Source organism: Protomyctophum bolini (assembly GCF_963924005.1).
Source record: "Protomyctophum bolini genome assembly, chromosome: 14".
NCBI lineage: Eukaryota > Metazoa > Chordata > Actinopteri > Myctophiformes > Myctophidae > Protomyctophum > Protomyctophum bolini.
Window position 1 is genome coordinate 24343910 of NC_137875.1, and position 144179 is coordinate 24488088.

A 144179-nucleotide genomic window follows, 5' to 3' on the forward strand; every position below is an offset into this window, starting at 1 on the left:
CATCACTCATGCTGTGCATAACCCGCCCCTACCAATTAGTATTGATTAGTGTGCAACTGTGCAATGACTCATATAGGCCTATGCATCACATCATTAATTTCCTCTATCTGTGACAGATCTGGAATGATGGAGTCCCATCATCTTTCCATGTTCTCATCTTTGAAGAGAGACTTGAAGACAGGATTATATTCACCCCCATTAGTCGTATTGCTCGGCAATTTCACCTGGTGAGTGATGGCAGAATTTCACAATTAGACAAGCCTCCATTATCCTGCAGGTACTGGTTATGAGTTAAGATGGCAACATAATGAATGTTAGTTACTGGTGCTGTTAACCTCCCTTCCTCAATTCCTGTAGTGTTCTTGATGAAAGGTTCAAATGCCCTCCTAGAGCAAGGCAATGCATTTTACAATGTATTTTATCAAATGTTTTTTCTATCAATGGTTTCACAAATGATTGATGTCCATACAGATTGTTATCAATCATTTGTAGACTCTCGAACTTCACTGAGATTTAAATCATGATGTGTAGGCTACTATGTATGCTATTGATGAGTGAATCAGATGAGCCACAAAGTGAGGGCAAAGATTAGGGGGTGATACATTATGCAACAGCTCTCCTAAATGAAACTGCGGTCATGTTACGATCCAGTGACAGAGAGAGAGAGAGAGAGAGAGAGAGAGATGGACGGACATTTTCCTTTTTTGGGGGGGGGGGGGGCTTTTATGCCTTTATTGATAGGACAGTAGACTGATAGGAATGGGGAGAAACATTATTTGATATACAGGTTGTGTACTGTATCAGCCTCTGTGAGAGAGGCTGCATGCACAATTAAGTCTTAAAGGACCACTTCACCCCTTTTGCAACCATAACTTATTTTAATGATGTTTGGGAGACAAACACTTTCCTGGGATTTTTACGTGGGTAATATTTTTCTAAATATATTTTAGTATTCCGAAGTGTCCATGGGCTCATTGGGCTCCATGGTGTCATGGACATTGGGCTCACTTCCTTTCTGGACTACAATTCCCATAATGCTTTGGTCCACTGCTCCTCCTTGTGGATAGGGGGTGGGCCGTCTTACCAAAGATGGTCTATTTATGAAGATGGGCCAACTTCATTGTAGCCATTCATTGTAGCCATTGTATGTCCATTCATTTCATGTTATAATATTCACATATTGTCATCTTAAATATGAGGCCAGAGCCCCCTATGTGTTGTCCGTCAAATTGCAGATGGACAGAGAGAGGCTTCCGGACTCATCTCAAATCTCGCGAGTGTTTGTTGGGATAAAGAAACGTCATTAACAAAGTAGATTTTCTCCTGATTTGTCTTGCTAAAAGAAGCCATTTTAATATGAATATCTTGTGAATATTGTGTGCCTTGTGATGATTGGGTCCAGTATTTAGTTCAAGTTCAGTGACCATGGAGTTAAGGAATGGTTCAGAAGCTGTGTTCACGTTCACTCTCCTATTGGAAATGAATAGACTCCAACATTCTTCCCGTCTCCTAATAATGTTACCGCCCACCTCACACAGATACGGGAAGTAAAGCAAAGTTGGCCTCTCTCTTGGGTTTTACTCAGACAACATGTAGTCCAGGAAATATGTGAGCCCAGTGTCCATGGCATCATGGAGCCCATGGACACTTTGAAATACTGAAATATCTAAAAACACATATTACCCACGTAAAAGAAACCCCAGGAAACTGTTTCTTGTCTCCCAAACATCATTAAAATAAGATCTGGTTGCAAAAGGGCTGAAGTGGCCCTTTAACCCTATTGAGTGCTGATTGATGCCTTTTGTGAACGTACCACAGTGATGAGCACTAGGGATTCAAATAATCATAGGGGGATTATAGTGAGCTTTTTTTATTGTGACTCAGTTGAGGAGATAAATGCGATTATATTGTGATATTATTGTTATTTATTTTTATTATTATTTAAAGTGTGCATGGCACTAGATGGCCATGCCAAGGTTTACTTCCATGTGAACTTTGAATCCCTGGAAAAGTAAGGGGTGTGGCTACATATCTCAAACAGGTTTATGACTGCTTCTGCCTGGGAGCAGGTTCTGAAGCTGAGCTGCATTTGCATGTCAAAACTAGAACCCACACCCTCTATCCACAGACTGCTTATCATGTTGAAACGCCTCCCGTCTTTTGTCTCCTTCAGCCAGCAGACATTAGCCATAGACTTACACCAGTCAGATACCGGCAGCATGTTGACTGTGTCAGACTGGGATATATTGGGAGCATTCAAGTGGATTTTCATGTAGCCTAACTCAAAATCTTAACGTAAGTTACTGCTGTACAGTAGACTATTGCGCAATGGTAGTGGGGAAATAATTATATTAATAATAATGCTTTCAGTGGATTTAATTAACTGACAAAACCCTGGGGACTGGTGAGTTCTTTTAGCCCTTTTGGCTAAAAGGCATATTAACCTGCACAGCTCCAATTTACATTAATTCTTTATTTACTGAAATATTTGGCATAATCTACATGACTGGTCATGTACATTTTAAATCTAGACGACTCTACAGTACAATGTATTTGTTTACAATTATGGCAAGTCTTTCATACATTCTTGTTATGTACATATATTCACAAAGCATAGTATAAGGCAACAGATTGTGTGTGTGTGTGTGATGTTCTACATTATATAAAACTATATACTGGGAGAAATGGAAAAGGTGACGACACCCAGGAAGATTTTATGGGGAAAACATTGTGTGATGTACAATATCAATAATGTAAAGGTAAACATATGAATAGCATGAATCCACAAAGTTCCTGTGAAATGGCTTCAAACTGGTGTGACAGTGTTATGACATCACAGACTGAACTGGTTTTATCTAGACTTTATCTTTTGTAGACTGCCATTCATGATGATTTAAGTTCCAGGCTTAACGAGTGTGCATGTCAATTCTTGAATTCCTGAAATAAGCTTGGAACTCAGAAGACTGTTTACTACTGAAAACATCCCTCAATATACAGTCGATAGCACAAGTATTTGGAGAATCATATTCTATATATTATGTTAGACATATACACAAGGACAACAAAGAGGTTTTTCCTCATTTTGAGGTATTATTATTATCTTGCGTTTACTCTTGATTAACCGCAAAAACTTTACTTGTAGAGAGAGGCCATAAAAAATAAATAATTTGTTTCAAGTTCCTAATTTGAGGTCTTAAATGGCAAACTTATATAACAAAATTAACATGGATGTTCCTGTCAAAGTAAATGGTGATCGATTTGAGGGCTATAGCTGTCTTCAAATTCTAACATGGCAAGTCTGTGCATGTTTGGTTGCAGCACAGAGGTAGCTAAGAACACCATCTGTTTCTAACTATTAAACACCAGCTTGATGGCAGCCAGAAATCAATATGAGAGTACACATTGTCCCATAGATTTGTTCCATTGCAACAGGAACACTCAGCAACACTCAGACAATGTGTATGTTTTGTGACATGATGTTCAAGGCTTTATTGTTGCATCTTCTGTCTGGTAACTCAGTCATTATGGCAGAATTCATATTAATACTAATACTAATGATCACTAACAAGGAAAATATCAAGAATTGAAGCAGTATTAATATGTTGATAGTAAAGCGTAATTATTTAAATAAGCTACACTGTGGTCACTGTAGTCACACATGGAGCATCATTATGGGCACATTTTCACAGTTCGGTTTCACTCTTTTCATTCAAAATTGTGATTTTAGTTAAATTCATGCAATTCTGACTTCTGAGGCTTAAATCTATCTGCGAGAATTTGGGGTTTTTCTTCTTCTCCAATATAAGACAGACAATTTTGTGAGAAAACCCCCCCTAATTCGGAGATTTAGGTATATTAGGCCTACTTACTATTAATCACATCAAACACGTCTCTTATCCATCACTCAAGCTGTGCATAACCCGGCCTGTCTGAGTTCAATCAATGATAAATTAAATCCTTATGCATCCAATAATTGATTAATTTCCCCCATCTATGACAGATCTGGAATGATGGATCACCTTTCCATGCTCTCGTCTCTGAAGGGAGACTCGAGGACAGAGGATTATATCCAGCCCCATTATAAGGAGACCTATCGCCTGGCCATTGATCGACTAGTGACTGACGGCAGGGAGAGTTATCAGAAGTTCCTAAAGGGAGAACGTATAGGGGGCTTCCTGTCTGAGGAAGAGCTCCTCTTCATCACTGCCAACGCGGAGCAGCCCACGCCTGGAAATCACACAGAGGAAAGTAATGGCCCTCCAGACACCACCAAGTCCTCCACAGGGACATACTGGCCCATGCACTCAGACGTGGCCACCCCAGAGCTGATCCTAGGGTGGCCCGTAATCTCGCCGCACGAGAGACAACAGACTCACGTAGAGCTGCTTTTTCATCCGCCGAGACAAAACCACCCCACCATCAAAGAGGTCATTCGTAAAAATATTCAGGATGCAAGACAGGTAAGCTATGCAATGTACACCCATAGAGTTATATAAACTACTAGATAAGTGTACACCAGGCGATTAGGCGAATAACATGTAGAACACTGGTTCCCAAAATGGGGTCCTTCAGGGTTTCCCAAGCAGTGCGTCGGGACGGGACCCATATGTGCATGGGTCATGGACCAATTGTTGTGGGTCACGACAGTGTTGTGAGCTTGTAGATCTGCTATTTTCACTATCTTGGGTCCTGGGGAAACGTCTTAATCTCTCTTTTGGGTCCCATGGCGTGCTGAAAAGTTTGGGAACCACTGCTTCAAGAGGTTCCAGGGGGACCCTGACAAAATGAGTAACAGTTCATACACCATTTCATTTTCCAGCTATTTGAAAATAGACGATCTACAAGCTTGTAGATATGACAAAGATTTTTTTTTTATGTTTTTTTTTGTGGCTTTCGCCTTTATTTTATATTTTTTATGGAGGGACAGAAATGGGGAGAGAGATGGGGGGAAGACATGCAGTAAAGGCCGTCGGGATCGGGAGTCGAACCCACGGCACACTGCCAGACTGGATTACGAGCCAAGGTGCCTGGACCACTGAGCCATGTAATGGCCCAGGCCAGACAAAGATTTTGACAAATTAATTTTATGGGGGTCCCTGGCACAACATTTTTACAAAATCTTGCTCTGTGGTATATATCAATTTGGGAGTGCTTGACATGAAAATGTTTGAGAAACATTGATGTAGAAAACACAAAACAAAGGATAATTTGAGATTCAAACATGGAGGACCGGCCTAGTTCTGTGATATAATCACAAATTGAGACAATGACTCATTTGAGAAAGTCTAGGTTCCTCCTGTCTGTCAAAGCATGTTGCAAGTCCTTCCTTTCCTTCAAAGCAAATCTACACGCCTTTCTCATCTTTCAACTCAAAGGAGTGCCAAGCAGGGATGTCGGGGTGGAGTAGGCTAAATCTGGTTTTGCAGCTTATCTCCTCGAGACAAAAGTGTGGGAACCTCTTCATTGTCAATAGAATAGAGCTTACATAATCATATATTTTAGTACGGTAATGAATAATGACGATGATACACACACACACACACACACACACACACACACACACACACACACACACACACACACACACACACACACACACACACAACATTCTAACTATATGTATGCAATAAGAGAACAAGAACCTTAAAAAATTAGACCGCTGTCATTTTATTTTTAATGTATGTCAAAATAGCCAATAAAAGAACAACAAAGTATAAAATAGGACTTTTGTGATAGGTGGCTACTGAAATTAAATCCAGACAGTAAACAATTATACCCATTGGGAACTTGGATTTGGTGATTCATCAAGTAGAGGAAGACAAGCATAGGAGTTGTGGTTGACAATTCATTAGAATTTCAAACACAAAAACATTAAAAAATAATAATTTATACCATTATACAAATCCTTGGTGAGGGCAGTGCATTGTGAATTTCGCAATTTGGGTATATTGTGTTGAGTCTGGCATAGAGGATTGCATTCTGTGACAGAAAAACTTAAATAAATTAAAATAAGTCCGTTTTTGGTCAGCATATAATGTGTCATTTTGATTAACATGGTCTTTGGAGTTTATTCTGGAAACAACTTTATGAAGTGACAGTGATGGCTTTTTTCACTTAATTCAAATATATGTTTTATTTTTTGATAATCCTCCCTACTATAGAAGTGTGCTGACCATAAGGAGTTCCTTCCTGTCCCCAGTTAACCCCAGGGGTCAAAAAAACGTAGGTTTCTTTTTGGGCTAGGGTTAGCCAGAGCCATCTAATAGAAGAGTTACGATATTGAGGGGGAAGAAACCGAGCGCTGTTCTTGCAGCCTGAACTGAGACAAGCTGGAGTTGGAAATACATTGTTTTCAATGAGGGCGGTGCTATTTTAAACTGTTTTAAAAGTATTGTACAGTGACAACTAAATTCTCTGTAATGTTTATGTTGTACTATTACTACACTATTACTGTTTTCATCTAAAATAAATGGATTTAAGATCATTAAAGCTGGGCTGTTGCCTGAGTCCAATGCATTTCTGCCTACTTCCGGTCCAGGACTGGCCCGGGCCCCATGAAGTGAAGGCAGTTTGCGTAACTCTGTCTATAAGGCTCTGGGGTTAGCCAGCCTTCATCCAATCAGGATGAGAGGGGCCTTCCTCCAATCATGATCGAGTGGGAGCGGGCTGTTGGCCTGTTGTGTCCCCCCCCCCACTGTAGTGCATGTGCACATCTTGTTACCAGGGCAGACCTGGGGGTTTTCCAAATCACCCAAATCACTGAATGCTCCTTTAAACGTGGTCATTGAACACAGTACCTTCTTTACGAATAACCATCGCTGTCACTTCATGATGTTGTTCCCAAAGTTAATATAAGTCTGTTATTGCTCCAGGAATAGGCTGCAACCAGAGAGATGGTCAATTTATTGGTCATAAAGTCAAGGTCATAATCAAAATGATATAATGTCATATCTCAGGTATAAATCGTATCTTTACATTTGCATTCAATTGGTGATGTTATGCACTGTAATAAGTGCAATCTTTCCGGTTTCAACCATCTTTTTGGTGTGGCTCTCTTCAAATGGGGAACATGTTTGAGAACCACTGCTTTAAACTATATCAGCATCAACTTAAAGCCAGGCTCATTAGCACTCATCACCAATTCCTGTTGTTAGGTCATTTGTCTAAGCTTTCATTTTTGTGTATTTTCTGCATAGGTCATTGCCATTGTAATGGACATGTTTACTGACATAGACATATTCAAGGAGACTGTCGATGCCTCTCTCAGGGGAGTTTCAGTCTATGTGCTGCTGGATGAGTCACATCTGAAAAGTTTCCTCACACTGGCTGAAAATCAAGATGTCAAACTTCAACAACTCAGGGTGAGTATATTATATGAACACATCACTTCCATTCATCTTTTGTGCATCACCAATACCATGGCCAATCTCGTGGGGTTGACAGAACACAGCCATGATCTCAATTAAGGTGGACATTGAATTGCCACTAATTGAAAGAGATGAAACTTTATCCATAACGTTTAGACTATAGACCACCCAGAACGGTCCTTAGCACCTTTAACCACTTGAACCCTATATACTTCATTGACCGGAGTCCCCCAGGGGTCCATACCTGGGACACTCAGTTTTTCCCTGTATACCAAATCTTTTCGCCAAGAATAGCCGATATAGAAGTTGAAATGGCACCGCATTGTGAGCTTGTAGATTGGTTCAGGTTCATGTTTATTTGTCATATGTATAAATACAATGAAAATTATTTTGCTCAGTCTTATATTCACAGGACAAAAACAAACATCTATAGTGAAAAGAAAAGACAAAAACACAAAGTGCAAGTGAAGTGACAATACAGTGCAATACAGTTCACGGTCAGCTGTTCAGCAGCCTGACTGCCTGGGGGAAGAAACTGTTACTGAGACAAGTGGTGCGAGATTTGATGCTCTGGTAGCGTTTTTTGGAAGGGAGTGGTTGGAACAAGGTATTTGCGGGATGGCTGGTGTCTTTAATGATGTTTTGGGCTTTTGTCATACAACGAGTGTTGTGGAGACTAGGTAGTTCTGTGCTGCCGATGATTTTAGCTGCTGTTTTAACGGTCCTCTGCAACCTGTTGCAGTCCTGAGCGGTCGTGTTACCGTACCACACTGTGATACAGCCAGTTAAGACACTTTCAATTATACAGCGATAAAAGTTCACTAGTCCCTTTGTACTTAAGCCACATTTTTTAAGGCGCCTCAGAAAGTACAGTCGCTGTTGCGCCTTCTTGAGGATGTACTCAGTGTTGAGTGACCATGTGAATGTGTCTGTGATGTGTATGACCAGGAATTTAAAGTTATCAACTATGTCGACAGATTGACTATTTTCGCTATATCAACAAATAGTGTTGTCTCCTGCCTTTATTTTCTTCTTTCTAATGATTTGATCGGCCCAAAATATTGTGTTCATTGTCATGATTTGTCACCAACCTAGTTGGCTTTGTCCGCGGCGTAACCGTCTTTAAATAAATACTTAAAGAAAATCCTATGGGAGAGCCAGCAAAAGGATCTAACGTCCCTGTCCAGGACAGGCCTCAGACACCACCTCAGGGGACTTGGCTCAAACCCATTTGATTTTGTATTAGAAACCTGTTGCGACCGCATGCCCTTGTTTACGTCAACCAGCAGGACAGGGTTCAAACTCACAACCTTCCGCATGAAAGGCATATGCTCTAACCACTACACTCTAGCCCTCAAAATAGAATCCATGAGCACCAGCATATCTGGGATATTCCCAATTTGATAGTGATTGCTCATAGACTATAGTAAAATACAATACAGAAGATTGAGATCATTAGTAATATTAACTCCATGCTCTAGTTTAGCCTCTAAGTATATGAAGTTAAATATATCAAAATGTTTAAAATGTAAATTGGGAAGACAAATTAGAGGAGGTACTTCATTGTCCTACGGCGGTGTGCACAGGGAATGTGCTGTGGTTTCCCCAGCGGTGTGTGAGATTAGCTGTGGATACACAGACACACAGGCAGACTAAATACATGCCATGCCATAAAAAGGCAATGACAATAATAACATGCTTCACAATGACAATGCTTCACTGCTCAATAAAAGCCTGAAGCCTTCTTTCAAATTAACCTTGGTTTCTCCCGTTTTAACTGGGTGGGGTGATAATTACTAACAACTTTTAGGTGATGCTGAACACACCCTTTAAACATCTATTATGCACATACTTAACAGACCATGAAGCCAGCTATCAACTACGCTACCACATAGTGTAGAAATAAAGCACCATATTTCAATGTTAATATAGTTAATCATAATCCTAAAAAAAATAATACTTGGGTTAACCCTAACCAAAGGGCATTTAACCTCTTTGAATAGTTTTATTTGTTTTAAAGTGTCTATGCTACTATTACATGCTATTCTGTACAATATCATCTGACATGGTCTTTTCTTCTCCTTGAACACAGAACATGAGAGTGCGCACCGTCAAAGGACATGATTACCTCTGTCGATCAGGAGCTAAATTTCATGGAGCAATGCAACAGAGGTTCCTGTTAGTTGACTGTCAAACTGTGATCTATGGTACATACAGGTAAAAAGCCATACGTGAAAGAGAATAAATATTAAATTAACTCACAAGGCATTGAACTCTACTCTGCTCATTATGGTCAATATTGTTTCCCTTGTCAATTGACTGTTTCATAATTATGTTAAGACTTGTTTATGAACAAGAAAACCTGATTAAAACATACTGACAACAATTTGTGGAGAAATGTCAACATGTACTGTGATGTTCATTGATCAAGTGGTATCTTTTTCATTGTAAAACACAGTACAAAGTAGCCTCTGACCCTTTATGATCAGTTGGAAACAAAAACCTTAAATTGGTGATTTAGGCATGGTCTAATCTAAGGTATAAATCATAATCTGGTATTCATAAGTAACATTTTCTCCCCCATACTGAGTTAATACTAATACTTAATGTTTGTTTTCATGTTTCTTCCCAGCTTCATGTGGTCATATGAGAAGATTCATCTGAGCATGGTGCAGGTCATAAGAGGCCATCTGGTGGAGTCCTACGATGAGGAGTTTAGAACACTCTATGCCAGGTCCACTGTGCCAGCTGAGCTGTGCCCTCCAGAGGGTTTCGTACATGATATCAGGCCAAATGGAAGGCAGATTATGAGCAAATATGTCTCTAACTCCGGCCAAGGTTTTGAGAGAAAGGACCAGTTGAGACATACCCTTGACACAGTATATCGTAAGACTTGTGAGAGGCAAATGGGCATGAGAGATATTGAGGAGAGGCTTTATGAAGATAAACCAACTGAACCCATGCCAGTAATTCATCAAGGGGTGATAGCTCAAAACCGGATGAATCAACTCCAGCCTCCATCAGAGACTATGGACTATCTGAAAAGGCACAGTTATGCAGGGGAGAGACAAGATGCATCATGTCTTCTGCAGAATGCAAGGCATAGGTCAAGTAACTGGAACATTGCTGCAGATGTGGGGGTTCCTAATGGTAGAACCAGCTACAACACTAACTTAGACAACTGTTCCCAAGGCCCACAGATGTTCAGAAGTCCAAACATGCGTCAGTCCCTTCACGGCATTGACCAGCAGGTCCTCTCCATGCAGCAGAACATGCCAACACCGGACAATACGTCCAAGTCCTTCATGCGCACATGGAGGATTGAGTCTTACCTCAAAAATGCAGATTCTCCATTTGGAGGCTCTTGTGACCACTTAGATCAGTATGAAGCACCAGACAACAAAGCTAGCTCCTTCAAGAACTCTAGGAGGAGGTCTTCACTTCTGTCTGCTCTTCAGTCCACTATTCCAGAGCAATTAGAAATAAGCAGTTACACAAACACTTCATCTTCTGCTTATCAGGTTGACCCCTCAGTCACACCAAACAGCACTTTGCACTACTCGTCAATGCAATGGAACCCGACAGTGGAAAATAGAATGAAAAATGAAGAATTCCTCTTAAAGAGGCAAAGTCTCCAGATTCTGGATGATGAGAGGAATAACATCAGCTCTGGTCCAGGAAGAAACTCCCACCAGCCTAATTATGCCAGTCTCGGCAGAACCAAAGGGGGCGCAATGTCAAGAAACCCCAACAGCCTGACAGACAACTGGCTCAAAAGGCATAGTCTGGCAGACCCGAAAACAAACGCAGATGATTGTGAATCCCCGGGGACTATGTACGGAGGAGCGTTTGCAAGGAGACAGATGGATAGAAATACAGCAAGGGCCAATGCACAGAATGGAGGACTTGGATTGAATCTGAATGAGGATCAGAGATCGGTGTCTCATCATGATGTCAAAAGCATTACACGCACAAAGAGCCCACCTGAATCCAACTGGCAAGAGCCCCCCTCTAGAACAATGTCTGCAGCAATACTTGATGTGAATGATAAGGAGCCAGCATGTAAACCCAGTGACATGAGTTCACCACGTTTCCTAAAGAAGAGCTCCAAAACAATCAGATCACTACTCCACATACCAGAGAAAAAAGAGTCTTCCTCTCAACCCATAGAAAGTTCAGGTAGCAGTGCAGACACTATAAAGGCTGAAGATGAGGAGCAAAATGTACATATAAGCACAAACAGGTATTCATCAGATCACCAGAGGAGGACCCACTTTGCAGATGACTCCAGAAAAGCATCATCTCCTCGATTTAGAACTGAAGACCTCCATCCAATCTCTCCGACAAACATGCCATTGCGATCACATTCACAACAGATGCATAGACGAGGTGATAAGACTGTGCAGCCTAGCCATGAATTGGGAGACTGGCGTAAAGGTGCAGACAGCCGTTTGCAAAGTAGATATGAGCCATTCTGTGCATTTGAAAAGAAGCAGCCCTCACATTCTGCAACAGGCTTTAGTAACGCAGACAAAACGAAAAGCATCCCGTCTTCTAAGGGTAGCACAGCTAGTGAACATAACCTCACCCGGGCTACACACGGACACCATGAGAATAAACTTGAAAGATTCATACACAGAGTAGGGAATTTAATACATAAAAATAAGCAATAACTAGAATGTCTAGTTTATGATTACGCTTTTGTGCGGTTGCTTCAATAGTTGTTTACCTGATTAAAAGGTTAAAGATTCCAATATTGCCACTAATGCATCAAATTGACCCCTGTTTTTGTACATTCCCAAACATCCACAAAATATATTGCCTATCCCATAGACTAATATCTATAAATTAAAAACAAAAAGTAGATCACATGGACTCACATTATGAAACGGTGTGGCCAGCTTGTGACGTCTGTCACTCAATGACATCAGTCGTCTATGATGTACTATGACAACAGATTTGTTAAATATTTCAAAATTTATAAATCATGATATGAAAAAATTGTGGAGCCTACTTCAGTGGCCAACGGTTTGCAAGATTAGCTCCAAACACGTGGACACACTCGCACAAACCAACTCTCGGTTAGTGTGTCGGACAGCAAGACTCGGGCAAAGCCACACCGTAAAAAAAGAAGAAAGTCTTACCCAAAATATCAGCAGTAGAAAAGAAAATTAACCAAAAGCACCTGGCCATGAAATAAGTCAAAATACAGATAAGCAAAAGGTAAAGATGATTGACACTATTTAGATTTACTGTATATCATGCCCAATAGAACCCAAGATGCAAAGCTTTAAAGTTGTAAGAGTTTGTAATTTCAGACTGAGAACAAAATGCGTTTTGTTGTAGCAAAAGCACCCTACCTTCCTGTGGCATGACATTGAAAAAGGTGTGTGTAATGTGTTTTATAGTGTTAACTTTGCTTACTTACAGTATGCATTTGGCAAAGGATGTTTACAATCAGATTCACTTTGAGTCCAATCTTATGGGTCCATTTTGGGTATATTTTACCCTTAACTCTGAGTTACAGGTGTTTCGTATATTTAATTACTTGGTCAATTTCCTTTGGAAATATATTGTTTATTTCATGATATGAGTATATTTTGCCAATTTGTAGTGCCATACTGCATCTGTAGCCTATGTCTTTCATGCACTAATGCTCGCTGCAGGTGTCAAAAACAAGATGCCATTTTAAAATCCAATGTTTGTTTATGAACTTCATAAATATGCTACTGTGTGTATATGATTGACAATAGTTTAAAATCCCTAACTCCACGCCCATGAACCCATCAATAAATGTGTGCAATATTTTTCAAATTCTACTGTAACCAGAGCACTTATTTATAAATTGAGATAAATCAATAGCAATAGTTGTGCACCCAACAGGCCTTATGGGACTTGGTGGGTAGAAGTATGCCCTGTGAGAGCAAGGAATTGTCCTATTTGTGCTATTTTCAAATTTATTAAATTGTTCTACTTTTTATCTAATTTATTTAGGAGCCATTATGGCGGGTATATCCATCTGTTATCCAACTATGTTGTACACTGAATGCTAACAATGCACCTAATTATTCACAAGTGATTAGGGGGCGGCTGTGGCTCAGGAGGTAGAGCAGGTCGTCCAATGATCCATGGGTCAGTGGTTCGAATCCCGGCTCCTCCTGTCTACATGTCGAGGTGTCCATGAGCAAGACACTGAACTCTACATTGCCTCCAATGAGTCGGTCGGTGTGAGCTCGCCACCATTGGTGTGTGAATGTGGGAAGTGAGGATGCTGGCGTCGACTGTTTGCTGCTTCACCTCCCAATGTATGTATGAATGAATGAATCATTGTAAGCGCTTTGAGTATGAAAAGCGCTATAAAAATGCAATTAATTATTATTAGCAGGGCCAGATCCATGGGCCTCTGGGGCTGATTCTGCAGTGAGTTTAAATGTTTCAAATATGAAGAGGGCAGTGAGTTTAAATATTTCAAATATGAAGAGGGCAGTGAATTTTGAATATTTCAAATATGAAGGAGACTACTGCCAGTGCCACGAGTTAGGCTATTTAGGCCTTGTATCAAGGCGAGTGTTAGTTACCAGTAAGTTAGTTAATGTTAGTGTTAACTGTATATATGATGATTTTGGGTGTGCCAGTACAGTACAGTACAGTAGAGGGATCGGCACACGGTAATTCTGTCATTTCTCAACCGTTTGGGACGCAGGGCGGCCCGCCGGAACTGGCCCGGCCCCCTGGGCGCATTCCTGGGGGTCTGGAGCTCCCCCCCCGCACATGGTAGGTAACTCTGTCATTTCTCTACCGTTTTGGACGCTTGGCGGCTCGCCGGAACCGGGCCAGCACCCTGGAACTCCCCCCCGCCCCCCGAGAGTTGCACCACTCACTTCACACGGGTGTGATTTATGATGTTGTACTGCTAATTACTCTTATCCAAAGGCATTGAGTAGGCTATTCAGTTCACTCATGTTCCCAGCCCAGTCCTTGCTATATGCTGGAGCTGCTGCCCTCATGTGGTGGACTTGTACTACTAAGGTTGCCATAAATGTTGATATTCACATTAACAATTCAAAATGTAGGCTATATTAAAATTAAAACAATTCAGTACCATTGCAAGTGTTCAGGTTTCGTTCCAATATTGACATTCAGTGTCTTATTCCCGGCTGGACATTGTGGTACCGATGTCCTCAGGTCCTGTAGCTAAAGGCTGCATTCTTATCATCTGCAGATATCAGCCAACTGGCTTGTTCGTCGAGACACAAAATGCCGTAGCTCTGCCTGACCTTACTAAAGTAGTATTTGTCAATGGGTTTTATAATCTAGTTGTCAATAATTGGCCAATAGATCTTTAAAGGTGTGTATATAATTTAAAAGGCATTTTAACGGTATACTGCCCATATAAAGGCATACAATTTTGAATGTCAATGTTTGGTGTACTGCGATGTTTGTCATGCAGGAGTATCATTAAGCACTATATATGAAATCATTCAATTTATTAAAGTTTTGTTTATTGTAAATGAAAAAGAAAATGAAGAAAACAAAGCTCACCCAGTCTGAGGTGTAGACAAGGTGCTGGAGCTTACAAAACACTGGTTAACTGCCATTTTAATGCAGATTTAGGTTATGGTATATATTTCAATTGTAGTAGCAGAGATAACATCTCTATAAAACAGTATCTCTAACAATATTTATACATTTTCCTCAGAGCAAACAGACGATGTCTTCACAGTCGAATGAATGCTGAAACCGACGTGAACAAATGTTCCTTTTGTACACATACAGTACAGTATACACAATATTAATATTCTGGTTAATGTACTACTCTCACTTCCTTTTGCTTGCTCGTGCTTTAACATTTTCAGTGCCCCTGGACTTTGTCTTGGTTTTACTGTCTGACTCCAGAGAAGCAAGCTTTTTCTTGAGCTTTGCGTCCCCAGCTGGTCTCCTCTGGTCTCTGCTGGATCTCGGCCGACTCCCCTGCTGGCCTCTTGAGCTTCCCACCATGGAACCAGTTTCCTCCTTGTTCTGCTCACTGACCAAGGCGTCCTCTGGGTTCCACACTAGTATGTTGACCCCTGGCGTTTGAAGATTACACAGCTTTAGCATGATAAAATCTCAACTTTTGGTCAGTTGGCAGATTCAAGTCTTAACTATAGTTTGGGAAACTCACCCATTCCAGATCCTAGTACATCCCCCAGTGGGCTGAATTTGTTGACCTAAAGGTTTTAATAACATTTAAATCTCTTTATTAAAGGATCATTAAATCCTAGAGCGGTTAAAATGTTCAAAGTGCCCGTTTTAAGCCTGCATTCCGTGTGCAGATTGTACTTACAGATATGATTCCGGGAGCGTTTGGATCTCGCAGCTGACATGCAAGCTCTCCGGTGTTGGAGTCAAAGATGTCAATGGTCCTGAGTTCACCTGGACAGACTTTGTCATCAGGATACCGCCCAGCCACTATGAGGTCATACATGGGATGCCACGTAGCCTGTGGTCAAAAACATAATGTACAACATGGTACTTTTGAGTCATAGTCCTGTACAATACATTTCTTTACAAGCAGCACAACAGAAGGAGACGGCCAACCTTAATGGTGAGGTGCTGAAACTGCCTGTGGGGATGCTGGATGATGTGTTGTGGTTTGGACCAATCAGTGGAGGAGTAAATTCGGATCTGGTCATACTGGTCTGTGGTGAGCAGCTTGGTGGAGTCCAGAGGATTGAAGTATGCTGTGGGGAGAAGCCAACAGAAATCATTGTAATTAAGGTATAATGTTATATTAATTAAAGAGAAACTGATGAATGTGGTTCAAAAGCACATGTGCACTGTTTAAAAAAAATCATCTAGGGCAGGGTTTCTCACAGTGGGTGCCACAGAATACTTTGATGATATTTGGAATTGATCAATATCCCTTGTTTAATCCGCTATACTTAGTAAAACAAACTTCAGTTGCACTGTACTTGGTAAATTCTTTTTCGATCTACACCAAATCGCTTTGCCGATCTACAAGCTTACAACACGTGAGTTTGTAGATCTGCTATGTTTTCTGAACGTTACCCCTAGAATAGATATGCTGGGTTTCAAGTCATTAAAACTTAAATGTTAACCAAGTATAAAGTTATTTTCAATCTGTCCTAATGGAAATGGATATTCTCTCAAGTTTCCTTCGTGACAACTGTATCCTAGGGTGAAAAGTTTTACGTACCGTGATGTGATATAAATGTAGGGTGCTATAAAGTAACTGTAATTAAGGAGTGCCATTGATGAAAACGTTATTTACAGGGGTGACCTGAGCCAAAAATGTTTGAGACAAAACCGCACAAATTATTTTTTCAGCCCTTCGTGACGTGTTTTCCAAAAGAGAGTGACACCTGAGTTGACAGCTTTGTCATGAGGCATGTCATGGAGGAAGCTGCTCTTGTCTTTAATGTTCCTCAGATCCCACAGCTTGACTGTGTGATCAACAGAGGCTGTTGCCAACAGCCAGTCACAGCGGGAGTTGAACTCAGCATGGGTCACTTTAGCTTTGTGCAACTTATCGTTGAAGATCTGCAGCATTAGAAGAAAAACAAAAGCTATATAAAGACTTTACAGTCTTATGGCATTAAAGAATACTGTATACTGTAAGAGCATGCAGTGATTCATTCAGTGAAACGGTACCTTTTGACCATCCATACTGACTAGTAGGAGGTTCCCCACATTGTCTCCTGTGACTAGCATCTGTCGGCTCACAGAAACATCTACACAGCAGTACCAGTAACTGGACGCAAAACAAACAAAAGGACAGGTGACTATTGTTGATGATTATGCATTCTGTCTGCAGCTGATAATGTACACACAATACAAGACTACACTAATTAATGCAAGACTATTATCACCATTTATTTTTGGTAAACAACTCATCTGGGTCGAATTATGAATCTGGCATGAATACAACTACACTTGAGGGACTACTTTCTATGTTTATGAAGTCCTATAGAGGGTATGCACGTCATCAAACCAGGAAGTTATGCAGTAATGCCTGCTAAAATCTACTTTCTGGCCTTGACAGCCCATGCATCCAAACAGAAAAGTAATATCTAATTGCATTAAACGACATTAAACAATGTTAAACTCACTTTGCCACTCGATTTGCCATTCACTTTATGCATGTGCATACCCTCTATAGTGTATACACAATATCGTACACCTAAAACAACACACATTGTTTTGTTCAATTTCCTCCAAGACTGTCCCTGCATTCTCACCAAAGATTATGGTGATCATGGCCACAGTCTGTGGCTCTGGACAAAACGGTGGATGTAAGACCCTCAAAGCTCTGCAAGGTCAATGTGCCATCACCGGAAGCCACGTAGACTTTGGATAGGTCTGTCGGACAAAACTTCATCCCTCCAGTAAAGTCTCCAGCCCCTTTCTGTGCACAAAGACAAATGCAGGCCTATCACAGGGAGCACTACACTAATAGTAATTCAGGATTAGATCCAGACTGATATTCTGATCAATAGATAAGCCATTATCTTTTTTTTTACATTGGTACTATCTGCAATTATCCTTATTTTTATCTACTTTCAACATGCCATCTCCATTTTGGGCATTTCAAAGTTTTCTATGTTTGTATATCTTTAATGACAGACCCCCGGTGGTCTGGGACCCTATAAGTCTTATAGGGTCCCAGACCACCGGTTGAAGAACCCTGCCTGGTCAAAAGATGCCCATTCTCACCCCTTGAATAAAACTTCTCATTTTAAGAAGATTGTCAAAGTTCCAGAGCATTATGTCCCCACCCTTGGACCCAACAGCCATTGTAGTGGGATGCGTGGGGTGCCATTCCAGACAGGTGACTCTGCGATCAAATGGGCTGGCAGTGCGGTGTAACTTGTAGGAGCTTAAGGAACGAAGAAAGGGCTCCTGGAGACACTGGAATAACAGAAAATAAACATGAAGATGACATGAGGGGGGGGGGGGGGATATAGGATAGGTGGGCACTATAGGGACATCTGGTCACCTTAATGTAAAATGGGCTATTTTGTCCAAAAATATTTATATAATATATATATATATATATATATATATATATATAAATAAATATGTAAAGTAATATAAAGTAGACTATAGGCCTACGTTATTTGAACATGCACGGTACATCAGAGTAGCAATATGTACTATAGCAATAGAAATATTAGACTTATGTCAAATGTTTAAGAATGCAGTCTAATCATACATACTTTAAGTTTACTTAAAAACTTTTTCCAATACGCCTATATATTTAACATTTTGTTACTGTACAGTGTAATGTCCGAGCTGTAGGGCATAGATGCTATGTAGGCTCAGGCATTGATTGTTCATGCCCTGAACCTACATCAGTACATTGGACTGATAAGGTTATCAAAACTTAACAATTATCAATTAATTAATTAATTTAGTATTGATAATTCCCATTCCTGCTTAGTGCTTACCTGTCTCAATTGTGAATGGAGACATTGCCCCAGCTTGTTCTTGTAAATGTAGTGCAGGATGTTTCCATGGCCACTACCTGGATAATTGACATAGGGCATAGGCTAATGAGAAAAAGTTAATAAATATATATTAGCTTTTTCATCCTTAACTCTTGTTCGAGTGGCTGCTTGGGAGTTGGGGAAGGCGGGAGCGTCATATTTTTATGTTATGTATCAGACCCCTAGACTGGTGCATAACACCCTCAAAGACAAAGCCAAAGCCATGATGACAGTCATGTTTCAGGGCTAAAACAAAGTAGGTTAAGCCTAGAGATTTCGATTAAAACTGCACGCTTTGGATGCCTAAATTAGAGTGGTATGCAAAGTGGAATTATTGGCACCATGCAAACCTGCTTTTGTCGTTTCCCCGTCTATCCTTTCTCGTAGCTTTTTGGGGATAGTTAGCACTTTATCTCCCGTTCTTTTCCACACTTTTCCCCTTGCAGGAGTTGGATCTGACTGCGTGTTTGTTTTCATCTCTTCCTGGGGGGAAAAGAATAATGGTTTTATTAAATAAAGCGGGATAGTAATTTGGTAAACGATTTCTCAAATAATTGTCAATTGCTTACCTGTATATGACTTGATATTTCACAAAGCAATGCAAAAAATGTTGTATAAGCTAAAAATCTCTGAGCAACCACACACGTGGTACTGTGTTTTGTAACTTCTGTGTGTGTTGTTCCAGCTAACTGACAGTAGGTGTCAGTGTCAACACACTTTCATGACGGAAGCCCTAAAACGCCAAAATAAATAATAATAATAATAACTCCAGAGTACAGATCTATTTAAACGGGTGTACTGTAAATGTTATAACCTGAGGCTACCTATAATTATGTTGTGATGATGATTATTATATTGTTACTTGCTGTCAGTATTTAGTTTTAGTTTTTATTTTGGTTTTTGGACTTTGGTTTTATTACACGCTTAAGTTTCGGTCATATAGCCGGACTTCATTAGCCTATTCCCATTGACTGGTATTAACTCTATTGTCGCCTCCAACGGTCTTCACCTGTTTCATTTGAACGTGAACAGCCTTGGTCCCAAACTGGCTGAAATCAGACAATTGTTTCAAAACGGTAAGGCAAACATCCTGTGTTTTTCTGAAACTAAAAAGTTTCTGTCATTAGAAATGACAGAAACAAACACGGTGGTGGTGTGTGCATGTATATTCACCAAAGATACTGAATACATCACTCGTAGGCTACTGACTTGCAGCATAATGAAATTGAAACTGTGTGGGTTGAATTAATTAAAAATAAATGCTAAATCAGTATTAGTTGGCAGTGGCACAGTCTATAGACCGCCTGTCTATATGTGTAGAGAAAATCCTGATTGGCGACTACAATAAGCATCGTAATCAATATAATATTAATATAATGCATCGTAAGGAAGCACCTGCGTTTAAGTCATTCAGTCTGTTTTGTGATCTGCATGTCAGTCAGCTAATTACCCAACCCATAAGAGTGTGTGATTCTACTCAAACTGTCATTGATCTCATTCTGACCTCGGACAAATCCAGAATCTCCAAGAAAGGGGTTATTGTATGTGGGGGGCTTAGTGATCATTTTATGTTTTTCTGTACCCGCAAAAAACAAAAACTGGCTGTCGCAAAACAGTCATATCTAGGGACTCAGTCAAAACCTACTCTAGCGAGGCCTTTAACCTTAAACTGAAGAATCTGGATTGGTCCGATGAGCTCAGGAGCTCATTAGTCGAAGAAGCATGGCGTAGCTTCAAAACCAAATTTACATCAGTAGGCCTACTAAACAACATGGCTCCTTTGAGAACCATCTGGGTCAAAACCCGCTCGGAGCCATGGATGAATTCGGACATCTGACTGCAATGAAAGCCAGAGACAAAAAATGCTCTGAAAATTCTTAAATGCAAGTCCAAGCTAGCCAAGCGCTTTGACAGTCCAAACCCAACTGGGCATCCTAAAAACACGAAAAACAACGAAACATGAGGCACTGCGGAGATGGGAGCGCAAAATTATCCAAAGTTTACAATAGCTACTCCCAGAGTCCCATTGATGATCATCCGATAGCCTACAATTATTATGCATATGCCATGTTAGCTATGCCTAGAGTTTATAAATCATGCTGAGATAAACATGTGTTTTAATTTTGAAGTATTTATATTTAAACAAGATGAAGAAAGTCTCCACTCGGATCCCCACACATGACAGCCCTCCATGTTAACGCACGACAGACAGACAGAATATTCTGTACACTGCAGTGTTTTTTATGTGTTTCCTTAAGCAATAGATTAATGTGCGGTTCTTTGATGCGCATTAGGTGTGAACTGTGAAGGTCACCTAACTGTCTATAGCCTAACTAAAGTTCTCAAATAATTGGAGTGGAGTAAAAGTAGCATATAATATTTGCCTCTGAGATGTAGTGGAGTAGAAGTTAAAGTATTGTAAATGGGCCTACTCAAGTAAAGTACAAAAACTAGTTTCCAACCACTTCTGACTACGGTTCGCCAACTTGGAAAGGTCATCAATCCTATTAAGGCTGATGACCTTTCTTCCAAGTGTTTTATGTTTGCTGTGTCTCTGCAAGTGGATAACTTCTGTCTTCTGTGTGTGTGTGACTGTGTGTGTGTGTGTGTGTGTGTGTGTGTGTGTGTGTATGTGTGTGTGTGTGTTTGTACTTGCTACATAGTGAGGACTGGAGAGAGTTTTAAACAACAGCGTGAGGACATTTTGCTGGTCCTCACTTTATTTTCACTGAAATTGGCTCCTAAGACTATAGATAGATGCCTCACTTTTAGTCCAAAATGAGTTTAGTACCTGGTTTAGACACACATCTGACTCCCCCTACAGCGTGTCACCCATACTGCACCCAAAAGATCCCAGAACTGCTAAGCATATTATGTGGAGCTATGTTGTGCGGCCTGTGCCAGGATGCATAATGAGAAATGGAATGAACAGTTTTGTACTAGATATTTACAATTCCTAATGGCTTTTGTAAAACTAGGCCATTCGACTGATAGAATTGTAAAACTAGGCCATTCGACTGATAGAATTGTAAAACTAGGCCGTTCGACTGATAGAATTGTAAAACGCAGCCGTTCGATTGACATAATTGTAAAATGCAGCCGTTCAATTCATATAATTGTAAAACTAGGCCGTTCGACTGATAGAATTGTAAAACGTATATTAAAATGGTTATATATTCCAAGTATGTGCACTTGGAATATAATGTAATCAAATATGATTTTGTTGCAAAAACTGAAAAAATAATAATTGTGCAGTATTTGTCCAACTTCAGGAATAATTGGTCACTAAACTGCCTCCCCCTGGCCAGCCGGGGCGCCTGATGGAGGGGAAAGGAACTGGTTCTACGTCCAACCAGGGAAACTCCCCCCTGTCAGGTGTAAAGGAGCAACTTGGACACCGTTGCTCTCCCCATGTCCCCCATATATGGTGACTAGGTTGGTGGAGGGTGTGTAGAGCCCAGGATCACATTAGATGATTGACACAGGGGTGAGAAATGGGTTACAAAATCGTGGGATAAAAAATATATTTAAGAAAAAAAATGAATAAATGGAAGCATCAACGTTTAGAAAAGAAAAAAACATTAATTTATGCCAAATGTATCCTCAATGAATCCAAATTAAACTAACCCTCTACAATTAATATTACAAGTGAAAAACTGCCAGTCAATAAAAACACAAAGTGTCAAAAAATAAGTTTCTAACCAGCTGAGTGAGGACCAGCCAGTGGTCCTCTCTCAGCTGGTTAGAAACTTTTTTTCCCTCAAATATGGTGTTTCAGCTAATCTTTCTTTTAGCGGCTTTCGCGCCTTTATTTAATATTTTGTATAGAGGGACAGACAGTAGGCTGACAGGAAATGGGGAGAGAGATGGGGGGGGGTGACATGCAGTGAAGACCGTCGGGATCGGGAGTTGAACCCGCAGCACACTGCCAGACTCGGACTACCAGCCGAGGTGCCTGGACCGCTGAGCTACAGCCCAGGCCGTGTTTCAGCTAATCTAAGGCAGTGGGGCAAGGGTGCCTGCTAGTGTCTAGAATTACTATTACCATGTTATTACATGTATGTGAGTGTGTGCGCACGCACACACAATGTGCATGCATGTGTCTGGAGTTAATCTCCTTTTTTCACATTATGTTTTTTTAATTTAATAACATTACATTTTATAATGGAAGTTATGTTAGTGGGACTCTGATCGGGCTGAAATCTTGACCAAATTTGGAGTCATACATCATAGATATGTATGTCATTGTCATCAACGACTGACGTCATAGACTACTGCCTAAATTATTTTTTGTTATTTTTTCAAACATTACATAGCAACAAGAAGTGAACCCCAAAATGGTTTCCCGTCTTGAAAGATAAAAATACCAAAGGGGTTCCCGTTCTATGGGTTAGAATGGAACCCTTTTTGGTGTTTTTATCCTTCAAGACGGGAGCTGTTACCATGTGGATATCCGGAGATTAACATAATTTCATTGTTTCCTTCAGAATTGCATGACACTGACAAGACAACCAAATGAGAGGTTAGTTCTATTTGCGAATGCAGTGAGCACTTACTATGAGACCTAGCAGATCATGTCTGTCTGTGTGTCTGTGTGTCCCCCTTTTGTGCCCATATATGGAGCTGTGTGATTTGTTTGTGATTGATGCAACACACTCCATATTTGGACGTATAGCTGCTTTGGGGACTCCTTATATGGTTATGGCTGAGTCATGGTGACATGAGTGTGATGGCGTGGTCCAACTTGTACAACGAACAAGTATAACTACGTTGCGTTCGCTTCCCGCGTTTGCGCGTCTTACTTGTCCTTACTGTGCAGTGACGTAACTGTGACATCCACTACAAATTGGTCTATTTCTAGAGAGACCCTCAAGCGTGGAATCGTTCAACTTGCGAATGGCCAGCAGAATGTTTCTGCGTTGTCTTTTCGGGCCTCATTTGCAGCGGATTCATTGTTCACCAGAACAATCTAGACCCAAGGGCAGGACAGGGAGCAGGGGATGGAACTACCAACCCAAGAGTCTGGAAAAACACACCGACCGCGTTATTGGTTTGGTTTCTTCACTGTGGTCTCTTTGCTGCTACAGTTCTCCTCTCCTCCTCTGCTATCTCTACAGGGAAGGTTACATCTGCAGCAGTAAGTTAATTCCAGTGAGTCAGTATGGGGGAACGATGCTTGTAAGTCTGCTTGGAATGGCCTGTCTCAGAGGCTTGGGGAGATTGAATAACCCAGAGTATCTTCAGTTTATCTCTATTCTGGAGGAAACGAGGAATAGTAGTACGCCTAGAAACAAGGAAACACTGAGATGCTATGATTTTGACTTCCTCCACTGGCCTGCTGACTTCAGCTGGACAGAAGTCAGCAATCAGAGGTTGTCCAAGGCAGGCGTCTCACTGGTGAAACCAGAGCCCAGAATGAGACAAACAGCAGATACTGTTCTCACGCCTGTCTGCATGCTGCTGTACAACATCATTGGTTTTCTCATTGCCCACTCATTGGGGCGAAGGATGATGTACCCAGGATCTTTAAGCTTATTGCAAAAAGCCATGAAACATAAACTTCAGCAAGGCCGGGCTCGACTCATAGAAGAGTTTGACGGCCAAAGGAACAAACTTCTCACCTGCGATGGAAATGAGATTGACACCATGTTTGTGGATCAGAGGAGAGACGGAGGAAAAGGCGGACAGACTCTGGTAATCTGCTGTGAAGGGAATACAGGCTTCTATGAGATTGGCTGCATGAGCACTCCATTGGAAGGTGGCTACTCCGTGCTGGGCTGGAACCACCTGGGTTTTGGAGGCAGTACAGGAGTTCCGTTTCCCCAGAGTGAGGCCAATGCAATGGACATAGTGGTCCAGTTTGCGGTACACAAACTGGGATTCCAACTCAGTGATATCATAGTGTATGCCTGGTCTATAGGAGGCTTCACAGCCACCTGGGCAGGGATGTCATACCCAGAGATCCGCTCCCTAGTTTTGGACGCCTCCTTCGACGATGTGCTCCCTATTGCTCTCAGAGTCATTCCTGCCAGCAGCTTGAGGCCGTTCGTTCAGCAAATGGTCAGGCAGTATATGAACCTCAACAATGCTGAGCAGCTTTGCAAGTACCAGGGACCAGTGCTGCTAATCAGGAGAACCAAAGATGAGATGATCACAACCAATGGTCCAGAAGACATCATGTCCAACAGAGGGAACGACCTCCTACTTAAACTGCTCCAGTTCAGGTATCCCAAGGTGATGACGGATGAAGGAATAAGAGTAGTCCGACAGTGGCTAGAGGCCTCCAACCACATGGCAGAAGCGTATGTCTATAGTAGCTATAAGGTGGATGACGACTGGTGTGTGTCTGTTTTGCAGTCCTACCAGATGGGTGGAGATGTCTTCTACCCATGGAGCATTGGTGAGGATATGCCATTAGAGGGAAGGCAACAGTTGGCTCTTTTCTTGGCACGGAAGTTCATGAGGAACATTGAGACGACGCACTGCACTCCTCTCCCTTTCGTCGAGTTCCACACCCCATGGAGGCTGTGAGATAGATTCTGAAGCCCGATATTCCGACACATCACCATCCCGACTTGCCACATTACTAACCCTGTCCTTAACCCTAACCCTATAACCTAACTGCACGCGGAAGCCACATAGCTGGAATGGCGGTGCGTCAGACTCAGAATGCAACTCTGTCCCCCTACGGAAGCGGATGTAGAGGTTGTGTGGGTATATGTGTATTCCCATTTCCCGGGCAAGGCGTGATCTATTATTGTGATGTTTGGCAACTCTTAAGATGTCCAAGATGTGTTGTTGGCATGCTGTCGTACTGTACCGGCCTACTCTGTCAGAAAGTGTGCATGTATTGAAACAATATTGAAACTATCTCTTGCCCTTACTAAACCACTAAACCAAGGAATAGTAATTATCTTTACTAGCTGTAGTGAAATACTTAGGTACTGCGCCCTGGGTGCGTTTTCACATTTTTAATTCACTAATAAATTCATTATTAATTTATAATGTGTTAAATTGGAAAAAGACCTCCATTATGGTCAATGCCTGTGTGAAAAGTGGGAGTGATTGGTGCAGGCAGTGAGGAGCTATGGCAGTCACAGTGACACACAGACAGACACACATTCAGACATTTCAGAATTATAGTATGATAGTATGATTATAGTATGATATAGTATGATTATAGTATGATAACAAGGGGTGTCACAATATTTTGAGTCATATCACAAAATATTGGTGATATTAAAAGATATTTTTCGTTGAGACAAAAGACTATTGTAAATGTATTTATTTTTGTTGGTGAAAGTAATAGGCTTACATGTTATGACATTGCTGTAAACACAGTATAGGCTAATATTGTGTATTATCATCAGTCAATCATCAATCATCAGAGTAGTCCAGAAAGAGGAAATTATAGTACTGATTGCCCCTTATGGATTTACAAGCAACCCTCTCTGGTAAAGGTGCCTTACAAATAAAGTTTATTAAATGTATTATTAACTCAGATTCCACCACAGCAAACTGAAGATGATGTTGATAATAAATAAATAAAAAACAAACAGAAAAAACACTTTACATTTTGTATTCATGAGCCCAATAATAATAATAATAATAAATGATTAAAATGACGAAATAAATAAACTAAGATAAACAATTGCAATCCATGGAGCAGCACACCACTTCGGGCCATATGGTCCAGTCGGGAGTGAATTTATTCTCTGCATGAATGGAATAAATGGATCCCATATATTTTCCCTCATTCATTGGAGGAGCATTTCTATACTGTCTATAAATAAATAAATAAATAAATACACGGATCTGTGTATCTGTGTCATAGAGTAAGTCCATAAGATGAAATGGAAAAGTTCTAACTACACTCACAAAATGCCCCATCAAACTTTCAGATGCTGTTTTTATCCCAGTGTGGAGGAAGAATGATTAGGATTTTTATTGTGATCTCTCGCCCTTGAAATATCTAATCCATTGGTTTCTGTTGTGTTTGAACAATAATAGCAATTCAAATCAGTTGTCCTCAAAACCAGACCTCCAGTCGCTGTCATAAGAACGGGAGGTGCGCTCATGATAACGGCAGCAGAGCGTTGTTGTCCGCATGGCTGCACGCGCACCTGCAGCCCATCAAGTATAACATTATGCTTCGTCCCGCGATGGTGTCGCGCACGCAGACTTCTACGCATAGACGCTCACAACAGTCACATGATCGCGATGCGATGTGACTTGTGAGCTTGTATATCAGCTGTTCTCTGTGCGCAATACTGTTGCGCTTTGAAGTATAAGGGCTGTATTTTGCATGTCTTAAGTGCAGGTCTTATTACCTAACTTGAGTAAACTAAAGACCTGGAGGCGTGATCAATGCCATTTGGCTATTCTGAGTGGCCAAAGAGCATTGATCACGCCTCCAGGTCTTTAGGTAATAAGCCTTGGTACTTGCAAAATACAGCCCTAAATGTTTCCTCACTAGCCAACACACAAGAGAGATTGAATGGACTGAAACCAGCGCTCCCCAAAACAACAGGTTTGGAGATCTGTTGGTAATTGATTACATGAAATTACTGTGCGCCCAGTCCCAATGTTTGTAAATAATTAATAATAATTGGTCTATACGCTGCAGTGACATCACGTAACCGTGATGTAACCGTGACGTAGGCTACACTCCAAATTGGTCTACTTCTAGAGAAAGCAAGCAAATGGAGGAAAGATTGCATTGAGTAGTGAGCTCATGCGGAGAGGGTCAAAATGCTCCAGAAACTTTTAAACAAAGCATTTGGTCCAAAATATATTTCCATTCTAAGGACCTGGACACCAAATATGATTGGCTGGGGCACTATGGGCGGAATGACACTGATCCATTTTACAGACTGGAGGCTCATTCTGAACTATGTGCCCTACATTAATGGGAAGTTCAAGGACAATGAGTAAAGTCTCATAAGAACCTGAATTTGAGGGTGAGAGCTTATTCAAGAAAGGCTGACGTAATGCCCTGGCACACCAATCTGTCAATGAAAGTTTTTTTTTGTAGCTAGGGGTAAAGGATGACACAGGCTCGTCAGGCTCTGTATGTTTCAGGGACGCCTGCTTCAGAAGAACAATGCCTAATTCATGCACCATTGCACAACGACGCAAACAACGTTTCTATGCCAGCTGCTCCAGAGACCCCAGCCAACCTGTTGAGCTCAGAACAGATCAAACGACCAAAACATGGCTGTGACCCCTGGACTGGCCCTTTAAAGGCTTGAATCAGCAGCACAGATGCTGTAAATTCCATCAATTCCTCATGTGACACCTGCAACACAGCACTGGGCCCCTGGGAGGTGTTTGCGAACGCAATGAGCACTTACTATGAGACCTGGCAGATCATGTCTGTCTGTCCGTGTGTCCGTGTGTCCCCCCTTTGTGCCCATATATGGAGCTGATGCAACACACTCCATATTTGGACGTATAGCTGCTTTGGGGACTCCTTATATGGTTATGGCTAAGTTAAAAACTTAACTTAAAAATAACTTGACTTAAAAATAAATCTTTAAAAAACCCAAATATGTACGAGCTGCGTTCGCTTCCCGCGTTTGCGCGTCTTACTGGTGTACATCACTATGTGGACTGGAGGACTGTATGTGACTTTCCATGGGCAGGGAGGGAGGAAGTGAGGGCCTGGCTGCGCTGTTGGGTATCCGAAGAACTCGCCAGTTTTCCGGCCCACTCGCCGCGGTTTAGTGCATTTTAGTTTTACTTCACCTTCATTTAAATTGCATTGAATTGAGATAGAGAGAGAGGATAGTTGTTTAGAGTTGACACTAGATGAAGTACTGTAGGAATGCTAAAGTTTAAACTCCAAAATACAGAAACAATGTAATTAATTAGTAAACAATATCCTGAATTTGTAGGCCTACTATCATTGGTATTCACATGCTCAACTTTTTATCATCATACAGCTGACCATTTAATTGCACAAAAATAATTGTATTACTTTGGAAATGAACTATAACATCTGTGGGATTGACATACTACACTGATCTACACTGATGAAGACAGCATGTTAGCCCAACGATGAAGACATCGATGAAGAATTTTCACTATGGCGAGTTGGTAAACTGGCGAGTTCTCCGGTTGTGGACTGGAGTGATTGTGGGGAGTCCAGTGAGCATGGGCTTATTTGTAGAAAATTCTTAGACGTAGGTTATTTAGACATACTCACATCTTCGGGCCGCCACAGGGCCCTCACGCCTACATTGCACCACAGATCTGACTGATATGTGCATATAGATCTCTAAATCTGTCAGTCCTTGTCACTTTATTCCCATTATGGAGATAGATCCCTGATGTCACCAGTATATGCCCATATGGGCTTGGTGATCATATGCCCATATATTTCAGTACTTGTGTGCCCTGCACAGTCGGTGTCTGTAACCTTGCATCGATGCAAGGTCACCCAGGCTGGTCCAGCATATGTTTACAGTTTTGTTTAGATCCCGCCTACTATATCCGATAATTTCCACACACATACATCAACCGGCGACCGCACACACTATTTCCATATCGGCTCGAGACCAGATATGCAAAGTGAAGTACTAGGACACTAAGGACAGTATGGTGAAAGATAATGGGCAAAAGCCTTCACCACAGTAAAAGGGCTGGGAGGAGCTCAGTTTTGGATTGCGATGATGAGAACTCTCCTCACAAAAAGCACAGGTGCATACTCTATCTATACTTTTTTTTTAATTTTACTTCCATTATGTTTAATTGTTATGACGCTGCTGTGATGAGTGATCTTAGACATTTGAAAATCAATATTAGGTATCCAGTGTGCATCGGCTATTTTGCTTTATAAAACAACCTGTTGCTAATTTAGTTATTTTTCATCTTTAAGCACTGACACCATGGGTAAGGTCCTGAGTTTTACCGTTGGACTGGCCTTGATGCACGGTTTCTACATCATTTTACATCCTGTTGATTGGATGAGCACTTTGGTATTTGCACGGCATAATTTTCACAATGTAGTTTGTGCAGTAAAGAAATGCAATAATGATTTTATTGTTGATTACATTTAACTGAACATATTGAGTTGTTTCCTGTCCAGCTAAGCTGGTAGTAAAGAAATGCAATAATGATTTTATTGTTGATTACATGTAACTGAATATTTTTAGTTGTTTCCTGTCCAGCTGAGCTGGTCACTCGGCTAACTAGTTCCACCTGTGGAGACAATATTTGGTGATAATCTGGCAAGTGCAATATGTGTAAAATATATGAGTGAAGTAGAGAGAAGTGGGTAATGCTAAGTGATGATTGAATTGTAGGCCTACCAAGTTGGTAGGCAAGTTGGGTATGAGCACACCTAGGATTCCATGGGCGGCCAAAAGCCGCTGTCTGCCGGCGTCTCTTCCGGCGTCTCTTCCGGGTTTTTAGACAGCTGGTGGATGGAAATTAAGTTCCACCCACGCAGCAGATTGCAGCGTCGGCCAGATTCCCGGAAAATCTTGCCCCCGCAGCGTGGGTGGAGCTTCATTTCCATTCACCAGCTGTCTAAAAATCAGGAAGAGAGAAGTTTGCCACTGTAATTAATTGGGCTGGACCAAGTCAGAAGCGGGGTGGGGCTGTAATGTGTGTTTAGAGTTGCTAAGAATAGTAGTAGTGTATTGTAGTAGAATCATATCAATAGTGGTTTAGTTCAGGGAGTTTTAATATGAGAGTTAATGTTGTAGTGTAGGTATTTATAAATTTGTATACCGGTATTTATGTATTTATATTAGTTAATCTACCCCTTGACATGGTTGAGTCCAAAGTCGAAACTAATTGCTCCAGCTGAGTATAAAAGAAAGGCTGCCGGCAACAGACAGAGTCGGGCACCATTTAGATATATATGAAGAAAAAAAATATGAGGTGGTTCCTATTTGTACACTTCTAGAGTTATGGGGGTCCTTATAGGTGGAAATTAAAATGTTTGAGAACTACTGCTCGACACTTGAAACCCACCAGGCAGGCAAGCATAAGCGCATAGAGCACTGATTTTCTGCCGCTCCATGTTAATGAATGCAGCCGTTCTCACTGGCTGTGCATGGATGGTCCACTCGCACATGTGAAGATTTATTTTCTGCTCCGGATGGGGGGAAAAGGGTTTTTCCCACATGCATTCTCATTGAAATACATTGACCATACGTCCTGCTGTGGTCAGGTTTCGCGAGAACAGTGGCACACAAACTTGTTCACAATAAAGAGCAGACCATTTTTAGTGGGTTGCCTGCGCTATGCACTGCTATATCAACATTTTGGGTTGTGGATCAGTTTTTATGGCTCACAAAGAAACCCCTTTTTTAACATTTGTTCAAAATGATTAAGGACTGAGGCCGAATATTGCTATATACTGTAGATAGCAACAAGACCCCCAAAAGAGGTTCCCGTCCTGAATGGGTTGAAATATTCTTTCTCGTCTGGCCTACACTACGCTCTGTTGTCATTTGTGGCATTTTGTTATTTGTAATTTTTTTGTCCCTTATTTTCGTACGGATTATGCCGTTTTGGCAGTGCTATGCTGTCGTTTTCCACAAAGCAATATGGTAGAGGGTTCAAGAACTGAAGCTCACAGTAATTCGTCAAATGACCTCTGACCTTTAGATCTCCCAATGAGTCAATTATATGATTTACTCAATCCACTTTTGACAACGTCAAAAAAGCTGCGTCCAATAATTTCGTAGCCTGGTTAACCACTCCACCATGGGTTGGAAGTGGGAAAGCCCATTCAAGTCCAACATGGTCTACATATGAGCTAACTGGGCATGGGTTGGAAGTGGGCAAGCCCACGTAGGTCCACCATGGTCTACATGTGGGCTAACTGACATGGGTTGGAAGTGGGCAACCCATTAGAAGACAGGCATTGCGTATAGCTTTTTCCTTTGTTGCTTTATTTTATTGCTGCTTGCAGCTATATTTTTGTTTATTTTCATAGATTTGTGCCATTCCCTATGAAGGGAATGGTACTCTTCCATGTATTTTGTAGTCTGTGGCTTATACAACACTCTCGTCATCTATCCAAGACAATATTCTCTTGTCCTCTGTCCTCGGGGACAGAGATGGCAGAGACTTCATGTCTGTGTCCGGAGACATGTTCTCCAAATGATGAGGACCCCAAACAGGAGTCGTCAGAAGGTTCCAACGCTCCTTGAATGTGCCTTTGGCATGGTATAGCTTGTAGAGCAGGACAACAGGTACACACAGCATTGAGGACAGAGAAATACACCAGCCAATCAATGTGGCCCACCATGGATACACGTATGTGTTGTAGGTCAACGGCTCATACTTAATACAGCTAAACAAGAAGACACCCACACAGACACAGGGGCTAAAGATGGACCAGCACAACTTGATCCACCAAGTCAAGCGCGGTTTGTAGCCCATCATATTAGCAACATCAACCATGAAGCGATCAGCTCCATAAACCCAGGCCACCACCACACATTGCCAAAATGCTTGCCATAGTAGAGTGATTCCACTGACAGCATAGTAGTCAAATAGCTGCAACACATACATACCCCCCTGTGTTATCATGGAGAGGCCCATGAGGAAGCATAGGAAACTGTATAATGCCACGGCAATCTCCCGTTGGTAGCGATGTTCGAATCTCTTAGGAAGCAGATCCAGCAGCCCCGTGATGACCCCTTCAACCAATACAAACTGACTGTCCACTCCCAGCAACAGCAGCATGAAGAAAAACAGCGCAGCCCAGACAGGTGCTCCCGGCATCATAGACACGGCTTTAGGGTACACTATGAACGCCAGCCCCGGACCTGCCGTGGTCACCTCAGAGATGGCCACTCCCTGTTCAGCAGCCATATATCCAAGTATGGCGAAAACGACAAATCCGGCCATGAAACTGGTTCCGCTGTTTATCAGAGACAGAATGTAGGAATCTCTGAAGCAGTCATAGTTGTATCTGTTGTAGCTTCCCAGAGCAGGCAGGGCTCCCATTCCGATGGAATAGGAGAAGAAGATCTGAGTCACTGCGTCAACCCACATTTGTGCCTCGCCTAGTTTAGACCAATCAGGTTTGAGGTAGTACACAATGCCATTGTAAGCTCCAGGAAGTGTGAGTGCTTTGACCAGTAAGATGACGAGTAGCACATAGGGGGAGGTGGCTGTAAAGTATGCAACCTTGCCAGTAGACTTAACCCCTTTCCACACACAGAAGTACACCATGACCCAAACAGCCACCAGACACAACATCATCTCCCAGTTCAGCACACCGGGGTGCTCCAAACCAGCAGATATGTTCAACACCTTGTTCTCCCAGAACTCGACAACGGATGATCGTGAGTGCTGAGCGAGGTCCTCACAAGTCGTCATGTTGGGAGGGAAGCTGACGTCCCCTAGAGTTCCTTTCAGACACTTGGCAAGGCTAAAGTCCTCCATGCACATTGGCGTGTTCCATTCATTGCCACAGGTGGCCCAGGGAAGGGCAGACCAGGTGAAGGTGGAGGCCAAGGACATGGCTATGTAGTACAATGACCAAGCCATGATAATGATGTAGTAGGTGGTTAGGAAAAACACAATGATCATGGGTGCAAAACCTACACCTTGAAACAGAGGAGCAATGCCCCAGGCCTTGGTGCTTCCTGCTTTCGTAAACTGACCCACAGCTATCTCCAGGAAGAAGAGCGGAATCCCGGCCAAGACCATGACAAGCAGGTATGGGATCAAAAACACTCCTCCACCGTTCTTGTAGCACAGGTACGGGAAACGCCACACGTTGCCCAGGCCCACTGCTAAACCCAAGCAGGACATGATGAAGTCCAACTGTCTGGTCCATGTCTCCCTTTGTGGCGGGGTGCCGTCGGAGGGGTCTTCACCTTTGGGAGGGTCTTCACCTTTCGGGGGGTCTTCTCCGATGGGGATTAGGTGTTCCCTCTTATTTGCCACCGGAACCTCCTCCAAACCACCCTCTGTCTTCATTCTGTTGTTATTCACTGAATGAACTCTTCTCGGACTACTAATACAATTAAAAGGATTGCTTTCTACCTGTATATATACCTGCTCAGATACTGATCCAGTCAAGAGAATCCATCTTCCGGCAGAACACACAGTCTTAAATAAGCGTGAGGAGTCATGAAATGAGTCACATGACTTCACTGGAATCGGTGATGTCACTCTCTTCAGGCCACAGCCACTTTCCAACCCATGAAAAAGTACATGAACCAGAGGCGTATCTACAATAAGGTGAGGACACGGAGCCAGCCGCCTGTCCAAATCCATTTTTGCCTGGCCAAAATCCATGTACACTGCAATTGATTGACTGGGTTTGGGACCAATGGGAGCCGCTTGACCACCCCCTCCGGCTTGGTGGTATAAAACCAGGCTCCGCCCATTGTCATCACTTTTGTGAAACTTCTCATGCGAGAACACACGGCATTACTGCAAAGTCCTAGTTGAGTCAACTGGCAACTGGCAAATAGCAACTGGCACTAGCAACTCTCACTAGCAACTGGCACTAGCAACTGGCACTAGCAACTCTCACTAGCAACTGGCACTAGCAACTGGCACTAACAACTCTCACTAGCAACTGGCACTAGCAACTGGCACTAGCAACTGGCACTAGCAACTCTCACTAGCAACTGGCACTAGCAACTCTCACTAGCAACTGGCACTAGAAACTCTCACTAGCAACTGGCACTAGCAACTCTCACTAGCAACTCTCACTAGCAACTCTCACTAGCAACTGGCACTAGCAACTGGCACTAGCAACTCTCACTAGCAACTGACACTAGCAACTCTCACTAGCAACTGGCACTAGCAACTCTCACTAGCAACTGGCACTAGCAACTGGAACTACCAACTCTCACTAGCAACTCTCACTAGCAACTGGCACTAGCAACTCTCACTAGCAACTGGCACTAGCAACTCTCACTAGCAACTCTCACTAGCAACTGGCACTAGCTACTGGCACTAGCAACTCTCACTAGCAACTGGCACTAGCAACTCTCACTAGCAACTGGCACTAACAACTGGCACTAGCAACTCTCACTAGCAACTGGCACTAGCAACTGGCACTAGCAACTCTCACTAGCAACTGGCACTAGCAACTCTCACTAGCAACTGGCACTAGCAACTGGCACTAGCAACTCTCACTAGCAACTGGCACTAGCAACTCTCACTAGCAACTCTCACTAGCAACTGGCACTAGCAACTCTCACTAGCAACTCTCACTAGCAACTGGCACTAGCAACTCTCACTAGCAACTGGCACTAGCAACTCTCATTAGCAACTCTCACTAGCAACTGGCACTCTCATCAAGACAAGTGTGTGGTAAATGGTGCATATATATACATACACACATATATACACACATATACACACACACACACACACACACACACACACACACACACACACACACACACACACACACACACACACACACACAAAACTATTTTAATTAGTCCGATTTATGTGTCTAAAATGGGCTAGATTGCCTGGACTAGAAAGCCTGGTGAGGCGAGGTTACTCTGGGCCCATAGATATGGACAAAGCGTTCTCTGGGTCTAACATGAACGTAAAATGAAGCCTGTCAGTCCCAAGGGGCCAGCTATGCACTCCAATGTTGAAGCGCTGGGCCCTAGTGGTAAGAGGAAGGACTGCAGGCGGACCCGTGGATTCTTGACGAGGAAACCCCGTGCAACCGAGCGATCAATGTTAAAGCCCAGCTGCACTTCCGCATTTGGACACCAAAATTTGGTGTCCAAATGCTGAATCAGCGAAAAAATGCGGAAATAGACGGTACTTCCGGCAGCCTTCCGGGTGCTTCAAAATGCCACTGAGCAACTTCCACTAACATGAATAGCGGAGGGGGCGGAGCTTCGCGCCAGTTTAGTCTCTATCCTTTTAATACTCTATGGTCAGTCCTTGTATTGTAAGTCGACGCCATTTTTCTAGATCCGTTTTGGCCCAGCTGGCCATTGGCTGGCCCAGACAACGAGGCGGGACTTCCCCCCTTCTTCTCCGTTGGTTTTTATTTTGACTCGAGTGGGAGGGGAATCCAGATCATAGACTGTAACGGTAGCCACGCCCCTCAGAACATACGCGACTTTATGGTCATTTTTTAAATAAATGGGACCATCATTTTCCAAAAAGAATATTATGGCATTAGAAATGAGACTTTAAACTAGTGACTGGAAGCAGAAAGTATTCATGACCATGTTTATTAAGGTAATACAGTCTAGGTGAAGTTGGGCCCAAATACATGGACTTCAATGGGGCTATGGGTTTTTCTGGGTCCAATGACAGCGCCACAACAGGCCATTATATGAACTTTCAGGAAATCCCGATTTCCTCAGTGGCTTCAGGTGGCTTCACAAAATATCTGTCTGACTGCCCCCCTGTCTGGGCCCCATGAAGTGAACGGTTGTCAGAGTTGCAAGTTGTCAGACGTTGTTTCCGATCGGACGTATTTTGATAGCAACACACGGTTTGGATATGGACGCTGAATCTACGCGTGTTCTGCAGTATTTGGCAGAGATTGAAGATGCTGCAGAAGATGTTCTCTCCAGCAAACAACAAGTAACTATCTGACCGTAACGTTATAATGAATACAGCTTGCTTTTGGCCAGCTTTTTACTAACGTGTTATGTTATGTTATGTTACCGATGCTAACCGCTAAGCTAGCTTCTGTTGGCTCCTGTGCCTTAATTTGACTGATTGATTGTCAGTATTTATTAACAGTTTGCAGAATTACAGTACATTGCAAGCACAACTCAACACAAAAACTGTTAACTGTGAGTGGACTACCCAATAAAGCATATACACTTGTTTACAAGAGGGTCCTACTCCTTGTTCAATTATCAAAACATTTAGAGACGTACAAATATACACTTCTATAGTGTATATTTATATAATTGTATGTGTTCTCTAAAGAACAGAACAGGAATTCATCATAAAGAGGTAAAAAGGGAAAAGAAACATATACTGTGAGGGGGGGGGGGGGTTCAGATTTTACGGGGGCCAGTTTCGAATTGCAGCCGTTCGTCGTAGGTGCCCTTTGAGAGCGGTTTTACATACTATACTTTCACTTAGCCCCTCTCGGAACCCTCCGTAAAGCTTTTCTGAAATTTGGATGTCCAATGCTCTGGGTCTAAAAAATGTCAGAAACTTCAGTAGCATTGGGTTCTGCATTGTAGGGCTAACTTTCACTATAATTGCCCAGGCCGTGATTTACGTGCTCGGTGCACAGGCCCCTGATTCTCCTGTGTTAATATTACACCAGAGTGTTTACATAGTCCCCATCAGGTGGAAGGAGGAAACTGGTGAACATTATCGGTATTTTATTTATTTTAAGGTAGAAATTAGAATAGAACACAAACGTATATGTACACGTTCTAGTATTCTACGGATGATTGGTTAGAAAATCATCAGTACTAGAGGACGGTCCTGGTATATAAAACCAGCAGTCCTAGAGGTCCTGGTAGTATAGAAAACCAGCAGTACTAGAGGTCCTGGTAGGATATAAAACCAGCAGTCCTAGAGGTCCTGGGATAGGAAACCAGCAGTCCAAGAGGTCCTGGTAGGATAGAAAACCAGCAGTGCTAGAGGTCCTGGTAGGATAGGAAACTATCCCAGGACCTCTAGGACTGCTGGTTTTATATCCTACCAGGACCTCTAGTACTGCTGGTTTTCTATACTACCAGGACCTCTAGGACTGCTGGTTTTATATACCAGGACCGTCCTCTAGTACTGATGATTAGTATGAGACCAACTTGACCAACTTGCCTGTGTAATTTTCAGATTGTGGATCTAGATCTAAAACGGAACAGGAACAGGGAGGCATTGAATGCATTGCAGAAAGACACAGATTCAGGTGGGTGACCCAGGTTAATTTGCTTTGTCAGCTTGTCCTATGCTAAACTATAACTGATGTGTTGTTTCTTTCTTTCTTTTTTCAGGGAAAGTAAAGGTTTGCTTTGGAAACATGTTTATACAATTTCCTAAACCGAAGGCAAAAGTGATGATTCAGAAAGGTATGAGCTGTCCCAAGTTATATACCCAGCTTAGGATTTAGAACAGTGGTTCTCAAAAATAGCAGATATAGAAGCTACTATTTTTGAAAATATATTAAAAATATCGAAAATGAAGAAAGAAAATGGGTCGGGATACCAATTTAATTATCCAATCAGGATAGAGAACCCATATCAGTCAGGATACAGATTAGATGAGTGAAATAGAAGTGATGACACAAATGGGCAGACAAAATTGGAACCCTATAAAAATGAAACCAATAAATGGGTACTTATCGGCTATTATTTTGATAACCAGCAGTTATCCACCAGCAGTGGCGGAGACACAAATAGTCTCCTTTGTGTTTCCATACAGTAGGTAACCAACCACTGCTGGTCATCAAAATATTGGCTTAGGAAAGTGACAAAAAACTAAACAAATCCATGAATTCAAGTCTCCATGGGGTGAGTAATCAATAGACAAAATACATGTTTTGGGTGCCTTTTACCCATGAAGACCGGCCTCAGGTCTAAATGGGATGAGTTTTAGAAGTTGTTCGCTGTAATTCAAGCAGGCTGTTTTCTTGTTTGTATCAGAAACTGCTAATTGCGTTTGTCTGCCCACCCATCTCGGCAGACAGGGAGGCATACTTTGGTTAGACATAGCATTGGTCCGACTGGATTAAGGTTGGTGAGGGGTGCGTTAAAACGACCGGATTAAGGTTGGTGAGGGGTGCGTTAAGGGTCAAGGCCGGTGTGCTAGGGTGAGGAAAAGGTTTGCGTTAATTATGTTGCTTACAATTACAACAACTGTAAACCCTGTTGATCTTTGCTTCTTCATTCATAGACCAAGAACAACTAGACAAGGAAATAAATGATCTTCGCAAAGGCCTAAAAGCAAAAGTCAATCATCTCCATGAGATTCAAGGTAAGATATATATACAGTATTAAATCTGTATTAAAAGTGGCTGGCTACATATTACATAATGTCAAATATTATTCGAAAATGCTGAGATTCAGTAATGCCTTGCGAAAAGACTATCTGTTGCTTGTATGCACCCCATAAAAGGGTCACATTTTAGAATGTATGCCATTCGGAAAATGCATTGCTCATTTTGTAAACCTAGGTTACATCTGTGTTGGAGTATCTGTGCCAAAATACTAAGTTTCAGAATTTTCCTCTTAAAAATATGATTTCACACAATATCTACTCAGAATGTCAAGCGGAAACCGGAAGGTCCCTTGTTCAACTAACAAGACAGGGTTTAACAGCGTGGCGTGTCATGTCATTGTGATGTCATATTGACTTCTAATGGAGTTTGCCTACCTTTTAAAAAGTCTTATTGATGCCACCTCTTCATGGCTCCAATAATAAACTAGAAAAAGTGCTCCTCAGACCACAGGTCCCCGGCAGGTCAGGTAGCTTATTGTGGCGATATAACAGGTGTTCTAGAAAACTAGATGTATAAATCTTGGCATTGGGTATACCGGATTTATGTATGTTTGCAGGTAAACCAGAGCTGCGAGGCTGCAACCTTTCCCCACTCTCTGGTGATGAGATCAAAGCTATTAACAGCCTACTGAAGAGATGACATTGTGGCTATGCTCAGACTGGCAGCTAATATCACACTTGGACTATAGAGATTGGAGTCTGAACAGCAACAAAACACATGGAAACAGATTTTTGTGAATTACATTTGAACCAGACTCGTAAGTGGTGTTTGAATTGTGACTCAAGTCTGAACTGTTGTACAGCAGTTGAGTTTCAGTTAATCATTACCTACACCTATGTCCTTACGTTGTTACCACAGAAACCAATGCAGATAGATTTGGTCACTTGCAATGCAAATAACAGTCGGCCCTATAGATCAGATTTACCTGAACAAAGCCTAACTAACAGATGTGATTACCTACTTATTGGGTTTTTGGACTCAGAAAGTGCCACAGAATCTCATCAGGACGTTTTAAAGCATCTTCTGTGTACAGTACTGTTGCGTTGACCAGTTATTGAACAGGCATGGATGGCTATGAACAAGTCTCGCTTCTATTTCAGTTTGGCACATATATATAGTCTGTTTTCAAATGTCAAGACCATTAATAAATGCACACCAACATCTCTCTCCCTTCCTGAGATATGACCAATGTAATATTGACTGTGACCTTGAGACATTTTTCTAGGGCAGCCCAGAGATAATTTCTACCAAGTTCCCTGAAAATCTGCCAAACTGTTCTGGAGTTACTGTACCTGACATTTGCAGTATGAATGCTGAAAGACTAACTAACCAAAAGTGCTGCCCAAATGACTATTCTGAAATGGGAAGAAGGCGATTACCGTATACTACACAGTATATCAGCCACAAGATGGCTGATAGGTCAGATATGTCTTTGTTCAGTAAATGTATTTAAGCCATATGAAACCACTTTTGTCATTGTATCTATCAATTTCTGTTAAGTTATACACATGTAAAGTACTATTTTATGTGTTATTCTATTTTACATAATTAGAAACAATTGTAGGGTATTAAACGCTGACTCAAGTCTTGCTCAGTCTTGCTCACGAAGAGTCAAATACCAGTAGTCAAATGACAGTGATAACTGTAGGACGTATTACTATATAAGCAAAACATAATAAATATGAATACATGTTTATCCAATTTATGTAGGAGCAAGTGAATTAATGTCCACTGAGTGGATCCTGATCAGATCTGATTTGGGAGAACTGCAGTATATTTGTAGTAAACACTACCATTTAACATACTGTGAGAGTGTGGTCTGACTAACCAACACCAACTCAGGACATTTCAAATTAAAATGGTGTATAAAGTTGACTAACAGAACCCTAACATTTTTAACATTCACAATTATGGCAAAATTAGCCTGGGCACCATTTCATTTCGGTATATGATCCGGGCTGGAGCCGGATGATATGCTTACGTCATGTTGTAGGCAATGGTTTGCCTACAACAAACGCTTCCTGTTTGATTAAAAGCAATAAAAGCTCTCGTAAGCGAGAGCTTTTATTGAGAGGGAAAAGGAAGTTGTCGCCACCTGTTCATCCTGTCTGGCGACTACAAAACAATACTACAACATGACGTAACCACATCATCCGGCCCCAGCTCGGATCAAACAGAGACCAGGCTTTCCTCCGAGGCGGTGGAAAGCCTGGTGAGGCGAGGTTATGGCAAAATATATATATATATATAAATGAGGAAGACATTTTTTAACTTTTATGTCCATACTTTGTGGCATGTCCATAACGTGTACCAGCTGAGCTTAATCAACCAGGCAATGGATGTGGATCCATTTCAAAATGTGACATTTTCGTCTGGAACTAATCTGAACAAGAATCAAGAGGGATTTGTCAATTACTCAATATAGGTACAACAAGCAGTGAAATGGTGGGACCTGTTTATACCTGTTTTTAAAGTAACAATACTGATGTAATGAAGTTGAAATAAAATAATAGATGACAGAAATATAATTAAAGTACAGATAGAACAGCAGGTATGATAAACCTCTTAAGACACGTATGTTGATATCTGTAGCAGCAGTGCCAAATGTGCAAAAACAGAAGGCATACATATATACATCAAAATCACTTGTCTATGCACAATGTGCAAGTAATGTCAATTAGTCACCTGGTACGACCAGGTGACACTTTGCTGACTGGGACTGTGCCCCATCTTCCAGTCTTTTTTTTCCTTCTTTTTTCAAGTGCTCTCCGAGCCCTCTTTCCGTGCTCTCTGAGCTCTCATTCCGCCTCTATCACGAGCTCCTGTGAACCATTTGGAGAGAGCCAGCTCTGCATCCTTCTGGTTAATTCCTTGAGTGACTCCATTGTACTTCAGTGCCCCTAAAAAGAGAGGACAACTTAATAATTCTAGCTAGATATAGCATTATGAAAAGTTAAAATGTTTTGAATCACTGAGGAATTTGTATGCTTGTGAAAGGAACTCCAATGGATTCACCATGACAATCTAAATCCTACCGAGCAATTGCTATCGGGTGAAAATTCACATGAATAGAGTACCTGACAAGGCTGACAGTAAGGATGCTCAAGGTCTGTAAAAAATATCATTCATGCATACAGAACCAGAAAATTTAGTTTTAAGATCACTAATACCTTGGCCGTTCTTTCAACGTAATACAACTTGGAGATTTCTTTTTACAATACATTTCTCAGTGATTACAAACCTTTCAATGGTATATTAAAGAAACAAGCTAGTGCACATTGGCAAATTTTTTAACGTTGATTTGCCCCCTAGGCACATGCCAGCTGTATTCTGTAGCATGCACTATACAGTAGTATGCATGTAGCATGCAGCTACCTACATACATGTACTTCATTACATAAAATGTTTTGAACAATTAACTCTAAATTACCATATATGACATCAAAAAGTCGCAGGTCTCGGAATTTGTTCTTGCCATGACGTCCAAAAAGGTTGTACTGGATTGCCAATTCATTTGACATGAGGAACGCCATCATTCTTCTGGTTGCATCATCCAGTGTAGTACCCCCTATGTCTCCAAGCATGGCAACCTGAAAGTATAATATAAGTAACGGCAATGAAACGCCACACCAAGTTTTCATTCCATCTTTACCCCACTTAACTCTATTGGTCCCATTCCACAATGTATTATTGATTAAGCTACCCTATTCTTTCACAAGTCCACTCATCTTCCTCCAGCCCTCTGCCATCCTCACCCTTGAATACCTCCCAAGAGGTCCCGCCTTAGCACTGCCCTGCCCACTACCGGCTCCATTCTCCACCCTCTCGGATGTCAAGCAAAGTAACTCTTGAGGGGTATCCTTCTCTACATGCACACACAAAGGGGAAGATCCTAACAGACCAGCAAAGTACAAAAACGTAAAGTGAATAAGTTATTTGTAGTGAACATACAACTCCAGACATGAACTTTGAGTCACACAGCTTCTCATTCATGGATTGGACATCTTGGATTGTGGTCAGTGGGAACTCTGCTCCTTCGGGTGGCTCCAGCGACGGCGCCACAACCTCTCTTTGCTTCATCAGGGCATTTAACATTTGACTATGTACCTTCTGGGTGTCCTTCACTTCCTCCAGGAGAGTTATCAATTTGATCAACAAATTCTCTCCCATGCCATGTGGGTCTGCACTGGGGATGTACCTCACACCCGGGGTACCGTGGTGGCTCATTGTTGGGGATGTACTAGGGCTGTCCATTATATTGTATACTGCAGACTCCAACTCTTCTTTTGGAGTCCCAAGAATCTGTTTGTCTGTTTCAAATGCAACCAAGTCCTGCAAGTGCTCTGCAACACTGGCATTAATGCGTCTTCGTTTGGACCGAGAGCTATCACCATAGTCTTCCATTTTCCCCACAATCTGCAACAAAGATTTTGACACATGAGACATGTTTTACTTGATTACATACTACCTATAGATTATAGAAGCCAAATGGCTTCTATATGCTGTTATTTGACATTATTACTTTTTTTTACTTAATTTTGTAACCCATTTTTCACTCCTGTGTCAATTATCTAATGTGATCCTGGGCTCTACACACCCTCCGCCAACCTAGCCCCCATATATGGGGGACATTGGGAGAGCAACGGACTTGAACTTCATGCCTGAGTGTCCAAGTTGCTCCTTAACACCTGACGGGGGAGTTTCCCTGGTTAGACGTAGCACGTGGAAGGAACACGTTATTCCAACTAGTTCCTTTCCCCTCCATCAGGCGCCCGGCTGGCCAGGGGGAGGCAGTTTAGAGACCAGGATTACTGCATGTTTTTTGTGAGGGTACCTACCTCTATGGTACCTACCCTAGGGGACAGAACATGCAAACTCCAGATTATTGGTTAATTAGATGAGTGGGCAATGGGCACGCCTCTCCAGGCCTGATTGACAGAGCATATGCCTGGGTGATTGGGAAATGGTAGTCACCTTGGTGGACACTGGACAGACTGTTTTTACCAGGTGTAGTTGATGAGTTTTGCCGCCTACTTTTAGTTACATATTTAGATACTTTTAGATTATGTATCTTTAATGTAATACATAAATATTAACTTTATTGCTCACTATTTGTTGCTCAAAGCTGCAGTAGCCTATATTTCACAGGAGTTTCTCAACCAACCACTATCAAGAAGGGACAAACCGTTTTGTTTTGGTTAAACCCAGCTGCCTTTTTTGGAGTACATGAAGGGAGAAAAAGAACAAAGACTCCAGGTATTAAAGACAAGACAATGTCATGCTATTGCTACCCAATGAACTTTGCTAAATATCGACATGTGCAATACAATGTGTTCAAGTTTTAAATGCCGTAGGCATTTAGCTCATGTGTTTTCTGTTAGTGTTTGGCTACTGTGTTTCTGTTGTTTACCATAACCTAGAGGAGAGCAGACTCGATCCTGTTCTATCAGAAATTCATCCAGCCACACATTCCATGTTCCATCAGGTTGGGGGCATTCGCCCCCAAAAAATAGCAAAGATCGCGAGGCCTTTTTTGGCGAAAATATAAGGTGTAGACTGAGGTAAGATCAGAGTGGTCCTTCGTAGTGGACCTATATCAGAACCAACTGGTAAATTCCAACAAATGTGTTTGAAACAAAAACACATTGCAGCACATTTAATGTAGACGAGACTTTTTCTTTTGATCTCAGAGCAGGTTTTAAAATGCTTATTTAGCTGCTCAACCTCGATCGCCACGGACACAGACCCGTTTAAAATGATTTACAAATAAATAGCCTAGCCTATACACACAGAATGTCACAACACAATAACTTACCTTGTGTTTTTCAAAGCGCCCAGAATGACGCAATGGGTGTTAATTTCCCAGTAGACAAAGACTGTACCGGTAGAGTGAGTCTTGAGTGTAGCCTATTTTTCTTTATATGGTTATAATAATAATATCGGGTCGGTTTGTGGTCTTTGGGGTTTTGTTAATATGGCGGTTGGCTTGGCACAGTTGCCAGGCATCCATAATCAATGCATTACTGCCATCTACTGGATTGTGATATATCATCTTCACAATGCAAACTATATACTGTACATCTTTATCCTTTCAGATTCCCCTGCATTTACACAGCACAAGTAGCGATGCATTACCACTACTGTATGTACTGGATTGATTGATCATTCACAATTCTTTCCATTGCCAATGTGATCCCGCAGTCACACAGTATATTCTCTAATTTAACCCAGATAGTTGTCTGACTTGGTGTCAGTAATGTTCAAGAATCACCTGGCTGCATCCGATACCATCTTTATCCTTTCTGATCCTCCCTCTATTTAGACGGCACAGTTTATAACAAATGAATTCCAGAAATTGCCTCTTGTCCATGCATATATTTTAATCGGCTCCCTTTCCTTTCCTTTTGTACGGCAACCCTTATATTGCCCCCTTCCAGTCTCTTCACAGCTTCAGCATAAATTAGTCTTTATTAACAGTTTGCAGAATTACAGTACATTTCAAGCCCAACTCAATGCAAAAACTGTTAACTGTGAGTGGATGACACCATAAAGCATTACACTTGTTTACAAAAGGGTCCACCGTTTTCAATTCATCATAATTTAGAGACGTGCAAATATACACTTCTATACTCCTGTGCTGATCCTGCATAATGATTTCTTGTTGTAGTAACCCACTCGCCTGTAACCCACATTTAAGCTATAAGGGGTCCATATTGACAAGCTGACTGGTGCCTATAGCCCCTTTCGGGACCCTTACTATTTCTGAAGTTTGGCCCATGGTAGGGTCCCTGAGTAGTTATTCCACTCTCCATGGGAGACAGATGTACATAGCCTCCGTTCACGCCGTGCTGCGCTCCGCTTGAGTGTCGGCGAGATGTTTCAAAGATTCATAAAATGGCTATAGGAGACCGCTGCAACGTGTATGAAATTGCATTAAGTGCCGTGCTATACGCCTACATTTTAAAAGAATAAAGGCCTGATATTCTACTACTATTACATTATAAATTTACTATAATTGGAACTATGCACCCCTTAATCTCCCCATCAACATGCAGATTTGTATTTAGCGGTAAAACCAGATTCACTTTTTTGTTGTAGCCTAACATTGAACATTGAATTGAAAACAAACAACCAAATAAGCTACAATTGTTTTGTGAACATGGCAACCTCAAAATAGCCCAAATCCTAGTTAAAATACGACTTGTCTTTTCCATGACCAGCAGTGGAAGTAATTTACACTCCCTAAATTGTATTACGTTCTGAGCTACATTTGCACCTTGATTTCAAATTGACTGGAGGTGGTTTCTACTACACATGACGTCATGAAGGGTGTTTAGCTGAACAGCAGATGTGGAACTGTCCACTTGACCTGCCCAACCAACACGAACGTAGCTGTCATGCAACCGATATATTTGGCAATAGCAGTAACAATAGGTGAGTGAGTCTGATGATTAAATTAATTGCATGGTCTGATATTCTACTGTTAGTTATGAATACAACATTAAAATGTATTAACACATTTCTCATGTTTAGTGAGCTTGATGAATTTAGCAGAAAAAACATTAGTTACATTACACTTGTAACAGTTTTAAGACAGGACCCCCCAAACCCACTGACTTTATTCCCTGACCAATAACACTGTTTTTTTTAATGCTAAACTGTGTGCTTTTAATCGTGTAATGTTATTTTGTTCTGTATTTTACCTATTGCCTCATATTTTTGCCTAATGCCTACTGTAGCACTTGAGATTCCAAGGAATGTAAAGTGCATTATAAATAAAATCCATTATTATTATTATAACCTAACTCATTTTGTTTTGTAACCCAAAAGGTCTCTAGAAATGATTTTGAGTCATAGTTTCATTATCCTATTTCAGGAACTATTCATCAGATAATGAGCATCAAGATTTCATCTCATCCTTCAGACTGCTTGGCTCTGACGGATACCTGTATATCAGACTTCTGCAGCAGTGAACATGTATTTTCCAGTGGTACATGTGATGTCAAAGGTAAAAGTCACATTTATCATTTTTAAACAATGCTGTAGAGAATTTTCTATTGTCTAGTGACGGCAATGATGTTTTGGGACACAAAGCTAACAAGGCATTTCAATTCAATTGCACTTCTTGGAATATGGTTGAAATCTAATACTGAGGCAACCGCCTGGAGCATGGTCTGTGGCAAGTGGCAACCAAATCAATAATGATGAAGGGCCTTCACCTGTCTTCGGTTGCTGAGGGAACAGTAAAAAATGAAGCTTATTGTATTTTAAATTAATTTTACATTTTTCACTCAACATATTGTTGATAAACCATAGAACCGAGCCTTTAACTGCATGTAGAAAACACCTGCTGCATAGAAAAGACCTTGCTTGCTTATGTAAAAAAAGAAATCCTGTTTTTCTGCCTCCCTCTTTGTATATTTTACACAAGATGAAGCGTGCCAAATAAAAGGCTCAAAGGCGTGTAATGTGAGCGTACAGTCCATATTGGAAAGATTTCCGTCACTGCAAGGCTGTATGTGTGCCTGGGAGGAGCGGCTTTGTGCCTTTCTGCAACTGCTTAACACACAATGCCACCAAACACCAGGTGCAGTATTCTCACTATACTCAATGATAAGCATTAATGGCTAAAATTACATATTTGTTCACTAAACAAACTCTGAATGCTCTGATACATTTTTGGTATCCGGCACAATAGACGGGCTGTAATTGATATTTTGTAGATAAGTCCCACAATCATGTGAATATCTCCAAACATTTGTTTTAATCATCTTTGCTATTATGTGTACAGTTCCTCAACAAAACAAAGGTGCCCCACTGATGGACTGGCAAACTAGCGATCTAATAGAATATGGTAATTATTTTGTCAATGATTGAAATGAACTACTATCAAAAGGTTTTTTGTGTGTGCTCTAAAGCTGAGCTCATAATTATTATTGTTATTATTGTTCATTTATTTTTCAGTATATGACAACACTGGATCCTGCTCAAAACGAGTGACGGTCTGCATCAGTGACCACATTTGCAACAAGTATCTGGTACCTCTCGTAGATGCATGTGCACCAGAGCAGTGCGACAGCACCCGCTGTCGGCAGGTATCTCGACACTTCTATGGCGGCATGCCCAGCAATGTGGCAGAGATGCTCGTCATGTGTGATTGTGAGCCGTGGGATCAAGCCTGTGTGCATTTCAAGAGCATTCTGCACAGTGGCATGTGTGGTGGTGAGGCCTGGACCTGTCTGGATGCGCTCAACCACTGCCTGGGGAATTGGAACTGCAGGTATCAAGCTATAGGGCTGTATTTTGCGTGTCTTAAGTACCAGGTCTTATTCCCTAACTTGAGTAAACTAAAGACCTGGAGGAGTGGTCAATGCTCTTTGGCCACTCAGAATAGCCAAATGGCATTGATCACGCCTCCAGGTCTTTCATTTACTCAAGTTAGGGAATAAGACCTGGTACTTAAGACACGCAAAATACAGCCCATTGTCTCCATCGTCATATTTGATTCTGCATGATGTACCTGTAATCTGACTACAACATCTTCTAATACAGTTTCACTTTTAGTTTATCTCCAGTAATGTCCCTAATGGGAAACAAGTGTTCTGTGTTATGACTCTGTGGTCTAACTTGAACATCCTATAATTAAACATCACAGCCGATCATTGTCATGCTCCATAAGCTAATGAGATTTTATATCAATCTCATTTTGATTGATTGATTGAATACTTAGCCAAAAGTGTAAAGAGAACGTGGTACAGTCAGACATTAATTCATTAAGAAGTGTTTATTAATTTATATTCGGGAATGAATGAAGCAAAACTAGTGATCAACAGACTATTACTAAAGGTTCTACTATGTGTCACAGTGGACATAAAGATTAATTAATTTGTGGAGGAGCAATTATGGAAAGTACAATTAAAGTACAAAAACCCATGTTCTCGCCAGAGCCCTCCCAAACCAAGTTAATGGACAATCCCTACATAGGCTATATGTAGCATACATGCCAACAAAAGTGTATAGAAATGTTCCTACTGTCTGACATCACCACTGCCAGCTGAATGTTTGCCTATTTTCACTGAATGTTCGCCTATCATAACATGCCCAGAATAGGGTATGGTTTAAGGTTAAATTATTTATTTTGATTTTACCCATAAGATGTTTTCTTCAACTTCACAGGGAGCTGTTAAAAACATACCAGGCCAAATGCTGGCATGATGACTATCCACAGTGCAATGACATTGATGAATGTGTCAGTCAAATGGATCCAGCTCTTATCCATGGTGCAGATGTTGAATGTAGAAAGGCCTTTGTGGCCACCATGGGCACAGAGCTTCAGTATCCTTGTACATGCATTGGACTGTACAATAATGATGAACAGAGGTGCAAAATACTTCATGACGTACTCCATAATCGGTCACACTTCAGTGAGTACAATTTTTGTTTGACTCTGCAAGCCTTATATATTTATTTATTTAATTCTGATGAATGGCAAAAATGGCCAGGTCAGTTTGTCTCAGTGTCTCTCCATGTTCAACCTCAGTTCTTTCTGATGAAGCGACAGCCGTTTTCATGATGTTGGGAACTACCTGTTAGCTCTTTTTCCTGTTCCTTTCAGTGATACTTTGGAGACGGATGAACACTCCTTATGAGCTGTTGGAAATGAATGAATCAGAGGAAGGTCACAGGTGGATAACCAGTAAGTGTCCATTTGGACTACAGAATTATAAACTTCATCATATGTCGCAGTCAGTATACACTATACAGTATATACACACATACTGTGGCGTTCTGTATTTTACTGCTTGTTCTTTCAGATCAGTTACTATATGTGTTTTCATACGTGATACTTGTTGGAGTTGTTCTTCTAGTGACCATCATCGTTTTATATAAAGTTGGGTAAGTACATAAAGACACTAATAAATTAGAATTTATAATAATTCTGTAATATGTATTATAATTCAGTGATACACATACATTTTTTTTCCACCCATAGGATGAGAGCAAGGGATAACACAAATTTTCAGTCTCCTGAAAAACCATCTATCCATCCATCCATCCATCTTCATCCACTTATCCGTAGTCGAGTTGCAGAAGTAGCAGTTCCACTCGAGAATCCAAGGCTTCCCTTTCCCTGGCCACATTAGCATGTAGCTCTGACTGGGGGAACCCAAGGCATTTTGAGGCCAGCGTGGAGAGATGATCCCCCACCTGGTCCTTGGGCTGCCCCGTGGCCTCTTTCCAGCTGGGTGTGTCTGGAAAACTTCCCTGGGACTCATCCTTAATCCTTACTTACTACCCCATATCACCCAAATTGTTTCCTTTTTGCGCAAAGGCAGTGGCTCTACTCTGAGTCCCTTCCAGATGGCCGAGCTTCTCATCCAAACCCTAAGGGAGATTCCAGCCACCCTCCTGAGAGAACCTTTTTCAGCTGCTTTTATCCACGATCTTGTTCTGTTGGTCACATTTCAAGAAAAATCACACCTGTGTGAAGTGTAGGGCACTCTTATCATCATACATCATCATAGATCATCTCATACTGGCCAATCAGAATGCCTGTTGCCTGTGATTGGTTAGCTGATTTGCTCGTTTACATATGACGTAAATTTTCCCTTCATTGTCAATGGCATTTAATGTTTGTTGCCACAAATTTACGTCATATTTTGACCTAATTTCTCCTTTCATTATCAATGGCAAATAGCTGTATATAGGAGGGGCTACTAGTGCCCCTCAAAAAAACAACTGTGATGTAATTCTCTATAGCCTAATATGTAGTTTATAATGAAGAATCTGTTGTTTTGATTTTTATATCATGATCTAAATTGGGCATGAAACTAACAAAAGAGAACCAATGTGAGAACTGTTATTGCACACTTTTGTCCTGTAATAAATGTCTATGTTTTTCATAATCTTCACTGACTCCATGAGTTACATTTTAAGTCATTACAGACAATAGCAATGAGTTTGATTAGTTGAATTTTCAATGTTGGGAAATTAAACCTTCACTATGCATGATGGCATAGGTGTCTAGTACTCTCTGAATTTAAGAGTTTTTACTTGACTTCAGTTCTATAAGCTGTAGAACTTTATTCACTCTAATTAACCAATACATAATTATTTTGCTATGATTCCATGCTTTCATAGAAAGAAAAAAAAGACAGTCATTCTAATAAAAGTATAGTCACATTTTGCCTTTCATTCTAATCAAAGTATAGTCACATTTTGTCACAAAATGTGATACGTATGGTATCGCTGTTAAAATGTATCATTACATCCCTAATGCCAATGATTACTAAAAGAATTCTGAGCTTTTGTTGTGAAAAAGAAACAAAATCATATATCACCTATAAGTGACCAGAGCCAGGATAATAATGATAATAAAAATCAACCTTGTTAGCAGTCTCCTTGTACAAATACAGACTTAAGTGCATTGCTCAAAGGCTTTTTAATAGCAGTTGATTAGGAGGAAGTGTTTATTCATCCTTTTCCAGCTGATACAGTCCCAAGTTTGCTTTCTACAGTAACTAACTACTAACAGACACTGGTCATTCACCTTCTTTTTCATTATCTCATAACATGTACACTATGATTATACAGTAGTTAAAAGGATAATGTACTCCATTTTGTAGACATGGATTTGGGTTTGTCTATGTGAGGTGTAATGAGGGATACATGCAATATTAGGTAAAATAACTACCACATTGACTGTTACTGCCCCCTAAAGGTTGGCTTTGAGATTACCATCTATTAGTAGGCTACTTCAATGGTATTATGGTATTGACTGATGCATCAACAGAATTGAACATTAAGTACACATTATGTTTATTAACAGTATATTACTATATGTAAACATAGGATAAAGAGGAGAGGACAGCAACGTTTAGCATTCTATATGCCATGCTATTATATTAGAGTCTGAACCTTTGAGTCTGAAGTCTTTTTTTTATTGCCTGGTATGTTTGCATTACACTAAATAGTGACAGTGTTAAATACTTACATATACGTTCTCAAAAATATAAATATATGAACTATGTACAATATGCAGTATTAGTAAATAATGTAATATATAGACTATGATAATATATCCAATATAGGTACATAAATAAACACATTTCACATTTGTATTGTGTGTACAGAGAGTTTAGTAGCATACTACATGTACATTTTGTTTGGCACTTATTTATTTATAATAGTGTGTGTGTGTGTGTGTGTGTGTGTGTGTGTGTGTGTGTGTGTGTGTGTGTGTGTGTGTGTGTGTGTGTGTGTGTGTGTGTGTGTGTGCGCAGTGGTGGGAAGCGGGCGGAGGGTCTCCCCACTGGAGAAAGGCAATACATATATAGCATAGGCATCAAATCTATATGCAGCAACAATAGCAAAATAAAGTAGTCAGGTATTTCTCCTTTTGAGTTACAATGATCTGCTTCTTGCTTGAGCAACCTTGGAGTTGGTCTTGCGGTTTAAAGCTTTGCAGATGAAGTCGCCAGCCTCAATCACTTTAGAAAGGTCCACTCCCTGTAATGAATCAGTAATGACTTTCAGTAAGTAAACCTTTGCTACTTAAAGGACCACTTCACCACTTTTCAACCTATCTTCATATAATAGGTCCTCACTAATAATCATGATAAAATGGCACAATTTTTGAGGGGCGCTAGTCAAATGCCATTGACTATATACAGGTTTAATTTGTTTTAAAAACGCCATTGATAATGAAGGGAAACTTTACGTCATCTTGTCCCCAACACAAACATTAAATGCCATTAACAATGAAGTGAATTTAATGTTTGTATAATACAACATCTGGACATTTTTGTAAAAAGATCTTGTTTAAAAAGAATCTTCCTAACGATGTCACTGGTGGACAGGGTTCTGAACTACTTGCCCACATCCCTCCTATGAGACACATGCTTAGTATATATATTTTGCCATTTTATCATGATTATTAGTGAGGACCTATATGAAGGTTGAAAAGTGGTGAGGTCGTCCATTAAAGATGTAATTCTTTGTCACTGTATTAGCTCCAATATGTTCCCTGAGGGAACATATTGGGGCTACCTCTGTATTTGCGATTTCCAAAAAGTAATTTTGCTTGTTTGTAATAAGTGATGAGACCTGTGGAAAACAATTTGGAAGTTGCAACTGGACTAATGGCAGAAAAAATGTACAGTAGGCTTTCAGTCAAAAATGAATATGGCTTTGTGGGCTTGTAGATTGGCTTTTTTCGCTGGTCATACGAGGTAGTTGACATGTCTCAATGTGTGTGCGAGCATCAGTCAGTGGTTCTCAACCTTTTCAGTTCAGGACCCCCCAACATAATCATATTTCAACTGGGGACCCCCCAAAATAATCATATTTGAACTAGTAGGGAGGGAGGCCGGAGGCGGACCCTGACAAGCATTTGAAATCGTAGGAGTTGAGGCATTTAGTGCGTCGGCTGCAATTCAAAACTGGCCCCTGTAAATTAAGTCTTCCCCCCCTCCCCTTTCCTGTTTTACTTTCTCTATATGATGATTTCCTTTTTTTATATAGATGTATATTTGTACGTCTTTAAATGTTCTGATGAATTGGATTGAAAAGGGGGGACCCTGTTGTAAACAAGTGTTAGTGCTTAATCATGGTTCGTCCACAAACTTTTTGTATTTACTTTAGTTTGAAATGTACCCATTCTGCATAATGTGAAATACAAAAATCAATCAATCAAAACTTGGTTGAAATCTGAGCTTTTGTTGCATCTGCTATTTTCAAACAATGTTGCCCCTTTCTTATACTGTTTGACTATTTGGCCAATGTTTGACCAGATTTTATAGTATCCGTATTTATTGTCATTTCACGGTCAACTGGGGACACCCCTTAAAATCAGACCCACTATCTAGAATGTGAGAAGGCGCTCCAAGTAAAGGTTAACCACCAGCAGGGGGCACAATTGTAAAGCAAATTGTCAAGAAGACCGTAGGACACAAGCTTACAGCAGCAAACCACTGATATTAAAAATAATTATTTAAATTTACATTATATTTGAAGGATGGCAATGTACACAAGTAGGCCGTCAGGTGAATGTGACTTCTGTCACATGTCACTATTTTTTGTGTCCAGTATCACTAAGCCAGCAGTAGCACAAAACCACAGTTCCATGTGACAGAGGGGTCAAAGGTGAATGAAAGTTGCTGAAATTGGTCATCAATACAAATTATTCTAGTTTTGTGGATTCATTTATTTTTAATTCGTGGCCCCCAGTGCCACCCACCAAATGTTCGGAACTACTTAAAATTCACCAAAACCAGACCAGAAAACTCCCACCACGGGGCAATCAATTTAAACCTTTGCAACCAATGGCAAGTATTTCCTACAGCAAGTATTTTTTACAGCTTTAAGTCCATAAATCTGAACTAACCCTCTAAGGACCTACTTTACTTTGTCACGAATAGCGGAAAAAATAGCCGATTTAAAGTTCAGAATGTATCACATTACGATGTGATACATTCTGAAGATCATAGATCTTATAGATCTGTTATTTCTGCTCTTTTTGAAAGGTGTTTTTCTTTTTTCTGCGCTTTTGCCTGTAATGACGTGCCCAAATTTGGGACCCCATCAGGTTTTAACATGCTAATTTATTGTACTTACAGTTTCAATGTCCATGCCGTGGAGCATGTAGAGAACATCCTCTGTTGAAACATTGCCAGATGAACCCTGAGCATACGGGCATCCACCCAGACCCGCTACCGAGGAATCTACCACACAAACCCCCATCTGCACAGAAACACAAGAGAGACATTCAGCACCTCCACGCAGCCTTAACCCCAGGTAAAATCCCAGAACAATGACCCTTTTTCTATTTGATTGTTCTGTTTGGCACACTGAACCTTTGCCAGGGCTGGAGACCATGTTTTACAGCTGTTTAGGAGAACTGTTGGCTTGTGTCTTGAATATATGAGTGGGCACAAAATGTCCCGCAATGAATATGGCTTACTCATCCTCTTTGTCATTTTAAACCACCAGTACCCCCATAATTATGGCCTTGTTCAGAAGAGAGGAACATAATAAATGTTGAACAGGACAAGTCATATGTTTCTGATTCTTGGATGCTCATGTTTTTACTATCTACATTTCCCTTAATGATGTGGATTCACTTTCATGGCACTTAATTCAGGGACTTTTCATGTGTTATACACAGTCTTATCATACAATTATTGTACATGATGGTTCAGAGCCTTTTCTTTGAACCTTTTAGATACATTTACATATGTAACTCGTTATTTCACTGTCCACTGCGACAACTGGACCACCTCAGGTCTATGTCTTGCATCGTGTTCCGATTCTCTACCAGTTGTCACGTGTAAATATAACACCCATGAAGATTTAGTTTGGATTTTTATTTTTGTTGACAAGATTTTAGTTTTGGTTTATGGCTTGCCGGCAGTCAAAGTAAGTAATTGTCATATTTCTCAGTTTTGTGGGAAAATGGATTTTCCCTGACTACAATACCAAGTGTCTGGCCTCCATATGAGAATTAATGATGCGTTGTGAGTTGTTCCCCTGCATATCCTTTGCTTTTGTTGGACAGTTTTACCAAAACTGAAAAACTCAAAATGTTTCTTAGAAAATGCTTAAACCTACGTTTCTTTTTCTTTGTGGACACGAAATATATAAGTAGCCTATGAAAAATATACTGTATGATCAATAAGAAGTTAGTTATCTACATTTCACCTGTTATGATAATAGAAAACTATTGCTGTACAATACATGTCATACCATATTTCATGGCAAATAAATGAAGGATACAGTATTTTAATGTTCTAAAGAATCATTATTTAGATTAAACCTTTATTATTCTCCAAGAGAATATAGGTTTCAGCATCAGAGATAAGAGTAAAGTTACTACTATGTGTGCATCCTGTGGATTGTGGGTCTCGCTTATATAATTCAACAGCTACAAGCATAACCTTTGTCTTCACAGCAACACAGGTCAAGATATCAGGATGTTTTCCATATGTCCCCGGGACTGTCGAGAGAATATTAGAGATGTTTTCCAGCTTTCATGGCACAGCCAAATGTCAGGGGATCCCACAGTGAGACTAAATGAACACAGCGATCCTGACCTCCAAGTGGCATCAGGTCAGGTCACCTCAACGTGGAGTCATGCAGGGTTTTTTCCCCCTCGGGGACCAAACCAGGCAAACAAAATTATTAGAAACTCTGTAGCGCTTTTTGAACAATGCTCCTAATTGGTGCCTTCTCTTCCAGACAAGGCTGTACTTCTTTAAGGGGCTGTCTGAGCCAGCTATAATTACTGTTTGTGTTGGCAGGGGTAGAAGAGGAGGAGGGAGGGGAGGAGGGAGGGGAGGGGGGGGGGTGCTAGAAGGAGGGAGGGGGATCCACTCCGGTGTGTGCTGTGCACGAGATTTCCAGACCTTGGTTAAAGCCAGAGCAGGATATTGTACTGGGCAGACTTTTTTGTTGTATAAACACAGAGTTGTAATCTACCATGCCAATGCTTTCACTTTCAGCTGTTAGTGTGTAAAGCCAGGGTTCTTCGGGGTTCTACTGTTTCTGAAGGGAACAGAAGACAAGGGAACAACGATCCCCTTCAACGGGGCATGCCCTGTTCCTCTGGACGCTAATCACGCAGAGTTTGGTGGTCAGAAAACCCCAACTTGCCAGTGTTCAATTAGCTTCACACTGCCCAGAAACCAGATGTGGATTTGCTGTTAAATAGCCACATTCAGTCAGCCATGGCTATATAAAAACAATACATTCCTGGGAAAAGGACACCCTATGTTGAACCGTTTTCAAGCTCACTTGATTTTGGATAAGCTTGTTGACATTCTACATTGTAAGTGGACCAGTTTGGAGATGTACAAGCTCCTATTATGGTTTCATAAGTGCGTCAGAGAGAGGGAGAGCGAGAGAGAATGTTCATTGAATGGAATGAAGCAATGACGTTTTTACTTTCACACGATCCATGAATGTGAAAGGAACTATTTTCATGTAAAATATCCATAACATTGGACAGATTTAATAAATAAACATGCCATTGCATGAATATGAGTAACAAAGAATTAAATGAATGGAAAATATTCAGCATACCGTAGTGTAAATTGTAAACTGTAAAGTAGGCATTTCATATAATTATTTGATAGATGACTGAATATGGCAGAAAATGTAATCTTGTAGTTGAGTTTTATCCCTTTATGATTATGTTCAGTTATGTACTTTTCCCTCGCATGCCTATGTTGGGTGCAATTAAAAATAAACACATTCACAGTTAAAACAGCCAATCTACAAGGTGAAAACATGACGGATGCATCACAACTCGTTGACAGCATTGTAGATCTGCTATTTTCACTATTTGTTGTACATCAAAGTATACCGCATAGGGATTCAGTGGTCAGACTAATTGTGTTGAGCATGTGGTAATCAGTAGGAAATGAGTCCTAATCTTTGAGGAAGGTAAACATCTGCAGTACCTTGTTGGCTACACCTCCTGTGTTCATTGGCTCACTCGTATAGATGCCTACATCACACTTCTACACTACACAGTGGCGGAAAGTAACTAAGTACATTTATTCAAGTAATGCACTCAAGTACACTTTTGAGGATGTTTTACTTTACTGGAGTGTATGTTTTACTCCACTACAATTATTTAAGAACTTTATAGTTACCGGTTACTTTGTCGATTTTGATTATTATTACAAAACATGCATTAACCACTTCAGCCCTATGCATTGCATACTTAAGCTATTAGAAAATAGCCGATCTACAAGCTCACAGTTGTGACACTTTTTTATATCTATTTTTTGTGAGCTTGTGAAATGCTGCAAAATAGGTATTTTTGCTTTCAGTACTTAAGTATATTTTAGTGCAAATACTTTTGTTGTGCTTTTACTCAAGTAAATTTTTAATACCGGACTTATTTGTAACAAAGTATTTCTACTACTATTGTGGTATTGGTACTTTTACTTTTACTCTCTCATCAATGCTTCCATCATGTTATACACATTGTTTATCTCACTATGCCACTATTTAATTGTGAATTTTAACCATTGAAATCACGTGAAACATTTATTGTGTTTGTCACTGTAGTACTTTAAAAAAATACATACTAGATGCTGACCTCTTATGTAACTTCACCACATAATTATGAAATTGTAATATTCAATTTATTTTAAATTACCTGAGGTTCTTTCTGTGTGACTGTATAATGCATCTACATGATCTACATGATCAATGACACATTATTTCCAAGCTGTGTCATTGGATATACCAACCATCTGGAAAATAAATTATCAAATATTTAAATACAAATATTTGTGAATACAGTAGGATTATAAGAGTTTTGTCATGAAACCAGTCTCACGTGAAGGGATCAACATTACGTTCAGAAACCTCACAAACAAACCTACAGTATGTTGGTTCTCAGTTTGTTTGAAGAACTAACTAATTTACCCACTTTTGGCAATTATCTTGAATTCCCCCACTGTTTAAATACTACCTGGTAAATAAACATGGGACGATATTGATCAAGACAAACTTCTTGTTTAAGGAGTTTTACGAGTGCTAAAATACCCAACCCATGTTCATTCACCTACCTACTTAACTACATAAGTTATAGGATACAGTAGGTTATGGTGAAATGCTGGACTACATGAAATATATTTCCCTGTCTCGATGGTGAAATCTAAGTACACACTTTCTCATTGTGGGACCTGCCAGGAGTAGGTTTGTAACAAAGACCCCCAGAACTCCTAAAAAAAAAAAAAAAAAAAAAAAAGGTACAAAGAGCATGGAATGTCTTTATCAGGAACAAAAGAGGTGACTCAGGGTTGACAAGGTTGGGGGTATTCATTTCTCTCCCAGTTGGTGTCGTGGCCTACTGGCACCCAGTAATGAAAGCTATGATAAAAATCTTTCATTTCCATTTTGTTGTGAGTGAACTAATGTTAAATATCCATGGCTATGATTATTTCTGTGGTCAACAGGCAGGGGGGGAATTTCACTGTTTGGCAAAGAGAATCAGCAGCACAAAGTGTATACAACATAGTACATAATGATCTGTAAAGCATGAATGAATACTTTAAAAGTTAAATCAAACTGTAATTTTGTTCTTTCTTCGGTTCTGAATGAATGTCTGTATTCCTCTTGGACTAATGTTCTCACTTGACCGTGACTCGAGCCCCTTGGTTTATCCTGAGAGCTTTGCAGATCAATCCCAGCTCCAGAGTTGCAGCTGCAGTTGCAGTGCCATTTGTCATATTATGCGCTCCGTAGCGGCCAGTGAGCGGATCATCTTCCACTGGCCTTTAAGCACAGCATTGTCAGATAGCTCAACAGCCAAGCGACAGATGAGTTCGGAGCCCCTCGGGGAACCGTCTCTCCACCTAGCTCTCGCACTGGCTTTGTCAGACAGACACTGAATAGGTGAGCCATTGTGTCGACCCCCTCACATCTGCTGACCCACCCAGCCCCGATGAGCAGCTATCCTCTGCTAAGACAATGAGCCTCAGAGAACTGATACAGCCATATCTGTATTACCTCTGTTTTATATCCACTTTCCCTCACAAGTTTTAGGTTCGCTATGGGGAAGTGATGAGAGGGCTTTTCCCCAAAGGTTTTTGTCCACCTAATTAGATGTTTGTGATCCTAGAGCGTTATTAATGTTCCATGAAAGCTCCTTTTCTTCACAACAATGCATGAGTCCTCTGATGGGAGGGCCCATTGGAAATATCTTATGTTCATTAAGATTCTGGGATTTTTTTCCTTCTTCCAGTGGGCAGTTCCTGAATCATTTTCCTTTGTGACAAGGGTTAGATCGTGTTTCTTAATGCCCCCCCTTCAGTGTTGACTGATGGGTCCTGCTCTCATGTGTCTCATTGTAATCTACACATTTTGTTTTGAAGAAAACAGGACCTTTTTAATATCCACCAAACAGTGGATACATTCATAATGATAATGAAGTGACACATTACAGCTGAAATCAAATGTATGGCATCATACATGGACCAGGACACACTTTTTGGCTCCATGCTATTACTTATATAAATAGTAAAATGTAGTTGTTCTTAATTTGAAGGTATAATTTCCACACATTTAGAATGAATGGTTAAATATTACTCTTTCTGTGTCTTTTTGAGTGATAGATATCCATCTTATGCGTGGCTTCGGTGCAAAAATAGTTTGGACAAATTAAAATTGGATTAGATTGTATTCAAAGGCAAGGTATCTATGTTTTACGCATTGGCGTAATAGGTGCTAAATGTTCACCTATTATGGCATGGTTTAACAGGGCAAATGAGCTTCTAATATAAAACACCAATACTATGCACTTAAAATAACTAAATTGAATCTATGAGAATCACTCTCTATTCTCATTTTAAATTACTCTCTTACTCTGCTCATTCTCTTGGGTAACATCTGATATTATGCAAATTATCTACCCTGATCCCCTCAATGTTTGCATTCGGCCCAGGCCGGCCTAGCGGTCCTGGCACCAAGACTCCTAATGCAGCCTGACAGCGAATCGTGGGTTTGAGTCCCATTGCTGACAAACTTTGTTGTATGTCACTCCCCGTTTCTCACCCCTCGTTTCCAGTCTGTCTCCACTTTCCACTATCAATAAAGGCAAAAAGTCCCAAAATTATATAAAAAAGGACTGTTTGCATTCATCATCCTTGTCAGGGCACCAAGCCAGACTTTAAAAGTACTTGCAGGCCTCCAAACACCTTTTAAAAATGATGAAGGTTGGGGTGCTGACCACATGACTTCTGGTTTGACTCTCTTTTCCGTCTCTCGCCAAGAAATAAAAATCTTTTTGGCATAGCTGCCATCTTCTTACAAAGAGGATAGAGCTTCTCTATGTCAAACTCCAAAGAAGAATGTATCCTCTTCCTTTAAAAGATGCCAGGATTTGTGAGCCAGAATTGCTCTACAGATCTCTGCAAGAGAAATCAATGGAATATTTTACATCCCTCATAAAGCGATCAGCTTTTTCTTTTTTCTTACACTTTACAAGAAATCCCCAGGTTTTCCTCCTCTCCTCGTAGATATGTCAGGCCTCCCCTCCTCTTATTCAGGAGATGGGAGTCCTCCAACTCCCCTCATTCTGAGTCCCCAGGACTTTGTTGTTTTATCCCTTTATCCGGGTTATATAATAAATTACAACAAAGGTTAAATGTTACTACAGGTAATATCACTGTATGGAACATAGATCTAAAGGACTACAATATCTGCATAAATTGGCAGAACGTATGGAATAACATTTTACATCTTTATACATTATACATTGTAACATCTTATAATTATAACAATCAACTAACCCATTACAAATTGATTCAACGATTTTATTCAACACCCAGGAAACAAATTAAAATACTACAAAGCCCTCTATGCTCACTATGTCTGCAAAAACCCATTGGAACATCCGTACACATGATGTGGGAATGCCCAGGAGTACTAGCCTTTTGGGCAAAGGTAGCATTATTCCTGTCTGACATACTCGAGACAAACATACCGTTCTTACCACACATTCTGTTACTAAATGACGATTCATCTCTAAACACTTCACAAAAAGTTGGTCACAAAAAAAGGAGACTGGAGTCCTCCAACTCCCCTCATTCTGAGTCCCCAGGACTTTGTTGTGTTATCCCTTTAGCCTTATAATGTCTGACTGTACCACGTGCTGTTTACATTTCTAACTACCGTAGTATTAAATCAATCAACCAATCAATCATTATCAATCAAACTCATACTCCATAGATGCCAGGTCCATCCATGTATCCAACATTGTGAGATTTCACAATTTTCAAGATCCTCACAGCTCACACAACCTTTTCTTTCTAGATGTAGCCTACACCCTACAATACCCTGTCCCACCACCCAACATCCAAAAATCTAGTAAAAATAAAAATGTCCTCTGCTCAACTTCTGGCCCAATCTGGATTCGATTCCCTTTCCTATCCTCGATGGCAGATGCTGTTATACTATATTATGTTCTCGATGGTCTCGTGTCTGTCATTTCAAAAGGCTCTTCCTCATAGTTCAGAGAGCAACATTTTAGGGTACTAGAGCTAAAGGAAAAGGTCATTCACTAGCCTACTGTAGGCTAGTATTTGAATTATGTAGCTAAATGTGTTATTTTAAAATGAGTGAAAACTAAGTGTGTTAATGAATTTGAACTTGGTACATGTTTCAATTGCACCAGTTGCATGGTCAAAGTGTTCATTGGGTCCATTATGGTTTTAGTCGCCGATATGGATTAATGGGCCTATTTAGCAGTTTTATTTGACCATCCATTATTATTTGGGATATAATATTGTGTATTTTTACCTGGAGTGCGGTAACGATGTTGGCCAGTGCTTGCCCGTAGGTGTCATGGCAGTGAACTGCTAAAGCACTGATGGGCACCTCCCTCATTACTCTCTGCAGCATCTTCACCATGGAGCCTGGAGTGCCAACACCAATGGTATCTCCCAGGGACACCTCATAGCAGCCCATGTCATATAACCTTTTTGCCACCTATAACAGAGAAGAGAGGGCTTGTGCTCATGTAGGACTGTTAGTGTTCAAGCGATTTCAAGAATAATTTCAAGGACGTAATCTAAAACATTTTATCAGATATTCTAGGGTTCATGGAATTCCCGTTTCCCCCCTATATTGCAATTATTTTCTTGCCCTTCAGACAGTCCTAGTGTGCCGGTTAGAGCCCTCTAGTGGTGAGTGAATTACGTACATACCGTATGTTTACTACAGTTAAGTATGGCCACTTGCTAGCTCTGGTCCATAGCTCTAATGCGTGAAACACATTAGCGCTATGGACCAGAGCTAGGCCACTTGCATGTTTTAGCTGGCATAATGATAAACTAGACTACACTCACTACAGTAAAGAGTTCATACTAGAATCGATCATTTAAAGGTGAGATTTGTGCACATTTTCACATTTTACATTGTGTCTGTTTTATAATTGGCTGCCTGAACATCTAGTCTCTCTTCTGAAGTTTGAAACCAGAGCACCAGTCTGATAATCACTGATGCACTACATAGCATGCTTGGGGCTGCGCCATTGACATGACAATGAAAAGAAGAATGACATTTCTTCAGAACTTTTAAAACGTCGAAATAAGGATTTTTATTAGAGCACTGTTATCAGTTTACAATGAAGACAATATTCTTTTCTATTCAAGTTTGATTTATGTTCACCACATTCTTAGCAGGTGAACATGTTACAGTACATGCAGGGTGTGACTGATATAGCCTTTATGGTATTTAATTTTTCTTCTATAGGCTTAGCAGGCTAAACTAAATATAAAATGCATACAGCCTGTACTAAACTGCCAACTCATTGTACTCAAGCTATCTGAGATTCAGTGAAATTTCCTCTAAGCATTTCAACTAGGTTCATCTATCCTACCTCTGCAACTTTAGCTGGGTCAATGTATCCCTCACGTGGACACCCTAATGCACAAGAAACATATCTGAAACAGAACGAGATGAATTAGTAACAATATTATCCTATGAATCAATTTAATTAGAATAATAATGTTTTTTCAAAAGAGAAGTGAGCTAAACTAACAGTTGACATTTCTCGTCATATTATTGTTTCTTCTCATGCTAGTGAGTTGGGGTCACTAACAGGCCTTTGCTCTTTCCATAGTGGTGATGCACAGACTGTGGGACTTAATTGGGACCAGTGGTGGACAACATATGTATTAAGTAAGTATAGGCCTATTCAACAATACAAATTACAATGTGATTTTGCTTATATATCAATAGTACATTGAAGTTTAGAACACATTGCAAAATAATATAAAAATTATAATTGACTGAAAGTCTTGTGCTTGCAAAAACTATAAATTAAACTTAAATTAAAATCAAGTACAGTACTCAACTTAGTAATACTTAGTTACTGTCCACCACTGCTTGGGACCCAAACTTGGGTTGCAGGAGGTCGTCTATGTATTGAATTGTGTATAGGCTAATATGGAATGGTAATGCAATTGATTATTGCCATTGTAGTTAGTGTTTGGACTGTGACAAACATGGAGAATCAATATTTTTGACCATTGCTGAAAAAGTTGGTACCCTGCTGATCTGTAGAAAATCTCCACTGACTAACATACCGGTATGTGTTTGATAATAGTTTATTGTTCCTGTACAACTTCTAGGAGACTTACTGTTAACTATTCTTGATGATGAACTATAGACGATCCCTAATTTTGCTATTCAAGTAGATCTCATATCAACCGGGAATCCTTTTTGTCAAACATTAAATAAATACATCACCATCACTGGATTATTTTCCAACATGCAGCATAACAACAGCTACTGGTGAAATCCCCACACTCTGGGTTTGTGGTTTATTAATGCATAGAATAACTTATTACACATCTGGAATTTCGCTATGAAGCTATTAATTCTGGATAGTGTGCAAATGCATGCTTCCTTGCATATAGAAAAAGAAAAAATATATTTAATTTTAGTATGGAGAGTAAATGGCTTCGTTAGTTTTATAGCATAAAGTGCATAAAACTGATTTTAAAAGGGACGTTATAATTTAAAGAATACGAACCCACGAACTGGAATTTGTCGTTCTTTGGCGGTGTTAATGACCTCCTCAAACCTAAGCATACTTTCATCGATGGAACAGTTGATATTTTGTCTACTGAAGGTCTCAGATGCTGACCCAAACACAGCCACCTCAGTAGCACCAGCTGCAACCTTAAACCAGAGAGAAAATGGACAGTATAACACACATTCAAGCCTAATTGATGCTTTGTCACACCTTGACCCTTTTTCACAGAGAGGAATCAGTTGAGCTTTTGACAACTCCACAAAGTATATTGCTCTAAGCATCAACCTCAAAAAAATAATAATGAATTATGAATGATCGCTTACAGCATCCTGGAAGCCATGCATGTTAGGTGTCAAAACTGGATACCGAACATTAGGTGACCTCTGGATTCCCTGAAGAACGTCGGTGTGATCTGCCATCTTAATGAGAGGTAAAGCAAAGACATATGCAGATTATTAACCACTTAGATCTTTGTTGATACATTTGCAGATCTACAATCTCACACCCTGTTGTAGATCTGATATTTTGGCCAAATGTTCATATCTTTCCACCAAATGTTTAATGTGGTTCATGTGGTTAACCCTCCAGATTTATCTAATCTGAATTGTCATACACTTTAGAGCAACGGTTCAGGCCTTGCAGGGCAGCATTGTACAAATCCATCAAGAACAAATACTCACTCAGTATAAAAAAAGAAAACCGACATAGCTGTTTGTCTGTTGTCATGACATTGGTATAGTAGCACAGTTTATTGTCCTGAATGAAAAAACACGCTATGAAACTAGACATAAAAAATAGCCCAACATTTTCCTCCCTAACATCTGTGGGTCCAACACATCATTTTCCTTCGCCATCCCACAGAGAAGAATGAGAACCTAATAAATCACTCAGCACTTCTTTGCCGTGCATGAAGAAGAGTTATTACCTGCGGTACCCACTTTGAAGAGACAAAGCTGGTGGCCTCGATCACAGGCAGGCCTGTTGCTGAGAGCATGTCGATCAGCTGGATTTTGACCTCTGTCGGAACGATCTCCTGGAGAACAATGGAGTTGAAATAGGTCTTATTGGATATGATTTCAGTCGAGGTTTGAAAACAAATTACATTTGACCAATTCTACTGCCATGTCTTCTCACTCGTCTGCAATCAGAATGATTTACTGCACTCACTCGCAGCCTAGTTTACATTCTTTGCAAACTCTTATTTACAAGTATGTAAATCTGTAAATCTCCTCTTCTGCAATAAGGAACCGATTGTGGTCGCGACTCATGTAGAATATAGTGAATATAAGCTACCCTTGGGAACTCAAGACATCCTTCTTGTGGAATTTGTGGTTGCTTATGTCCATTTGATTTATACATTTTTTGAGAGGAATTGTAAAATGTGTCAGACAATAGTGGAAAAATAAGTTTTCGTGCTTAAGAAAACGGCAGTAATGTTGGTTTCTTCACGAGCTAGGTGACCACCATTTCTAGCATATTATTAGAACACTGAAGACTGAGGAGAAGAAATACCAATATATACCTTATTACCTTTTCATTTTGAAGAGAAGAAATACCAATATATACCTTATTACCTTTTCATTTTGAAGTCCATCTCGTGGCCCAACTTCAACAATTTTAACAAAGTCTGGATACTCCTGTGTTGTTGAAATGCTCTGGAACAATATCAAAGGTGAATAACCTTCAGTATAAGTATTTACATAGAGTAAATCAATCCTTCGGGTTAGGGCTGGGCAATATATTTATATTATAGATATGAGACTAGATATTGTGATGGGGCATAAGTGTTGTGTTTTGTTGTATTTTATATTTTTGAAAGAAAATGATCCACACCCATCAAAGTCATATGACTTTGATGGGTGTGGCTCATACAATATGATGTGACTAATTTCAACAGTCGACAGAAAGCCATCTCTGGCTTCAATGCTGTTGAACTGTTGTGGAGATCAGTCCACAATGAAAACATTTCATGTGTATATTCCTCATACTGAGTACTTGTGTCTGCTGTGGAAATAAGAGGGATATTTGTCACAATATCCAGCTGTTAATTGTATTTCTTATTTCTAATGTGACATAAATGTTAGAATTTACCCTAACAGTATAAACCACAAGTAGCATTACATAAGCACAGTATAGCATCTCATGCCATCTGCCCCTTTCCACATGGTTACTGTGCAGCCCCCCCCCCCCCCCCCCCCCCCCCCCTTGTTATGAGAGCATCATGTGCGGGAGCATGTGCAGTGCAGTGCAGTAAAAGCCAAGATAACCACCCCTACCTTGCGCTCTAGAAGCCAGTTCGTCAGCCATGGGTAGTCTCGAACGAGTTGCTCATATCTCAGGCAGTGTTTCACTGTGGTGGGGACGTTACCCATCCGAATGTCTCCCCCTCAGTGCCTCTTGCGCCGGAATATCCTTCCAGTATTTACACTCGGAGACAGGTCTTCTTCACGCTCTGCTTTGAACGAGCATGTGGCGTGCACGGACGGATCAATACGCTAATGTATAGGATGGATGATGGAGGGCCCTGGCTGCACAGGGAAATGGAATTAGATGTCGGCCAACAGTGGAGAATGACTCAGCAGTTACCATAGCAACAACATCCCAAGTTGTGAGATGATCACATCAAAGAGGAGAGGGTGGGGGGTAGAGAAAGAGAGCGCGAGAGAGAGAGAGAGAAAGGCAGCATGTAATATTAGGAATGAGCAGTGCATTGTGGGCTGGGTTTTGTAGTGAAAAAAAGTATTTTGTATCCACTATTCTGATGGTTTTACAACTTGCGCATTGAGCTGCGCATTGAGCTACACTCGCATATACAGGAGGAAGATGCTTGATTCCAGCCTGCTTCCAGATTCCAGACTAAGGATCTGATGGGTCATTCTGTGTCCCACTCTGCTTCAGCAGAAACTCAGAGCTTCAAGGGAATAAGTTGCTGTGATTGATCTCCTGTGACTAGAACAGCTGAAGGGTTTCCATTGCTAGACGTGCCACTGCTGCCAATGTCAACTGCACGCGGTAATAAAATCCTGGTTAAGCCAGGGCAAAATTGACCAGAGAAAGCCCCATTCTTCAGAACCCAGATGTTAACAATAGAGGGTCTTAATGAAGTCCTAGCACTCAACCATCCTGCCACGATAAACGGGCCTGTGATGAGAGACCGCTACCCTTCTCTGTGGCGGCTTGCGAAAGGCTAACAGACTTCAAAGTTGATGTCTATCAGTTGCCATCAGTTGAAGTTGAAAATCTACCTCTTGGTGTATTATTTCCAATTACTTACTCTTAATCCTAATTGGTATCATGAAACCCGCAGAGGTTAAAATTCAACGACAATTTTATTTGTAAAACAAAAATCAACAATGTTAAATGTAAAACCTATTTCTCTTTGTCACGGAGCTGATTCCATTTTGGAAGTAAAAATTGTGTGTGTGTGTGTGTGTGTGTGTGTGTGTGTGTGTGTGTGTGTGTGTGCGTGTGCGTGTGCGTGTGCGTGTGTGTGTGTGTGTGTGTGTCTCTGACTGACTGACTGGACAGGACAGTGTTTGTGCTTTCATTCAGGAAAGTTAAATGATTCATTAACCACTTAAGCCCTATTTCATACTTTGTCGTGTAATAGTGTCATGCAGCGAAAATAGCCACAAGGCATCACATTGCAAATGCATTGTGAGCTTGTACATCAGCTGTTTTAGCTATTTTAAGTGTGGTGATAACCTTTGAGAATTTAATTTCACCTAAATGGCCAAAGTTTTCTTGCCAAGTTCCGTTGTCTTCTGGTCTGGAGACACTATTCCGTGCTGTTGTGACAACCCCATTTTCTCACAAAAACATTTATCTTATCAAAAGCAGGAAATCTAAAAGTTAACAGAGACCAGAATGTTGAATATTCTATTATATGGCTCACAGCGTTTAGTACTATTTACATGTGGTATGTTTCAAAGCATTAGCAGTCATTCAAATACAAGTGGTTTGCTGCATGATTGTGTTACTGTTTGTTAACCACTTAAACCCCAGTTGCGAGATTGTTGATCGGCTATTTTCTGCAAAAGCTTTCCCCACAATAACAAAAAGCACACTAGTATAGAGCCGTGAGGGACTCCACTCAACCACACAGCAGTGATGGAAAACATATAGAAATACTCTGTTACGAGTAAAGGTCCAGAATTAAAAATGTACTTGAGTAAAAGTACAAAGGTATTGCCTTCAAAATGTACTTAAAGTACTAAAAGTTTCACGAGTGAGGGGAGGTCGGTAAAGGAGATCAGCCGGAAAATCGTAGCAGCAGGGGCGGTATTGCAGTCGCTGTACCGCACTGTTGTGACGAAAACTGAGCCAGAAGGCAAAGCTCTCTGTCTACCGAGCAGTCTTCGTTCCTACTCTCACCTATGGTCATGAAGTATGGGTCATGACGAAAGAATAAGGTTTGCGAATACAAGCGGCCGAAATTAGTTTTCTTCGACGGGTGGCTGGCATCTCCCTTAGAGATGGGGTGAGAAGTTCAGTTACGCGAGAGAGACTCGGAGTAGAGTCGCTGCTTCTTTGCCTGGAAAGGACCCAGCTTAGGTGGTTTGGGCATCTGGTTAGAATGCCTCTCGGGCGTCTCCCTAGGGAGGTCCTCAAGGCACGTCCCACTGGGAGGAGACCCCGGGGCAGACCAAGGCGCAGTTGGAGGAATCACATCGCCTCACTGGCCTTGGAATGTCTCGGGATCCCCCAGGAGAAAGAAATAGCAGTTCTACAAGCTCATATGTCGCATCACAACACATTGTGAGCCTGTAGATCAACTATTTTCAAATGGCCGAAATGTATAGTGGTTAATGTATATATATATATATATATAAATAAATTGAAATCTACAAAGTAACTAGTAACTAAAGTTTTCAAATAAATGTAGTGGAGTAAAAGTACAATATTTGCATCTGAGATATTGGATGTTGAAAATACTCAAGTAAAGTATGAATACCTCAAAATTGTACTTAAATGAACTTAGTTACTTTACACCACTGCCAAACAGGGATTTAAGGGGTAAAGAAAATCTCAATAATGTTTCCATTAATGTCACGTCACTGTCAGGAAAACAGGCTGATGGTGTTGTTTTTTCAATAACTCTTTTCTGAACTCATGACATCTGAATTAAAGTAAAACTGTCGCATGTCATTAAATGTTCCTCTTTTTAAGATATCTCTGCAGCCATAGTTAATCTTGACACATGACAGCTGTAGAGGGTTATTACAAGAACTCCCCCCCCCCCCCCCCCAGGTGCTTCCGAGCTTTTTAGGAAGCAATGTCATTGCAGACGAGTGAGGAATGTTAACATTTAAAATGGTATTATCGGTGCTTACAGGGGACTTTTCTTTTTTTGACATTATTGCATTCTGCCTTGTTATTAAGTGAGAAAGTGTCGTGTGAAGTCAGGATGTAGATACATAAGGTTAAGTGTAGCGTGACACTTATGACCTGCTAGTATCATAGGCTCAATGCAGACATGTGCATTGAATATTCATACCATTTGGTTTCATTTAAAGTTATTTATGTTCAAGTTCACAAATGTAAAATTTAATAAAGTAAAAATGTTCTCTTCTCGATGCAAGTCTCGAGGAAAAAGGACAATATGGCTCTTAGTGGCAAAGAGACATATTTTATCTACTGTATTACTTGCTGTAAATTGGGTTCACATGCCTCCATAGGCAAAAGGACGCTTCAGCCTTATTTTGTGATCAGTCTCAAAAGTACAATATTTGACACTGGAAGATCACAGAAAGCAACCATGACAAATTCCTTGAGTGTTTTAAATAAAAGTCTGTCAGCGAATAGCACAACAGTTTTCTGAAGTGGAAAAGTTGCATATTAATGTTAACCCTGATAGACCTGTAGTCTATTCGGAATATCTTTGTTTTCGCACTCAGAAAGAAACAGATGTGCAAGACACAGTTTATAGGGTACAGGTTTCAGCATGGCATCAAAGACATTTGAAGCTTTCAGATATATACTGAAAACAAAGTGGACCAAAAGAAAACAGGAACCAGATTAAATCAATTTTCACCCTGCATCCGTCTTCAATTTCTAAATCATGGATTTAAGTGAACTGTAACAACAAGAGAGCCTTGTTACTGAGAAAATGGCACATTATCCTGAACATGAAAGCAGTGTTGTGATATAGTCAGTTATAGTCAATGCCACGGTAAAGGAATGGAAATATTAAGTTGACTAAAAAGAAATCCAGCATAGATTCGGGTATTATTGTAGCTTTGCATGAGTAACAGTCCGATAGATGTACGATTCAAGATGATTGATGAGTCAGATTTGTTGCACAGAAACGGCAAAGGTCTCAGAGAACAAACACATATAAATCACAAATTTGAATAATGTGCGGGGTTAGGTACAACAAATGTAAAATCATTTCAGATCCTAACCTTCCATGAAATTCAACTGTGTGCAAAGACAGGGGAAAAAAAAGAATTACCTCAGGGATCTTTTTTCCTTTTTTTTTGTATAAATGTAAAGCCTTTATAAAAACAGCAGCCTACCTTACAGTTCTTTCAGGAAGGTTGGCTGGACGGAGCCAACTTTCCACTGCTCTCCCCTCAGAGACAGCATGTGGGTTAAAGATTACCTCGCAGCAGTCACACTGCATAGTAGCCCCTTGGCTTTTGGTCACAAAAGTCACTGACCTGTGCGTCAGGATTCTGTCCACAGATGATCATTCATCATGGTGGCAGCGTAGGGCAGTCAACTTTGTTTAACCACTTATGGCATGTTTTATACTGTTATGCTGTCGTGAACCAGCCGTCGCTGGTTCATGATGCAAATCGTGGTGAGCTTGGAGATCTACTATCGCCCCCCCCCCCCCCCCATTTTGCCTAGATACGTCATGCCTAAAATAGGAATGCCAGATTTAAAGTGGTTAATCAAGAGTTTAAATGTAATGTTTATTTCATCATGAGAACACATGCATTGTACCAGTCTCGGCTAATTACTATTTTCTTCTTGGCATTGTGAAATAATCAATCTGCTTTATTTACTATAAAGCACATCTGTGTGTTGTTCCAAGGTCAATGAATGCTGCTGAAGGTGTAAGCAGGATACAGTGGACTGGCTGTAACATGGTCATGTCAAGTTTGAACTCATATGAGAGGGCTATTGGCTGGTTTTCAAAAAGGTTAACTACATGTTTGGCATTGATATATGAAGGCAGTTGTTTAAAAGCAGCCAGAGATATATTGTGCGGATTGTTTAATTGCACTATGGAGGAATCCATGACTGGATTACTGCTCCCATTGGATCGCAAGGTTGAAGGGATTCTTAAATGCATCCATTTCTTCCGTGGAAGAAGCTGAATTTCACAGCAGAATTTACAGCTGCTCAAACTCACACAAACTGAGATGTGAAGCCATTGTTGACATCTCTATTTTTTTAACCACTTAAGCCCCCCCTCTCTCTCTCTCTCTCTGTGTGAGTGTGGACTGTGTGTGTTTAATTTCATTAAATACATGTGTAACTGAGGAAGATCAGCATTTGATTTAAGTTGTCACAACAAATCTAAAAACAGATCTCTGAGATTCATAAATCTCAGAAACCTACTTAAAATTACAAAAGAATACCATCGCAAAACAATAAAGTAACTGTTGCTATTAATGATGATAATACTGTATAACTGGAGTCTACTCCAGGCTGTAAAGGGAACAACACAAAGAGTTATTCTTTGGGATCCCTGAGTGGGTTGGAACACATCATGTGTTTCCAATGTCATGGATTCAAGTCTAATTTGACCTCAAACAACTGCATAATGTCTTGGAACGCACGATGTCCTGAAAAAGATTGAAAATAGTGCTTATTGACCCTTCATGTCTCCATCGTGAGCTGCTTATTAACAATAAACCACTTAAGCCCAACTTACATGTATGAAAATATCCCCCAAAAAGCTGATACAGGCTCACAATGCGATGCATCATGGCACGTTGCGAGCTTGTAGATCTGGCATTTTCAGCGTGCACCACCATTGTATGGCGAGTATGAATCCGTTATTGCAGTGCTTTTTCACAGTGATGTTAAAGGTTCAAACACAGAACCACTTGGGGCTATACTGGACCTGTAACGAGACTCTTCAAATTGCATATGTGAAGAAATGCTTCAAGTACTGCTTCTGTTAATTGGCACTTATCATGCATGTGAAACGATCTGAAGAACTTTTACTTCATCATTATTGTGTTTTGCTGAAGATACAGTAGAAGAAAAGCTACTGTATGGATCAGAGTTATATACTTGATAACATTCTCAATTTCAAGCTCAAAGGAGCTTTATTGGCATGAGAAAACGTACGTTTACATTGCCAAAGCAGAACAAGAACAAGACAATCAAAATACAACATTGTATTTACAAATAAATATTGGATATAAATAGGATTTAAATTAAGGTGTAAACAGAGCTGTGTTACATTAACACTTTAGACCATCTTCTGAAACTATAAATAGATTGTGCATTTTCTGTAAGAGATAGTTATACAATATACATCCGAGACGTTAGCTTTATACTTTTGATAAACAGTGTACACACAATGGTTTGAATTCTTTAAGGTGCTTGTATTCCATTTGACATCCTTCTCCTGTCACACTCACAGCAGCTCACAAATCTCGCTGCTGTTTTTGCACATTGTTGTACTTCACCCAACAGATATGGGAGTTTTTTGTCATTAGTTTTCAAACTCTCCTTGAGTGATTGTAATCCGTGGAAAGTATATGTCTCTGATGTCTTGGTACACGTGGGCAGACGGTTAGGAAGTGTAGCTCAGTCTCTACCTCGTTTTGTGTGCAGTGGGTGCACAGGCTGTCTTCTCTTGGGAGCCAGGTCTGCCTATGGCGGCCTTTCTCAATCGCAAGACTGCTCACTGAGTCTATATCGAGTTAATGTTTTCCTTAATTTTAGGTCAGTTACTGTGCTCAAGTATTCTGCTACTGTGTATTCTCTGTTTAGAGCTAAATAGCATTCCATTTTGCCCTGGTTTTGAGTAGATCTTTTCCAGTGTGTGAGATAGCTTTCTTTTAGTTTTCTTATGATTTGGGGTAGTCTCGTTTGTTTTCTGTCTGGTGGTTGTGCTTGTGTTAGTCCCAGAACTAGCTGGCTGAGGGGACATTTTTCCAGGGATTCACTGTGTGTGAGGGCCTTTTTGTGGAGCGTGTCCGGTTCACTTTCCTTTAGGTGTTTCAATTTCAATGCTCTCTTTTGGGTTTTGATAATTAGTGGGTATCGTCATAATTCTGCTCTGCATGCGTTAGGTGTTTTCCGTTGGATGCAGAGAATGGATTTGCAGTTTCAATTTTGTGTTTATCTCATTTTTCCGGTTCTTGATCGGCAAGTGGGCCCCAGACATCGCAACCATAGAGGGAAATGGGTTCTATAACAGAGTCTAGTATCTTTAGCCAGATTTGAATTGTATTAGAGAGAGATTGGGAATGGGATGTTTAACTTAATGTTTCTTTTGATGGCATAGAAAGATCTTCTTGCCTTGTCCCTCAGGTAATTTACAGCTTGTTTGAAGTTACCTGTGCTGCTGATGTTTAGGCCGAGATAGGTATAGTTCTTTGCATGTTCTAGTGTGGTTGTATTTAGTACAGATTGTTGGTGTTGGGGACTACTAGATAATGTTTTTGGAATATCGTAATTTTAGTTTTCTTTAGTGTAATGGTCAAGGCCCATGTCTGGGAGAAAGTGCAGGAGATCAAGTTGCTGTTGTAGTCCTTCTTTGGTTGGAGATAGCAACACCAGATCATCTGCGAATAGTAGGCATTTGACTTCTGTGTCTACTAGGGGGATGCCCGGTGCTGTGGATTGTTCTAGTGTTTTTGCCAGTTTATTGATGTTAAAGAGGGTTGGACTCAGGCTACAGTCCTGTCTAACCCCCCGGCCTTGGGAGAAGAAGTCAGTGCGTTTTCCATCAATTTTACAACACATTTGTTGTTGGTGTACTCTCTCTCTCTCTCTCTCTCTCTCTAGAAGGATCTTGGGCTCCCCAGAGTTGGTGTCGAAGTGTCCTTGAGCAGGACAATGAACCCCTAATTATTAAATTGCTCCCGAAGTAGCCTGGCCCAGCCAGTGTGATTTCAGTGTGAGAGGGACGGGTGCCACTGCCACTGGGATCACAGCGGTGGATCCTATTGGTTCACCTGGATCTGAGCGACCACGCCCACCCCCCCTCCTCTCCTCCCCGGTACAAAACAGCAGAGAACACTGACATCACCAAATTTGGAGTGACACTCCTCTGCACTGTAGTTCAGTCTCACTCCTAGACCAGGAAATGCCCTCGTATGCCCAGGCTTTTCTTTTTCTTGTGAAAACGAAACACCAACGAAACACCATTCTCACACACACACACACACACACACACACACACACACACACACACACACACACACACACACACACACACACACACACACACACACACACACACACACACACACACACACACACACACACACACACACACACAATTTCTTAAGTGGTGTGTCTGTTCAAGGCTGGTCAGTGGGATGGACTTCTTGTTGCCTTGACTTGCTGAGGTGTGCATTTGATTGGTAGCTGGCTGTTAAGATCACATGAATAATTAATCATACTGAGTTTACTTTTGCACCAACAACCTTGGATTTCCATCTACACTTATAAAATATTAACTACCAATTTAATCTATGAAACAATTCAGAAAGGGCTGCACAACACTGAGGCCTGGTGAAAACACGCACGCATGCACACGATATTAACCAACCACACACACACACACACACACACACACACGATATTAACCCCACACGCACGCGCGCGTGCACACACACACACACACACACACACGCGCGCCGCGCACACACACACGATACTAACCACACCTACACACACGCGTGCTACTAACCACATGCACTACACACTGCACGCACTATACACACACAAACACCCACACAATCAAATGCTTGGACACTTTGACAAACACGTTGGATATACAAGGCTAATTCTAGCCTTCCATAACAAAAGCATAGTATTTTTCCCCCTGGATATTATTAGTATAATATTACATTCCGTTTGCAGCAACTGAATTGTATTTTTAACAACCGCTCATGCCTGGTATGAGATGTGATAGATGTAGAAAGCAGGTGATTTAGTTTTTTCGATGGCTTCCATTCTGGCAGCAATTGAACCATATGATATGGGAGGATTTTAGCCGACTTATATCTCGTCATAAGATGGTGTGCTGCATCAAACATAGCACGCAATGCGTCGCAGAAGCTTGTACAGTAGGCCTTCTATATGTTGCTTAAGTTGAGCATGAATGATAAATCATTAAGATGAACACAGGATGCAGATGTCACTGGACTTGTTTTCTCAGTCTGAGAATGAAGTTGATATAATAGCTTATTTGGTTTGTATTTCCTCTCTCAACGTCTTGCTTTGCGGTTGCTCTTTTGATATATATAATATATAGGAGTGAGAACAGGAGGACATTAATTATGTGCTTAACTAGAGCCGTGGCAGGGGGCCTGGCACGGAAACAAACGACGCAGACATTCTCTAAGTGTCAGGCTTTTATTTCCACTGAGATATATATGTAAAACAAGTTTGAGAGGCTGATTCTCATGGAAATCTGGTTTCAATAATAGTAGATATATCAAATCATAAAATAACTGCCAAGACCTTTCTTTTTTAAGTCAGTGTATTTGTTTTTAAGGCAAAGTATTTGTTTATTTTAAAAGCATAGTTTGTGTAGCTGCTTAAACTGCCTTCCTGTTTTAAACAATGATTGATGATTTATGTTGCACGTTCCGCAAACTGAATAAAATCAGCTGTGTACTCGGGGCTCGTCCAAAATGTGCAGCAGAAAAAAACAAGATGCAAGAAGAAAACAAAAATATAAGGTGTACAGTGCATCTTCTAACTGTGATTGGATATGACATTTTGATTACAGATCAGTCTTTTAAGAAGTGGTAGTATAGAACACAGCATGCTTTCTCTGGTTCAGGAAGCTAATGTTCGTATGTGAATAACAAACAAACAGAGCGCCATTAAAGCATGGCCCTCTCTGAGGACACATTCCTGCCTCAGCCTTGTCATACCAAACAACATGTAAAAATGTGACCCATATGGTCTCCCTTTCAAGAGGCACTGATTGAGCTGTATGGAACTCGTAGCCCACCCACAGAATACAAATAAGGAAAACCATATGTGGAAAGATGAATTAGGTAAACTGCAAAACATTTTCATTAGATACAATTTCACTAGCTTTGTTGACAGACCAGCAAGGTGACACTTTGAAAATAAACTCTGCCGCAGAAAAGCAAAAAGCCTTGTAGTTTACAGAGTGTTAATAGAAATATCAGTGGGAATTGACAAAAGGAATGAACAATAGATGGATAATTCCAGAGGACAATTTTGTCACACTTTTTAAAAATGTACCCTTTATTGTATCGTTTTCTGTTATGTATTTAAGAGAAATCTAAACCATGAGATAATGTTATTCATCCAACAAATCAGCATCAGAGGTACACATTTTAGGACCTATTTTATTTGTTGTGTGCTACGCTTCACTCAACCGTATAAGACTTGACTTGTGTTAATTTAAGCAACTTTTCAAATATATCTTGCTCAATTGTTTCATAGATACACGTTACACCATTGTGAGCTGAGAAATTATTTTCCTTATTGGTGTTTCTAATTCTGTGAATATTCTTTACATGAATGTCTAAGCCCTTTGATTACAGTATGTGACAAGAAATGCAAAGTTAATAACAGTGACTTCACACTTTGGCTCTGACATTGTCCTTTAGTTTTGCCCTCCGCCCATCTCGATCTAAAGTAGGGGTGCGAGATTTAATTGATTATAAAACATGAACACTACAATACAATAATCGATAAAAAATAATGACACCATTGTACAATTATGTATAAATTGTGTCTGAAGTGGTTAATCAGACCAGTTGATTTAGTTGAAATTAGTTACAATGAAAAAAATATGAATATCAGTAATCAAACACAATATTAAATCGTACCAGTATTTCGCAATATAATCCAAAACCTGCATGTTCATGTCACATAAAAGCTGGGTTTATGTCAAGTTCAAACACTACATAAAATGTACATTTTGATGGTATGAAGAAGCAGAAAAAACAACTGTCATTGTAGTGCAACCCTGTTAGCCAACTTTTATTTCCAGTAACAGGTCCATGCAAATCAATGGTAATGTTTTTGCTTTTCTCAGGAAAAAGCTAGCTGTGGAATGTAATGCTACTGTCAAAGGTCAAGGAAAAACTACAAAGAAAGAAAGAAAAATCTTGAGATAAATGTCTCTTATTCTGATAATATGAGAGCATATGTTGTCACGTGTTGGTGAGAGTGAGAATACCAAAATGCACGCCCCAAAACAGTCACCCCGGGGCGCAAATCCGGCGACCTCGGAATGGTCTCTAGACGTATTCCTCGGGGCGGCTGTGGCTCAGGAGGTAGAGCAGGTCGTCCAATGATCCCTGGGTCGGCGGTTCGAATTCCGGCTCCTCCTGTCCACATGTCGAAGTGTCCTTGGGCAAGACATTGAACCCTACATTGCTTCCAATGAGTCGGTCGGTGTAAGCTTGCCACCATTTGTGTGTGAATGTGGAATGTGAAGTGAGGACGCTGGCGTCGACTGTTCGCCCCTTCACCTCCCAATGTATGAATGAATGAACCATTTTAAAGCGCTTTGAGCACTTGGAAAAGCGCTATAAAAATGCAATTCATTATTATTATTATTATTATTATTACATTTATAGAAACTATATGCCTAAACCTAACCTTAATTCCTAACCTTAACCTTAGTAAAACCTAACCCTATACCTAAACTTAACCTTAACAAAACAACAAAACTAACCCTGAATTTATTTCAATTTTTATCCTCAGTAAAACAAATACAAGAACCGCCCAAGCATGCGGTCGGTGGAAAAAAATGGGGGCGAGAGTGTTTGGGGTGTAGTGAGCCTTCCGAGAGTGACACAATCAAGGCTGGAGAAATCTGAAAAACAGAAGACATATTCCTTTTGTCTACCAATGGTGTTAGCAGGTGACTTGATGATGTTCCTCTGTGTCACATCACGTGACCAGTGTTGCCAGATATTGCGAGAGACATAAGCAACCAGGTCTATGAAGACAAGCCCAAAAGACGTGACTAACACATGAGCACTTTAAAGCTATACATGGTTAAAGATATTGTCTTGACCAAAACAATGCTTTATCAAATGCACCAGTTGGCATATACTGTAGGGACTTAAACTGCATGGGCAAGACTTTTGCCTGCCAGCATAATAGTTGGTCATTTCTCCAAATGACCCGGCCAATACAAAATAAATCATTCTTTAAAAAGCACACAGTCAAAATAAATAACATAATATATTCTTGTGTTTATTTAACTCGCTTGCCTTTTGAATTATGATGCTGGCGATGCTTTCGGAAGACTTCATTATTTAAAACAGCCGTTCGTCAGGGTCCACTTGGACGGTGGCAGCTGAATCTGTCTATTCGTGGGCGTGTATCATTATATGACCTCCAGGGGTTACACCCTGGTGCTTATGGTCTGACAATATGCAATAATGTGGTTGCTTGTGGAGACACACTGCATTCTTTCTGTCTTTTCCAAACATTTGTCAATAGACTATTTCCTACATGTGAAGGATATACTCATTGTGAAACTCCAGAAGTGTCCGATGGTCTGCTAGGAGCTGCGGATAATCCCCGCAGAATGTGATGGATGAGCCATCTCACATTTTCTCTCTCAATATATCAGATTGTCCGAACAAAAGGAAAATACGTTCTGAAGAACGGCTCACATGGGTATGTCTGTTTTCTCAATCAGATTAACAGAATAACCATGCTGTGAGGTCTTAAAAACCCCACAACATAAAGGTACCAGAGTAAGCACGTCTGCATATTTTCCGCAGAATCAAAGGTTAGCCGTCCACCAGTAGGCTATGATGGGACAGATTCGGTACCTATGTTCCCCAGGTTCTATGTTCCCCACCATGCAAAAAAGGTTATTTGTTTCCCACTTAGAATAAACCTAAACCAGAAACCTAACCTAGTAATTTTTGTAATTCTAGTAAGACTAAAGGTATTTTAGCAACTTAGTCTTAGTTTTACTTTTAGTAGCAAATTCTGATTTAATCTCTTCTTTGAACAATCCATTGAACTTGCCTAGGCTACTTAAACTATCTAGTCTTAGCCAACTAAAAATTAACACTGGCATAAAATAAACTAAAACATAATTGCTCAGACTCTTCAACAAAGATGGCAAAAACAAACATTCTTTGTTCTGTACTTATACATGCAATTGTATAGTACAAAACACTGAAGTCCTTAAACCAGAAACCTAACGCTAACCCTAGTGGGGAACATATAGAACATGGGGAACATAGAACCTGGGGAACATAGAACCTGGGGAACATAGAACCTGGGGAACATAGGGAAGACCCCAAATGATGCATAAACAATGCTGAAACGTTTTGTGGCCTGTCCCCATTGTTAGATGAGATCAACCCATTAATACATCCTAACAGTTTTCTGAAATACTTCTGTTGCTACATCAGTGGTTCTCAAACGTTTTCATTAGGGTTGACCCGATCGGATCGGGTGATCGGAAATCGGGGCCAATCGCGTCATTTTCAAATGATCGGAATCGGATCGGGAGCCAAAAAACTTTATCGGAACATCCCTAGTAACAATATTATATCCATATCATGATGATTGGACTGGGAATTGTCTGTGATTTGGCGGGATATGGCATGAACGTGTTCTCCCAGCCAAACCCAGACATCTGGTCACTGTAATGTAATGCCAGCAGGCTGTACAATCTTAGCCTGGTAAACCCCTCCCCCTTGCTTAAAATTTCCTCATTTTGGCAAAATGCTTTTTTTTTTCAAGCAAGGGGGAGGCTTTACCAGTCTAGTGCAATCTAGGATCTCTTAAAGGGGGGAGGGGAATATGCAGCAGTGTTTCCCAAACATTGGGTCCGGACCCATTTGTGGGTCATGGACATTTTATAGGTCACAAGTAAATATCCCTTCATTTTTGGTTTCCTACATTTTTTTTCAAGTATTATTATTTCAAAACATTTAGTTTTTCATTCAATGATTTTTCTAAAAAATGTCATGAATAAATAAATACATTTTAAAACAATCAAATAATTTTCATGAAATTATAGCCGATCTACAAGCTCACAATGCGGCGTGAAGCGATGTGTTGGAAATTGTTGTTCTTCTATTTTCAATGGTTTGGTTTCCGGGCAAATGTCTAATTTCTCTTTTAGATCTCGAGCTAAAAGGTTTGGGAACCACTGGTATACAGTAATCTGTCCTTAGTATTGTTACCTTTTGCTCTCTTGTGGTCAGAAGGGGTTTTCTGCTAAGAGGGATATACCTGTATACCGTAGTTTTGGAGAATTCCTACAAATAGGAGCTCATTCATAGTAGCCCATAAATTACAGAAAGGAAGAAAAGTAGCTGAATTGGAAAGAATCCATGATATTAAACAGTAGATGGGTTTGTGAAGTGCTAGAAGTAATCATGCCAGGCAACAGGCCACAGGAATGCAAATCATCCCCCAAGCCAGGAGTTAAGTTAGCAGGTGGCCGCTTCTATTCACTGAATGTCAACACTCCTTTTAGTCGGAGCCCACATAACATCTGGGCAGGCCGGTCGCTGCTTTTAATTAAGTGAAATACAGTTACTCAATGTTCTGGCGTGTCAGAAAAAAGATGTTATAAAAGTGAGGGGGTGAGAGGAGAGAAAGTGTAACACTACGTATCCTGTGTTCACTGAAGGTCAACACAGTTGTGTAAATAAATATTAATCCTTAACCTAATCCCTACATTTCCATGTCCATTGAAAAAAAAGAAAAAAAAAGATCAGCCAAGTTTCTGGAAATGGCACGTTCACGCACACTTTTCAGGAAACGCTCCATGCACTGAGATGTGGAACAGCAACATTTGCTAGTTTATAGTATCCACACTTCAAATCCAGTGTGTTAACCACGTTCAACATGGTGTCCCTAGTTCGGGCATTTCATTATAGGCACAAAATGTCAATAGCAAATCTAAATAATATGGGGAAAGAAATCTGAGCGATTGTAGATCAGCTATTTTCTCTATCATATGCCGAGGTAAGGATTAAGTTGTTATAGTTTAACATAACACTCAGGGGTTGAGTAGATACAGTATATAGGTTTGGAACTACGTATGAGGATCCACTTCACCTAAATTGGAGGTGATATCATCATGTCGATACTTGGCTTGAAACATGAACTGCATGCAGTATTGAATTGTAGTGTTTGATATTGAGAGATAGCTATTTGATGAGGAATGAATTACCAGCGGGCGACAAATTGAACGAACAATTTGTCTAGATTCATAATTCAGTATCTCAGTCAGTATCTTTTCATCAGGAATTCCCTTCCCTTTGTCTCCTTTCTGGGAAGAAATGTGCATAACATAATTTGTAGTGAAGACAACAGTTGAGCTGGTTAGACAAAGTTTATTATTTGTGATACAACATTTAGGCTCATAGTTGGTGTTGAATCAGTACCACGCTGAAAGTACAGACCCCTAATTTAAATTGCACACTATGTAAATTACGGGATTTAGTATTGCTCAATCTAAAATTGTAACCCTGCAACTGTGCAAATATCTGTAGAATTGCAAACACATGGACAACTTATAATCGAAAGACTTGAAATGGATCACAAAAAAAACTAAATTCTGCAATTTTGTAGGTAAAGCTAGTTGTAGCCTAGTACAATATACTGCATCATGAACTCAAGGTAACACAAGCACAAGGCAGAGTTTTCAAAATAGTACTAGTATTTATTGAAATCAACAGCATTCTACTTTTAAGATATACTTTTACAAACCTTTGGAACAGAATATAACTATCGTAAGGGTGTGGTCACACCAAACTTACGTTCTGTCAATGCCTTTCAATGGGAAACTTCTTTTTTTGTTTTGCAGAAATTCGCAAATGGCAACAAACCGCTCGGTTCCCATTAAAAGCATTGGCAGAATCCGCCCTGGAAATTCCAGTTAGGTGTGACTGCACCCTTAGGTCATACAACACAGAGTTAGATAATGTTTGGAACGGCTTTACCAAATAATTAATAAAGTTTGCATCTTACATTTAGAAAGTGAGTTTTGATACAAAAATGCATTGCCATTTTGGACATAGATAATTAAGCTTTTGTGAATATTGATTGTTTATGAATGAGTGTGTCATGTTATGTCATGTTTGCAGTTATGTAAACCCTATACAAAAACAGTATTCTCCAAAAATAGATAGATGATAACTAGTGATGCAGAAGGTTTAAAAGTGAATGACCTTTGACTCTGGTCTGACAAATTGTACAGGAAAGGGGGAGAAATCCTTAATATCTTAATAAAAGAAAAGCATGGTAATTTTACTGTAACATTTCTTAACAGACGCTTAAGCCATACAAATACATATAGAAATTCACCCTAATAATGTCGAGCTTTCCCTATTTTGGTCATTATATGGATTAAATTATTGGGAATAATTTGAAAGCCTTTTGGATAGGGATTTAGTAAACTAACAACTAGTGTGCAGAAGACCCTTCCTCATTTTGTTCAAAAACAAAAGCCAGTTCAAACATGGACCTGAAGAGGTCAAGAAATACCATGTGAACACAAACAGAATGACCAGGCCTTTTTTCCAATCCAGACACACATCTAATCCCTGAAATTAGCACAAAGGGATATTGATCATTCTAATTGTGAGAAAAGGCTTTGGTATTCCATGTCCTCTCCTCTTTGTGTTGTTATAGAAGAAGAATGGCACAAAAAAAATCCTGCTTCATAAACAAAATGCTGTTGCAAACAGATGAAATGTATAGGCTAGTATTACCTACAGTATGTGAAAGATATGACAATTGTCCCCAATTCTGCTGCATCTGCTGTACTTAATCTCAGTTTATGTAACTATATGTAAAATGGATGTGCATATTTGTAAACTGTGTTTGCTGCAAAGTTCATACTTTCATAAATCCCTAAAGAGCATAGGTTTAATGCATAATTTATGCTCCGTCGTACAATGGCGCCTAAAAGCGGATGTACAAGCTCAATGCGTTGTGTATGCACCGTGTAATGAGCTTGTAGATCGGATATTTTCTACACACAATGCTGATGTAAGGCGAAGTATGACACGAGCTTAGTTCGTAAAATCATAGCTTTCATTTGACTTTCATGAAGTTTGAGCGGCTTCATGCCAAATGAATGATGATTTACTGCCGTACAAATTGAAATATAGTTGTAAATTAGAGAATATATGCCAGTGGACACAAAGGTTAAGTGATATGAAATCAACAATTTTGTATCAGGTTGTTTAAATATCACAATATTCAGTGTTATTCTTTTTTATAAAGAGTGGAAAATAAATTAGATAATAAAACTTATATATATACATAATACTGTACATCACACCTGTGGTAGCTACTGTATGTTTTCCAGCAATATTTATTATTATAAATACAGGCCAGCATGGCTACTAATGGCAGCCACACGACCTAACTACCATGTTTCTATATTTCTTAAGGATAACATTTGAGCTATCATCAAAGTAAAGTACAGATATTGCATTCAACTTGGTTGGGGCACAGCAGGGCTTTGGCACATTATCAGGAAACATTAGATGAACCTATGAATAAAAACAGAATGAGATACCGGTAACTAACTTAAAAAAAAGTCATTTCAAACAAGATTTTCAACTTTAAAACAATATGCAAGCTTTCCAGGAAGAGAGAGGCTGTAATTTCGCTTAGAATCTCCACCAATGATGTCATTGTTTGTCCATAGCCCACCTCTGAGACGCAGAATGAGTAGATTGAAATGGTGCCATCTTATAATAAAGTAATAATAAAGTATTATTGCCTTCTCGGTGAAAAAAAAAGAATGCCGGTGGGGGCGGGGCAAATTTCTCTTTTTCTCTTCACCGAGATGGCAGTAATAAGCCTTCGTATATTAGTGAGGACCAGTTAAGTAGGTGAAGTGTTACTTTAATTCAGTGGTTCTCAAATTTACCTGGAACCCCCTCAAGGAGACCCCACTTTGAGAACCCCTGCTTTAATTTATACTCCATAGTATGAATGACTCAGTCATGTACGGAAAACAGTCAATATAGATGAATCCACCAGGAGTGCCCTGGGCGCAGCCATAACTGAGGTGTCACCTTAAGCGCAGCTACACCTCAGCATTGATTGCCTACACCTAGCCTATGGGGCCCCGCTCCACAGATTCGTCTATACACGCTGCACAACTCGTGACACGACACATTGTGAACTTGTCATATAGTTAAGATGATCGTGTAGCATGTAGCATCATTAATCTTGCAACACAATAATGCTGTAAGATAAAAGCAGATCGAATATTGTGGTTGATGAATACGTACCAGGGTTTGCACGATTGCATGATTTGTTGCATTCATATGTGCATTGAGTGGAAAAGAGCATTCCCCATCACAGTAAAAAGCTGCATAGCCCTCAGGTGCAATAATCCAGTCCTTCAAAAACAAGCCAGATGAAAGACAATTATATAGGGTTTCAGTTTTTTCTTGTATAGACAGTCTGGACTAGGATGATATGATCATTGTAATGTGATCAATGTTAGAACTGCATGTTCAAATGCATTTGTCACCTGTTTATAATACAGTCAGTAATAGTCATTAAGTGAAAATGTATAAAGAGAAATATAAGATGATAACATTAAAATTGGTCGATGCAATGTAAAAGGTATTTATTTTTTCATCTTATCTGTAAACTTTTATCACCTTTCTGTCATTACTATTGGGTACATTGTCTGTACTACTAGGCATTGGTCACTTTGGCATTGGCAGTTTACGAGGCACCTAAATCAGTTCAATGTGTTCTGTATGTCTTTGGCATTGTTGTTTCACTATCCAGCTCATGTTGGATACATGCCTGTCTGATAAACCCAGGAGAAAATGGTGTTCTTGAAAGTGACCCCTCTCCCATTCCATTTGTTATTTTCAACCTTTTCCCCCCAAAACCACACAGCTTAATCTAATCTCAGGAATGTCACAGCCCACAAATTCCAGCTGTATGATGATTCCCAGACCCCAAGGTATCAATAATTAAGGTATAGCACAACTATACGTATACACAGGGGAGTTGTTTTGGCAGCTTACAGTCCTTCAAGATAATTTTACCATTATTATTGTAACAGTAACTACATTCAGACCACATTGCGCCAACTATACCAGTCCCAGACATTAGGAAGTGGATTCCATAGGGTTTAAAGGAAGTACAGTGTTTCTTACCTGCCAACCCAAATCTCGAAAGCTGACATAAAGTTCATGCTTCTTGCAGGCTTGCTTCTGTTCACTTGTGTTATGATCTTTAAAAAATGAAAGACTGAATTGTAAAGATAATTTGACAAGAATATATCTTGAAAGAGGCCTGAAAAGTCTGAATGCAAAAAAGAAGCACACGTGAACGTAAGCTTGCCATGACTTTGCACTGCAGAAGAATAATTACCCACCTCCACCTTTGGGTGCACGAGGTGATTCCTGTTGACCACCGGATTTGTTGCGATTCTTTTTTTTCCCGCCAGCAGCTCTGACGGAGCGAAGCAGCACCTCACTGGCCTTGAAGAATGCAACTAGGAACGGCTGTTTGGACTGGGGTCCATTTCGTCCAACTATCCCAGCAGACTTCATATTGATACTCCGGCCTTTAAAAAGCAAGGGTAAATATGACTGATTAATACATTTTGTCTAGCTATTATTAAGGTATGATTAATTTACACTTTATTTTACAAAACATCACAAACCGTAATCTTGATTCATATGTGGTTAGTTTGATTCCCTTGATATATCAGATTTTCAGCATCTTTTTAAGTTGATGAAAGACATGCCTTTGTGTAATCCTCATAGTAAATGACCAGTACCAAGTACCAATCTCAGAGTTTGCTTATACATTAGGAATGAATAGATGTCTCAGTGTGACAAAAAACCCCAAAACGGCACATAATGAAACATTTCTACATTGAGGGGCTAATGTTTTATTAGGGAACTCCCCATGGATTAATTTACCAACTATTTCTAGACTCAAAGATTATAAAAAGCTCATGGTATGGTTATACTTAATGATGTTAAAATTGTCAGAGTGAAAAAAGGCAGGCATAACTTGCCATCTAGAGTCTCCACACAGAGCTGCAGGCCCATGTTCTGCTGTGGGTTCATTACCCAGTGGTTACTTGTGGCTGTGATATCAAAAGCCAACCAACCACCATCAGCTGCACGAACCTTTTTGGAATCAAGCAGGAAAGTCTCTGCATCTCTGTTGGTGAAATACAAAGTAACTTCATTGATTAAAATTAAGTAAACGCTTTACATATTTTCAACCATACAGGCTTGACATAAGGATGATCAAGAATGCTACTGTAGGATGACAGACAACAAGATGAATTTGATTGTCTCTTACATGCAATGCCAATTAAATTGATATGTGGAGTTTGACTCTGGAACAAATAAAAAAGGTCTTAATTTCGAACAAGAACTTTCAAAGGGTACAAAGAGAGAGAGAACATGTGCTTCGTTTGGGTCTTGTAGACTTGGACCAGGCAGAAATTCCAGAGGCCCTGACCATGCCATAATGGAAAATGTAAACAAAGAATCATTTGACTGATCATTGATGGATGCTTCAGCCCCTTACCCTATAATCTAATCCCAAGACATGCTTTGACAAAATGAGAAGATTGTTTCACTCCTATTTTCTGTCCCATGAGTCTTTTATTTTGAAACTAACATTCCAACATTCCCATATTCCTCCCTATGACTAAAGACGTTTTGGTTAGATTGATTACAGTCTGTTTTCACAACAGCCGACACAAGATAAAACTAACGTTAGATCCTATTTCTGCGCGCTATGTAGGCAAGTATTTACATAGGACGGGACAAAGTTATGTTTTCTTTAACATGCATTTGAAATCATGTAAGTAGCTGAGGTGTTGAGTAGTTTAACACCCGCTATATTAATGCTCCTCTGAGGGAAGGCTACAGAATAGGGTGTTGAATTGTGAAGAACATACTGTATGAACATTATTTATTTAAACCTTTATTTGCACAGTGTGCCACTCTATATATGCACTGAACCGATGTACATGCGCAAGTTTGCCCTGTGTACAAGAACACATTTATATATTGATATTGAAATGACATTGAAATTAGTTACAATAAACGGTAAAATACCATTTTACAGCTACTCTTCAAACGTAGCTCTATTGGAGCTCACCGTTGTCATAGAAGTGCACGTCTAGCTCTTAACCTGACTATTACTGCATGTCTCTGTCAGTGAAGCCAAAGTGCCGCGCTGGGAGCTTGTACATCTGCTATTTTTAATGTGTTAAAGATAACCGAAGCAGCAGCAGTGAGAGCAAGAGAGATGTTGTAATCATGTTGGGATTGTTGCATCTGTATTCAACAATGTCTTCAATCTTTAACCACGTGCAGTAAGCTCTATACACTTTGTTATGCTTGTGTTTTGTTTTGAGCTTGTGGATCGGCCTTTTCCGCTATTTCTGAAAATCTTTAAAAAAAAATGATTGTACTATTTGGGAATTATTTGAAGATTTGCCCGAAATATGTGATTAAGCAGGGTCTTATCAATGGCGTTATCCTGTTTGTTCTGGCACATGATGCACAGGCTGGGCTGGCAGAATACATCATACATGTCGGAATGGCTTAACTCTAAATGCTTCACAGTATGTGTGAGGTAATCTCTTTTAAGGCACCACTGCCTTGAACATGTAGTGGTGTTGTTAGTAGGAATAAATACAGAAGCACCCGCAAGGAAGTGGACTAAGAAAGGGGATTGTGTTTGAGGTGACTAATTTTGACTATAGTGAGACAGTCAGTCCAACAGATTTACTGTGCACAGCCACACACCTCAAATTACAGTACCTAGATTTAGATATCAGTTAATGCCACCTACTGTAGGTTTACAACCTTTTCAGGGCGTCACCCCCCAAAAATAATAATATTTGAACTGGGGATCCCCAAAATATTCATATTTGAACTGGGGACACCTTACCCTGACTAGCACTTGTAATGTATGAGTTGAGGCATTATACATTTTGATTAGTCAGACAGAAGAAAATCCACGTGGATCAGCAGATCAGCTATTTTCAAATGTTTTGCCTCTTTCTTATATTAATTGACAATTTGGCCAATGTTTGGTCAGTTTTGTAGAATAGTTTGTTGATTACTTTTGATGCTCTAGTGGCATTTAATTTTTTTCGTATTAAAAAGGTCTTACACGTCCTTAATTGTCACTTCACTGTCATTTGGGGACCACCTAAAATCATGTGGGGGCCCACAGGTTGAGAACCTTTGCTGTAGAGGACCAACACCCAGAGTGTAGAGTAGGAGAGTAGCGACATGCTTTGATCTCGTCGCAAAGTGGTGCCTATGGGCTATAGTTCCAAACATTGCTCCTATGGCTGGAACTATCCCATTGAGATAGAATGAGCAATTCCAATGTTACAATGGGAGTCAACGCTATTGTCGCCACTCTCTTACTATATTACTCTGCCAACACCATGCCTCTGTGCAAACAAGCCACAGTTGACATTCTAGTCTAGAATATTTTTGTGCGCCTCATTTACCCTCATGAACACTTGTCTATAGCGTCCCTATTCTGACGCAAACATTCAGTGAGAATAGCGGATCTACAACCTCACTTTCTGGGAAATTACAACCTCACACCTAATGTTTTGACACACTGTGACCCGGCTGAAGATGGGCTATTTTCGGCCAAGAGATTTGGTGCAACTACTGTAAATATATTGGAAGATTATACAGTGCATAGGCCTATACTGTACAGTACAGAGCAACGCTTTACAGGCTGGAACACAGCACACAAGGTTCATGCATTCAACATAGTAAAAGAAACATATAGAATAGTATGTATTGAAGTATTTATGCATGAATGATGATGTGATCGTATTAATTTTGTCTGCTCTATTGCCTATGATGCGTTTTGTTTTTGTCATGTCCGGGCCTGGGTTCATAACTAATGGAGAGCGAAGGTAATCAATAATCATGAACCCTTTTTTCTTTTGTAGATAGACTTCACACCCGTGTGAAGTGAGGGGCGCTCTTATCATCTTACAACATCGAGGACAAAACAAACATTAAACTCTGTTCATTGTTAATGCCGTTTGTTTAAGGAAAAACAAACATTAAACCTGTATATAGGAGGGGCTAGATTACAGTATTTCTAGATAGCTAGAGACAGTCGTGGTGGGGGAACAAGCAGATTATATCACTGAAGTTGAGAGGAGGAGGAAATGTCCTCTGGAATCACCAAAACAATATGTACTGTGTCAGGATAACACTGTCTTATTGATAAATACCTTAGATACAGGTTTTAAAGAGATGTTCATCAGTAACATTGTTCACTCAAGGCACTGATGGCTAAAGCAATATAGTTGATCTGTGTGTAATAACCCCTAAACTAATTTGTTAGTTAACCTGCTTCCAAATTAAATAAGTCACCTTCATAAATGATGACTAAGTGACAAACAAGATATCAAAATGTATTCTTTAATCTGTGATGTTGACATGTATGACATACAGGTAGAACATATAATTTAAAAAAGATAAGATAGTATAAGTTAATTGAACAATGGTCACTATTTGAACATAAATGACAGTTTGGGCTTTAAATGTTCATAAACATTGACTGGGCTATCATATGCCCTAAGAATAATGTGTAAATTCTTCTATTTGAACGGTGTTCTCTTTAAGATGGGAGAGTTCATTGACTAGGAGCTCTTCAAAGCCCAGGAGGACCATATCTCCCCTTCAATCACCCACACACATATTTGGCAAGCAAATGTGGGCCCTGTTTTAAGTAGCCCCCAGTGTATTCAACTATGTCATGGCTCAAACTTCCGGAATATTGTTAACAGAGGCAGGTGGTGGACATAAGAGTTTGCCCTCAGAGCGCCCTGGGAGGCCCCTAATGGGCCCTCATGGCGTCTTCTGGGACACAGCCAGCCTGGCAGGCAGCACATGAAGAGTGATAGCTGATGGACCTTGGAAAACTTCATAAGTGGTCAACTTGCTAATGGAGTTCTCTTTATCCGAGAACTATATTTGTAAGGAGGGCATGGTGCGAATGAGGCAGAACAGAGTTGGTCAGTTTACAGAGCAAGACAATAGCTGCTAAATGATTATGCTTTTATTTTTATTTTTTACCTAGTAATGTTTTAATTAAATCATTTATAAAATAAATAATAATACCACAGAGATTTGAGCATATCCAACGATTTGCAAGTGTAAAGGGGATATTCCTTTATGTTCTGCCTGAGTGACTGTGTTAAGTGTTTCGCAGAGCCATGATGTTTTTAGAAGTCCACTTTCAAAGCCTCCCTTTGTGTGTGACTGAAAAGGTGCTGATCTTCAAACCATGATTTCTATAACATATCCCAATAAGACATTTCAGCCTGCTTTAGAATCCTCCAACTGTGACCGATTAATAGAATTTGTATCAGCATGTCTGTTGGATAGAATTGACAATGCAGTCATATAGTATATGTTTGAGCTTAAGAGTTGACATTTAATTCTGCTCAATAGAGTAGTGCGTCTTACTTGTGTTGATATTCCTTGATGACTTGGTATATGGTAACCTTCAGCGTAATATTGTCATAGCGCACGTGACTGCGGTCCTTATAGATACGAAACTCGGCTGCAGTCACAGCCTCTCCATCTGGGATCTGAGTCAGATCAAAGCGGAATTCCTTGTAGTGTCTTCGGTGGTGAGAAAAGTCCTTGTCTTTCTCCACTGAAAAATGTCAAAACATGTGATCAATATAATTTTATGGGCAACAAAAGCATATCGACCAAACGTATACGTTCACTTCCTGCACTGCTGTGTTTGAGCATGTGCACGTGCATGCGTGTTTGTGTGGGTCTGTGTGTGTATCAACTGTGTCAGTGCCTGTTGTTTAAACCAGAAAAGGTGTGCCAGTGTTGAGAAAGGATAATTTATCACATCTTCTTTTACATTCCAGGTCCAATCTAAACATTCTGACTCCCAACAAAAGCACTTTCCAGTCTATTAAATCATTGAACTGAATACAGGTAGCCACTTCCAGACAGACCCTCCACTGTGTGCCTCACTGCATTCTGTAGCCATGATGAATGGGCTGTCAGTTTAGAAAAACAGGCTGATTTCAATTAAAAACACTTTGGTCTGCTCCTCAAGTGAGAGAGAAGACCAGACAGGGTTCTTCAACGTCATTTTGAGTGACGACTCTGACCCAATTTCTGGACCTATATTGACCTCCTGTAGGTTTTATACAAAGCAGCAATGATGTCCAATAACCCATTCATTTACTAACATTTATAAACTTTTCAAATATTTTCCAACGTAGAACAAAAAAGAAGGGTTTTCTCCCATAAGTTTCCTTACACAAAAGTTAAACGTTGTCTTACATTATCATTCAGTATCACAAAAGCATGGGGGTTGAGATGAGTTGACTTTCTGACACGTCTACTGATATCATACGATGCATTTTGCTGATAGTTTATCAAGAGTGAAAGTCTGTGGTTACTTAACACATGCAAGTCAGAGGTCATTGAGCGCGCTCCATTATATTAGCCATGGTCAGTAATCTGAAGCAGAGGTACAACTTTAAACATTAGCCTTGAGACTTCACTCATTCAGCTGCCTTCGTACTTGACGAGTTGCAGATTTGGTTGGAATTGCACAGTAAAATCCTCCATTCTTAATTTAATTCAGAGTGTACACATGTAACCTTTGTTCACATTCGTACACTCTGGATTACAGATGGATAAATGAAATGGTGTACGTGATAGATATCTATATATCTATATATATATATATACGAGTAAGACGCGCAAACGCGGGAAGCGAACGCAGCTCGTACATATTTGGGTTTTGGACGTATAGCTGCTTTGGGGACTCCTAATATGGTGCCCCTTTTGTGCCCATATATGGAGCTGAGTGGACCTGGCCCCTTTTGTGCCCATATATGGAGTTGAGTGATTGCTGATGCAACACACTCCATATTTGGATAGCGGGACAGACACACGGACAGACAGACAGACACACAGACATGATCTGCTAGGTCTCATAGTAAGTGCTCATTGCGTTCGCAATCACTGCGTTCGCAATTATTGCAAATGCAGTGAGCACTTACTATGAGACCTAGCAGATCATGTCTGTCTGTCTGTCTGTCTGTCTGTCTGTCCGTGTGTCACACTTTTGTGCCCATATATGGAGCTGCTTTGGGGACTCCTTATATGATTATGGCTGAGTCATGGTGACATGAGTGTGATGGCGTGGTCCAACTTGTGCCCATATATGGAGCTGCTTTGGGGACTCCTTATATGGTTATGGCTGAGTTAAAAATAACTTAACTTAAATATGTTACGAGCTGCGTTCGCTTCCCGCGTTTGCGCGTCTTACTGGTATAATATATAAATGTATTATTTTATTTTATTTTTGTTAAAATAAGTGTTAAATAGCTCTATATTCTAGTAATCACTGCTGTAAACTGTAGAGCCTTTGTTCAGTAATGAAGAAAAAAAAATACACTTTCAGTTTGGGATACCAATTTTAACCCAATCAGGAGAGAACTCATACAGGAAGTGATCATGAAACAAGTAAATCAGAACACTATAACATTGAAGCTTATAAATGGGTTCTTTCCTGGATTGAATGCAATTAGTAGTGACCCCCCCCCCCCCACCTGGAAATGTATTTTCTGTTTATTAAAGAGCTGGAGTGTCAAGGAGAACCCTATTATTGAACAAACACTGAGTCTACAGCAATGATTAGTATATCGAATATATAGAGCTCTAACTTTTTAACAACATGCTTTTTGTTTTAACCAGATAACACTTACAGTACTTTTAACACTAAGGATAAATTGTTTATAAATTATTACTCTGCATGCTGTGATCACGCCTGGTTTTTCAATGGGTTGCCCAGTTCACATTAATATGGAAAACATTCATATGGAAACCTCTCTTGGTTGATTGTAGCCTACTGACTGCTTCAAGGTACAGAAGTGAGTTTCTGTGAACACCGTGTCATGGAGAAGTTTATAAAACAGTTGAGGTCAGTAGTAATATTTGCCTGTACTGTAATAAAGACAGAGCTCCATTGAACACTTCACTGACAGTCCCCAAAATGAGAGCAGAGCTTTCAAGGCTGACAGTGTACATGCCCTGGTATATAGCGCTAAGTGGAAACACATGGGCCCGGGCCAAGGTGAGGGATTATACCTCCAAGCACCTCCACACAAATTCACTTTTACATGCATTGCTATATATAAGCCAGCACCAGCAGTTGTTTTTAGATCCTTTAGGTCTAATACCCATAAACAAAATGTATAGGTTTTACATTTATATTTTGTGTCACGTGAGGTACATGATGTTAAATTAAATTGCATGCGTTTCCATTTTTGTACTCTCTCTCTCTGCCCATGAAGAACAAGAACTGCAATAATGCAATACAAATGATACCACATTACACTTAGTGCCAAAGCCTATAGCCGTCAGGAACACGGCAAGAGAGAAAACACAGGCATCGTCCAATATCGTTCCTCTTTTAACAACAGGAAATAATTAAGACCAATTTTCCCAAGGTCAGACAGTCATCTGATAAGTTGCTATGAGCAGCTGGGTCAGGGGTCATAGCTACTGCATGAAGAAACAATCATTCTACAATTCAGCAGTATTTTATAACAAGTGGCTGGAAAATAGTAGGGGGTCAAAATGTGTTAGACCTTACTGTGGGCCTAAAACATCACATTTCATGACCATCATGATTGCTATAGTAAACATATACCACATACAAAATCTCATGATGCCCCATATAGGCCAATACACGGCAAACTCATCAGTGTCCATGTAACTCTGAAAGTGTACTGGTAGTTACAAATGGATAAATTAACACTGAGGACTTTACTGTGCAAATAATGCACATCATTGCAGCCCTAGTGTATACCCTGTTGAAAACTCGTCATTGTAGGCTACACTAATGTTGGCTGTCCGCTGTTAACATAATAGCTTCTCTTTATTTCGCCCTCTGATAAAAATGTGAACATAGACTATAGGACCTAATGTGGATCCTTTTTATTGCCCTTTTTAATTTTATATTTGATAATCAAACTTTTGGCCCATTGACATTGGCCTAAAGAGCTATATCACCATGGCCTCTCAAACATGTGCAATTGTAGAACTATTACAATATCATTACCTCACCTGTAATCATGGGATTATGCTGATTCCATGATTAAAAAATAATCATAAAATGGGCTAATCATCATGTGTTGTATATAGCATATTATCAAACGTTTTGATATAATACAATTAAAAATTATATATATATATATATATATATATATATATATATATATATATATATATATATATATATATATATATATTTATACAATTAAGGCTCAGGGCACCAAAAATCAGATGGGACTCAACTTGATCTCACTTACCTAAATTGACAAAACTCATAACCATATCGGCGTCATTCAGAAAGTTTGTGTCGTGCGACGTGGTGAGCGGAGGGCTTTGGCTGGTGAGAGGGGCCGCGCGGTAAGGTTGCGCCACACGGGAGTATCCATGCGGAGCTTGGCTGTAGTAGGAGCCTTTACGAGGCTGCTTGGAGCCGCCGCTGTATCTCACTGACGTGCTCTGCTGCTGGAGAGCCTCGTCCTCCTCTATGGTCATGGCGTTGTACAGGTCGAGCATGAAGAGCGGTGCTGAGGATGCCTGCTTCCCGGGAGAGAAGGGCCTGGGACGGTGCGGCAAGCCCAGAATGGAGAGGATCTCTCTCTGGATCTCCCTCCGCTCGTGATTACGCAATCTCCTGTAAATAAAACTGGAGTGCACATGGTTGTCACTTAACCCACAGTGAGCGCAGTGTAGAAAACTCATCGCGAAGCTGCAGAGAAGTCCAAATACAGCACGGCTTGAATGTGTAAATGTCATTTTTAGGGGAGGGGGGCGTTGTAATAGAGCTCACTTTAGGGCGAAGACTCGGGTGTATTGATCTACATGGCAAAGTTATGCAAAGAAAAAAAATACAAATTATTTTGTCAGAACAGAATCATATATTTCCCATATTGGCCATAACTTGGCCATAACTTTTTGGTGTCATTCACTGGAATCAGGACCTTTGTTTGCCAACAAACGAGGCATTAACGTGCAGTGAAGTTATAAAGCCCTCTGTCCTCTGCGAATGGTCCTCTCCATATGTGAAGTGCTCCTGTGCTTCAGCAGGCTACATCCAAACCTCTGTCACATTTTGTATTTAATGGAACAAGGACTCCATCAGATCAGCATCACCTTTAGTCCGCTTGAAAAAAACACCTAGGTACGCCCATAACGTCGAACATTTCCAAATTCTTCAGTGAATAAAAGAAGAAAAAAAGTTGAATAAACGCGTCAAAAATCAATAGAAACTGGCACTGTTAACATGCTTCGACTCGCAGGTTTTATGGAGAATGTGTTGGGGCTACATGCCCAATGAGTCCATCCCACACTGAACGGAGTTTTTTTTTTTTCTTTTCTGCATCCACCTCTAGCGGCCGCAATAAAACTTAACTGACTCGAAGATGAATGTGGCAGCTCACATGTGTAAAAGGAGACACTTGAAATCGGAAACCGGTCTTAACGAGTGAGAGAATAATGACAGAGCCCTTTAATCACCTCAACTTATTGAACTTTAAGAAAGGTCGATCTGGTCAGTAGGCTAGGCAATAGCCGACCAACTAGGATCTGATCTGACCTTTATTGACTATTGAAGTCCATGATTAATTGAGGACGTAATGTATTGAAATAATTAACAACAAAAAGGGCTGGGAAAATAATAGAGTCTACTTATCTTTATTATCATCCATCTTCTTGTAGTGATGATGCCACTATAGGCCTATTCATCTAACACCTGCCCTGTTGATCCCAAGCTGTCATAGTGGACCAAAATGTTTTCAAAAGTGGCTTCTCGGCTTTGTTGGTAACACACAGGGGAGTGGTAACCTGATCCTGGAGTCGGTGTCATTAGTAAAACTACTGTATGCAATGTACAGTAGTGGCATAGTTTCAGGACTATGCCTATGTATGCTCCCTCCAGCTCCATGCTGTAGATGAGCAGCACAGATAAAGCCATTTCAAGTAGCCTACCCTGCATTGTGCTACCATTTGGTCTGATTAATATATGTTGCCTGCAGACAAAAATTAAATACAGTATCGAAATATGTTATGGCATACTAGTAGTTCTAGTATAATCGTTTCAACAATTTCAAATTGAATGGTATAGAAGGCTTAATAATGAGGTAAATCATTCACAGGATTAGGTGTGACCTTAGCTCCATCTAGTGGAGTTTCTAAACATTTTATCTTTATCTCTAACATTTTTGAGTGGTGTCTGTCCCTGGGTCTGTCTGTCCATGCACGAATAGCGTTTTCAGTACAGTACAGTAGGCTACAGTACAGTACAGTACCCCTCACTTCAGGCGGGTCTAATTTTACTCTGCTTTCAGTGAAAGCGTAAATCTGGGTGAAAACATATGTTAATTTTAGCCTGTATAGTGTACAGTAATTAAATTTGATTCACTTGTCATATCCTAGTTTCATATTACGAAAACTATAGTGGTTTTAATCAACTATATTTCTTTCTCATTTTTTTCTTTGTCACTTTGGATGTTACATAGATTAGAACATGCATGGTGGCTATAACGTTTATCCTGCTACCCTAATAGACAGGGGGTACATGAGCACATGGCCGTTCATTCGTGCTCTATCTCCGACCAAACCACACTTCCACCACACATCTCTCTATGCAAAATAAAACCTGCACACTCCCACAAAACATATAGACTACATTGCATTCGCCAAAAATGTCTTATTTACTGTTTAAATATTACTTTTCTGACCTAATAGACAGGGGGTACATGAGCACATGGCCGTTCATTCGTGCTCTATCTCCGACCAAACCACACTTCCACCACACATCTCTCTATGCAAAATAAAACCTGCACACTCCCACAAAACATATAGACTACATTGCATTCGCCAAAAATGTCTTATTTACTGTTTAAATATTACTTTTCTGAAACACGCTATTCTTGCTCAACCTCAACAGCCTACGTCAAAATCGTCATGTTGGCGTCTACTACGCCAACTACGTTCACTTCATGGGGCCAGTCCTTCACAGTGACACACACGTTAGATCAACCACGCGACCGGGATGGTTTCTACCCCTCAATGTCGTGCCTACTCTACACTGCCATCCGAAGGCCCCTCCCCCTTTCACTGCTCCTGTGTCGCCAACTACGTTCACTTAATGGGGCCAGTCCTTCACAGTGACACACGCGTTAGATGAACCACGCGACCGGGATGGTTTCTATCCCCTCAATGTCGTGCCTACTCTACACTGCCATCCGAAGGCCCCTCCCCCTTTCACTGCTCCTGTGTCGCCAACTACGTTCACTTAATGGGGCCAGTCCTTCACAGTGACACACGCGTTAGATGAACCACGCGACCGGGATGGTTTCTATCCCCTCAATGTCGTGCCTACTCTACACTGCCATCCCAAGTCCCCTCCCCCTTTCACTGCTCCTGTGTGTGACCTGTGAACTACTCTCTGACTGCACTGTAGGCTACTCACTCCACCAACAAAATATACTCTGCCATCACCCCCCCAAAAACACAATATGCCACGAAGAAAACGCAGCGCACTTTCTAAATACACGCGTGCCTCCAAACATTTGCGAGCCAGTCGCGCAAAACAAACCCAAACAGGTAAATCACACAGCATGTTGCATCCTTCTCAATGTTGCTTGCTTAATCAACTGTATCTTGCATACAAACAGTTCTTATTGCCTATACAAATAAAACATATATTCTTTCAACTTTTAATTGAATATTCAGAGGTAAAAAATTAAGTATATTACAATGAAAGAACATTGTTATTTATACTTTAGGGATACAATATAATAACATGCTATGAAATACCCCTTGGTATTGTACTGTATGTATACTGTTATAGCAGACGGGCAGACAGCTGTCTGTCTGCCTGTCTGAGTAGCTGTCTGCCTGCCTGCCTAATTGTCCATGAGTAGCTGTCTGTCTGCCTGTCTATGAGTAGCTGTCTGCCTGCCTGCCTAATTGTCCATGAGTAGCTGTCTGTCTGCCTGTCTATGAGTAGCTGTCTGCCTTCCTGCCTGTCCAATTGTCCATGAGTAGCTGTCTGTCTGTCTATGAGTAGCTGTCTGCCTGCCTGCCCAATTGTCTATGAGTAGCTGTCTGTCTGTCTATGAGTAGCTGTCTGCCTTCCTGCCTGTCCAATTGTCCATGAGTAGCTGTCTGTCTGTCTATGAGTAGCTGTCTGCCTTCCTGCCTGTCCAATTGTCCATGAGTAGCTGTCTGCCTGCCTGTCCAATTCTCCATGAGTAGCTGTCTGTCTGCCTGTCTATGAGTAGCTGTCTGACTGCCTGCCTGTCCAATTCTCCATGAGTAGCTGTCTGTCTGTCTGCCTGTCTATGAGTAGCTGTCTGCCTGCCTGCCAGCCAGCAAGTTGGTTAACAGAAAATAAATTGTTATGGCTGAGTAAAATAAAATACAATAAACACAATTTGCCTGAAAATAGATTACCCAGCTATGACCTTTTTTATGAAAAAAAATGAGTAGTGATATGGCTGACTGAGTAAAATAAAACAATCTACCTGAAAATAGATAGCTATAACTGAAGAGCAATTTCCGCAATTTCCGCAATTACCATTTCCGCAATTTCCGCAATTTCCGCAATTTCCATTCCCGCAATTTCCATTTCCGCAATTTCCTCAATTTCCATTTCCGCAATTTCCGCAATTTCCATAATTTCCGCAATTACCATTTCCGCAATTTCCGCAATTTCCGCAATTTCCATTTCCGCAATTTCCGCAATTTCCATTTCCACCATTTCCGCAATTCCGCAATTTGACAAAAACGATGGGTTATAGCCCATGTTTTTTGAAATTTTGAAAAAAAAAGTTATCCTCGTTTCTCATCATTTTGGACCGTGGGCTATAGCCCATATCGTACGGCATACTATAGCGCGCCGTTTTTCATCATTTTTGAGGATTTGAAAAAAATGACGAAATTACAAAAACGATGGGTTATAGCCCATGTTTTTTGAAATTTTGAAAAAAAAAGTTAGCCTCGTTTCTCATCATTTTGGACCGTGGGCTATAGCCCATATCGTACGGCATACTATAGCGCGCCGTTTTTCATCATTTTTGAGGATTTGAAAAAAATGACGAAATTACAAAAACGATGGGTTATAGCCCATGTTTTTTGAAATTTTGAAAAAAAAAGTTAGCCTCGTTTCTCATCATTTTGGACCGTGGGCTATAGCCCATATCGTACGGCATACTATAGCGCGCCGTTTTTCATCATTTTTGAGGATTTGAAAAAAATGACGAAATTACAAAAACGATGGGTTATAGCCCATGTTTTTTGAAATTTTGAAAAAAAAAGTTAGCCTTGTTTCTCATCATTTTGGACCGTGGGCTATAGCCCATATCGTACGGCATACTATAGCGTGCCGTTTTTAATCATTTTTGAAGATTTGAAAAAATGACGAAATGACAAAAACGATGGGTTATAGCCCATGTTTTTTGAAATTTTGAAAAAAAAAGTTATCCTCGTTTCTCATCATTTTGGACCATGGGCTATAGCCCATATCGTTCAATTCATCAAAACATTTAGAGACATACTCCATTAATCTACAAACCTTATGAGGCGAAATACAGTCTGGCGGTTTGTAGCGTCCTCCCTCCTCCAGCAGAGAAGGCTTCATCTCTGCTCTCACCTCCTCCATGGTCCGGTTCCAGTTGAACTCCACCAGAAGTGGCCCCACCAGGTGAGGAGAGGTCCCGGGACAGGACGCCAGTGCGGCCTTTTCTACTTTTGGGGTCGTCGTCGACTCGTTTTTTGGGGTCGTCTGATTCTCAATGACGACGATGTGTCTGGAATCCAGCCATAAACCAAGTATTATCACTAACTGAACCACTATTAATATTCGTAGTCGTATTGCCAGTTTCATCTGCATCTTTCCTTGAAGAAATAAGTGACAATGTTTTGAAGATATACAACACAGATATTTGCACAGTTGCTTTTGTGACTGGTTGGTTGGTCGATTCTTCAATTAGGTTGAAAACCTTCGAAAACAAGGAAACAAGGTTTTAACAACAATGCCAAACAATAAACACATCTTTTCAAACCAATAAGTTATCTTTTTAAAACATGCTTGATTTTAAACATTAAATCTATTTTTTTAAATAATCAAACGTCTTTTAAACAATGTGTTTTAACGATAGTGTTTTTAACACAATGAATGCCAAAATGTAATGTCTTATATATATATTTTTTTTTTATAAAGTCGACATTTTAACCAAAATTATTAAAGTCATTTTCAATTAAACATTTTAGATTACTGTAACCTTTAAGATTGAATAAACTTTAAGGTTGAATACATTTAGGAGATTTTTACCTAACAACAAAAGTATTTAAGTAAGTAAATATAAGTATTTAAAGGGAAAAACTGAAGTTGTATCAGCTCCAAGTAACCTATAGGCATTTGACATGCCTTTAAACATGGTAAATCATTACAGATTCACATTTTTGTAGTCTTTTAAGTTAGTAACTAACTGCACTAATAACTAATAACTTTGGGGCGGGCCCGTCTAGAGTTTGAATCAGTCAAAAGGGAGACATCGAAGATGAAGAACGGGAGGGGAAGGATCGACATATGGAATGTCAGAACAGGTCAGCTCCATATATGGAGATCTAAGGGTTTGAGGTCAGATGTATAGAGTTGTTGGCTGGCTCCATATATGCAGATGTAGGTGATGATGATCCAGTCTATCTCCATGTATGGCTATCCAGGGTTTGATGAGGTCAGTGTCGTGAAATGATCTTCATATATAGCACCTTTCCAAAAATATAAACTGAATAAATATTATGGAAATTGTAATTCCATTAAAAAAAGTTTAACTTTCATAAATTATAGATTCAGTGCACATGCACAACGTAAATGATTTCAAGTGTTTATTTGTTTATCTTTACACAATTTTGGCTTCCAGCTCATTAAACCCACTAAAACAGTAGGCCTATATATAGTATGTATATAGTTTTTCACGTGTTTGTTTTGTTTTATTGGAATGTTGTTTTGGCCAGTATTATCTTTTTTTTGTACTTTGTCGCTCACGTGGTGTTGCGTGCTACTACTAGCCTACGTCACTCATAGTAAAGTCAGCTGTTCGCAAGGCGGCATTTCATGAATGGAAGGAGAGAGGAGGGGGTGAACGGGGGGAAGGTCCAACTTCGTTGACCGCAATCGCTTTCATTATGCTGTGATTCACTGTGGTATTTGTTCTAAGTTTAATAAAATATAACAAAAGCAGTACCCTGGCCTGGAGCAGTGATTCTCATGCGACTAAAGCAGCGAGTCTGACAGCTAACACGTTCCCCCGCTTTAGCCTCTCGGCGTCATACGAGACGCCATACGCCATGTTGACTTGTCATCTGACAGCAGAGTTCAAACACTTTAACACTTACATTCATACTGATAACATAATGTTTGTTACCTTATTAACCCTAGAACACTAAACATATTTTTCGTTACACCATCACCAAACACGGGTATATTTTACCCAATATAAAATATTCCATAAACAATATTTCTCATCAAAATATATTGCAGTATACAGCAATACGTGGCAACTAGAGCTTTACTCTTCTTTAATATTTCGTCATGACTTTTTACTATAGGCCTAGCCTACTATAACATTATTAATATTTTAAAACAATTTAATATAAACCATGAAAAGTTGAATCATACACTTCAATGCAGCCAATTCAGTTTTACTGTCATGAAATTAATGAAGGAATAAATACATACATAGTGCGCGTGTGTTTGTGTGTGTAGTGTGTAATGTTTGTGTGCGCGCGCGCGTGGGTGCGTGCTTTTTGTGCGTGCGTGCGTGCGTGCGGGGGGGGGGGGTGCGCGCGCCACCTCTTGGTCACACGACCACCACACACACACAGTCACATGACGTCACACGCCCAAATACAAGCACGCTGCTAGTGTTTGTTTGTTACAACAACAGCCGTTTGTTTTAATATTAAACACGTCGGAATGTAACTTTCATCGACATGAACATGGAGCTAATGAGAGTCGACAGTGTTTTGTTTTACCAGCTGGTGGAAAACTAAAACGAAGAAACACCAATAAGTTCTACAAAGAAGAAGAAGCTGATCAAACAGAAGTTAGGCCTTCATATCGTCCAGCTGAGAGCCCCTCAACAGGTGAGTGTTTGCTGCCGTGTTGTTAGCTGTTAGCTTTAAGTGCTTTAAAACCTTTTACACATCGGGCCCATTGTTTATGTATTCAGCATTTGAGCCACGGAACCACCATCTGATGACATTAACCTCGATCTCGAAGTCGAACCCAAAACTAAAGAATATTTTGTTGCCGTTGGATAAGAGTTTGTCCACACGCCCATGCTGTGTTGATGTTGGTACCATTAGGGGAGATAACAGGCAAACGTTGATTAAAAATGCTATCTAGACTTCTGGTAAATTAATTAGCCTAATGCAGGTATTAAACAATTTTTTTTTACTGTTGACGGGTCCATTTGGTTTCATTCTATCTCAAGAGTTACAGATCTAATAAGGTTATTATAAGGGTCCATTTGGTTAAACTCATATCTGCATGCGGACCACCTGGAACCATGCCCCTCAAGGACCACTGGTGGACTGGCTCATTTTAGCTGTTTAATTACCTTTAAAGGAGTTGATAATTTCACTTTGATGTAGCAGCAAATAGTTATAGTTAGTTAAGTCGTTCCCAAACTGTCATGTCAAGGACCCCCAAATTGACACTATAATTAGCCCGCGGACCCCCATTTGAAGAGATATGCATGCAGGGACCCCCATAAGAGAAGACCCCCAGGGACCCCCATAAGAGAAGATTTATAAGGCTCTAGCAGTGATTCTCAACCCGTTTATAATTCCAAGGACCCCCCAGTTTGACATTAGTCTACGGACCCCCCATTTAATGGCATCTCTATCTCTGAGACCCCCAATTTATATTGTGAAATCAATGTTTATTTAATTCTGAGAGTATAAATGGATCCGTTGGGGTCTCTCAGAGTTACAGGTCCATTTGGTTCCAAACGATCATTTAGCATGGGGACCCCCTGGAACTCCCTCGAGGACCCCTGGGGGTCCCCGGACCCCACTTTGGGAACCACTGAGTTATAGCAGTATTGTTGTTTTGTGTGATGTGATATGAATCTCAGTGGCTATTTTTTGGTTACTTTAGTGTGTGTGTGTGTGTGTGTGTGTGTGTGACTGTGTGTGTGGCTGTTTGGACATGTGAGCTTGTAGATCTGCTATTTGTATACATTTCATGTACAAATCGTCCCCCTGGGTCCACAGTTGATATAGCTTAATGTGCAACATTGTGATTTGGATTGGACACACACGCACACACGCACACACGCACCTGAGTCAAATGACTAATTGACATCACCAGCTGGATTGGTATAGTGATTGATTGATTGATTATTTTATTAGACAATATATCATATGCAGAAAAACAGTACATGGTACAGTCAAAAAAGCACATTTTATCCAAAAGGATGGCACCGAAAAAAGTCCTTGCAGTCTTGTTTCCATTCGGGTCCCAATGCATTCATAATACAGTGATGATAGTAATCGAGGATACCTCATAACACATGAAAGTTATTTGCAGGTGTACCAACAAATCTAAATAAATCTAAATACCAAATAAATAAATAAATCGGGGTGGGTAGTCATCTTCTCTCCTTTTGACCAGCTGATATTGATAGGTAATTTTTCAGACCGGTTTTAAAGGAAGCCAGTGATTTGTTTGTTTTGAGGGAAGGGGGCAGGGCATTCCACACCTGAGTGGCAGTGCTGTGGAAAGTGAATTTACCCATCTTTGTTCTATATGTGGGTGGCACCAGATCATTATTTATACTCCCTCTGGTGTTGTGGCTGTGAGAGTTGCTCACCTTTGTGAGGTAATCGGTTAAGTAAACTAGAATTTCGCCCGCCTTCGGCGGGCTCATCCCAGTGTCGTTGCAGCGCAATATGGGAAGAAGGAAATTGCAGGAGTTGACAGACTCCACTTCATGTTTCAGCTGTGTTTTTAAACTCAGTAGTGTGCCCTGCACACACACACACACACACACACAGAGCGATGTGTGGATAAATCAGAGATTTGGGAAATGTGTTCTGAATGGGCCTGAATATATGTGTGTAGTGTCCTTTTGTGCACTTAAACCTCTCCAGCTGATCCAAAATGCCGCAGCTCGCTTGGTCTTCAACCAGCCAAAATTCTCACATGTCTCCCCCCTGCTCCGTTCCCTCCACTGGCTCCCGGTCGCTGCCCGCACAGAATACAAAACTCTGATGCTGGCATTCAAAGCAACCAAAGGTATGGCTCCCCCATATCTTGCAAGTATGATCGAACCCTACAAACCCTCCCGCTCACTCAGATCAGCCAACGCAGGGAAGCTGGAAGTACCCTCACTAAAAACGCCGGGACAACACTCCACACGTCCCAAACTCTTCTCCCTTCTGGCTCCAAAACTGTGGAATGCACTTCCCATTGCAGTCAGAACTGCAGCATCACTCCCAATCTTCCGCCGTAGTCTGAAAACCCACCTTTTCAGACTCCATCATGGCCCATAGCACTTACCCCACCCCCTTAGATAGCAATTCTGTAGACTTAGATAGCATTTGATACAGTCTTATAGCATGTTATGTAGACAGCATAAGTGCATTGTATGTGCTATTGTCATAGCACGTCATAGTACATATGTATAGCATATAGTATAGATGTATAGCTTATATGTATAGTTTCATTATAGATATTCCACTGTTACTTTCTTAGCTTACGCATGTTTCATGATAAATGTTTTTATGTGATGTATACCCATGCTTTTTTGTTCTTGCTTAATGTAAGTCGCTCTGGATTAAGAGCGTCTGCTAAATGCCTAAATTGTAAATTGTAAATTGTAGGCTGCAACAATGATTTCATAAAGTGTAGTTTAGTTTTGAACAGGCAACTAATGTAGTGATAGATTAATTGAATGGGCCTGAATAGATAGATAGATAGATTTCTTTATTTTTGTGTCATGCACCAAAGGCGCCCAGCCCACATGGGCTAATTGGGCTTACAGGACACACCATATCATTGCATTGAATATTGCATTGTGTACAATAAACAGATATGTTTTGTTGATATTCCCTTTTTTGTTTTTACACAAACAAAACATTCTGCCTTATTTCCCACGCCCTGCATAAAAAGTCTGCCAAAGCGCACACTCGCAATTGCAGCTGGAGGGCGACGCGACACACACACACACACACACACACACACACACACAGAGAGCGATGTGTGGATAAATGACTGAGATTTGGGAAATGCGCACGCAAGCACAGAATGCACGGCGTGACAGGATTATATAGGTCACCCGTTTTGGTGTGACACACACGGCTTCCACATTTAGCTTCATACTGGTTGAAAGTGTCCTTCCAAAAATATTTTTTTTGCTCGAAATTCTTATTCACAATGACATTGAGTTGTGGTGTTGTTTTTAGGGTAATTGTTGCATAAGCGCTATTTCGCACTGGAGTCCCGTGAGGCGGGCCATCTCACTCCCCTCCCCTGTGTCTGAAGCAGCTAGCATGGAAGCTATATGGAACCTTTCCCTCCGAGTGCACACAACCATGCCGTTGTCCACGCGTCCATCCGATAGCTTTTAATGTAAATGTCCCATCCACTGAGCAAAAGCGATATAAGCGCCTTATTCATTAATTCGATTCATTTGGGTGTGGGGCTGTGCAGTGCTGTGGGCTTTAAATTGTGACGGAGGCGAGCTGCTGCTGCTGTTCGACTTCGAGTCGCTGTCTATGGAGCAGTATAGAGTAGGCGTGGCGCAGCATTAGAAGGGCGCAGCAAATACGACATTGAGGGGTAGAAACCATCCCGGTCGCGTGGTTGATCTAACGCGTGTGTCACTGTGAAGGACTGGCCCCATTAAGTGAACGTAGTTGGCGTAGTAGACGCCAACATGACGATTCTGACGTAGGCTGTAGAGGTTGAGCAAGAATAGCGTGTTTGAGAAAAGTAATATTTAAACAGTAAATAAGACATTTTTGGCGAATGCAATGTAGTCTATATGTTTTCTGGGAGTGTGGCGAATTTATTTAGCATATAGAGATGTCTGGTAAAAGTGTGGTTTGGTCGGAGAAAGCTGTTGGATAAACGGCCATGTGCTTATGTACCCCTGTCTATTAGGGTAGCAGGATGGGCCTGAATAGATAGATAGATAGATTTCTTTATTTTTGTGTCATGCACCAAAGGCGCCCAGCCCACATGGGCTTACAGGACACACCATATCATTGCATTCAATATTGCATTGTGTACAATAAACAGATATGTTTTGTTGATATTCCCTTTTGTTTTTACACAAACAAAAGATTCTGCCTTATTTCCCAGGCCCTGCATAAAAAGTCTAAACTCAGTAGTGTGCCCTGCACATGTAGTAACGGATGGGTTATAAATTATTATAATACTGTACTGCACTCCTTAGTATTGCACTGTACTGTAATGTTGTCCTCTGTACTGTACTTTACTGTACGTCTTTACTGTACTGTACTGTACTGTTGTTAGTGTTGTTATTGTTGTTTTTCTTATAATGATTATTATTATTATTGTTATTATTATTACATGCATTATTGTTCTGATGTGAGCTTGTTTGTAAATGAGTGAGTTTACAAAGAAGTTTATTGTTATTATTATGATTATTATTATTAGTATTGTTATTGTGATTATTACATGGATTATTGTTGTGATGTGAGCTTGTGGCTGACTGACTATCTAGAAAATGAAAACATGGCACTTCATTTAAAATAGGTTACAGACCCCTGTTATATGCGCTTGTTTTGGGATTATTTTTATAGACCTATTTACTTGTTTCTATGAGACATGGCAACAGCAGCGAAAGGCATCCACGTCTTTCTCTTGTGAAATGCTGAGATTAGAAACGACCATAATTATTTCATTTCTCAACCTTAAAAAATAAATAAAGACATCTCCATAATCCTTGGGAAGTGTGTGTAGCAAAAGTAGTCGGCATTGTCATGGTTGAAAGTATTCATGCAACACTGACGCTGTAAGCTGTGTGATGCTAACGCGCTAACACCGTTAGCATGGTCTGTGTTGGTGAAAGGGAAAAGGATAGAAATGAAACTACTGGCCAAAATAAATGTCATACAAAACACAACAGCTAAAATCGGAATGTGATGGTGACCTATTGAGCACAAACAGACAATCATGATTTGCTTGCTGGACCTATAATTAATTTATGTGCATTACATTTCCACCTCGCACATATAAATCAAGCCACAGTGCAGTCAGAGAGTAGTTCACAGGTCACACACAGGAGCAGTGAAAGGGGGAGGGGACTTGGGATGGCAGTGTAGAGTAGGCACGACATTGAGGGGTAGAAACCATCCCGGTCGCGTGGTTGATGTAACGCGTGTGTCACTGTGAAGGACTGGCCCCATTAAGTGAACGTAGTTGGCGTAGTAGACGCCAACATGACGATTCTGACGTAGGCTGTTGAGGTTGAGCAAGAATAGCGTGTTTCAGAAAAGTAATATTTAAACAGTAAAGAAGACATTTTTGGCGAATGCAATGTAGTCTATGTCTTTTGTGGGAGTGTGCAGGTTTTATTTTGCATAGAGAGATGTGTGGTGGAAGTGTGGCTTGGTCGGAGATAGAGCACGAATGAACGGCCAGGTGCTCATGCACCCCTGTCTATTAGGGTAGCAGGATGGGGACTGAGGGCACAGAGGGCAGGGTTGAATTTACTATTTTGAAGGTCAACCCCATTTTCAACTGCTTGACTCTGTCTTCTACCCGGAGCCATCCTATGCCATCAAAATGTGTTGCATAAAGGTGGGTCCTGGGTTCTAGGCCTAGGAGGAGTCGAATTAGTTTGTTCTGGGAGGTTTGAAGCTTAATTTTTTTTGACCTTGGGATGTTCGAGAACCAGGAGGTACAGGCGTAGTCAAATATGGGCTGAATAAGAGCTCCAGCTAATGTCCTGAGAGCCCTCTTGTTTACAAAGGAGGAGATTCTCCCCAAGAATCTTGTCCTTTGGTTTACTTTTTTGATCGCCCTTGTTGCCATGCCTTCACCTGTCAGCTTGTTGTCCATGATACAGCCAAGATATGTAATTTCTTTTTTACTGGCAATTATAATATTGTCAATTTTGACACTGAAATCATTTACCCTACTAAGGGAGTGGTTAGACCCAAAGAGAATAGATTCTGTTTTTCCAAGATGTAATGATAGTTTGTTATCCGTAAGCCAAATTCTGATTTTTGTGAGTTCCGAACTGAGCATCTCCTCAACCTGAGTTTTATCTTCTCCCGATATCAGGAGCGCTGAGTCGTCTGCAAACAGGAACAATTTGCAATCACAGGCGGTGCTCATATCATTAATGTGACTGTTCAGTCGTGTTGTGTTGCATCATGATTCTGGTGTACAACATCTAGACCATGTTTAAGTAACAGTACAAGAACTAAAAGGGTTTTAATTTATTGACACTGTCTGATTTATTTTAAAGTGTTGGAGTTTGGAAGCACTCGTTGTTGTTAACTGGCCGTCCTGCTGCCTCCTGCATTATGTGCAAATTCCAAAGGTTGGTGCGCTGGGGCTGTTCAGTGACTTCAACGAGTGCTTCCAACACTTTAGAAAAAAGAATCGCCTGCACAAAAATAAATAATGACGCTGGCTTTACCCATTCTGTACGGGAACCCCTTTTGGTGTTTTAAGCATTAGGTTATGCTTTAGCTATATTGAAACATAGCAGATCTACAAGCTCTCATAGCGCGGCACCGAGTGCTATTTTTGAAAGATCTTGAAAATGTGGCGCAAATTTGGAATATATATTCTTTCCGAGCGAACGTTTTTAACTCAGGAGGAGGGGGTCCCTGTGGAGGGGGTCCCTCTGGAGGGGGTCCCTCTGGAGGAGGGGGTCCCTGGAACGACATATTCTCAGATGGGGGTCGGCGGCCAATTGCATGATTTTGTTTTGGGGGTCCTTGACATGAAATGGTTGGAGAACCGCGGCTATAGAAACATAGTGTTATTATTATTAAATGGTTGGAGAACCGCGGCTATAGAAACATAGGGTTATTATTATTAAATGGTTGGAGAACCGCGGCTATAGAAACAGTGTTATTATTATTAAATGTTTAGAGAATCACGGCTATAGAAACATAGTGTTATTATTATTAAATGTTTAGAGAACCGCGGCTATAGAAACATGGGGTTATTCAGAAAACTGTCAGGATTTAGAAGGCATTTGTAGAATCGTCCTCGGGTGTAAATGGCTTAATTCTCAGGGCTTCTGGGTAATGGAGTCCCAATGCAATGCCCATATATGGAGTGTCATGGCAGCCACCGTGACGCTCTGTTCTCGCTTCTTGTGTCACACGAGGCGTGACGGACTGACGCCCGTATATGGTGGCGTGACTGACGGAGACGCGGGTTTTGCAAGGTTTTCATAGTAGTTTTCGTAGTAATTATTATGCAGAATGTCCCATTTCACACAAGTTATCAAATGTATAAATTGTATAGCAAATATTTAGAAAAATGGCAGATCTACAAACTCAGTGTGTCACATTGCATGCTTGTAGATCAGCAATTTTCAAATGGAGTATATAAGGCGTTCCGTGGACCACCAGTGGTCCTTGAGGGGGTTCCAGGTGGTCCCCAGCTAAATGATGGAGAGTTGGTAACCTAATGGACCCTTATGGATCTTTAACTCTTGAGAGCGTGAAATGAAACCAAATTATTGTTAAACATCTGCATTACTTAATTTACAATAAGTTACACAATTACCAACATCAACACAGCATGGAAGTGTGGACAGAATCTGATCCAACGACACCAAAATATTATTTAGTTTTGGGTCTGAGAGGCTAAATGTCATCAAACGGTGGTTCCGTGGCTCAAATGGGTCTGAGAGGCTAAATGTCATCAGACGGTGGTTCCGTGGCTCAAATGGGTCTGAGAGGCTAAATGTCATCAAACGGTGGTTCCGTGGCTCAAATGGGTCTGAGAGGCTAAATGTCATCAAACGGTGGTTCCGTGGCTCAAATGGGTCTGAGAGGCTAAATGTCATCAAACGGTGGTTCCGTGGCTCAAATGGGTCTGAGAGGCTAAATGTCATCAAACGGTGGTTCCGTGGCTCAAATGCCCGATAAATAATGGGCCTTGATATGAAGAGGGTTGAAAACCACTTATCTAAATGTACAAACTAACATACAGTAACGACATTTTAGTAAAAGTATAGAAACTTTGAAATACTCAAGTAAAATATTTGACTGTTGTTGCTATGCCCAATTTTAGTCCGAAATTATTTAAAAAAAAAGTTTTCTTGTTTGAATTATTATTTTCAATTCCAATTGACAATTTACGTCATGTGTGTCCGAGCACATCGACATACGTTACGTCATGATTCTGTACGATGACAAGACAAGAGCACCGCTCAATTCACACCAGTGTGATTTTTATTTATACAGCTTTTGTCCCCACACGTCTCAATATTTGCAATATATTGACAATGAAAGGAGAAATTAAGTACAGTACAGTACAGTACAGTACAGTACAGTACAGTACAGTACAGTACAGTACAGTACGGCAGCGGTGGCCGAACGGTTTGCGGAGCGGTCCTGATATTGGAAGGTCGCTAGTTCGTATCCCCGGACCGGCCACGTTAAAATTACCACCGCTGAAGTGCCCTTGAGCAAGGCATTGAACCTCTACCATGAAAGGTTCTATGAGCAGGGCCTGGCTGTAAACAAGTTATTGAGCCCTGGGTAAACAATAAAATAGTACCTTTCCTTTCCTTAGTCCAGTTACCCTGGGTAAACATAGTACCTTTCCTTTCCTTAGTCCAGTTACCCTGGGTAATCATAGTACCTTTCCTTTCCTTAGTCCAGTTACCCTGGGTAAACATAGTACCTTTCCTTTCCTTTACCACTCACTTCAGACGGGTCTGATGTTTTTCTTTTTAATATATATCCTTTTTCTTGTTTATTTCTAAAGGCGAATGATGCCTGGTGCTCTTGTCTGGAACCCTCCTCAGAACAGCGTGGGGGAGAGGTACAGATTTGGCTCCCTGCCTCTCCTCCTCAGAACAGCGTGGGGGAGAGGTACAGATTTGGCTCCCTGCCTCTCCTCCTCAGAACAGCGTGGGGGAGAGGTACAGATTTGGCTCCCTGCCTCTCCCCGGCCTGTGGACCTGGCAGACTGGTGAGTTGGAATTTATTTATTTAGTTACATAGTGTTACAATGCTATTACAAATTGTAATAGCATATTATATTAATATTGTCATTTTCAATATTACAATGTATTGCAGTGTTTCAATGTCATTAGCCTTACACTGTTATGGTTACTACAATAATGTTAAATTGTTACAATGTTAAAATCCGTTTGAGGGAATTTGAGTAGGTTTTGGTCATCCGTTAACATTTTGAGGCATTTGCACTTGAGTTTTTCCCCAATATTTTTAACTTCTACGAACCACTACATCTCGGATCCAAATATTCTACTTTTACCTCCACTGCATTTATTTGAAAACATTAGTTACTAGTTACTTTGCAGATTATTTTTTACCCTGGGTAATCATAGTAGCTTTCCTTTCCTTAGTCCAGTTACCCTGGGTAAACATAGTACCTTTCCTTTCCTTTACCACTCACTTCAGACGGGTCTGATGTTTTTCTTTTTAATATATATCCTTTTTCTTGTTTATTTCTAAAGGAGAATGATGCCTGGTGCTCTTGTCTGGAACCCTCCTCAGAACAGCGTGGGGGAGAGGCACAGATTTGGCTCCCTGCCTCTCCTCCTCAGAACAGCGTGGGGGAGAGGTACAGATTTGGCTCCCTGCCTCTCCTCCTCAGAACAGCGTCGGGGAGAGGCACAGATTTGGCCCCCTGCCTCTCCTCCTCAGAACAGCGTGGGGGAGAGGTACAGATTTGGCTCCCTGCCTCTCCTCCTCAGAACAGCGCGGGGGAGAGGTACAGATTTGGCTCCCTGCCTCTCCTCCTCAGAACAGCGTGGGGGAGAGGTACAGATTTGGCTCCCTGCCTCTCCTCCTCAGAACAGCGCGGGGGAGAGGTACAGATTTGGCTCCCTGCCTCTCCTCCTCAGAACAGCGTGGGGGAGAGGCACAGATTTGGCTCCCTGCCTCTCCTCCTCAGAACAGCGTGGGGGAGAGGTACAGATTTGGCTCCCTGCCTCTCCTCCTCAGAACAGCGTGGGGGAGAGGTACAGATTTGGCTCCCTGCCTCTCCTCAGACCAGCGTGGGGGAGAGGTACAGATTTGGCTCCCTGCCTCTCCTCCTCAGAACAGCGTGGAGGAGAGGTACAGATTTGGCTCCCTGCCTCTCCCCGGCCTGTGGACCTGGCAGACTGGTGAGTTGGAATTTATTTAGTTACATAGTGTTACAATGCTATTACAAATTGTAATAGCATATTATATTAATATTGTAATTTTCAATATTACAATGTATTGCAGTGTTTCAATGTCATTAGCCTTACACTGTTATGGTTACTACAATAATGTTAAATTGTTACAATGTTAAAATCCGTTTGAGGGAATTTGAGTAGGTTTTGGTCATCCCTTTACATTTTGAGGCATTTGCACTTGAGTTTTTCCCCAATATTTTTAACTTCTACGAACCACACACTAAACCCAAGCGTTTAGGTTATAAACTGTTTTAAACACATAATTTTGTAACACTTTTTAAACGTGTCACAGTGTTTAGATTATAAACAGAAGAACATGTTTAATCCCTGTAACACTTTTTAAACACATAAACGTGTTTAGTTTTTACAATCAAAGTCAGTCATATAGGTAGGTGTTTAGAATTTGAACACTAGGTGTTCTCGTGAGGTGTTTGAGTGAACTCGTGTTCTACTGTATTGTATGAATATTAATAAACACTTGGCATTTTATTATTACACACATGGTGTTTAGGTTTAAACGCGTCACATGTTCCAGGGATTTACAGTGTACATCTCGGATCCAAATATTCTACTTTTACCTCCACTGCATTTATTTGAAAACATTAGTTACTAGTTACTTTGCAGATTATTTTTTACCCTGGGTAATCATAGTACCTTTCCTTTCCTTAGTCCAGTTACCCTGGGTAATCATAGTACCTTTCCTTTCCTTTACCACTCACTTCAGACGGGTCTGATGTTTTTCTTTTTAATATATATATCCTTTTTCTTGTTTATTTCTAAAGGAGAATGATGCCTGGTGCTCTTGTCTGGAACCCTCCTCAGAACAGCGTGGGGGAGAGGTACAGATTTGGCTCCCTGCCTCTCCTCCTCAGACCAGCGTGGGGGAGAGGTACAGATTTGGCTCCCTGCCTCTCCTCCTCAGACCAGCGTGGGGGAGAGGTACAGATTTGGCTCCCTGCCTCTCCTCCTCAGACCAGCGTGGGGGAGAGGTACAGATTTGGCTCCCTGCCTCTCCTCCTCAGACCAGCGTGGGGGAGAGGTACAGATTTGGCTCCCTGCCTCTCCTCCTCAGACCAGCGTGGGGGAGAGGTACAGATTTGGCTCCCTGCCTCTCCTCCTCAGACCAGCGTGGGGGAGAGGTACAGATTTGGCTCCCTGCCTCTCCTCCTCAGACCAGCGTGGGGGAGAGGTACAGATTTGGCTCCCTGCCTCTCCTCCTCAGACCAGCGTGGGGGAGAGGTACAGATTTGGCTCCCTGCCTCTCCTCCTCAGACCAGCGTGGGGGAGAGGTACAGATTTGGCTCCCTGCCTCTCCTCCTCAGACCAGCGTGGGGGAGAGGTACAGATTTGGCTCCCTGCCTCTCCTCCTCAGACCAGCGTGGGGGAGAGGTACAGATTTGGCTCCCTGCCTCTCCTCCTCAGACCAGCGTGGGGGAGAGGTACAGATTTGGCTCCCTGCCTCTCCTCCTCAGACCAGCGTGGGGGAGAGGTACAGATTTGGCTCCCTGCCTCTCCTCCTCAGACCAGCGTGGGGGAGAGGTACAGATTTGGCTCCCTGCCTCTCCTCCTCAGACCAGCGTGGGGGAGAGGTACAGATTTGGCTCCCTGCCTCTCCTCCTCAGAACAGCGTGGGGGAGAGGCACAGATTTGGCTCCCTGCCTCTCCCCGGCCTGTGGACCTGGCAGACTGGTGAGTTGGAATTTATTTATTTAGTTATAGTGTTACAATGCTATTACAAATTGTAATAGCATATTATATTAATATTGTAATTTACAATATTACAATGTATTGCAGTGTTTCAATGTCATTAGCCTTACACTGTTACTACAATAATGTTAAAATGTTACAATGTTAAAATCCGTTTGAGGGAATTTGAGTAGGTTTTGGTCATCCGTTAACATTTTGAGGCATTTGCACTTGAGTTTTTTCCCAATATTTTTAACTTCTACGAACCACTACATCTCGGATCCAAATATTCTACTTTTACCTCCACTGCATTTATTTGAAAACATTAGTTACTAGTTACTTTGCAGATTATTTTTTATATTTATTACAAAAAATAAATAGAAGCAAAGATTTTAGTTAAATGTTCGCTCTGAAAGATTTGCGCCACATGTTCAGGATTTTTCAAAAATAGCAGATCTACAAGCTCACATTTGAAAACTTGTAAAGGGACATTTTGCAGAATGACTACTTTCTACTTTTGGTACTTTATGTACATTTTTAAAACTAGTACTTTTGTACTTCTGTTGAAGTACATTTAAAAGTCTGGACTTTTACAGAAACAGTATTTCTATACAGCACTATTGATACTTTTACTTAAAGGACAACGTTAGATTCATGTTTTAGGTTATTAGAGAAAGTAAAAGATGAGCACATTTTCTTTCATTTGCTGCTTTCTTTCGTTTTAGCGATTTTACACATTTTTGAAATGGGGGGGTGGGGGGGGGGGGGGGCATTCCAACATGGGGCTAAATATGTTTATTTCTATTTATTTTTTACAAAATGCTATAGCGATTTTATTGTTATTATTATTTATTTTTTAATATAGTCCTACTAGACCCCAGGAAATTACATCTGGCCACAAAAGATCACAGGATCTGTTGAATGTGAACAGTATCCTCCTACACATTCAGTTGATCCTGTGATCTTCTGTGGCCAGATGTAATTTTCTGGGGTCTAGTAGGACTATAGTAAATAATATTAAAGAAATTGCCATAACATTTTGTAAAATAAATGTATTTAGCCCCATGTTCGAATGCCCCCGCCCCCCTGTCAAAAAATGCTAAAATCGTTAAAACGAAAGAAAGCAGCAAATGAAAATAAACCAATAAACACTCATCTTTTGCATTCTCTAATAACAACCTAAAACATGAACCTTGGTTGAAAAAAACTAAAGTTGTCCTCGGAAATGAGAATTCCAACACTGCTTATACTTTTTAATAGTATTCATCATTGCTGTTAGAAATATTGTATTTTTCAGCATTGCAGTGGCAATACCTTGCACTGCGAGCTGTTCTTTTCTAAATCTTTGCCTTTCTGATGTGATTATCAATTTGGCTAATGTTTTATAATCTTTGGTATAGTTGGTTGCTTTAGACGCAGCAATGGTCTTATTAGTTTATTTGTATTTGTCATTTCAGAGATTTAAAATAATAATAAATGTAGTGGAGTAAAAGCATAATATTTGCCTCTGAGATGTAGTGGAGTAGCAATTAGGGGTCGGTGGCAAACACTGTTGTCCAGAAACGCCACAAAAGGCTCTGGTCAGGCTCTGCCAGTGGACCTAATGAGCCCAAGTCCCTCACCTGTGCAATTGCCAGTCTCTGCCTCAGCCAATTGATTGCCACGGCAACCCCACAGCTGCTAATTGATTACTTAACCCATTCTGACCTAAGATCAGATTCATACGAGGTTTCCACTGGACACACACTGGTCTGATGAACCCATTCTGACCTGAGATCAGATTCTAAAAAAAATGTCAGTCGTTCTTCGATTTTTCAAAAATAGCAGACCTACAAGCTCATAGCGCGCCACCGAGTGGCGCGCTACGAGCTTGCAGATCTGCTATTTTTCAATAGCTAAAGCATAACATAGTGCTAACACCAAAATGGGTTCCCGGTCAGACTCAGAATGGGTTAACCACTTGTCACAGTCAGTTTGCACTCTTCAGGCACAGACGGACAGATACAGTAGAGACCTCCATATACAGTATGGGCACAAAAGGGACCCGTTAAAACGGGTGCTATGACAAGTTGACAACGGGTATTATCAGGTTCCCTTAGTTGCATCGTTCTCAAGTAGGCCGATGGGCACGTACAGGTGTAGTCATTTCTAACACTTGTTTTTAACACCTTTTTTGTGTTTATTTATTTATTTATAGGCATTATTTATTAAGGAAAATTATGCCGGCTGCCCTTGATGTCTGGAATGCTCCTTGGGAACGCCAGGGGAGTGACCTTCCGAACGCCGGGGATAGGGTCGAGATGCCTGGGGGGTCTCCCCGCCCAGTCAACGATAGTGGGCGCGCTATGTTGTCTGGAATCCCCATGCAAATGGACCGCTCAAGCTGCTACATTGAGGTACATTAGGCCCGTCACAAGTATTCATAAATGATTTAAATTACAATAAAACATACATGAATAGTGAAAGTATCAGATCTACGAGATCAAAACAGTTTTGAGCTCCTAGATCTGCCACTTCCACTACTTTTTAACATGGGAACGATTTTGACTATTATCCCAAAAGTATTGCAATTATCACAAATACTTATGTAGTAATTGTGATGGGCCTAAGGGTGTGTATGTGTGTGTGTGTGGGGGGGGGGGCACACAGGGGGGGGGGGGGGGGCGCTGAAGGACTTCAGCGCTCCCCCCCTGTGTGTCTGTGTGAGCGAGCGCGCATGTGTGTGCCGTGTGTTTGTTGAAGCTGTGTGAGTTTTCCCTAACTTGTTGTTTCCTTCCCGCCAGGTTGTCCAAATGTTGTAGTTTCTGTTTGATTAACCTCTTTTCGTAGTACTTTCCAGGTGGCAAACGTTGAATTTGTGTCACTCTTCTAGTGACATAAATTAACAGATATTAATTAGTGCAGCTCCGTACCGTATTACCTACATGGCTATAAGGACGTTGTGGTGGTGTGGATGTTAATGCGTGTGTGCGTGCGTGTGTGCGTGTGTGTGTATGTGTGTGTGTGTGTGTGTGTGCGTGCGTGTATGTGTGCGTGCGTGCGTGTATGTGTGCGTGCGTGTGTGTTTGTGTTTCATTCAATAAAACAATTGACAAATTTCATTTCTTCAAGACAATCTAAGAATTTCATTTAATTTCCCATCATTCCTTGGAGTCCCATCATGGCAAGGTAACTATATTACCTATACTATTTGGATTAAGGGCATCTGTTAAATGCCTAAATTGTACATTGTTGATTAAATAATATTAAATATATACACACACACAGCAAGGTGTTTGTATGTATATTTTTTATTTTTATCAACAATGTACAATTTACAATTTAGGCATTTAACAGATGCCTTTAATCCAGAACAATTTACAGTAAGCAAGAACAACAACTAGCTAATAATGAGCATCTGTCTCTTTCTTTCACACGTTGTCACCACTACATCTGGGACCCAGAAGAAAGCATCACAGGAGGAAGGTCTGCCACACCGACAACTGGCCTTGCTGAACACACTGTGTACTGGGGTTGGTATTGCGACACATAATGTACAGTACAGTACAGTACTGTTCACCTATAACGACATGCGACACATAATGTACAGTACAGTACAGTACTGTTCACCTATAACGACATGCGACGCATTATGTACAGTACAGTACATTACTGTTCACCTATAACGACATGCGACACATAATGTACAGTACAGTACAGTACTGTTCACCTATAACGACATGCGACACATAATGTACAGTACAGTACATTACTGTTCACCTATAACGACATGCGACACATAATGTACAGTACAGTACAGTACTGTTCACCTATAACGACATGCGACGCATTATGTACAGTACAGTACATTACTGTTCACCTATAACGACATGCGACACATAATGTACAGTACAGTACATTACTGTTCACCTATAACGACATGCGACACATAATGTACAGTACAGTACATTACTGTTCACCTATAACGACATGCGACACATAATGTACAGTACAGTACAGTACTGTTCACCTATAACGACATGCGACGCATAATGTACAGTACAGTACAGTACTGTTCACCTATAACGACATGCGACGCATTATGTACAGTACAGTACAGTACTGTTCACCTATAACGACATGCGACGCATTATGTACAGTACAGTACAGTACTGTTCACCTATAACGACATGCGACACATAATGTACAGTACAGTACTGTTCACCTATAACGACATGCGACACATAATGTACAGTACAGTACATTACTGTTCACCTATAACGACATGCGACGCATTATGTACAGTACAGTACAGTACTGTTCACCTATAACGACATGCGACGCATTATGTACAGTACAGTACAGTACTGTTCACCTATAATGACATGCGACACATAATGTACAGTACAGTACAGTACTGTTCACCTATAACGACATGCGACGCATTATGTACAGTACAGTACAGTACTGTTCACCTATAACGACATGCGACGCATTATGTACAGTACATTACTGTTCACCTATAACGACATGCGACACATAATGTACAGTACAGTACAGTACTGTTCACCTATAACGACATGCGACACATAATGTACAGTACAGTACATTACTGTTCACCTATAACGACATGCGACACATAATGTACAGTACAGTACATTACTGTTCACCTATAACGACATGCGACGCATTATGTACAGTACAGTACTGTTCACCTATAACGACATGCGACGCATTATGTACAGTACAGTACAGTACTGTTCACCTATAACGACATGCGACGCATTATGTACAGTACAGTACAGTACTGTTCACCTATAACGACATGCGACGCATTATGTACAGTACAGTACATTACTGTTCACCTATAACGACATGCGACACATAATGTACAGTACAGTACATTACTGTTCACCTATAACGACATGCGACGCATTATGTACAGTACAGTACATTACTGTTCACCTATAACGACATGCGACGCATTATGTACAGTACAGTACATTACTGTTCACCTATAACGACATGCGACACATAATGTACAGTACAGTACAGTACTGTTCACCTATAACGACATGCGACACATAATGTACAGTACAGTACAGTACTGTTCACCTATAACGACATGCGACGCATTAAGTACAGTACAGAACATTACTGTTCACCTATAACGACATGCGACACATAATGTACAGTACAGTACAGTACTGTTCACCTATAACGACATGCGACGCATTATGTACAGTACAGTACATTACTGTTCACCTATAACGACATGCGACACATAATGTACAGTACAGTACAGTACTGTTCACCTATAACGACATGCGACACATAATGTACAGTACAGTACATTACTGTTCACCTATAACGACATGCGACACATAATGTACAGTACAGTACATTACTGTTCACCTTTAACGACATGCGACACATAATGTACAGTACAGTACATTACTGTTCACCTATAACGACATGCGACACATAATGTACAGTACAGTACATTACTGTTCACCTATAACGACATGCGACACATAATGTACAGTACAGTACAGTACTGTTCACCTATAACGACATGCGACGCATTATGTACAGTACAGTACATTACTGTTCACCTATAACGACATGCGACGCATTATGTACAGTACAGTACTGTTCACCTATAACGACATGCGACACATAATGTACAGTACAGTACAGTACTGTTCACCTATAACGACATGCGACGCATTATGTACAGTACAGTACAGTACTGTTCACCTATAACGACATGCGACACATAATGTACAGTACAGTACAGTACTGTTCACCTATAACGACATGCGACACATAATGTACAGTACAGTACAGTACTGTTCACCTATAACGACATGCGACACATAATGTACAGTACAGTACAGTACTGTTCACCTATAACGACATTCGACGCATTATGTACAGTACAGTACAGTACTGTTCACCTATAACGACATGCGACGCATTATGTACAGTACAGTACATTATGTTCACCTATAACGACATGCGACACATAATGTACAGTACAGTACATTACTGTTCACCTATAACGACATGCGACACATAATGTACAGTACAGTACAGTTCACCTATAACGACATGCGACACATAATGTACAGTACAGTACATTACTGTTCACCTATAACGACATGCGACACATAATGTACAGTACAGTACAGTACTGTTCACCTATAACGACATGCGACGCATTATGTACAGTACAGTACAGTACTGTTCACCTATAACGACATGCGACACATAATGTACAGTACAGTACAGTACTGTTCACCTATAACGACATGCGACGCATTATGTACAGTACAGTACATTACTGTTCACCTATAACGACATGCGACGCATTATGTACAGTACAGTACATTACTGTTCACCTATAACGACATGCGACACATAATGTACAGTACAGTACTGTTCACCTATAACGACATGCGACGCATTATGTACAGTACAGTACATTACTGTTCACCTATAACGACATGCGACACATAATGTACAGTACAGTACATTACTGTTCACCTATAACGACATGCGACACATAATGTACAGTACAGTACAGTACTGTTCACCTATAACGACATGCGACGCATTATGTACAGTACAGTACAGTACTGTTCACCTATAACGACATGCGACGCATTATGTACAGTACAGTACATTACTGTTCACCTATAACGACATGCGACACATAATGTACAGTACAGTACAGTACTGTTCACCTATAACGACATGCGACGCATTATGTACAGTACAGTACATTACTGTTCACCTATAACGACATGCGACACATAATGTACAGTACAGTACAGTACTGTTCACCTATAACGACATGCGACGCATTATGTACAGTACAGTACAGTACTGTTCACCTATAACGACATGCGACGCATTATGTACAGTACAGTACAGTACTGTTCACCTATAACGACATGCGACGCATTATGTACAGTACAGTACATTACTGTTCACCTATAACGACATGCGACGCATAATGTACAGTACAGTACTGTTCACCTATAACGACATCCGACGCATTATGTACAGTACAGTACTGTTCACCTATAACGACATGCGACGCATTATGTACAGTACAGTACAGTACTGTTCACCTATAACGACATGCGACACATAATGTACAGTACAGTACATTACTGTTCACCTATAACGACATGCGACACATAATGTACAGTACAGTACATTACTGTTCACCTATAACGACATGCGACACATAATGTACAGTACAGTACAGTACTGTTCACCTATAACGACATGCGACGCATTATGTACAGTACAGTACAGTACTGTTCACCTATAACGACATGCGACGCATTATGTACAGTACAGTACATTACTGTTCACCTATAACGACATGCGACGCATTATGTACAGTACAGTACATTACTGTTCACCTATAACGACATGCGACACATAATGTACAGTACAGTACAGTACTGTTCACCTATAACGACATGCGACGCATTATGTACAGTACAGTACATTACTGTTCACCTATAACGACATGCGACACATAATGTACAGTACAGTACAGTACTGTTCACCTATAACGACATGCGACGCATTATGTACAGTACTGTTCACCTATAACGACATGCGACGCATTATGTACAGTACAGTACAGTACAGTACTGTTCACCTATAACGACATGCGACGCATTATGTACAGTACAGTACATTACTGTTCACCTATAACGACATGCGACGCATAATGTACAGTACAGTACTGTTCACCTATAACGACATGCGACGCATTATGTACAGTACAGTACAGTACTGTTCACCTATAACGACATGCGACGCATTATGTACAGTACAGTACTGTTCACCTATAACGACATGCGACACATAATGTACAGTACAGTACATTACTGTTCACCTATAACGACATGCGACACATAATGTACAGTACAGTACAGTACTGTTCACCTATAACGACATGCGACACATAATGTACAGTACAGTACATTACTGTTCACCTATAACGACATGCGACGCATTATGTACAGTACAGTACATTACTGTTCACCTATAACGACATGCGACGCATTATGTACAGTACAGTACAGTACAGTACTGTTCACCTATAACGACATGCGACGCATTATGTACAGTACAGTACTGTTCACCTATAACGACATGCGACGCATTATGTACAGTACAGTACAGTACTGTTCACCTATAACGACATGCGACGCATTATGTACAGTACAGTACAGTACTGTTCACCTATAACAACATGCGACACATAATGTACAGTACAGTACATTACTGTTCACCTATAACGACATGCGACACATAATGTACAGTACAGTACAGTACTGTTCACCTATAACGACATGCGACGCATTATGTACAGTACAGTACATTACTGTTCACCTATAACGACATGCGACGCATTATGTACAGTACAGTACTGTTCACCTATAACGACATGCGACGCATTATGTACAGTACAGTACAGTACTGTTCACCTATAACGACATGCGACACATAATGTACAGTACAGTACTGTTCACCTATAACGACATGCGACGCATTATGTACAGTACAGTACAGTACTGTTCACCTATAACGACATGCGACACATAATGTACAGTACAGTACAGTACTGTTCACCTATAACGACATGCGACGCATTATGTACAGTACAGTACATTACTGTTCACCTATAACGACATGCGACGCATTATGTACAGTACAGTACATTACTGTTCACCTATAACGACATGCGACACATAATGTACAGTACAGTACAGTACTGTTCACCTATAACGACATGCGACGCATTATGTACAGTACAGTACATTACTGTTCACCTATAACGACATGCGACACATAATGTACAGTACAGTACATTACTGTTCACCTATAACGACATGCGACACATAATGTACAGTACAGTACTGTTCACCTATAACGACATGCGACGCATTATGTACAGTACAGTACAGTACTGTTCACCTATAACGACATGCGACGCATTATGTACAGTACAGTACATTACTGTTCACCTATAACGACATGCGACGCATTATGTACAGTACAGTACATTACTGTTCACCTATAACGACATGCGACACATAATGTACAGTACAGTACAGTACTGTTCACCTATAACGACATGCGACGCATTATGTACAGTACAGTACAGTACTGTTCACCTATAACGACATGCGACACATAATGTACAGTACAGTACAGTACTGTTCACCTATAACGACATGCGACACATAATGTACAGTACAGTACATTACTGTTCACCTATAACGACATGCGACGCATTATGTACAGTACAGTACAGTACTGTTCACCTATAACGACATGCGACGCATTATGTACAGTACAGTACAGTACTGTTCACCTATAACGACATGCGACGCATTATGTACAGTACAGTACATTACTGTTCACCTATAACGACATGCGACGCATAATGTACAGTACAGTACAGTACTGTTCACCTATAACGACATGCGACGCATTATGTACAGTACAGTACTGTTCACCTATAACGACATGCGACGCATTATGTACAGTACAGTACAGTACTGTTCACCTATAACGACATGCGACACATAATGTACAGTACAGTACATTACTGTTCACCTATAACGACATGCGACACATAATGTACAGTACAGTACATTACTGTTCACCTATAACGACATGCGACGCATTATGTACAGTACAGTACAGTACTGTTCACCTATAACGACATGCGACGCATTATGTACAGTACAGTACAGTACAGTACTGTTCACCTATAACGACATGCGACGCATTATGTACAGTACAGTACAGTACTGTTCACCTATAACGACATGCGACGCATTATGTACAGTACAGTACAGTACACTGTTCACCTATAACGACATGCGACGCATTATGTACAGTACAGTACAGTACTGTTCACCTATAACGACATGCGACACATAATGTACAGTACAGTACATTACTGTTCACCTATAACGACATGCGACACATAATGTACAGTACAGTACAGTACAGTTGTTCACCTATAACGACATGCGACGCATTATGTACAGTACAGTACAGTACTGTTCACCTATAACGACATGCGACGCATTATGTACAGTACAGTACATTACTGTTCACCTATAACGACATGCGACGCATTATGTACAGTACAGTACTGTTCACCTATAACGACATGCGACGCATTATGTACAGTACAGTACAGTACTGTTCACCTATAACGACATGCGACGCATAATGTACAGTACAGTACAGTACTGTTCACCTATAACGACATGCGACACATAATGTACAGTACAGTACAGTACTGTTCACCTATAACGACATGCGACGCATAATGTACAGTACAGTACAGTACTGTTCACCTATAACGACATGCGACGCATTATGTACAGTACAGTACATTACTGTTCACCTATAACGACATGCGACGCATTATGTACAGTACAGTACATTACTGTTCACCTATAACGACATGCGACACATAATGTACAGTACAGTACTGTTCACCTATAACGACATGCGACGCATTATGTACAGTACAGTACAGTACTGTTCACCTATAACGACATGCGACGCATTATGTACAGTACAGTACATTACTGTTCACCTATAACGACATGCGACGCATTATGTACAGTACAGTACATTACTGTTCACCTATAACGACATGCGACACATAATGTACAGTACAGTACAGTACTGTTCACCTATAACGACATGCGACGCATTATGTACAGTACAGTACAGTACTGTTCACCTATAACGACATGCGACGCATTATGTACAGTACAGTACAGTACTGTTCACCTATAACGACATGCGACGCATTATGTACAGTACAGTACATTACTGTTCACCTATAACGACATGCGACGCATAATGTACAGTACAGTACTGTTCACCTATAACGACATGCGACGCATTATGTACAGTACAGTACATTACTGTTCACCTATAACGACATGCGACGCATTATGTACAGTACAGTACATTACTGTTCACCTATAACGACATGCGACGCATAATGTACAGTACAGTACTGTTCACCTATAACGACATGCGACGCATAATGTACAGTACAGTACATTACTGTTCACCTATAACGACATGCGACACATTATGTACAGTACAGTACTGTTCACCTATAACGACATGCGACGCATTATGTACAGTACAGTACATTACTGTTCACCTATAACGACATGCGACACATTATGTACAGTACAGTACATTACTGTTCACCTATAACGACATGCGACACATTATGTACAGTACAGTACATTACTGTTCACCTATAACGACATGCGACACATAATGTACAGTACAGTACAGTACAGTACTGTTCACCTATAACGACATGCGACACATAATGTACAGTACAGTACATTACTGTTCACCTATAACGACATGCGACACATAATGTACAGTACAGTACAGTACTGTTCACCTATAACGACATGCGACGCATTATGTACAGTACAGTACAGTACTGTTCACCTATAACGACATGCGACGCATTATGTACAGTACAGTACATTACTGTTCACCTATAACGACATGCGACACATAATGTACAGTACAGTACAGTACTGTTCACCTATAACGACATGCGACGCATTATGTACAGTACAGTACAGTACTGTTCACCTATAACGACATGCGACACATAATGTACAGTACAGTACATTACTGTTCACCTATAACGACATGCGACACATAATGTACAGTACAGTACTGTTCACCTATAACGACATGCGACGCATTATGTACAGTACAGTACAGTACTGTTCACCTATAACGACATGCGACGCATTATGTACAGTACAGTACAGTACTGTTCACCTATAAAGACATGCGACGCATTATGTACAGTACAGTACAGTACTGTTAACCTATAACGACATGCGACACATAATGTACAGTACAGTACATTACTGTTCACCTATAACGACATGCGACACATAATGTACAGTACAGTACAGTACTGTTCACCTATAACGACATGCGACGCATTATGTACAGTACAGTACAGTACTGTTCACCTATAACGACATGCGACGCATTATGTACAGTACAGTACATTACTGTTCACCTATAACGACATGCGACGCATTATGTACAGTACAGTACTGTTCACCTATAACGACATGCGACGCATTATGTACAGTACAGTACAGTACTGTTCACCTATAACGACATGCGACACATAATGTACAGTACAGTACTGTTCACCTATAACGACATGCGACACATAATGTACAGTACAGTACAGTACTGTTCACCTATAACGACATGCGACGCATTATGTACAGTACAGTACAGTACTGTTCACCTATAACGACATGCGACGCATTATGTACAGTACAGTACATTACTGTTCACCTATAACGACATGCGACGCATTATGTACAGTACAGTACATTACTGTTCACCTATAACGACATGCGACACATAATGTACAGTACAGTACTGTTCACCTATAACGACATGCGACGCATTATGTACAGTACAGTACAGTACTGTTCACCTATAACGACATGCGACGCATTATGTACAGTACAGTACATTACTGTTCACCTATAACGACATGCGACGCATTATGTACAGTACAGTACATTACTGTTCACCTATAACGACATGCGACACATAATGTACAGTACAGTACTGTTCACCTATAACGACATGCGACGCATTATGTACAGTACAGTACAGTACTGTTCACCTATAACGACATGCGACACATAATGTACAGTACAGTACAGTACTGTTCACCTATAACGACATGCGACGCATTATGTACAGTACAGTACATTACTGTTCACCTATAACGACATGCGACACATAATGTACAGTACAGTACAGTACTGTTCACCTATAACGACATGCGACACATAATGTACAGTACAGTACAGTACTGTTCACCTATAACGACATGCGACGCATTATGTACAGTACTGTTCACCTATAACGACATGCGACACATAATGTACAGTACAGTACAGTACTGTTCACCTATAACGACATGCGACGCATTATGTACAGTACAGTACATTACTGTTCACCTATAACGACATGCGACACATAATGTACAGTACAGTACAGGACTGTTCACCTATAACGACATGCGACGCATTATGTAAAGTACAGTACATTACTGTTCACCTATAACGACATGCGACGCATTATGTACAGTACAGTACAGTACTGTTCACCTATAACGACATGCGACGCATTATGTACAGTACAGTACAGTACTGTTCACCTATAACGACATGCGACGCATTATGTACAGTACAGTACATTACTGTTCACCTATAACGACATGCGACGCATAATGTACAGTACAGTACTGTTCACCTATAACGACATGCGACACATAATGTACAGTACAGTACAGTACTGTTCACCTATAACGACATGCGACGCATTATGTACAGTACAGTACAGTACAGTACTGTTCACCTATAACGACATGCGACACATAATGTACAGTACAGTACTGTTCACCTATAACGACATGCGACACATAATGTACAGTACAGTACAGTACTGTTCACCTATAACGACATGCGACACATAATGTACAGTACAGTACAGTACTGTTCACCTATAACGACATGCGACGCATTATGTACAGTACAGTACATTACTGTTCACCTATAACGACATGCGACACATAATGTACAGTACAGTACAGTACTGTTCACCTATAACGACATGCGACACATAATGTACAGTACAGTACATTACTGTTCACCTATAACGACATGCGACACATAATGTACAGTACAGTACAGTACTGTTCACCTATAACGACATGCGACGCATTATGTACAGTACAGTACATTACTGTTCACCTATAACGACATGCGACACATAATGTACAGTACAGTACATTACTGTTCACCTATAACGACATGCGACACATAATGTACAGTACAGTACATTACTGTTCACCTATAACGACATGCGACACATAATGTACAGTACAGTACTGTTCACCTATAACGACATGCGACGCATAATGTACAGTACAGTACAGTACTGTTCACCTATAACGACATGCGACGCATTATGTACAGTACAGTACAGTACTGTTCACCTATAACGACATGCGATGCATTATGTACAGTACAGTACAGTACAGTACTGTTCACCTATAACGACATGCGACACATAATGTACAGTACAGTACAGTACTGTTCACCTATAACGACATGCGACACATAATGTACAGTACAGTACATTACTGTTCACCTATAACGACATGCGACGCATTATGTACAGTACAGTACAGTACTGTTCACCTATAACGACATGCGACGCATTATGTGCAGTACAGTACAGTACTGTTCACCTATAACGACATGCGACACATAATGTACAGTACAGTACAGTACTGTTCACCTATAACGACATGCGACGCATTATGTACAGTACAGTACTGTTCACCTATAACGACATGCGACGCATTATGTACAGTACAGTACATTACTGTTCACCTATAACGACATGCGACACATAATGTACAGTACAGTACAGTACTGTTCACCTATAACGACATGCGACACATAATGTACAGTACAGTACATTACTGTTCACCTATAACGACATGCGACGCATTATGTACAGTACAGTACAGTACAGTACTGTTCACCTATAACGACATGCGACGCATTATGTACAGTACAGTACAGTACTGTTCACCTATAACGACATGCGACACATAATGTACAGTACAGTACAGTACTGTTCACCTATAACGACATGCGACACATAATGTACAGTACAGTACAGTACAGTACTGTTCACCTATAACGACATGCGACGCATTATGTACAGTACAGTACAGTACTGTTCACCTATAACGACATGCGACGCATTATGTACAGTACAGTACTGTTCACCTATAACGACATGCGACGCATTATGTACAGTACAGTACAGTACTGTTCACCTATAACGACATGCGACACATAATGTACAGTACAGTACAGTACTGTTCACCTATAACGACATGCGACACATAATGTACAGTACAGTACATTACTGTTCACCTATAACAACATGCGACGCATAATGTACAGTACAGTACATTACTGTTCACCTATAACGACATGCGACACATTATGTACAGTACAGTACAGTACTGTTCACCTATAACGACATGCGACGCATTATGTACAGTACAGTACTGTTCACCTATAACGACATGCGACACATTATGTACAGTACAGTACATTACTGTTCACCTATAACGACATGCGACACATTATGTACAGTACAGTACAGTACTGTTCACCTATAACGACATGCGACGCATTATGTACAGTACAGTACATTACTGTTCACCTATAACGACATGCGACACATTATGTACAGTACAGTACATTACTGTTCACCTATAACGACATGCGACACATTATGTACAGTACAGTACAGTACTGTTCACCTATAACGACATGCGACGCATAATGTACAGTACAGTACATTACTGTTCACCTATAACGACATGCGACACATTATGTACAGTACAGTACAGTACTGTTCACCTATAACGACATGCGACGCATTATGTACAGTACAGTACTGTTCACCTATAACGACATGCGACACATAATGTACAGTACAGTACAGTACTGTTCACCTATAACGACATGCGACACATAATGTACAGTACATTACTGTTCACCTATAACGACATGCGACGCATAATGTACAGTACAGTACATTACTGTTCACCTATAACGACATGCGACACATTATGTACAGTACAGTACAGTACTGTTCACCTATAACGACATGCGACGCATTATGTACAGTACAGTACAGTACTGTTCACCTATAACGACATGCGATGCATTATGTACAGTACAGTACAGTACTGTTCACCTATAACGACATGCGACACATAATGTACAGTACAGTACAGTACTGTTCACCTATAACGACATGCGACACATAATGTACAGTACAGTACATTACTGTTCACCTATAACGACATGCGACGCATTATGTACAGTACAGTACTGTTCACATATAACGACATGCGACGCATTATGTACAGTACAGTACAGTACTGTTCACCTATAACGACATGCGACACATAATGTACAGTACAGTACAGTACTGTTCACCTATAACGACATGCGACGCATTATGTACAGTACAGTACATTACTGTTCACCTATAACGACATGCGACACATAATGTACAGTACAGTACAGTACTGTTCACCTATAACGACATGCGACACATAATGTACAGTACAGTACATTACTGTTCACCTATAACGACATGCGACGCATTATGTACAGTACAGTACAGTACAGTACTGTTCACCTATAACGACATGCGACGCATTATGTACAGTACAGTACAGTACTGTTCACCTATAACGACATGCGACACATAATGTACAGTACAGTACAGTACTGTTCACCTATAACGACATGCGACACATAATGTACAGTACAGTACAGTACTGTTCACCTATAACGACATGCGACGCATTATGTACAGTACAGTACAGTACTGTTCACCTATAACGACATGCGACGCATTATGTACAGTACAGTACTGTTCACCTATAACGACATGCGACGCATTATGTACAGTACAGTACAGTACTGTTCACCTATAACGACATGCGACACATAATGTACAGTACAGTACAGTACTGTTCACCTATAACGACATGCGACACATAATGTACAGTACAGTACATTACTGTTCACCTATAACGACATGCGACGCATAATGTACAGTACAGTACATTACTGTTCACCTATAACGACATGCGACACATTATGTACAGTACAGTACAGTACTGTTCACCTATAACGACATGCGACGCATGTAATAATTTGCCAAAATAATTTGCCTCCCAAAATAATTTGGCAAATAATGTTTTAGGAGCTGTTTCTCAACAACCAAAATGTCAAATAATGGTTAGAAGCTGTTTTTCAACAACCAAAAGTGTCAAATAATGTTTTGGGAGCTGTTTCTCAACAACCAAAAGTGTAAAATAATGTTTTAGGAGCTGTTTCTCAACAACCAAAGTGTCAAATAATGGTTAGAAGCTGTTTTTCAACAACCAAAAGTGTAAAATAATGTTTTAGGAGCTGTTTCTCAACAACCAAAGTGTCAAATAATGGCCTAAAATAATTTGCCAAAATAATTTGCCTCCCAAAATAATTTGCCTGCCAAAATAATTTGCCTCCCAAAATAATTTGCCTCCCAAAATAATTTGCCTGCCAAAATAATTTGCCAAAATAATTTGCCTCCCAAAATAATTTGCCTCCCAAAATAATTTGCCTCCCAAAATAATTTGCCAAAATATTTTGCCTCCCAAAATATTTTGCCTCCCAAAATAATTTGCCAAAATAATTTGCCTCCCAAAATAATTTGCCTCCCAAAATAATTTGCCAAAATAATTTGCCTCCCAAAATAATTTGCCTCCCAAAATAATTTGCCTCCCAAAATAATTTGCCTCCCAAAATAATTTGCCAAAATAATTTGCCTCCCAAAATAATTTGCCAAAATAATTTGCCTCCCAAAATAATTTGCCAAAATAATTTGCCACCCAAAATAATTTGCCAAAATAATTTGCCTCCCAAAATAATTTGCCAAAATAATTTGCCTCCCAAAATAATTTGCCAAAATAATTTGCCTCCCAAAATAATTTGCCAAAATAATTTGCCTCCCAAAATAATTTGCCTCCCAAAATAATTTGCCAAAATAATTTGCCTCCCAAAATAATTTGGCAAATAATGTTTTAGGAGCTGTTTCTCAACAACCAAAGTGTCAAATAATGGTTAGAAGCTGTTTTTCAACAACCAAAAGTGTCAAATAATGTTTTGGGAGCTGTTTCTCAACAACCAAAAGTGTAAAATAATGTTTTAGGAGCTGTTTCTCAACAACCAAAGTGTCAAATAATGGTTAGAAGCTGTTTTTCAACAACCAAAAGTGTCAAATAATGTTTTAGGAGCTGTTTCTCAACAACCAAAAGTGTAAAATAATGTTTTATGAGCTGTTTCTCAATAACCAAAAGTGTAAAATAATGTTTTAGGAGCTGTTTCTCAACAACCAAAGTGTCAAATAATGGATAGAAGCTGTTTTTCAACAACCAAAAGTGTAAAATAATGTTTTATGAGCTGTTTCTCAACAACCAAAGTGTCAAATAATGGTTAGAAGCTGTTTTTCAACAACCAAAAGTGTCAAATAATGTTTTAGGAGCTGTTTCTCAACAACCAAAAGTGTAAAATAATGTTTTAGGAGCTGTTTCTAAACAACCAAAGTGTCAAATAATGGTTAGAAGCTGTTTTTCAACAACCAAAAGTGTCAAATAATGTTTTAGGAGCTGTTTCTCAATAACCAAAAGTGTAAAATAATGTTTTAGGAGCTGTTTCTCAACAACCAAAGTGTCAAATAATGGTTAGAAGCTGTTTTTCAACAACCAAAAGTGTAAAATAATGTTTTATGAGCTGTTTCTCAACAACCAAAGTGTCAAATAATGGTTAGAAGCTGTTTTTCAACAACCAAAAGTGTCAAATAATGTTTTAGGAGCTGTTTCTCAACAACCAAAAGTGTAAAATAATGTTTTAGGAGCTGTTTCTCAACAACCAAAGTGTCAAATAATGGTTAGAAGCTGTTTTTTAACAACCAAAAGTGTCAAATAATGTTTTAGGAGCCGTTTCTCAATAACCAAAAGTGTAAAATAATGTTTTAGGAGCTGTTTCTCAACAACCAAAGTGTCAAATAATGGTTAGAAGCTGTTTTTCAACAACCAAAAGTGTCAAATAATGTTTTAGGAGCTGTTTCTCAATAACCAAAAGTGTAAAATAATGTTTTAGGAGCTGTTTCTCAACAACCAAAGTGTCAAATAATGGTTAGAAGCTGTTTTTCAACAACCAAAAGTGTAAAATAATGTTTTAGGAGCTGTTTCTCAACAACCAAAAGTGTAAAATAATGTTTTAGGAGCTGTTTCTCAACAACCAAAGTGTCAAATAATGGCCTCCCAAAATAATTTGCCTAAAATAATTTGCCAAAATAATTTGCCTCCCAAAATAATTTGCCTCCCAAAATAATTTGCCAAAATTATTTGCCTCCCAAAATTATTTGCCAAAATAATTTGCCTCCCAAAATAATTTGCCAAAATAATTTACCTCCCAAAATGATTTGCCAAAATAATTTGCCTCCCAAAATAATTTGCCTCCCAAAATAATTTGCCTGCCAAAATAATTTGCCTCCCAAAATAATTTGCCTGCCAAAATAATTTGCCTCCCAAAATAATTTGCCAAAATAATTTGCCTCCCAAAATAATTTGCCTCCCAAAATAATTTGCCTCCCAAAATAATTGCCAAAATATTTTGCCTCCCAAAATAATTTGCCTCCCAAAATAATTTGCGAAAAATAATTTGCCTCCCAAAATAATTTGCCTCCCAAAATAATTTGCCTCCCAAAATAATTTGCCAAAATAATTTGCCTCCCAAAATAATTTGCCAAAATAATTTGCCTCCCAAAATAATTTGCCAAAATAATTTGCCAAAATAATTTGCCAAAATAATTTGCCTCCCAAAATAATTTGCCTCCCAAAATAATTTGCCAAAATAATTTGCCTCCCAAAATAATTTGCCTCCCAAAATAATTTGCCAAAATAATTTGCCTCCCAAAATAATTTGCCAAAATAATTTGCCTCCCAAAATAATTTGGCAAATAATGTTTTAGGAGCTGTTTCTCAACAACCAAAGTGTCAAATAATGGTTAGAAGCTGTTTTTCAACAACCAAAAGTGTAAAATAATGTTTTAGGAGCTGTTTCTCAACAACCAAAGTGTCAAATAATGGTTAGAAGCTGTTTTTCAACAACCAAAAGTGTCAAATAATGTTTTAGGAGCTGTTTCTCAACAACCAAAAGTGTAAAATAATGTTTTATGAGCTGTTTCTCAATAACCAAAAGTGTAAAATAATGTTTTAGGAGCTGTTTCTCAACAACCAAAGTGTCAAATAATGGATAGAAGCTGTTTTTCAACAACCAAAAGTGTAAAATAATGTTTTATGAGCTGTTTCTCAACAACCAAAGTGTCAAATAATGGTTAGAAGCTGTTTTTCAACAACCAAAAGTGTCAAATAATGTTTTAGGAGCTGTTTCTCAACAACCAAAAGTGTAAAATAATGTTTTAGGAGCTGTTTCTAAACAACCAAAGTGTCAAATAATGGTTAGAAGCTGTTTTTCAACAACCAAAAGTGTCAAATAATGTTTTAGGAGCTGTTTCTCAATAACCAAAAGTGTAAAATAATGTTTTAGGAGCTGTTTCTCAACAACCAAAGTGTCAAATAATGGTTAGAAGCTGTTTTTCAACAACCAAAAGTGTCAAATAATGTTTTAGGAGCTGTTTCTCAATAACCAAAAGTGTAAAATAATGTTTTAGGAGCTGTTTCTCAACAACCAAAGTGTCAAATAATGGTTAGAAGCTGTTTTTCAACAACCAAAAGTGTAAAATAATGTTTTAGGAGCTGTTTCTCAACAACCAAAAGTGTAAAATAATGTTTTAGGAGCTGTTTCTCAACAACCAAAGTGTCAAATAATGGCCTCCCAAAATAATTTGCCTAAAATAATTTGCCAAAATAATTTGCCTCCCAAAATAATTTGCCTCCCAAAATAATTTGCCAAAATAATTTGCCTCCCAAAATTATTTGCCAAAATAATTTGCCTCCCAAAATAATTTGCCAAAATAATTTACCTCCCAAAATGATTTGCCAAAATAATTTGCCTCCCAAAATAATTTGCCTCCCAAAATAATTTGCCTGCCAAAATAATTTGCCTCCCAAAATAATTTGCCTGCCAAAATAATTTGCCTCCCAAAATAATTTGCCAAAATAATTTGCCTCCCAAAATAATTTGCCTCCCAAAATAATTTGCCTCCCAAAATAATTGCCAAAATATTTTGCCTCCCAAAATAATTTGCCTCCCAAAATAATTTGCGAAAAATAATTTGCCTCCCAAAATAATTTGCCTCCCAAAATAATTTGCCAAAATAATTTGCCTCCCAAAATAATTTGCCAAAATAATTTGCCTCCCAAAATAATTTGCCAAAATAATTTGCCAAAATAATTTGCCAAAATAATTTGCCAAAATAATTTGCCTCCCAAAATAATTTGCCTCCCAAAATAATTTGCCTCCCAAAATAATTTGCCAAAATAATTTGCCTCCCAAAATAATTTGCCAAAATAATTTGCCTCCCAAAATAATTTGGCAAATAATGTTTTAGGAGCTGTTTCTCAACAACCAAAGTGTCAAATAATGGTTAGAAGCTGTTTTTCAACAACCAAAAGTGTCAAATAATGTTTTGGGAGCTGTTTCTCAACAACCAAAAGTGTAAAATAATGTTTTAGGAGCTGTTTCTCAACAACCAAAGTGTCAAATAATGGTTAGAAGCTGTTTTTCAACAACCAAAAGTGTCAAATAATGTTTTAGGAGCTGTTTCTCAACAACCAAAAGTGTAAAATAATGTTTTATGAGCTGTTTCTCAATAACCAAAAGTGTAAAATAATGTTTTAGGAGCTGTTTCTCAACAACCAAAGTGTCAAATAATGGATAGAAGCTGTTTTTCAACAACCAAAAGTGTAAAATAATGTTTTATGAGCTGTTTCTCAACAACCAAAGTGTCAAATAATGGTTAGAAGCTGTTTTTCAACAACCAAAAGTGTCAAATAATGTTTTAGGAGCTGTTTCTCAACAACCAAAAGTGTAAAATAATGTTTTAGGAGCTGTTTCTAAACAACCAAAGTGTCAAATAATGGTTAGAAGCTGTTTTTCAACAACCAAAAGTGTCAAATAATGTTTTAGGAGCTGTTTCTCAATAACCAAAAGTGTAAAATAATGTTTTAGGAGCTGTTTCTCAACAACCAAAGTGTCAAATAATGGTTAGAAGCTGTTTTTCAACAACCAAAAGTGTAAAATAATGTTTTATGAGCTGTTTCTCAACAACCAAAGTGTCAAATAATGGTTAGAAGCTGTTTTTCAACAACCAAAAGTGTCAAATAATGTTTTAGGAGCTGTTTCTCAACAACCAAAAGTGTAAAATAATGTTTTAGGAGCTGTTTCTCAACAACCAAAGTGTCAAATAATGGTTAGAAGCTGTTTTTTAACAACCAAAAGTGTCAAATAATGTTTTAGGAGCCGTTTCTCAATAACCAAAAGTGTAAAATAATGTTTTAGGAGCTGTTTCTCAACAACCAAAGTGTCAAATAATGGTTAGAAGCTGTTTTTCAACAACCAAAAGTGTCAAATAATGTTTTAGGAGCTGTTTCTCAATAACCAAAAGTGTAAAATAATGTTTTAGGAGCTGTTTCTCAACAACCAAAGTGTCAAATAATGGCCTCCCAAAATAATTTGCCTAAAATAATTTGCGAAAAATAATTTGCCTCCCAAAATAATTTGCCTCCCAAAATAATTTGCCTCCCAAAATAATTTGCCAAAATAATTTGCCTCCCAAAATAATTTGCCAAAATAATTTGCCTCCCAAAATAATTTGCCAAAATAATTTGCCAAAATAATTTGCCAAAATAATTTGCCTCCCAAAATAATTTGCCTCCCAAAATAATTTGCCAAAATAATTTGCCTCCCAAAATAATTTGCCTCCCAAAATAATTTGCCAAAATAATTTGCCTCCCAAAATAATTGCCAAAATATTTTGCCTCCCAAAATAATTTGCCTCCCAAAATAATTTGCGAAAAATAATTTGCCTCCCAAAATAATTTGCCTCCCAAAATAATTTGCCTCCCAAAATAATTTGCCAAAATAATTTGCCTCCCAAAATAATTTGCCAAAATAATTTGCCTCCCAAAATAATTTGCCAAAATAATTTGCCAAAATAATTTGCCAAAATAATTTGCCTCCCAAAATAATTTGCCTCCCAAAATAATTTGCCAAAATAATTTGCCTCCCAAAATAATTTGCCTCCCAAAATAATTTGCCAAAATAATTTGCCTCCCAAAATAATTTGCCAAAATAATTTGCCTCCCAAAATAATTTGGCAAATAATGTTTTAGGAGCTGTTTCTCAACAACCAAAGTGTCAAATAATGGTTAGAAGCTGTTTTTCAACAACCAAAAGTGTAAAATAATGTTTTAGGAGCTGTTTCTCAACAACCAAAGTGTCAAATAATGGTTAGAAGCTGTTTTTCAACAACCAAAAGTGTCAAATAATGTTTTAGGAGCTGTTTCTCAACAACCAAAAGTGTAAAATAATGTTTTATGAGCTGTTTCTCAATAACCAAAAGTGTAAAATAATGTTTTAGGAGCTGTTTCTCAACAACCAAAGTGTCAAATAATGGATAGAAGCTGTTTTTCAACAACCAAAAGTGTAAAATAATGTTTTATGAGCTGTTTCTCAACAACCAAAGTGTCAAATAATGGTTAGAAGCTGTTTTTCAACAACCAAAAGTGTCAAATAATGTTTTAGGAGCTGTTTCTCAACAACCAAAAGTGTAAAATAATGTTTTAGGAGCTGTTTCTAAACAACCAAAGTGTCAAATAATGGTTAGAAGCTGTTTTTCAACAACCAAAAGTGTCAAATAATGTTTTAGGAGCTGTTTCTCAATAACCAAAAGTGTAAAATAATGTTTTAGGAGCTGTTTCTCAACAACCAAAGTGTCAAATAATGGTTAGAAGCTGTTTTTCAACAACCAAAAGTGTCAAATAATGTTTTAGGAGCTGTTTCTCAATAACCAAAAGTGTAAAATAATGTTTTAGGAGCTGTTTCTCAACAACCAAAGTGTCAAATAATGGTTAGAAGCTGTTTTTCAACAACCAAAAGTGTAAAATAATGTTTTAGGAGCTGTTTCTCAACAACCAAAAGTGTAAAATAATGTTTTAGGAGCTGTTTCTCAACAACCAAAGTGTCAAATAATGGCCTCCCAAAATAATTTGCCTAAAATAATTTGCCAAAATAATTTGCCTCCCAAAATAATTTGCCTCCCAAAATAATTTGCCAAAATAATTTGCCTCCCAAAATTATTTGCCAAAATAATTTGCCTCCCAAAATAATTTGCCAAAATAATTTACCTCCCAAAATGATTTGCCAAAATAATTTGCCTCCCAAAATAATTTGCCTCCCAAAATAATTTGCCTGCCAAAATAATTTGCCTCCCAAAATAATTTGCCTGCCAAAATAATTTGCCTCCCAAAATAATTTGCCAAAATAATTTGCCTCCCAAAATAATTTGCCTCCCAAAATAATTTGCCTCCCAAAATAATTGCCAAAATATTTTGCCTCCCAAAATAATTTGCCTCCCAAAATAATTTGCGAAAAATAATTTGCCTCCCAAAATAATTTGCCTCCCAAAATAATTTGCCAAAATAATTTGCCTCCCAAAATAATTTGCCAAAATAATTTGCCTCCCAAAATAATTTGCCAAAATAATTTGCCAAAATAATTTGCCAAAATAATTTGCCAAAATAATTTGCCTCCCAAAATAATTTGCCTCCCAAAATAATTTGCCTCCCAAAATAATTTGCCAAAATAATTTGCCTCCCAAAATAATTTGCCAAAATAATTTGCCTCCCAAAATAATTTGGCAAATAATGTTTTAGGAGCTGTTTCTCAACAACCAAAGTGTCAAATAATGGTTAGAAGCTGTTTTTCAACAACCAAAAGTGTCAAATAATGTTTTGGGAGCTGTTTCTCAACAACCAAAAGTGTAAAATAATGTTTTAGGAGCTGTTTCTCAACAACCAAAGTGTCAAATAATGGTTAGAAGCTGTTTTTCAACAACCAAAAGTGTCAAATAATGTTTTAGGAGCTGTTTCTCAACAACCAAAAGTGTAAAATAATGTTTTATGAGCTGTTTCTCAATAACCAAAAGTGTAAAATAATGTTTTAGGAGCTGTTTCTCAACAACCAAAGTGTCAAATAATGGATAGAAGCTGTTTTTCAACAACCAAAAGTGTAAAATAATGTTTTATGAGCTGTTTCTCAACAACCAAAGTGTCAAATAATGGTTAGAAGCTGTTTTTCAACAACCAAAAGTGTCAAATAATGTTTTAGGAGCTGTTTCTCAACAACCAAAAGTGTAAAATAATGTTTTAGGAGCTGTTTCTAAACAACCAAAGTGTCAAATAATGGTTAGAAGCTGTTTTTCAACAACCAAAAGTGTCAAATAATGTTTTAGGAGCTGTTTCTCAATAACCAAAAGTGTAAAATAATGTTTTAGGAGCTGTTTCTCAACAACCAAAGTGTCAAATAATGGTTAGAAGCTGTTTTTCAACAACCAAAAGTGTAAAATAATGTTTTATGAGCTGTTTCTCAACAACCAAAGTGTCAAATAATGGTTAGAAGCTGTTTTTCAACAACCAAAAGTGTCAAATAATGTTTTAGGAGCTGTTTCTCAACAACCAAAAGTGTAAAATAATGTTTTAGGAGCTGTTTCTCAACAACCAAAGTGTCAAATAATGGTTAGAAGCTGTTTTTTAACAACCAAAAGTGTCAAATAATGTTTTAGGAGCCGTTTCTCAATAACCAAAAGTGTAAAATAATGTTTTAGGAGCTGTTTCTCAACAACCAAAGTGTCAAATAATGGTTAGAAGCTGTTTTTCAACAACCAAAAGTGTCAAATAATGTTTTAGGAGCTGTTTCTCAATAACCAAAAGTGTAAAATAATGTTTTAGGAGCTGTTTCTCAACAACCAAAGTGTCAAATAATGGTTAGAAGCTGTTTTTCAACAACCAAAAGTGTAAAATAATGTTTTAGGAGCTGTTTCTCAACAACCAAAAGTGTAAAATAATGTTTTAGGAGCTGTTTCTCAACAACCAAAGTGTCAAATAATGGCCTCCCAAAATAATTTGCCTAAAATAATTTGCCAAAATAATTTGCCTCCCAAAATAATTTGCCTCCCAAAATAATTTGCCAAAATAATTTGCCTCCCAAAATTATTTGCCAAAATTATTTGCCTCCCAAAATAATTTGCCAAAATAATTTACCTCCCAAAATGATTTGCCAAAATAATTTGCCTCCCAAAATAATTTGCCTCCCAAAATAATTTGCCTGCCAAAATAATTTGCCTCCCAAAATAATTTGCCTGCCAAAATAATTTGCCTCCCAAAATAATTTGCCAAAATAATTTGCCTCCCAAAATAATTTGCCTCCCAAAATAATTGCCAAAATATTTTGCCTCCCAAAATAATTTGCCTCCCAAAATAATTTGCGAAAAATAATTTGCCTCCCAAAATAATTTGCCTCCCAAAATAATTTGCCTCCCAAAATAATTTGCCAAAATAATTTGCCTCCCAAAATAATTTGCCAAAATAATTTGCCTCCCAAAATAATTTGCCAAAATAATTTGCCAAAATAATTTGCCTCCCAAAATAATTTGCCTCCCAAAATAATTTGCCAAAATAATTTGCCTCCCAAAATAATTTGCCAAAATAATTTGCCTCCCAAAATAATTTGCTTTAGGAGCTGTTTCTCAACAACCAAAGTGTCAAATAATGGTTAGAAGCTGTTTTTCAACAACCAAAAGTGTCAAATAATGTTTTAGGAGCTGTTTCTCAACAACCAAAAGTGTCAAATAATGTTTTAGGAGCTGTTTCTCAACAACCAAAAGTGTAAAATAATGTTTTAGGAGCTGTTTCTCAACAACCAAAGTGTCAAATAATGGTTAGAAGCTGTTTTTCAACAACCAAAAGTGTCAAATAATGTTTTAGGAGCTGTTTCTCAACAACCAAAAGTGTAAAATAATGTTTTAGGAGCTGTTTCTCAACAACCAAAGTGTCAAATAATGGTTAGAAGCTGTTTTTCAACAACCAAAAGTGTCAAATAATGTTTTAGGAGCTGTTTCTCAATAACCAAAAGTGTAAAGTAATGTTTTAGGAGCTGTTTCTCAACAACCAAAGTGTCAAATAATGGTTAGAAGCTGTTTTTCAATAACCAAAAGTGTAAAATAATGTTTTATGAGCTGTTTCTCAACAACCAAAGTGTCAAATAATGGTTAGAAGCTGTTTTTCAACAACCAAAAGTGTCAAATAATGTTTTAGGAGCTGTTTCTCAACAACCAAAAGTGTAAAATAATGTTTTAGGAGCTGTTTCTCAACAACCAAAGTGTCAAATAATGGTTAGAAGCTGTTTTTCAACAACCAAAAGTGTCAAATAATGTTTTAGGAGCTGTTTCTCAATAACCAAAAGTGTAAAATAATGTTTTAGGAGCTGTTTCTCAACAACCAAAGTGTCAAATAATGGTTAGAAGCTGTTTTTCAACAACCAAAAGTGTCAAATAATGTTTTAGGAGCTGTTTCTCAATAACCAAAAGTGTAAAATAATGTTTTAGGAGCTGTTTCTCAACAACCAAAGTGTCAAATAATGGTTAGAAGCTGTTTTTCAACAACCAAAAGTGTCAAATACTGTTTTAGGAGCTGTTTCTAAATAACCAAAAGTGTAAAATAATGTTTTAGGAGCTGTTTCTCAACAACCAAAGTGTCAAATAATGGTTAGAAGCTGTTTTTCAACAACCAAAAGTGTAAAATAATGTTTTAGGAGCTGTTTCTCAACAACCAAAGTGTCAAATAATGGCCTCCCAAAATAATTTGCCTAAAATAATTTGCCAAAATAATTTGCCTCCCAAAATAATTTGCCTGCCAAAATAATTTGCCTCCCAAAATAATTTGCCTCCCAAAATAATTTGCCTGCCAAAATAATTTGCCAAAATAATTTGCCTCCCAAAATAATTTGCCTCCCAAAATAATTTGCCTCCCAAAATAATTTGCCAAAATATTTTGCCTCCCAAAATAATTTGCCTCCCAAAATAATTTGCCAAAATAATTTGCCTCCCAAAATAATTTGCCAAAATAATTTGCCTCCCAAAATAATTTGCCAAAATAATTTGCCTCCCAAAATAATTTGCCAAAATAATTTGCCTCCCAAAATAATTTGCCCCCCAAAATAATTTGCCAAAATAATTTGCCAAAATAATTTGCCTCCCAAAATAATTTGCCAAAATAATTTGCCTCCCAAAATAATTTGCCAAAATAATTTGCCACCCAAAATAATTTGCCAAAATAATTTGCCTCCCAAAATAATTTGCCAAAATAATTTGCCTCCCAAAATAATTTGCCAAAATAATTTGCCTCCCAAAATAATTTGCCTCCCAAAATAATTTGCCAAAATAATTTGCCTCCCAAAATAATTTGCCAAAATAATTTGCCTCCCAAAATAATTTGGCAAATAATGTTTTAGGAGCTGTTTCTCAACAACCAAAATGTCAAATAATGGTTAGAAGCTGTTTTTCAACAACCAAAAGTGTCAAATAATGTTTTGGGAGCTGTTTCTCAACAACCAAAAGTGTAAAATAATGTTTTAGGAGCTGTTTCTCAACAACCAAAGTGTCAAATAATGGTTAGAAGCTGTTTTTCAACAACCAAAAGTGTAAAATAATGTTTTAGGAGCTGTTTCTCAACAACCAAAGTGTCAAATAATGGCCTAAAATAATTTGCCAAAATAATTTGCCTCCCAAAATAATTTGCCTGCCAAATTTGCCTCCCAAAATAATTTGCCTCCCAAAATAATTTGCCAAAATAATTTGCCTCCCAAAATAATTTGCCAAAATAATTTGCCTCCCAAAATAATTTGCCAAAATAATTTGCCTCCCAAAATAATTTGCCCCCCAAAATAATTTGCCCCCCAAAATAATTTGCCTCCCAAAATAATTTGCCAAAATAATTTGCCTCCCAAAATAATTTGCCAAAATAATTTGCCACCCAAAATAATTTGCCAAAATAATTTGCCTCCCAAAATAATTTGCCAAAATAATTTGCCTCCCAAAATAATTTGCCAAAATAATTTGCCTCCCAAAATAATTTGCCTCCCAAAATAATTTGCCAAAATAATTTGCCTCCCAAAATAATTTGCCAAAATAATTTGCCTCCCAAAATAATTTGGCAAATAATGTTTTAGGAGCTGTTTCTCAACAACCAAAATGTCAAATAATGGTTAGAAGCTGTTTTTCAACAACCAAAAGTGTCAAATAATGTTTTGGGAGCTGTTTCTCAACAACCAAAAGTGTAAAATAATGTTTTAGGAGCTGTTTCTCAACAACCAAAGTGTCAAATAATGGTTAGAAGCTGTTTTTCAACAACCAAAAGTGTAAAATAATGTTTTAGGAGCTGTTTCTCAACAACCAAAAGTGTCAAATAATGTTTTAGGAGCTGTTTCTCAACAACCAAAAGTGTAAAATAATGTTTTAGGAGCTGTTTCTCAACAACCAAAGTGTCAAATAATGGTTAGAAGCTGTTTTTCAACAACCAAAAGTGTCAAATAATGTTTTAGGAGCTGTTTCTCAACAACCAAAAGTGTAAAATAATGTTTTAGGAGCTGTTTCTCAACAACCAAAGTGTCAAATAATGGTTAGAAGCTGTTTTTCAACAACCAAAAGTGTCAAA

The 144179-nt window shown here is 39.8% G+C and overlaps 9 protein-coding genes and 1 long non-coding RNA gene across 15 annotated transcripts; 5 read left to right on the top strand and 5 right to left on the bottom strand.

Annotated features, from left to right (window-relative positions):
* The first annotated feature begins 2205 nt into the window (after positions 1–2205).
* On the top strand, positions 2206–12065 carry fam83b (family with sequence similarity 83 member B). Its single transcript, XM_080781368.1, has 5 exons — positions 2206–2295; positions 4001–4460; positions 7197–7361; positions 9460–9584; positions 10000–12065. Exons 2-5 carry the CDS (start codon positions 4008–4010, stop codon positions 12038–12040), a joined length of 2784 nt encoding a protein of 927 aa, XP_080637494.1. The 5' UTR covers positions 2206–2295; positions 4001–4007; the 3' UTR covers positions 12041–12065.
* A 41-nt stretch (positions 12066–12106) lies between these two features.
* Positions 12107–13161, top strand: LOC308328016. Its single transcript, XR_013965241.1, has 3 exons — positions 12107–12671; positions 12720–12887; positions 12962–13161. It is a non-coding gene; the product is annotated as an uncharacterized lncRNA (long non-coding RNA).
* Positions 13162–14862: 1701 nt separating this feature from the next.
* Positions 14863–19501, bottom strand: ddb2 (damage-specific DNA binding protein 2). 2 transcript variants are annotated; one of them, XM_080781373.1, is made up of 11 exons: positions 19426–19501; positions 19207–19339; positions 18818–18894; positions 18084–18278; positions 17609–17775; positions 17022–17121; positions 16733–16910; positions 15948–16090; positions 15694–15849; positions 15532–15577; positions 14863–15436 (listed from the first exon to the last, which is right to left on the bottom strand). In XM_080781373.1, the coding sequence occupies exons 2-11, from the start codon at positions 19331–19333 to the stop codon at positions 15186–15188; spliced, it is 1440 nt and encodes a 479-aa protein (XP_080637499.1). In that variant the 5' UTR covers positions 19334–19339; positions 19426–19501; the 3' UTR covers positions 14863–15185. The 2 variants fall into 2 exon arrangements, with proteins under 2 accessions (XP_080637499.1, XP_080637500.1); XM_080781374.1 differs by lacking the exon at positions 19426–19501 and having other exon boundaries at positions 18818–18919; positions 19207–19334.
* A 4251-nt stretch (positions 19502–23752) lies between these two features.
* LOC308328166 (phosphatidylserine lipase ABHD16A-like) lies at positions 23753–25387 on the top strand (the record flags this gene model as incomplete). Its single annotated transcript, XM_080781897.1, has 1 exon — positions 23753–25387. The coding sequence occupies one exon, from the start codon at positions 23753–23755 to the stop codon at positions 25385–25387; it is 1635 nt and encodes a 544-aa protein (XP_080638023.1).
* A 6480-nt stretch (positions 25388–31867) lies between these two features.
* Positions 31868–33808, bottom strand: LOC308328818 (sodium- and chloride-dependent creatine transporter 1-like; the record flags this gene model as incomplete). Its single annotated transcript, XM_080782926.1, has 1 exon — positions 31868–33808. The coding sequence occupies one exon, from the start codon at positions 33806–33808 to the stop codon at positions 31868–31870; it is 1941 nt and encodes a 646-aa protein (XP_080639052.1).
* A 2488-nt stretch (positions 33809–36296) lies between these two features.
* pdrg1 (p53 and DNA-damage regulated 1) lies at positions 36297–40256 on the top strand. The gene is made up of 5 exons (XM_080781326.1): positions 36297–36409; positions 37631–37703; positions 37789–37863; positions 38687–38767; positions 39349–40256. Exons 1-5 carry the CDS (start codon positions 36326–36328, stop codon positions 39429–39431), a joined length of 396 nt encoding a protein of 131 aa, XP_080637452.1. The 5' UTR covers positions 36297–36325; the 3' UTR covers positions 39432–40256.
* Positions 40257–41242: 986 nt separating this feature from the next.
* On the bottom strand, positions 41243–44771 carry LOC308327910 (uncharacterized protein). Of its 4 annotated transcripts, none has more exons than XM_080781543.1 (4): positions 44608–44771; positions 42744–43208; positions 42223–42382; positions 41243–41692 (listed from the first exon to the last, which is right to left on the bottom strand). In XM_080781543.1, exons 2-4 carry the CDS (start codon positions 43194–43196, stop codon positions 41550–41552), a joined length of 756 nt encoding a protein of 251 aa, XP_080637669.1. In that variant the 5' UTR covers positions 43197–43208; positions 44608–44771; the 3' UTR covers positions 41243–41549. The 4 variants fall into 4 exon arrangements, with proteins under 4 accessions (XP_080637669.1, XP_080637670.1, XP_080637668.1 ...); XM_080781544.1 differs by lacking the exon at positions 44608–44771 and adding an exon at positions 43978–44310; XM_080781545.1 differs by lacking the exon at positions 44608–44771 and adding an exon at positions 41870–41901 and having other exon boundaries at positions 41625–41692; positions 42744–43342.
* gfral (GDNF family receptor alpha like) lies at positions 43337–50478 on the top strand. The gene is made up of 10 exons (XM_080782927.1): positions 43337–44048; positions 46121–46226; positions 46669–46800; positions 47224–47379; positions 47584–47646; positions 47757–48072; positions 48969–49216; positions 49408–49488; positions 49607–49688; positions 49786–50478. The coding sequence occupies exons 2-10, from the start codon at positions 46190–46192 to the stop codon at positions 49934–49936; spliced, it is 1266 nt and encodes a 421-aa protein (XP_080639053.1). The 5' UTR covers positions 43337–44048; positions 46121–46189; the 3' UTR covers positions 49937–50478.
* A 1718-nt stretch (positions 50479–52196) lies between these two features.
* hmgcll1 (3-hydroxymethyl-3-methylglutaryl-CoA lyase like 1) lies at positions 52197–66719 on the bottom strand (the record flags this gene model as incomplete). 2 transcript variants are annotated; one of them, XM_080781487.1, is made up of 9 exons in its annotated part: positions 52197–52301; positions 54408–54533; positions 62106–62294; positions 63187–63250; positions 64345–64493; positions 64671–64766; positions 65273–65380; positions 65922–65999; positions 66624–66719. In XM_080781487.1, the coding sequence occupies 9 exons, from the start codon at positions 66717–66719 to the stop codon at positions 52197–52199; spliced, it is 1011 nt and encodes a 336-aa protein (XP_080637613.1). The 2 variants fall into 2 exon arrangements, with proteins under 2 accessions (XP_080637613.1, XP_080637612.1); XM_080781486.1 differs by having other exon boundaries at positions 65922–66002.
* Positions 66720–81894: 15175 nt separating this feature from the next.
* bmp5 (bone morphogenetic protein 5) lies at positions 81895–95896 on the bottom strand. Its single transcript, XM_080781485.1, has 7 exons — positions 94904–95896; positions 91014–91206; positions 86549–86697; positions 85898–86089; positions 85677–85753; positions 84789–84899; positions 81895–84038 (listed from the first exon to the last, which is right to left on the bottom strand). The coding sequence occupies exons 1-7, from the start codon at positions 95397–95399 to the stop codon at positions 83889–83891; spliced, it is 1368 nt and encodes a 455-aa protein (XP_080637611.1). The 5' UTR covers positions 95400–95896; the 3' UTR covers positions 81895–83888.
* Between the last annotated feature and the right edge of the window lie 48283 nt (positions 95897–144179).

What these genes read in the sequence shown, in the direction of transcription:
- fam83b (XM_080781368.1), top strand. Translation starts at nt 4,008, where the DNA reads ATGATGGATCACCTTTCCATGCTCTCGTCTCTGAAGGGAGACTCGAGG. An exon ending in TCAAACTTCAACAACTCAGG is followed by an intron (nt 7,362 to 9,459) that starts GTGAGTATATTA and finishes CCTTGAACACAG; the next exon opens with AACATGAGAGTGCGCACCGT. An exon ending in GTGATCTATGGTACATACAG is followed by an intron (nt 9,585 to 9,999) that starts GTAAAAAGCCAT and finishes GTTTCTTCCCAG; the next exon opens with CTTCATGTGGTCATATGAGA.
- ddb2 (XM_080781373.1), bottom strand. Translation starts at nt 19,333, where the DNA reads ATGAAAACAAACACGCAGTCAGATCCAACTCCTGCAAGGGGAAAAGTG. An exon ending in TCCATTCACAATTGAGACAG is followed by an intron (nt 18,279 to 18,817) that starts GTAAGCACTAAG and finishes CTGTTATTCCAG; the next exon opens with TGTCTCCAGGAGCCCTTTCT. An exon ending in TGTACTAGGATCTGGAATGG is followed by an intron (nt 15,437 to 15,531) that starts GTGAGTTTCCCA and finishes TTCAAACGCCAG; the next exon opens with GGGTCAACATACTAGTGTGG.
- pdrg1 (XM_080781326.1), top strand. Translation starts at nt 36,326, where the DNA reads ATGGACGCTGAATCTACGCGTGTTCTGCAGTATTTGGCAGAGATTGAA. An exon ending in AAAAGTGATGATTCAGAAAG is followed by an intron (nt 37,864 to 38,686) that starts GTATGAGCTGTC and finishes CTTCATTCATAG; the next exon opens with ACCAAGAACAACTAGACAAG. An exon ending in TCATCTCCATGAGATTCAAG is followed by an intron (nt 38,768 to 39,348) that starts GTAAGATATATA and finishes GTATGTTTGCAG; the next exon opens with GTAAACCAGAGCTGCGAGGC.
- LOC308327910 (XM_080781542.1), bottom strand. Translation starts at nt 43,238, where the DNA reads ATGTCTCATGTGTCAAAATCTTTGTTGCAGATTGTGGGGAAAATGGAA. An exon ending in CAAAGTTCATGTCTGGAGTT is followed by an intron (nt 42,383 to 42,743) that starts GTATGTTCACTA and finishes TTATACTTTCAG; the next exon opens with GTTGCCATGCTTGGAGACAT. An exon ending in ACTTTTTGATGTCATATATG is followed by an intron (nt 41,693 to 42,222) that starts GTAATTTAGAGT and finishes CTCTCTTTTTAG; the next exon opens with GGGCACTGAAGTACAATGGA.
- gfral (XM_080782927.1), top strand. Translation starts at nt 46,190, where the DNA reads ATGCAACCGATATATTTGGCAATAGCAGTAACAATAG. An exon ending in TGGTACATGTGATGTCAAAG is followed by an intron (nt 46,801 to 47,223) that starts GTAAAAGTCACA and finishes ATTTTACACAAG; the next exon opens with ATGAAGCGTGCCAAATAAAA. An exon ending in ACAATGCCACCAAACACCAG is followed by an intron (nt 47,380 to 47,583) that starts GTGCAGTATTCT and finishes TTATGTGTACAG; the next exon opens with TTCCTCAACAAAACAAAGGT.
- bmp5 (XM_080781485.1), bottom strand. Translation starts at nt 95,399, where the DNA reads ATGACATTTACACATTCAAGCCGTGCTGTATTTGGACTTCTCTGCAGC. An exon ending in TATGAGTTTTGTCAATTTAG is followed by an intron (nt 91,207 to 94,903) that starts GTAAGTGAGATC and finishes GACATTTTTCAG; the next exon opens with TGGAGAAAGACAAGGACTTT. An exon ending in CTGTGTGGAGACTCTAGATG is followed by an intron (nt 86,090 to 86,548) that starts GCAAGTTATGCC and finishes TGCTTTTTAAAG; the next exon opens with GCCGGAGTATCAATATGAAG.